At 45.0% G+C, this 103677-nt stretch overlaps 1 protein-coding gene across 1 annotated transcript; it reads right to left on the bottom strand.

Moving 5' to 3' along the window:
- Positions 1 to 4672: 4672 nt before the first annotated feature.
- Positions 4673 to 78984, bottom strand: TRPM1 (transient receptor potential cation channel subfamily M member 1; the record flags this gene model as incomplete). The annotated part of the gene is made up of 27 exons (XM_084254068.1): positions 4673 to 5834; positions 15261 to 15393; positions 16022 to 16224; positions 17373 to 17517; positions 18200 to 18220; positions 20644 to 20836; positions 22139 to 22390; positions 24904 to 25032; positions 26727 to 26858; positions 27060 to 27182; positions 30063 to 30291; positions 30910 to 31202; positions 32645 to 32674; positions 33492 to 33632; positions 36034 to 36084; positions 36903 to 37037; positions 38796 to 38969; positions 47431 to 47531; positions 48179 to 48251; positions 48977 to 49100; positions 49537 to 49711; positions 53302 to 53473; positions 54362 to 54486; positions 55389 to 55602; positions 57116 to 57311; positions 58849 to 58928; positions 78913 to 78984. 27 exons carry the CDS (start codon positions 78982 to 78984, stop codon positions 4673 to 4675), a joined length of 4878 nt encoding a protein of 1625 aa, XP_084110194.1.
- Between the last annotated feature and the right edge of the window lie 24693 nt (positions 78985 to 103677).

Below are 103677 nucleotides of genomic sequence, written 5' to 3'. Positions count from 1 at the left end.
GAAGGGGACTCTGGTGCCCGGGACTCGGCTAGGGACGCTCGCGGCGCCCGGGAGTGACCAGGGCCACTGGTTCTGCGCGGTCCGTACCGTCGATGATACTCCCTCAACGGTGTTGTTTCCACATTTGGGGAAGATTTTCTTCATCTTCCCTTCTAAGCGCAAATCTTTGAGGCGGGTGTCCTACCGGCTGAGCTGACTGCTGGTTTCCATGGGATGCTAAGACTTGGGACCTGTGGGCAGGTGACATTGGCAGGCAACCGGACTCGATTTAGTTTGTTAAGTTCTGCCCTTCTTGCTAGACTTTAATGTGGACATAGGTAACTAAGCAAGTTACCGTCCTTCTTTTCTTGCCCGTCTTCTACAGGGGGGATAAATGATGAAAAGCCCAGGGAGCACAATTCTGCTTCAGAACATCCAATCCATGGGGGTATAGATGTTAAAAACACTGCTTGGCACATACATTTTATTTTATTTTACTCTTTTAAAGATTTATTTATTTATGCATACAAGAACTGGGGTACAGGGAGAGGATTCACCAGAAACAGAGTGGGGAACAGAACAGGTGGATTGACTGAAATACATTGCTGAGGGGAGCAGCAGGTGAGACAGGAGAGGTCTGCTGCGCCATGTGGGTAGCTCCCTGGCCAGCAGGGGATAGAACTCAGTGCTACAGAGGCTGCGGATACCTTTCCAGTGCTGTGCTTAACCCCTGTGCCACCAGGGAGGCCAGGCATATACATTTTAGTGACTAACTTGTGATTTCTGTACACGAAATGGATTTTCACCCCACAAATATTTTTAAATAGTATGTGGGTTGTTCTTTATACTTAATGACTTACTCTGATTTAGGTTTGCTGTACAGGTTTTCTTAGTGTCTACAACTGTAACAAGTAACCATACAATTGAAGAGGAAAAACTCTGATTTCCAGGTGTGTCACTGACCTAACCAAATGTTACGATACTTCCAGATATCTTATTGTATTAATCTGTTTGGGCTTGTCATAACAAAATATCATAGATTGGGTGACTTAAACAATGGGTATTTATTCCGCATAGTTCTGGAGGCTGGGCAGTTCAAGATCAAGGTACAGACAAGGTACATTTTTGGTAAGAGTGCTCTGCCTAGCTTGCAGGCAGTGACTAATAGTCACACAGCCAAGGGGAAGTTGAAGGACTTGGGGGGAACTTGGAGCTTGGTGTCTCTTCTTATGGGAGTGCTAATTTGACTCCTAAAAAGACTTATCTCCCAATACAGTCACATTGGGATGAGGGCTTCCACATGTAAGTATTGAGAGGACGCAGAGCGGTCTATAACATTCGTCTTATAGCCTCTTAGCAGTCCTCATCACCTTGATACTCTAAGCTTGGAGTAGTTGACCATGCCCTTCTTTTTGGCTCTACCATCACTATTCTGCTTCTGCTATTTTTCTGTTTCCATTATTGTTTCTTCTATCATTGGGAATGGTGGCATTCCAGAAAGAGCATTTCCTATGAAGAAAAAAAGAGCTAACATTTCTTGAATACCAATTTGGTTCTAACTACTTTTGTATTCACTCTTCCAGTTACCAGATTTGTATTGCATACTAACTTGTGTCAAGGACTTATTCAGGTCACTGAATAAGACGACAAAGTTCCTGCTTTTATGGCATTTTCATCATAGGTAGAAAGCTAGTTTAAAAACGATAACATCTCAGATAACAGGTGCCAGAAAAAAAAAAAAAAGTGCGGAATGAGCATTCCACTCTTCAGTGGGAGGTAGGGTGAGATCTTAAAGACCCTTTTGAAAAGATGACATTCGTGCCCAGACCAAAAGTCGTGAGGGAAGAGGCCTGGTGGGAAACATGAAATGCAGTGCAAATGCCCTGAGGTGAGAGTTGCCTCAGTGCAGTTGAAACAGTAGAAGAGGAGGTCGGAGAGAAAGATCAAGCTGAACATTGAAAGCTTTTGTAATGTTTTGAGCAGAGAGTGATGTGATCTGACATTTTAAATAATCATTCCCACTACTGTCGTGCTACAGCATTGTAGAAGCTGGGAGACAAGGTGGGGGTTATTAGAACAAACCAGATGAAAGGAGGTGAGGGTGGTAGCAGTGGAAAAGGTTAAAAGTGGTATGGATAATGTCTACACAGCTGTGCCGCTCTCTGAATATGTGGTCCTGTAAGATGGTTATTAAAACATTTAAAAAAAAATCTATTTCTCCAAGGTGGGGGATTATGGGAGATGACAGCAGTGGCATAATTGCTTAACTGCTACACAAAATCAGAAAAGGTAACTATAAAGCAAAACCAAAATCCTATGGACAACATCTGCAACAAATCTAAGTGAAATGTTATCCCCATAATCTGCAGAATAGAAGTGGAATCAAACCCAAAGCAATCACAAGACCTTTGCACTATCAGCAAAAGGAATCACTGAGGCCTCTGGAAAAGTCCAAAATAACCAGAAGGTGTTCACCAGAAAGCCCAGCCTATGGAGTGGAGAACAGCAGCTGAGTTTTTCCCTTCTCAGAGAAGACACTGCCTTCTCAATAGCATCAGGTCTGGAGGCACTAGAATAATAAGAGTCGTAGAAATTCTTGAAGCTGATCTATTAGGACTTCCTGCTAGGAAAGGACCAAATGCTGGGGGGCCTGGAAACAAAGCTGGGCCAATGAACACAAAGAAAAGAGAAGGTCTAGATAAAAATGGAGGACAAAGATCTCCAAATTTAATCAGATTTAATTTTCTTTTTAATACTACACTGTAAAAACAAAAGGGTTCTCTGTGAAATTAGAAAAGCTTTTCTGAAAACTATCAAAAATAAAACCAATTTCACAATAAAAAAAGGCAACAGGAAAGTATGGAAGTCAAATCCTCTAGAAAATGACCATAACAAAAAGATAATAACAGAATAACACCCCTACAGACCAAAGCATGGCAGAAAGCTGTCCAAAAGCAGATTGGAGCTAACACCCACAATTCTAAAGTGAGCTAAGATGCTAAGAAAATAATGGGATACAAACAAACTAAATAATCAGAATTAGAAACATCAAAAATGAAATGAACAAGCTCAGACCAGAATTCGGAGAGAAAAAATTATTTCAGAAATGAAAAATAAACCTAATGATGAATAAACACAATTGATTATGACTTAAGCGAAGTGAAAGATGAAAAGGAGCGGGAAAATCTTAAAATCAATGAAGAGAGATTAAAAAAAGATTAGAAAGGAAATGGCAAATACTGAAGATCTATTTAAATCTACCCATTGCCTTTGGAGGATGAGAACAAATTCACTCCCTTGAAAACTGGTGTAGCTGCAGGGATAGCACAGTGCAGGGTTTCTCTGATCCCAGCAGATGGGTAAAGGAGAGTCCTGGAGCCCTTGGTGGCTTTTTCAGGCTTTATTGGGATTTTACCAGGTACATGGCAGGCGGGGGGGGGGGGGGGGGGGGCCAGGGTGCCGGGAGGCTGGCAGACCTCCCAGCCCCCGCGAATCTTCACTCTTGGCTCTCCGGCGTTCACTCGTGGTCTGGTTCTCTCTCTTCTGCTTCTCTTTTTCATTCGCCTGGTCTGTGCTTCTCTGCTGGTGGTTCCGTTCCCACTGCTCACTTTTCTCCTGCTCGTTCTCTTGCCCTCTTCTGCTGGTTCCTCCGTGATGACGCCCTTATAAGCCCAGTCTCAGCCCAGGTGTACCCACCTATGTGTGCCCACACCCCACTCCAGGTGCCTGCATTCAGGATCACAGGGATCCATCATTAATCCTAATGGCGGGAGGACAGAAAAGCCTGATACTTACCCTACAACTGGCAAATAGGAAAAATCAATTGACCATTATTCCTGTTGTACTACTATATAATCAAATAGTGTGTGAAAGGAATCACTTTTTTTCCCTAAAGTATTCTAAGCAGAGAAAAGAAACAATTGCATTTGATTATTACCGGTTCCACCTCGTGAATGAAGGGATCCAGACATTGAATAGCAGCAGCTGCTGGTAACAAGAAGGGAGAGGCAAGCAGGTGTCTGTGCCTCATCGGGAAGAGCAGCAGCCTTGTCAAAGGGATTGAACTTACACCTGAACAAGTCTCTGAATTTCCCTGCCAACTTGCGGGAACAGCAAACCAGGTCAAACTGCACTTGAGTTTTCAACCAATAATTTGTATTTATTTTCCCTCAAATTTTATTATTTGCCAGTCATTGACAAAGTTACATCTTTTGGGGTTACATTTTCACACATAGTGCACATGTTTCATTCACCCTCCTCCAGACTTCCTGTGCAGATGTCCTATCTCTTTCCTTTCCCTAGCACCCCCTGAGGTTAATGTTGGTGGCACCCAAAAGTATTTCTTCGGCTCTTTGGTTGCCCTCAGAAATAAAGCGATCATAGAATCATCTGTACTAATTAAGCAATTTATCTATTAGAGAATTTTCACTTTCCTCTGACCCTATTCCAACTAAAAAACCCCCTAAGTTTACTAACATACACTAACAAAATATTACTTTAAGTTGAATGCTTAAAATTTAAATTTTTGAGCATTTTAAATGAAAGTGTTGTTTTAGAAATGGATGATGTTGAGATGACCAAGATGGTTTTGATTTAGAAATGAAAGAAAACACAATCAGCGTTCAGTCTCTGTTGAATTTTTCTCTTGCTTAACCTTCTGTTCTTCCCTTTAATTCTAGACACAGTTACTAAGTTACTTGCCCTGTAAGGCTTTAATATGCCTAGGGTGGCCATGTAAACTTTTCGACCTTAATGTTGGAAATCTCAGAGCTTGGTCTGGTTTCACAGACAGTAAGTTCTCTTTCCCAATTGTTTCATTTGCAGCTAAACTTAGGTGAGTGGTTTGAGGGACTGTTTCAGAAACACAGTCGTCATCTTCCATATCTGCAAATCGCTCTTTATACTCAGCTTGTATTGCAGCTTCTGACACAAAAGAAGGGATATCGGTACTGCGAGAGCGTGTGATCTTTTGAACTTGGTATTTCCATTCTGTTGTCCACTGCTCAACTGCAGAGGGACATGCTTGGTCCATGATTGAACTGGACTCTGCGCTCCACTTGTTAACCCCACTGACCAGCTTTCTTCCATGGGAATATATGAAACTTCTGGACTTCATAGTTTTACAAGCGTTGACTGCTTCATCGGGGTAATAGTACATCATTTTTGTTTCTTGCAGGGGACAGGATATAGTACCTTCTATCTTTGCTCTTTCCACTGTTAGGTATGTGTTTTGAAAATCTGATTTGTTTTGTCCATGCATAACATCTGTTGGATTTAAACTTGGGGACGGAGTTTCTTCTCTTTTAGGGTCTGCCTGCTTTTCGCTATCTTCATCTGAAATCCCAATATCTGGGCCTGTTTTCTGCTCTGATGTGTTCTTGGCATTGCCTAATGCAAGCTGGCAGCAGTCTGCTGTTGCTGGCATGCTTGAGCTGGGTAAAAGGTGAAGGTTGCCCTGACAGTCTGCTTCCAGAGGTATTTTCACGTCCTTCTCTTCCTTCATACAGAAGGAACAGGTTTTTCTCCTGAGACCTGTCCCTGATGACATGGAGAGAGAACTATCCTCATATGACAACTCCTCGCCATTAAAATGATACCTGTACAGGCTGTAGCCATCGGCGCTGTTGAGGCTGCTTTGCCTCAGAAGAAACGTTGCATCACATTCAGAAGAAGCCCGGGACCGAGTCTGTATCAGATCAGCTTTGTCAATCCCAGCGAGGTTTTCCAGCGCATTCGCCATTCTGTTAGATAATTCTTCTAGTTGAGCAAGTCGAAGGTCCATACTCTGCAGGGACGTTTTCGTAAAATTTTCTCTCTCATTGATTTCTTCCAACCTCATTGACATATTCTCAACCCTGATGAATACAAAAGGACAGAATTATTAAACTGAGATGAATGAAATATTAAAAGCACAAAGTCTTGGGTCTCCCTGGTGGCGCAGCGGGTTGAGCACAGCGCTGTGAAGCTGTCCGCAGCCTCTGCAGCACCGGTTCGATTCCCAGTCGGCCAGGGAGATTCCCACATGACTCAGCAGACTTCTCCTGTCTCGCCCGCTGCTCCCCTCAGCAGTGTATTTTGGTCCTTCTGCCTGTTCTGCTCCCTGCTCTGGCTCTGGTGAATTCTCTCACCCTCCTGCGCCTCTGGCCTGTACCCCAGTGCTTGTATAAATAAATAAATCTGATTTAAAAAATAAAAAAAATAAAAGCATAAAGTCTAATTGCTGTATGATTTTCCGGGTTTTTTTGAGGCCCTTGGAGCTCATTGGGGATATTTTCAAGCTTCTTACGTTCCTGTTATAACTACTAAAAATGATTGTGACGAGCATCCAGAAATATTAGAAACCCAGTTAACCTCTGTGGTGCTCACTATTCACCACCCGTTGCCTTATATACTTGTTAATAAACACGCAGTGAGGTATTGCTCTAGGCTTGTTTATTCCGTGCAACAGCCCTACGAGGTAGGTACTGTTATTATCCGCCCCCATTTACAGATAAGGAAATTAAGTCAGAAAGAGTGTAAATAATTTGCACAAAGTCACAGAGCTGGCAAGTCATGGAGCTGGGATTGGAATGTACAGTGGAGTTTGGCATTTGCTCCAACTTTTTCCTTTTAGCTGACCCATCGCATTGCTGATGGGCTGATAATTACCAGTAACAAAGGAAGATACTAGCACTCAGTTTTTTTGAGTTTTTGACTGTAGCCTGCAGAATGAATGGTTAAGATGAAAAAGTAAATAAATTTCTTATTTGAAGCACAAGGGATTCAGAAAATAAATTGTTAATAATTAAATTCAGGCGCTCAGACATTTCCCTTAAGGGACAAGAGGTCATTTCATTCTCTGAAGAGGATCGGTGACTTTAAATTGTTTATTGTATTTCATAATTAGTATTTCCTTAATGGGGTTATTTAAAAAAATTGTGCAGATTATAAATATCTTGTTAGATTTTTCTTTAACTTCCAGAAGATAAGGCAACACCTTTGAAATCATAATGTTGCCTGAACTAAAACCTGCTGGTAACAGACTATGTTTTCTATTTCAAGAATATGTAGAGTATAAATTCTTTCAATGACTTTGTGAAATTCAACTCTAAGAGGCTGTGAGGTATGCCCAGGATTCAGGACTACCTCCCATATGTTACATTTATCTTTGGGGTAGTGGGGATAGAGGGGGTCTTAGCTCCTGGTTGAGAGCTTTGGTCCTCTGGCCCAGGCAAGGTGGGTGATCTGTTTTGGCAAGTACATGCCTGCGTGAAGGCAAACATTTGGGTGGGATTCTGTTAAGCTTTGGTTTTCTCCCATATTTCTGTCTTTATTAGAAATGTACAGGGAGTCTCTAGTGACACACAGTTGGCATTGAGTCTGTGCTTAGTAGGCCTTTGCTACCCTCACTACATAGTCTTATAAATTCTCTCCCCTGTTCTCCCTGCTCTGCTCTTATCCACTGCCTGGTCACTGGTGGCGTTTCTCTGCACAGATTTCTGCTTGCTACCTGACGGCATCTCCTGTGCGCTCTTCCGTTCCTGCTGCTTGCAGCTACCTTGCCCCATTTCTCCCAGAACTGCTTCTACTAATGCCATGTTCCTGTTGGCCACGCTGACAGCTGTGCTCTGCAGTGTGCGAGAGTCTATTCTTAACTCTTTTTGTGGGGAGAGGACTATTTATATGTCCCTTGGGAAACCACATCATTTGAGCAGGAAGGGTCTGGCTTTCTGGAAGTTTGCCACCAGGAGGACCAAATGTTTAAGTCCTGACTTTGAAAACTTCTCACCACAGCTATTACAGGTCCTAAGGTTTCTCCCTCTAGCATTTCAGGGACCAACAGCAGAACTTTTCACTGTTAATTTTCCATTTCCTGGAATAAGACTTGATTTCTCCATTAAATGTAATGTCTCCTTGTTCACTTTAAATCTCTTACCCCTATGATTCTTTTATTATTAAAGCCACATTGCTTCTGTAATAGTCGAACTTTGAGATCCTTTCACAAACACTCCAGGAAGCGATAATGCAGCTGTGCAAACTTTTTAAAGTAAATAAGCTGATAAAATATAGATAAGTAATTTTTCTCTGAAGTCTTTTATAATTCTCTATTTTTGTCCTTTGTTTGGTGATTTTTTTTTTTAGAAGTAATTCTGTAAAATCTGTATACTTTATTGTATGTGGCTACCGAAATCTCTGTTCTGCTAGTTTAGTGACCAGCTAATGAATAGAGAAGTTTCCTTTAGTCTCTGGAATAGAAAAACCTCCCAGTCTTTGCTGAGGGGCTCTGTATGCTCATGTCTTTACGAGTAAGTCAGGAAGTTCACCTCTTTGCCTTAGCTTTTCTTTCCTGCTCTCACAGAGTCTCAAGACTGGTCAGATTGAGTGTTCAGCCTTCTCAGATGTTTCTGGAACACGTCACAGTCCTCTGCTTGGGTATGGCCTTTCAGAGTCCCAGGAATGTCAGGACTTTACAAAGCCCTCATGGACAGTTCATGTCCCACTTGTCTCTCATGCTTTTTAGTTTGTCTATCAATTGCCCCAGTTCTGTTATGTGTCACCCTTGGGAGCAAGGACTAAAACATTTGCCTGGAATTTTTTTGTGCAAACCCCTCCCTCCCACCTGGTCCAGCAACTTGAGCACTGGGTCAGTTCCAAGTCTTGGGAAATTAAGACAAACCTTTGGAGCCAGTCTTTCATGGAGCCACCAGACAAGACAAAACAAATAATTAACAATTCTTAGTGGATGAGTTCCTTTCTGCTTCCACTGGCTCCAAGAATTTAGGTGATTATTTTCAAGGCTAACCCTGAACTGCAGAAGGGGGAATGGGACTCTGTAAGTTGAAATGTCACCATGATCACTTTAAAAAACAAGATTCAGCCAGGTTTCTTGAATAAGTACTCTGCTGGTTGCTGTAAGCCATTGGTTAATTTCCAGAGTTCTGAATAAGTTGATTCTAGAAGTTTTTGCCACCTTTATTGCTGCTTTTATTGGGGGGAGGACCAAATTCCAGAGTTCCTTACTTTACCCTTTTTTGTTCATCTCATCTCCCCAAATGCTTTCAATCTTTCCCAAGTTTCTTCTTCTCTGCACACTCCCTAGTACTTCCAGCTCCCTAGAGCTTCCCTTTTCTATCCTCCAATCAGAAAAATCTGGGGCTTTATAATCCCCTCTGCCATGTACCATGCCTACTTCCTGGATCAAGTGGCAGGAGGACAGAGGGAGAGAGGGGGAAAAAGCACTGGTTGACTCTACCCTCTTAGCCTGATGTAATAGGTAGGGAGTCCGGAGGGCCACTGGATCTCCCGCAACTGACTCAAGGTAGAAGAGCAGTAAGAGCAAAGAAGCCACCCTTAGAATAAGCAGAATGGGGATCCACAACTATTTGATTTAATCTAAAAGATTTATGGCCTCATTTTGTTTCCTAAATTGATAAAGTTTTAGTTGTTAGCAATTGCTTCCTCAGCTTCAATGTCTTTGCACCTTAATCCAAAGTTATAATACAGACACACAATCATGTCACTTCTTGCTTAGAGATAGAGTAGCGGGCTCCCTGGTGGCACAGGCGGTTGCACTGCACTGTGAAGCTGTCCGCAGCCCCTGCAGTGCGGGTTTGATCCTGGCCGGCCAGCTGGCGAGAATCCCACATGGCGTAGCAGACCTTTCCTGTCTCACCCGCTGCTCCCCTCAGCAGTGTATTTCAGTCAATCTGCCTGTTCTGTTCCCCACTCTGTCTCTGGTGGATCCTCTCACTCCCCGCATCTCTGGCCTGTAGCTCAGCTCTTGTATGCATAAAAATAAATAAATCTTAAAAAAAAAAAAGATCTACTTTTATCCACGTCCCCCCAATTGGAGTCCCTGACTTCTGCAGCTATTTCTGAATTTGAATGTACCTGCTGATCATCCACGTCTTCACTAGGGTTTTATTTCACACATTATGGCAGTGTTTACTTCCTAGCAAAAATATTTGGAAAGGATGGTAAGGTCATTTTCTAAGCACCAAACATGTGATTTTTCAGTTGGCAGGCCTGAAAAACAATTCCTGCGGCCTAGCCCTCTCCATTCTTCTATATCAAAGGAAACTAGATACAAATGAAATTTATAAGCTGCTGGGCCCAAAAAGGTTATTTTGATTTTTTGTTAACTTTAGGATTCTTTTTGAGATGAGCCCAGTTCCACCTGCTTCTCTTTACTGTCCAACTGTTGCCAGTGGGTGACTCATGAAAACAGGCAGCCGATGATGCTGTGAGAATTAGATGAAATTGTCTAAATGGAAGTGCCCCATGAGCTAGAAGTGCTAAGCAAGTGTAAAAATGACAGGACCATAGGAAGTCATGCCTGCCAACCTCCAGGTGCTTTTATCTATATCTTAGTATATCTATTATTTAGGGTCTTTGATTTTTTTAATCATTTATTTATTTTTATATAAGAACTGGGGTACAGGTCAGAGGCACGGGAGGGTGAGAGGATTCACCAGAGACAGAGCAGGGAGCAGAATAGGCAGATGGACCGAAAGCACTGCTGAGGGGAGCAGCAGGCGAGACAAGAGAGGTCTGCCGCGCCATGTGGGAATCTCCCTGGCCGCCTGGGAATTGAACCCGCGCTACAGAGGCTGCGGACAGCTTCACAGCACAGCGCTCAACCAGCTGTGCCATTGGGGAGGCCCTAGGGTCTTTGATTTTTGAACATTATACCATTAAACAGTAAAAGTAGTTTAGAACACATTTCTGTTAAGGAGTTATAAAGAATGTTTTCTATCTTGTTCAAATGATAGCTACAACAATATATAAATGACTGGGGATCTTATAGTTATTTCCAAGAAAATACCTACAGATGGCATCATTTTATTGCACAGAATCTTAGCTATAAAACATAAGGTCCAAATTTATGTTGTCATGGTAAAAGTCCCTGTGTGTTGTTCCTAAGAACAGAACTTAGTCATTGGGGGTTCAATAGTAAGCCAGTTATTAAACCTACTTTATGTACAGTCATCTATCTTCTCATGTGCAACCATCACTCTTTACCTGCAAGGCTTCTCATGAATTATATGGGACCAGTTCCTTAATGACAGAGTTAAAGGTTAACATAATGCTAGTGGAACAACTCAGTCTAGTTCATACTTGAAGTAAACTCATGTTTCCAGATCTCTCTCTGTCTATAGAGACTTAGAACTCTGTATTTCAGCAACTCTGTATTTGAGTTCTAAGACTAGTCTTACCCTGTAATTTTATCCCAGCTCTATAGGTCATGCTGCTGTCTAATCCACTCCAAATTTTATATCCAGCTATTTTAATTCTCATCTATTTCTTCATATGGGGCTGCCTTTTAACTTTAGTAATTTTAGGGGGAAACACCCAGAGCAGAATCTGGTTATGCTGACTTCTAGAGTTTTTATATGTGAAAGACTACACAATGAACACCACTTACATCTAAAATCTGGTTTCCTCCTTTTTAATAAGTACACTATGGAATATTAAGTTCTAGACTCGTAACTCTGCTGCATCATCTTATAGAACACATGGCCTCACCTCAGACCTCCTACTTTGTGGAGATGATACTTTTGGGAACAAAATCTGGAGGTGGTCTCTACTTATGTGGAGCTTAGCACCTGAGGGCCCTGCCCTAGTCTCAGGTGTAAAGGGGTCAGGGAAGTTTTCCAGAAGGAACTGGCATTTGAGTACAGATTCAAAGGATGAGTGGGTAGAGGGAACTGCAAGTTCAAGGGCCCTGTGGCAGAAAGGAAATGGTGCCTCTGAGGAAATGAAAAAACAACAACAACGACAGTGAGGCTGGAGTACTGAGCATTAGGGGGAGGCTGGACTGACTGCCTTCTAGGCCTGGGAGTGGTGGGGACCACTGAGGACTTTTAAGGAGAATGAGTAGGCGAGGTTATAGGATCCAGTTATAGCCTTTTGAGAGCAAAATGTACTAAAAGCACAGAAATGAATATGGAGGCTCAGTTAGGGGATACTGAGAATCAAAATGAAGGTATGATGGTAGCTTGTCCATGTGCTGGCAATAGACAAGGAAAGAAGCAAGTGGACCATGTTTTATCTACTATGGGAAATAAACAGAGTGTGATGACTATTAGTGATTGGGAGGCATGGAGATATCTGTTTTGCTAAACAAGGTGGAGATGCCACTCTCAGAGCCCAGAGTATAGCAGAGGTCCAAGCTTGCAGGGTCAAACCACAAAGGCAGTACCCAGCAGCTATGTGGGCCTGTTGGATAGGACTTTGGATGAAATACCCAACAGTTTTGTGTTAACTAAAGCTGAGTCATACTGTACATCTCTTATTGATGGACTAAATGATGGGCCTTGCCAAATGTTGAAATGCTGATGGAAGCTTAGAGCAGAAAATATATAAATAACTGACCCTCATTAGGATTACCCTTTAACACTCACTAAATTGCTCGCCTCATACCCCTTCCTCATGATCAACTCTTACCTGGTTCTGACAGCATTCCTGGACACCCTGCTGGGGAAGACACCATGACTCCAGCTCTAGACTCCCTGTCTCCTGGATTTGCCTGAGGCAGAGATAGGGTGACTAACAAAGTCTTTGGAAGATTGGCAGGCAAAGCCAGGAACTGAAGATGGAGGTAGAAAACCAACTGGGAAGCCAACTTAACTCCAAAGGGAGAAATTCCACCCAGCACAATTAAAAATTCCACTTAAGAACACTAAAATACCCCTTACTTAGGGAAAATACAGGCCTTACCCCAAAACTGCCCACTGGTGTCCATGCAGGTGTCTCTTTGTTAGTAATCCTGCCCCTTTCAAAAGGCAGTTCCTTGCCCCTTAAAAATTGCCCATTTGTGCCTGCGCAAATGTCCCTTTTTCCTTAACAAACCTGCCCCTTTGACTTGCAATAAAACTTCATTTAAAAGTCATCCATGCTGACTCCCTCACAAATTCTTTCTTGAGAAAGCCATGCATTGGGTTCCTGCTTATCAGCCTTCAAAGCCCCCCTCTCTGTGTGGGGGAACAGGACAAATGCTTAAATTTCCTGTGTGGATGCATTTGTAAGACTGAGGCATGCAAACCATTGGCCCCAGTTTGGAAAAGAAGGTGCCCAGATAACTGGGAGGGAAGGAAGGAACTGAAGCCCACGTTTCCCCGCTGCCTTCCGAATGGTGCTGGCACTCAGCTAGCAGAACAGGAAAATCATCAAACGGTTGCAGAAAATAAAAACAACCATATACTAAAGATTAAAGAACTGACAAGGATCTTTGAGCTCTCACATACTTGATTTTAAAATAAACCACTGGTGCCAAAAGTTAGGTAGAAATAAGTACTTTTATTTCCATTCTTCCACCTTCTTCCTTGCTCCCCGCTGTCCTAGTTAAGAAAACCCCAAACCCTGCCTCTTTTAGTCACTGTCATCCATCTATGATTCAGCCTAGAAAGAGTCAATCAAGGACCTGGCGGGGTAGGAATGTGTTCCCATCTCTCCTGGAGATCTCGGTCAAGGGAAACAGGAAGCAGCCTGTTTTTACTGCCTGGCACACTTTCATTCCTATTACATGTACACAGATCCCCCAGAGGAAAATGCAATTTGGTAGTGACCTGATAATCACATTCTTGGAGCCTTGGTTGAAGAATGGTAAAAATCCAAACAATGCTCAAGGAAGGGAGGAGGGGAAGAGGCAGAGTGAAACCAAATATAATTTCCATTGTAGATTACTGACTGTGATTAAATTCAAGTTAATGTCTAACTAAAAAATGGGCATTTTTAAATGGTCAAAAATGAGGGTATCTCATGAAATCAATACTTTTTATAGCCTGAAATTCTTAGTATTATTAAAGTAGCAAAGAAGCATTTCAAAGTTTTCCTGAAAATGTACCTTATTAAGGCCCAGAGTTGGTACAGATCACCCTTGAGTTTGACTGGTTGGATTATAAGGTAACTAAATCTAGGAGAAGAGAGGGGCCCAAAAACTGCCAGATGCGTTGTCTCACCTATGGGTTGAGGCAGTCACTGGCTTCAAATGCACTAGGGAGACTTCAGGTGCATCATGAATTCTGTTGTAATTGTGTAATTGTTGAGGTCCTTGATTGGCAATTGTGTATAGAAATCTCCTTTTAAGGTTTTTTTTCATGTATTTATTTTTATCAATCAACACATATATCAGGAAACTTTATTCTGAGTACTCAAAAAATAAAATGTTGACCTATAATCCAGTTAGGAATATGTCTTCATCAATCTCACCTGCATCTGACTACCTGAAGTTTGGTTAAACTTTTTTGGAACAATGTTTTATTATCATGATCTTGAACAAAATTAAATTGCTTTTATTAAATGATAAATGTTCTCAAAAATTTTGTGGTTAAAAACATGATGAAGGTGCAGGTTTACTGTATCCATCTGCCCTTTGCTGGTTATTCATTCCCAACTGCAGGAAGAGGAACAGGATCAAGTTTGGAAAGTGTACCCTTTTTGCCTCTCCCTGGTCTGCCTTCATTTGCTTATTTATTGAGTCCCACGTGAAAGAATTCATTCATTCTGCACTCATGAAGTACTGTACGTGGATGATGCGGATGTTGCTGGGTACCCAGGACGTAAAAGTGTCTGATAAACAGACCCTGCTCCCTTTGAAAGGCTTCTACCCTTATGGGGGAGAGAGGCCTCTGCCCCTCTAGAAGTTCTTGGTCTCATAGGGGCACAGAGTCTTTACCTGTGCCCTGTGAGATTGGGAGAGATTTTGGGAGGAGAGCAAGATCATAAGGTGGGATGCCAAGGTCAGTTCCTGGAGGAAGACCATTGGCGCAAACACCAATTTGTTCAAGAGCAGGAAGAAAAATAGGTCGCCAGGGGCTTACACAGCCCTGCAGCTGGTTTTTCTATCCATTCAATGCAGGGTGTCTGGCAAACACCCCCACTTGAGGGTGTGGGCAAGAATTGTCAGAAGATTGTTTGGTTTGGGCCTGGACTTTTTCCAACACAAATAGGTCATCATTCACTTTGGAAGCAATATGCAGTCACCATCCACTTAGGGGAAGGGGGCATGTTGATTAAACAAGAGAATGCAGAAATACTTAAAAGAACTTCAGCACTGGAAGGGAGAAGGATCAACAAGGGTGGGAAGAGGACAAGGGACTATGGTGGTGCACAGGTGAATTGGTAGTGGAAATTCTGTGGGGACTACCCTGAGAAAAGAAAGTAAACATTGTACAAAAATGAACAATGATGTGGAATATAAACAAACAACAAACAAACAAACAAACAAATAAAGAACTTCGGCATCTTCCTAAGGGTGGGGTAAAGAAGTCTACGACCCCACAGCCCGAGGACCAGCACACCTCTCACAAGTGACTCGGATTCGCTCCTCGCTGGATGACTGCTGCTCATCCTCCTTTTCTTGGAATTGCTCCTGCACACACTGCTCCTCAAACTCATGCAGCCTCTTCAGCTCCTCATCGCTGAGAAACAGCTCTGTGCAGAGGGACAAGCCACGTGAGAAACAAACAATAGCGGTGAAGAATCAGTTAATTGTGCCATTGTGAATTTCACCACCACCCGAAATAAGTTCCCTTCCCTGTCTCTGTTAGGCAATTCTCCAACTTCTCCAAATGCCTAGTGTACAAAGACTTGTAGTCATTGTAGCAATTGCCTCTTCCACTGGAGCAAAACAGCTCACTTTTTAACACTATAAAAAAAAAAAATGACAGGTATTTGGAAAATGAAACTAAGTACTATTTTCTGGGAAGCTTTTTGCAAATATTTTATACAGTTCATTGCACAATATTTTTGCATCCTCCTTGGAGGCACCACTTTAAAACATTTTGAAATGAAGATTGAATTTATAGCCAAGAGTTATTTGCAAGATCTCTCTCAACTTTCCATCCCTGTATGAGTGGGTTTTTAGTGATTTTAATTACTAATACATTTACAAAACTAGAATAAAAGCAACACAAAATGAGAAGCAATCTGCAAAGAACAGCAGTGGGCTTAGAGAGCTGTGTTTTTAACACATTCAAGTGTGAGATTTCCACTTGAGGGTGTCCAGAGGCAACGCTTTTGAAATTAGCTCAAGACAGACATGAAAGAGCCCTCCACTTACTCAAACCACGGTCCCGCTCATCTTGGTCCCCTTCTCTTTTCTTCCTATAGCGACCTCTGAGACGCATAATGATTATATAGATGTGGCTTAAAATGATCATTGGTGGAGGTAGGACTGGCCGGTCATGGAATGTCATAATCAGCTGATATCGCTGAAATTTCCACACTTGGTTGGAGATGGATTTGACTTCAAAGAAGGTATTGCTTCAAACAGAACACAAATTTAAAGTTGGTTTTATTAGTTGTTATGATTTCTCAGGGCAATCAGGATTACTTACATTGAAATGGAAATACACAGTGAAGTGACTTCTTATTGCCAGTTAGTCCTGCCATCCTGATTACCAGTCCTTTGGTCTGCCTATGCTCAAGGACAATTTACTCATATAAATAAAGACATGTACTGAAATCACTATCACCTGCTTTCTTTAGAAACTGTAGTCCAATTACTGACACATACTTAGGAAATTTTTTACCATATATTTAGACATATGGGCCGTTTTACTAAGTGTTCAGACATATTTCAACTTTCAATTTGGTCAATCAGTTGACTACTTTTTTTGGTAAACAAGTGGGTTAATTATTGAACTTATTTGATCTAAGTTGCATTATTTTGGTGTTGGGTAAGTACAATTCTTTGCATTCTTTTAGATTTCAATTGGAGGCAGTGTGTTATTGCCAGAAGTTGAACTTTTGATCACGTAAGTTTTCTATGGGGACCTTAGAAACCTCCAGTTTTTCATCTCTTAAACCAGCAGTGTGAACCAGATTCTTTCCCATGCGTTGATCAGTTATAAGATTCTATATTTCTGTGATGGATTTTACGCTTATATTTTTCATCTGAGACAACCTAAATTTTTTCTTCAGCATTTATTAAGCATGGCCACATACTCAACACATCATGCCAGAATGGCCAAATTTTGTAAGAAACTTGACATCTCTTTCCTAGACCATTTTATCTTCTATTTTGTGAGAAGGAATACACTTCACAGACTATTTCAATAGTTGTAATGAGTTGCAAAATTAGCATTGTTTTCTTTGACTTTGATAAAGAATCAGTGACTAATTTGATCAAATCTCTCTGAGGAGACTCCTTAAAGAAAATAGTTTCATTAGCTTAAGATACATACTCACTGTTAAAATACTAACCAAGATGAAATGTAAATGTATTTAGGTGTCAACTCTTGATTTATGAATACATTCAGGCTGATTATGATGGAATTAAAAATACTGCCTTTTAATTGTTTTAGTGTAATTTTGTGTAAATACATGGCAGCATGGGTGATGTCTGGGGTTAAACTGAAAATGTGTAGATAATAAAGAAGAGTGGCATGGTCCTCAGCCGTGACATGTACTTGAAAACAGCGATGAGCAGGTTCACCAGCAGGATGTTGGCCACGAGAAGGTAGCACGCCATGATGGCAGGAGTGAGCCAGGCCCCTGGGATGCAGGGGGGCAGCCGCTTGCCTTCCTCATCAAACAGATTGTCACCACAAGGAGCTGAAATGAAAGTTTGTCAGGAATAGATGACAGATACCCATGTTGTTAAATGACCTACTTCTTTTTGAATATGAATTTTTTCTTATTTCATAAGCAATAATTTTCCATGTGAAAATTATTCATACAACGAAGTTCATTTCTGGATTCAGAGATAGTGATGCTTCCCTTGGCATATTTGTAAACTTTTGCCCATTTCTTTATTGGGTTTCTCACATATAGAAGTTCTTAATTTCTAAGCAGACCAATCTTTTGATTTTCTTTACCGTTAATGAGAAAGTTACTGTGTCTCCTAGTTACTTAACATTAGCCTATTTTGTCTTCTGGTTGTTTTCTTGGTTTCACTTGTATGCTAGCTTTGAAAATAATTATGTTATGGGGTAGGTGCCCAGTTAGAAAATTAATCTTTTCTTTCTCTGCTCATTTGAAATATCACTTCAATCATATGGGAACTACTTTTTGAAATTTTTTTTTTAAAAAAAGGATAATCCCAATTATCCTTTTACTAAAGTAAAAGCCAACAATTTGTAGTCTACTTACTTTTTACTTACTTTAAAAAGTATTGACACCAGAAAATAGGGGAAGAATTTGAAACTAGTATAAGACTATCAGTGGTTAGCTAAGAAAGAGATGGATTAATGTACACATTACATGGACTGGAGTCATACATTCCATATAAACTTACGATTAATTTCCATGGCGTAGACTACTCGGTGATTGAAAGTCGAATTTAAGGTATTTTCAGTTGGGATAGGGAGGAAGGAAAGAACATAAGATGACAGTTGAGAGAAAAGTAAGGCAAATGATTAACAACGTAAGAACTGTTTTGCTGCCTCTATTGCAAGCTATTAAATACAAACTGTTTAAGCTTGAGAATTACTTATTCATGCTTGAAAAATTATCTGGAGGAATTGTAAACATTATTAATCATAGGAAATATATATTTCATGAATATTTATCTTACCATATGTCATAAGCAATTGCAAGAGCTCACTAGTTAAAAACTATGCAAAAAAGACATGAGGCTACTGGCAGGTGATCTTTTAACATATAAATTAACTGAACAAACGTTCCCTACATTCCAACACAAACACTTCAAAAGCACAAATATATATAACATTGCTATGTAATAATTGGATCAATAATCAAAAACCTACATTAATGGTATGACTGAAAATAGTACATAAGGCTTCAAGTTCAACTCTTCATCTTTTCTCATTCAACTTAATTAAAAAACAGTAAAATAATATTACAAAGTGTGTTTACATCCAGGAATATTTAGCATATATGTACTAATTTATTTAAACCAATATAATTTGGAAATCAAATAAGAGTTTCCTTCGTCTAAGAAAATTTTATTGAGATCACTAAGTCAATTCAATTACAGAACATAGAAATACATAGGATTTTCATGTTCTGGTTTATCAAGTTATAAAAACATCTAATAAATAACTTTAAGATATTTGTGATAATAACATATTCAGAACTATATTATATAAACTAGGAATTGTAATACTGATCAGTCTGACCTAGTGACAGTAGGTGTTTCCACAATGCTGTATTTAATACAAGGGCAGTTGTTTAAAATCTTCTGTTCCCAAGAAGCAGAACACTGAGAGCAGCAGACATATCATTGGGCCTGATGCTTTATTGGTGCTGATGTGAAAATAACACCAAAGAATCTTGTTCATTTATGGTGCATTAACTGTCCAGACAAAAATAAACAAGGCCATTTGATCTTCACTTCCCTAAACACAAAATTCTCTGGAACCAGCCAGCTCAGCCTGGAGAAGAACTACATTTCCCCAGATTCATGCAGGGTTGCAGCTCATTTCTTCTCTAACATTCAGATTATTGTTTGTTAAAAACAAAACCAAAAAACTCCAGTAGTGAAGAGGAAATTTTGGTTATGGGCTACATTTGTTTTCTTTTTGCTAATTCATAATTCTTCTATTCTATTTTATTTGTAATGAAAACATTTGAGGTAAGGTTTCCTCTGAGGGCACTCTGGCTACCTTCTAGAAGCTTCCCTGGGCAGTGCTCTGCATTCATCTTTTTTTGATAATTTTTTACCATACCTGCCCACTTTCTCTATGGTCTCATTCATCACCATTCCACTGGGATGGGGAGTTTGGTGCCTCTGTGTGTCTACCATTCACTGTGATAATCTGTGCATGCCATGTATTGTGAACGTGTTGTGTGCTAGGTTATATGCACTTGCTATGCATATGATGTGGACACAATGTGGACATAATATGATCTGGGCTGCATCCTGATGGTCCTGGAAGGATGAAACCCCTCTCAGCTTTCTGTCCTCCACTCACCACTCCTGACTGTAGAGATATTTACTTTCAAAGAGGCAGGAAAGTGCAAAACAGGGCTTGTGTTCCTTCTCACCAACCCCAAGCACTAGGAGTCACTTCCGGTGTGTTCTACAGATGCCCCAGAGCACTGGGCTGGAAGGAGGCTAATGCATTATGACGTGCATGCTTGCTGCTGGAGGTGGCACTGTATTCCCACTTGGCACCAGGCAGGAATGTGTAGTGAAGCAGGTGTTGTTAGTGGAGACCAGGCGACACAGCCAGCTCCAAGGCTGGGAGGCGAGGAGGAGCCTTGCAGTGACCCTTCTCCCACCATGGAATGTTGGGACCAGGACATCAACCTGACAAGTCATCTGAGGGGAAGGCCAGAGCTGGGGAGCAGTGGGCTACACATTTGTATGCACTAGAAAGTGGTGACCTGGAGGAGAGCAGGACAGAAAGTGTCAGAGGGCTTCCTGTGCTCACCGTCTACTCCTGGAATGATACCACCAGCTCTGTTTTGGGGGTGGAAAGAGATTTAGGTCAAAGAAAAATTAGGAAATTGGCATTGGAATGACATTATTCTAAGAGAATGTTCATCAGATGCAGCTGAAGAGACATGAGACTCTTCAGAATTCCAGGGAGTGGATTTTAGAGTACAAAAAATGACTGATGTCTGAAAACCTCCATTTCATCATCTGCTTATTTCTTCACAAAATAATTTGAAGCCTATGGCAGAATGAAAACTACTCTATTTCCAAATTAACACATACTTTTCCATTAATTTAGAATTGATCATCTTCCTCAGAAGCAGGGAAGAGAATCTTACTATCAATTCTATTCTTACGGTCTATCTGGTCTGCAAACACCTCTCCGTAGATCATCCAGTAGGGCATGTAGAAGATGTTTCGGGCCAGTTTCCAAGAAGGCTCCTCATCTGGGTGGAGAATGGCTTGACGGGCTACCCCAAAGCTCATCAGCACCACCAGCATGATGACCACGAAATACAGCATATCAATCATCTGTGTGGGGCGAAGCATCTTTTACTGTCTTGACTCAGGGGCCATGCTTGCCCTGTTTGCAGTGTTGTCTCCCCAAAGACATCATGAGTGCTGATTTGGGATAAAGAAAGCCTCTTTCCCTCCTCCCATCCCTCCATGACTACTAGTTTTCCTACTGCACAATATGTGTATGGCTTACTCTACAACATTTCAATCCTCATCTGCTCTTAATCCTGCCTGCTTCTCCTCTACTGTTGTCCATAAATGAATATAGTAACTCAAACGGATAATGGACAAAGGGAAGAATTATGGGGAAAAATGGGGATTTGGAAGAGAAACTCAAGAGTAAGAGGAGATATACCAGGAAATGACAAAATAAAGACTTGGGAGTACAACCCCAAATGCAGTGCTCTGGTTACTATGCATAATGAAGTGGTATAAATCTTAATTTTGCACATCCCTGAAGATGCAGGCCCTGGCCAGGATAAGCTAAACCATACATCCCTTTGCTCACAAATAAATAATTATTCCTAATAAATAATTATTCCTAAATGTACAAGGTTTCCTTTTTTCTGGGACTAGTCCTATCACTGGCTAATACCAAACATTTAGGTGATATTAGGATGATTTGCAAGTTGTTTTTTCAGTTTCATATTCTGTTCTGGAGTAATGTTGTCATGGATTTGTCTTGACCCAATCATACAAGTCACCTGTGTCCACTCCGGCCAGAGCACATGTGCTGAAGTTTGAGGACAGGTAGAGGAAGGACCCTGGGCCCTCTGTGTGTCTATTTGTTAGGTTGTCAGCCAGGTGATTGCCATATCTATGTATATCCCTAAATATACAGTAGCCCCTCAAACATTTTTGTCAATTGGACTTCATTAAGTTATCAGCATGTAGTAGACTTATGTCTTTTTTTAAAAAAGATTTATTTCACTTATGCATACCGGAACTGGGTTGTAGGCCAGAGGTGCAAGGGGTGAGAGGATTCACTAGAGACAGAATGGGGAGCAGAACAAGTGGAGCTACTAAAATGCACTGCCCAGGGGAGCAGCAGGCGAGACAGGAGAGGTCTACTGGGCAATGTGTGTCAGCAACCTGGCCGGGGATCAAACTTGTGCTGCAGTGGCTGCCTATAGCTTGACAGTGCTGAGACTTAACCCCTTGCGCCACCAGGAAGGCCTCCTAGACCTTTTAAAGCTAAAACCTGTTAGAAACCAGACAGTTATCTAAGGACAGAGTAGGTGCAATCTACTGAAGCCACCCCAAGCCTGGTCTCAGGCTCTACCCACATCCACAGTGGCACAGGGCATCAGTACTAACCATCTTTCCGATCATCATCACATAGGGCCCCAGATACTTGTTGACACCAAAGATGTCCAGGACGCGGATGTACCAGAAGATGATATCCACACAGTAGATCACCCGGCCGTAGCCCATGTACGGCTGCTTCTGCAGGCGGAGGATGGCTCCAATCACGAAGGTGGAAATGGCCACCAGATCTGTGATATTCCAGTATTCCTGAAGCCAGACTTTTATTTTCTGGCTGAGTTTGCCTGGTTCTGACATGAGGACCTGAAAACAAATGCCAAAGAATAATAAACAGGGAGTGTCATGTTGGAAGCCTCATCTTCTTATGATCTTGGAAAGATGGGGTTGATGGAACATTCCAGGGTATCTGGTCCCATTTCCTGCTCTCAGAACTAATCTTCTCGGGCACAGAATGATATCTGGAAAGGGAAATTCCATGGAATCTGTATTCCTAGATTCACTGTTTTACAAACTTCTCAGGAAATGCCTTTGAAATTATGTCCTTCTGGTTGTAATTAAAACAGCTACTTTTTGATTTTTTCTTTCTGATTCTCTGGAATCAGGCCTGTTAGCCCATGCTCCATAGTGAGCCCAGGTGGAAAACTCAGCAGCTGAGATCAACCCATGTGGTTCCACAGAAGGGCAGTTTTTCCCAGCAGAGATGACAGAATGGATTTAGGAGATAGCTATTCTGTCAATATTCCTTGGCAACTTAGAAGTCAGGAGAAAACTGAACTTTATTTTCTCCTATTTGAGATATTACTCTTTCAAAATCCTCACTGGCTAAAAAGACATTTTCTCAGAGTAAAACTGAAAATAAATAACAAACATGTGCAGGCAAACAGTGAACCCCAGGAAACCTTTGGTGAACGGTAGGGTGGGAACCTTTTATACCAGTTGGTACCCCTTTAGTTATGGAGACTATGGGTAGGTCTTGCAGATACCAGGGGTTGGATGGGATCGTGGCTATTTATCAGCCAACATGGAGGGAGTCACTGGTTTAAGAACGCTCATGCAATTTGCAGCAACATGGATGGCGCTGGAAGGGATCATGCTCAGTGAAATAAGCCAGAAAGAAAAAGAAAAATACCGGATGGTCTTGCTCATAGGAGGAATTTAGAAAACCTAAATAATGGACCAGGAAAAAGACTAATTATAATAAAGAAAAATCAAAATCAACAAGCAACTATAAACCAGAGAGACACACTACCTGGCGGGGGGGGGGCGCAGAGGAGAGGAAGGATTAGGGTCAAAATAAGGGGGGTGGGAATTGTATGGGGAATATAACCAAAATGAAAATATATACATTGTGCAAAAATGAAAAATGATGTAAGAATTATATAAAATAAAATATAAAAATATATAAAAATAATCTATTAATGCCAATAGTAAAAAAAAAGAATGCTTTCTACTGTTCGCCAATACATGGACGATGGCTGATGGCCGCCCTTTTATCTGCACCCAGAGGGTGAGCACCGGGAGTAAAGAACAATACAATGTGCATGGCTGGCACTCAACAATATAGTGGCCTAGGGATGGCATGGCAGGCCACTTGGGAATTCCCAATTGTAACATCCGCAGAGTTTGAATGAAGCCCACTGGACACAAGAGAAGTCGTAGGGGAACAGTTGTAAGTGATGAATTTAATACTGTGGTTTCTCAGGCTCTGCCTGGACTGACAGCATCAGACTCACTCTACCTGGTTGAAGCTGCCAATAACATTTCTTCGGCTAAGAGGCAGAGTCAGAGTCAATAGTTGCCAAACAGCAGTATGAGTTCCAGAGCAGAAAGAATATGAAATATTGTTGTGTGCTTTTTCAATTCAAGCTCATTTATTTTTGGATATAAGCTTTCTCTCTATAAGCTAATATAGTAAGTTAAATGATAGTAGGAGGAGAAGCACCTGATCCATATTTCCTCTGCCCCCTGGAGACAATGCCCTCAGAGTTATATGTTCATTTTAATCCTGTAAGTCATGCATCAGACGGGCTCTGTTCTTTTCCATCACTCAGTTGAAAATCGTGTCCCCCGTTTGCAGCTGAGGTTCTAATGGCCTGACCAGGTTGCTCTGCCAGCCCTCACCTGCTGTAGGTACTGCCTTATGCTCTCCTTGGTCAACGGGAGCCCATTCTCTCATAGATGCCAATTACTGACATGGGTAACAAAACTGCTCCCTTTGCTCAGGGGGCCACAAACTCTGCCGTGTCCAGTACACTCAGCGTTGCCTTGGGATTAGGCCAGGGACTGGCTCCACTGGACCACACCTCACTCAGGGTCTTCCTCTTCCTGATCTGCTTCCCTGCTCCTTCTCAGGATCTCCTGAGAGCCCTCCTTTAAGAAATCATGTAGGAAAGATCCCCTACCCTGGGTGTGGGGAGCCCCAGCTGGAACAGTGGGGTTCAGAGGCCTAAATTACAGCAAAGAGATTATCTCCTGTATCTCTCTGTTTCTGGTTTCAGCTCCCAGAAAATGGAGCAAAATTTGTGCTTAGCTGTAGCAATTGGTTTACCTCAGGCACCTGCCAGCATTTACTGTTGCTTTTTTTTTTGTCATGAACACATCATTTTTGCCTCGTTTTGACTTCAAGTCCAAGTTCAGTTGGAAGCAGAAGGTGTATGCATCTTAAACAAAAGAATGGAACAGACTTGGGATGGTGACACCCGAAAATGAAAGCTCCGAGCATTCAGGATTTGTGTGAGATGTTTTTGCAACAAGAAGCTGTAGCTGAATTGAAGTCAGTGATTGGTGTGGCTGAGAGGAGCTTTTAGAGTGAATACCTCTCGAATTTTCTCTAAGGCCAGGCTCAGGATGTAGGAGATGACGATCCACTCCTGGAGACACGGCCAGCGGTCCATCCGCACCAGGATGACATAGTTGAAGAGCAGCAGGTACCCCAAATAGGATATCTGTGAGAGAGAACAGCGGTTACAGTGCTTGGGGAGGTAATGTGCTGGAAAAAACATTGAAACCCAATTTTGGGCTTGATGTGTCTTCTAAATCAAATTTGCATTTCCAACTGGACTGTTTCATTTCAAGGAAGCTTTCCACTTGCCTCACCTGGGCAGTGAGAGAGCTTGATGTGAGCACTGGCATTTCATTTTTCTACATAAAGATATTGTCACCCTCATGGGGAAAGTATGAAGTGGCACAAAATTATGATACATGGGGGAGTTTTAATAGTTTACTGATATATCTTCTATATTCCTGGAAATTGGAAAATGTTACTTATGTCTCTCTAACTCACAGATTTCTTTTTTTGAATCTTTCTGCTTTTCTGAATTGTGTGGGAGGCTAGAGGGAGGACAATGAGCAGTGTGCCAGGCATACAGAGCCATCCCGAATCTCCCCAATTTGTGCCGACATGTCTCTGACATGCCCTGTGTTTGTGGCAAGGAGAGACAGAGTTTGGAGGTGGAGGGTGGGGTGAGGTATCTGGGAGTGAGGTATAAGTTGGAGGGAGGTTGTCTGAAGTAGATTCACTGTAAAGTTGCTGACTCTTTAGCTGAAGGAACTCTCACTGGCATGGGCTCCTCCTATGGACTGTGGGAATGGTGTGCTAGCAACTATATTTATGATTTGCTAGTTTTTTTTTTTTTTTTTAAGATATCCCCTCTTGGTTGTATAAGCTTTATCAGGATTTAGGTAAAATTCCTTGTATTCACTGCCTGTTTCCTGTAAGGAGGATAGAGTAGAGTTCTCACCATGGACTGCATCAGAATCCCCTGGGACGTTGTCACATGAACAACACCCTTCCCCAAGTCCTGAGGGGACACTCAGAGCATCCAGGGTGAAGCCCAGGTAAAAGTCCTGGCCCCAATGCTGGTTCTCATTAGAACAGACAGGCGGAAGCAGCTTTGGCAACAGCCCCAGGTATGCCTACTTAAAGACCTGGTGTGCAGGCTTACCGTTGGCCTGGATCCTTATGCCCTCCAGGCACCAATCCACAGAGCTTCACCCTTGCCTCCTGCCTACCCTCACCCATTGCTCTGTCCATGACCTTGGACTTAGCTTTTCATGTCTCATCACCAACTTGTATCCAATCAGGAATGGAATGACAGTGCCAGGACCAAACTGGTGTGGGCTGCAGCTCACTGCTTGGGTAGTCTAGTCCCTCCCCCATACTACATGGTTTGGGGAGCCACAAGGTACCTGACACCCCTGCTGGGACTGTCTGCAGATAGTCTTTAAGGTCTGGGGTCAACCACATTCTTGCATGAAAAATGGTACCTGTGAGTTTGCTCTTTAAATCACTGGTTCTCTTTATTCATTTTTTAGTAAAACTGTATTTCCCTACGTTTGTATTACTGAAGACATCTAAAAAATCCTTCATCTTAAACAAATAGAATTTGCTTATTTTGCTATATAAAATGGTGTATTTGGGTCTAGGATAACACCATTTATATATATATAGGAATACAGGACAAGATAGCTAGATCCAATTTTAGTTAAAAACCTGTACTGGTTTTAGTTTCATTTTCAAAATTAATTTTAATTCAGTGACTTTTAAAATACTTTTTAAAGCCCTTGACATTTTTTCTTGGTTCTAAACTCTGAATGTTCAAAACATGCTAAATGGCAAATGCTAAAAAGGAGGCCTTACTGTGTAAAACCAGAACTTGACAATGGGAGCGTTATAAAATTCACAGATCTTTGTCCCAATGGGAATGCTTTTTTGCTTCTTGTGTTCATTTTCTTCGTCTGCCTTTCTTGAGCCGGCATCTGCATTTGCATCCTGTAAAATGCAGCACACGACAAGCAGGCTCTAAATGGGGCATGTAACACGCACCAGCACAATATTTAAGACAGGCACCTTTAAAAATAAAAAATTTAAAAATTTCCCCAGTCACTGAGGTTTCAACATTCAGAGACATCTCAACAATTTTGAAAATGAGAGGGCACTTTTGTGACTCTTGCGGTCAAAGGTAGCGCTGACCATATTCTCATCTTCTTTATCTTTGCCGTCCTCATTTTCTTTGGATGTTTGGTATGAGAAGTCATCGTAGGTTCGAAATTCCAAGAACAAGATGGCGGGGGGCAGAAGAATTCCCATTATAACCTAGATTGGATGGGAAAAATGGATTGTTAAGTTATGGCAATTCTCTGGAAAAACATCCCCAGTTGTAGGTAAAACTTCAAAATTACAGCCAATAATCGTGCAGCTCTGGAACATGTTTTTTTCTGCTCTCATGTTCTGCACTTATCTAGTTTGGTATCTTGGTAGAACTGCAGACAGTGGAGAATTTAAGAAAAAACACTAATTTTTTAACATGAATTGCCAAAGTATTGTATAGAATCCTGACTTTAAAAGCAAAGATCTTACCTTAAGTTGCAAAGCAGGTTAAAATTTTTTTTAAAGATTTATTTATCTTTTTTATACAAGCACTGGGGTACAGGCCAGAGACACAGGAGGGTGAGAGAATTCACCAGTGACAGAGCAGGGAGCAGAACAGGCAGAAGGACCAAAGTACACTGCTGAGGAGAGCAGTGGGCAAGACAGGAGAGGTCTGCCTCACTATGTGGGAATCTCCCTGGCTGGCCAGGAATCAAACTCACACTGCAGAGGCTGTGGACAGCTTCACAGAACTGTGCTCAACCCGCTGTGCCACCGGGGAGACCCACAGGTAAAATTTTAAATTAAAAAATAATAATATAAAAAATATAATATACAATAATACTTCTAATGAGGAGGCCAAACACAGTTTCTATAGACACAACTTAAGGGCAAATGTGAATATGTTGACCAAGAGTTGGAAGACAAATCTGTCTCACAACCAAAGGACTTAACTGGACTCAGTCTGGACAGCAAAAGGTTGTCCTGGCCCATAGATGGACAATCTTGACGACTTTTTTTTTTTTAATCACTGTGAGATTGTGTGTCTTCAATCTGAAACCTACTTCCAATGTCCAGTGCTGACTTAGAAAATTTCTCTTAGTAAGCCATTATTAAGGACAACAGAAAAGGCCCATTTCTACCATTACTAAAAATTATACCATAAAACATCAATAGTTAAAACATATGTTACAGGGCTCCCCAGAGGTGCAGCGGGTTGAGCGCTGTGCTATGCAGTGTGGATTTGATTCCCAGCTGGCCAGGGAGAAACCCACATGGCACGGCAGACCTCTCCTGCCTCGCCCACTACTCCCCTCAGCAGTATCTTTGGTCCGTCTGCCTGTTCTGCTCCCTTCTCTCTCTGGTGAAATTCTCTCACCCTCCCGCACTTCTGACCTGTACCCCAGTTCTTGTATAAATAAATAAAATCTTTAAAAATAAATAAATAAAACATATGTTACAGATATGTGAATAGACCAAACAGGGAAACAGAATAGAGGACCCAGAAATAGATTCAAATTCAAAAAGTAAATTAGAACAGGCCTATACCACTTTATTGAACTTTGCTTTATTGTACATCAGACATATCACAGGCTATTACAAGTTGAAGGTCGTGAACACCATAGGTGGAGGAAGCCAACCAGTAACATTTTTCCAAGAGCATGAGCTCATTTCAAGATGAGGCCTGAAGCTGTGGCTGAATTGTCTACTAGAATGCAGGAATGTTCTTGGTATCAAAGGTCAAGTGGTCTTTTTTTACATTCTACAGATTGCCTCAGCTGTTCCAAATTTTAATATGAATCATAACTGAACCTAACTTGTGTGTGCAGTTTTTTGTTTTTGCTAAAATTAGTGATTCCTCTACTGTTTTCTAGTGAAGGATTATATACTGGTTTTATTTCCCTATCCCATGCCCCCATACTTAGTAGCTTCGTAGTCATTCCACCTGTTTATTGGAATCATTTCTGTTCTCAGTACTTTGACTCTAGATCTCACTGACTTCTTGTACTACTGTCATCTGTCCCCCCTTTGCATCCAGCTTTCCTAGGGGAATTTTTAAAACTTTGTATTTGTTTCTTGCATTCCACATCACACCTTTTTCCTTCTTGTAATTTTTGCCCTTCAGTTGCCGGTATACCCACTCAGGCAGTTTTTCTGAATGGATATGTAGAAAGTGTATACTTTGAACTTTGCCTCTATTAAATATTCTCTCCTCGCATTTTAAAAAGGACTGGATTGGGTGAAAAAGAAATTTCCCCTCAGAATGGCAAAGGCCTTGATCCAGTGCCTCTGAGGTTTCAGTACTAGTGATGAAAAGTCTCATGCTAATCCTTTTGTAAGTAACCTGTTTCATTTTCTTTAGAACTTCTTTTCTTTAGGATCTTGTCATTATTCTTGGTATCCTAAACACTTTTTGATTATTAATATCCAAAGTTATGTATAATATTAGCTTACTGCCTATGTAGAATCGGGCAGCTGGGCATAACATTCATATTTTTAAGGGAAAAAGTGCCTTCTATTTGCCAGAACCATCCTATGTGATATAACATATATTATCTTTTCCTATCCCTCGAGGTAGGTATAATATAATTTACCTATTGGTATAGGTACCATATTGTCTGGATTGTTTGAGGATTAGAATCTCTTCCTAAGATAACCCAGTAGTTAACAGAATTAAAAAGCAGCTCAAGGATATGACTGCAAAACAATTTTCTCCCTACTTCATCCATTTAAAACTCTTTCATAGCTTCACACTGTCTCATAAACCCCATGTGATAAAACCATCAACAGTTAAAATAATATCACATGATTTCATAGTGAAAGAATCTATAGAAATTGGGTCCAGTTTCCTGCTTTAATGGTGGGTGGATGAATCAACCCGATGGGTACATGGTGAGTGAGGATGGATTCTGAGCTCATAATCCAGGCAATAGTCAGGTCAGACTCTGGCTTAGACCACCAGGGTTCAGGTTCTGGACCTTCAGATCCGAGGCAAGTTACGTAATCTGAAAGCTCCATGTTCACCATTTTTTAAAACAGGCTTGTCACAGTAACAGGTGTCCTTGCTACTATGTTGTCCCTGTCTGACAGTCATGTTACACATACCTTCAGTCCAGGATTCTTCCTCATTCGAAGTCTTCCCATCCACATGTCAGTCAACAGCATCTGGCTGCAGGTGTGAGCAATGAAGTCCCGGTGTTTGGCAGCAACAGCCAGCTTGAGGCAGGTGGAGTTGCTCCAGTTTTTCAGCTCATAGGTCAGCAGTTTCATGGCGATCTGCTCATCGTGCTTATAGGACTGGTCTAACAATTCCAGGGCCAGCTGACCAAAGTCTCTGGAGGGAAAGGAATAGATGCTGGGGTGAGGCTGTGGTAGCAACTACTCTGTTAGACAGACATGTCTATGGGGACATAGTGGAGATGCAGGACACAGACTCTTTGATTTCCAACCATCTGCAAACAGGAAACTCGGGGTAAGAGAAACTAGTTAACCAAAGCCTAACCTGCTAGGGTTATTATCAGAATCTAACTGGCCTAGAAAAGGTAAATACCCAACTCCAGTCCCCTGCAATCACCCTGCCTCACCCAAGGGGGAGAAAAATTGAGAGGTTTGTGAAGATCAAGTCCAAGGGCACATGTTTACTGAAGCTGCAATCCTCTTTAGTCCCTGTTTCCCTGTGGAAATTCATTTTATTGTCTTTGCATAAAAATTGTGTTTGAATCATTCACATGAGAAGGCAATAGACAAAACAACAATCTAGAAACTTCTCAGAGAGACTTAAGGATCCATGTTGACATAATGGACAAAGAGATTAATGAATGAGCTTTAAACATAATTATACTTCAGTGAGAAGCCCATTTGCCAGCCTCCTCCCAAAAGGACAAGGACTCATGACAATAGTTTTTCCTGGTCCCTAACACACCCCCCTATTCCTGCACTCCCACACACTAACTTTGAATTGTTGTCCAGATCCTGGGAGATGTCATCCACCATATCACTCTCGGAGGACTCTTGGGCCATGGACTTGTAGAGCTTACAGGCCACCAGGGCCTTGGCCATGCTCTCCTCACCTCGCTGCCAGAGGAAGACCGCCATTTTGTGGCGTTTCATCAGCACAGCCCACACCAGCAGCTCATGGAAAGGGTACTGGAAACGGCTCACAGCAGGATCATCCACGTCGATGTCCATCTCTTCCTCCTTTTTCTTCTTTTTCTTCTTCTTCCCTTTAGTTGGAGGCTCATCATCCTGAGAGAAAACAAGCACATTTCCTGGAGTTTTGCTGTAAATGTGTAACAAAGGGTTTTAAGAACTGGAACTAGAAGAAGGAAAACCTATCTCTCAGCAGTGACAAAAAACGAGAAACAATAATTGGAGGCTGAGCAACTGAAACAGTTGGGAGGCTATTGAGATCAGGCTCCAGGCGCGTCTAGGCACAATCACCTCTGGGAAGGGACTAGGACACAATTGACCTGCCACAATGAAACAATGGCAGACCAGCCCCCACACCACTGGGGAATAGGCCAGAGATATGGGGGGTGAGAGGATTCACCAGAGACAGAGTGGGGAACAGAACAGGCAGACTGACTGAAATACACTGTGAGGGGAGCAGCGAGCGAGACAGGAGAGGTCTGCTACGCAATGTGGGTCAGCTCCCTGGCTGGCTGGGGATCTAGCTTATGCTGCAGTGTCTGGGAATAGCTTGATAGCACTGTGTCTTTAACCCCTGCACCACCAGGGAGTTCCTGACTCATGAATTTAATACTGTGTGTTGTGGTATATCTTCCATTTGTTTCTATGCTTTAAAGTCTAGTATTTTGTTCTTAAGGTTTGTTATGAAGGTTATTTCTAGATACTTCAATCCTCTTAGGAGGAACTTTAGTTGATTTCTTGGGTTTTCTAGATACAAAGCAATACACATATATATCTGGCAATAATTATTTACTCCCCCTTTTGCGTATTCTTTCTTTAACATTTATTTCTGTTTCATGCAGTAGTTTCCAGAACACTTAAAAAACAAACAAGGAGAAATATGCCAATGATAATGCGTTTGTCTTGTCCTTGATGTTAGTAGAAATACTCCATCACTTAGTTATTGGTTTTCTCCTGCTATAAAATATACATGTATTTTAATCATATTGGAATATTTCATTCTATTATTCACTTTATCATTCTATTTTTAAAAGGCTAACGTCTTAAAAAAGTTAAGGTGTCTGTTTTATAATTATTCTTTAGCATTTATTAAAAAATGGTCATGTCCTACAATTTTCCTTCTTTGATTTATTGATATGATGTAATATATTAAATCCTTACTATTATATTTGCATTATCAGAAGACTTTGAGTACTTGTTAAGAACTTTAAAACAGTCCATTGAATTTCTTCTGGGATTGTGTGATTTTTGTGTACAGGTGGCATTTTTTTCCTTTGTTTTGTTATTTAATCTTTGCTTTGAAACCATGGTTTTGCAAACTCAATAAAAGGCTTTGGGTAACACTTTTTAAAAAGTATATATGATCCTTTTGCATAATTTGACTAAATCACCTGAATACCTTTTGGCAGAGTATTTGAAGCAGGGAAAACAAACTCATTCAATGACATTCCATTTTATGTTAAACAAATACAAACAGAAGAGGACTACATAGATTTCACCCAGAAATCATAAAACTATTGACAACAAATCCTACTTACTTCCATTCCCAGAAGTTTAAGAGCTTTAGGCTGAATAATAAAAGAAGAGAAAAAAAATCAATTTCCTCAGATAACTGATTTAGTACTAGTATTTTTAGTAGCACATTAGCAGTATTGTTAGTAGGAGACATAACATTCAAAGTATTTCATAATTAAAGATAATATCCAAGGAAAGCAAATAATTTAATTTGGAAACTTGGCTTTTGTCAGTGAAAGTCAATTGAGGCGAAAGAAATGCAGACACTCCACACTTATTCCAGGTAAAACCAGAGAAATTTGACAGAACACTATGGGGCTCTAATTGGGGGACTTCCTGACAGATCTGACATTTGAGTCTGCCTGTAACAAGCACACAATTTTGATCAGGGGGAGCACAGGGTGGCCATATAGTAGTAATACGATTTGATTTAGGCTGAGGTTCGTGGCCTTCCACATTAGGGTAGGCGCTGCTGTTGACAACCTGGGATCCTGTGCTAATGAGCTTGGCGGTGGTTCTTCAGGTGGTAGGCAGCCCTGGAGTTTCTTGCAGTGATGTTCCTAATCTGAGAGGATCAGGTCATTGCAGCAGTGAGACGGTTAGGAAGAGACATAGAAACCCAGGACAAGGCTACTGTGGACAAAGATTGAGGGCAGATACAGTTGATGGACTGTGGGGCCCCCCTCGTTAAGGGGTACAAGAAAGGGGCTGTAGGTGAGGCTTGGGCATTGCTAGGGACCTGAGGCCTCACACCCGAGAGTTGCTGCAGGAGAAAGGGCCTGTGTGCTTGGGGAGGGGGTTCTGAACAGGCTGAACTATCGGAAAAGACAGCGAGGAAGCACAGAACACCACACGTTCATTGTGTTCTACCCTCTTGGGTCCAAACAAGTTGTTGTAAAGGGTCCGGAAGCTCTTCCGAGTGTAGTGGCAGCGGTAGGCCCCTCCCATGAGGTATTCCAGCACAAGCCCTATGTCTATGAGGCTGATGTGGTAATCGGGCGGAAGGTTGCTCTGTAAGAAAAGAAGCCGGTCTCAGGGGCTGTAAGAACGTGTTCACTGCGTGGACCTCATACACACACCTCAGGCATAAGGGACCACTTCCAGCCACCACCTGGACGTTACTGCAAAGGACGGAATAGGAAACAGTATTCAGCCTGTTACTACCACATGATTGCTGGGAAGGGTGGGTTAAATCATGTTTTATTTTATTTTTTAAAGATTTATTTATTTATGCATACAAGAACTGGGGTACAGGCCAGAGTGTGGGAGGTGAGAGAATTCACTAGAGACAGAGTGGGAAACAGAACAGGCAGATTGACTGAAATACACTGCTGAGGGGAGCAGCAGGCGAGACAGGAGAGGTCTGCTGTGCCATGTGGGTAGCTCCCTGGCTGGGGATCGAACTCATGCTGCAGTGGCTGCAGATAGCTTCATAGTGCTGTGGCTTACCTTGCGCTACCAAATCATATTTTAGAGAATGGAATAAACTTTCTCAATGAGAAGTGTTAAGAACCCATAGGGCTATAGGTAGAGAGCTAGGCTGGTTCATGGACTCAATGGATAAAGGTAAAAGCAGCAGCACCCAGCAGGTATGAGACTTCCTGAAGGAGCTTAGATGCTTTGATAGCAGCTTGCGGGGGAGGAGCCAGCTTCTGGGGGCTGGAGTCTAGATTTCCTGCAGAAGGAGGAAGTGACTATGGAAATAGGAAGAGAGACTCCAAGGGGAGCTGTGTGTGAGCACTCAGCCCAGCCCACCCCTTTGCCCCCTGGGACTTTCCTAATGAAAGCTCTGCATGGCGTGCTCTGTGCCCTTCTGGGGGACACCCCTCCATTTTAGTTAGAACACAAACATCACAGACTATGTGTTGTGACTGGGAGACGGTGAGGTGACAGTTTTGTACCAAAATGGAGAAGGGTATGTTGAGACCAAGTATGTGTGGGGGAGGGGGGAAGAGCATGAAGAGAGGATATCCAGGCACTTATTGGTTAATCACTTATGGCCCAGGGTAGTGACTTATCTGAGTTGGCCAATGATTTTAAGGTTTTTTTTTTTTTTGCTGTAAGCCATGTATTGCTTTGTTAATTTCATATGGCTTAAAGGATGGTGGTAACCTGGGGTCCATCTGGTAAGACGATACATGTGCAAAGCCCTCTCTTTGCAAAGGGAGTGGCCACATTTACCAACCCCTGTGCTCATGCATTAGGAGTTTCCTTGGCTCCTGCTGTGATCCATGACCATGTTGGGAATTCCATCCACAGAGATAAAGAAGATACAGGCCTGCTCTAGGGAGACTGCTGCTTCTGGGGAGAGAGGCAAACCCCCACTAACCCCCATGCAGCAGCATGTTAGGGTCCCCGACTACCCCTGGATGGGTGGAGTGGAGAAAGGCTTGCCTGAGAAAGCTACAGGCCTGCAGCTAGGGGTGGAGATGGAGTGCAGGGTGGTCCCAGTAGGTGCAAGCTTCTGAGAAGGAGCTTGAACTTCATGAGACCTGGAGGATTATAGGAGGATTATAACTAGGCATGGTGGGAAGGTATAAGAATGGAGGCAGGAGGAGGTTTATTGAAGACATTTGGGTGAGAAGTGGTTGGGCCTGAGTTTGGGTAGCTGTAGCTTTTGAATGTTTGTACTTACTAATCTAAGGAATCTGGGAAATCAGATTCCTGATTCTGTCCTGAGCCAGTGAGTGTCTGTAGAAGCCAAATACCCAATGATTAGAATTATCTATTCGTATGAAACATGACCTGAACGCTTAGGACTCTGAAAACTCTCTTCTCTCATATGAGTTATTTTCTCTTGCTCAGACTTTGAAGACACGTCCCACACTTTGCATGCCAGGGATGCATGCTAACAAGATGAATCACTCTTACATTAACCCAATCTAACCCTCTCGCCTGTGGAAACACGACCGAAACAAGCTAGACCCACGAGAACACCGTCTCCAAGAAGTGGCAGAAGAAAGTAAGGGAAACTTCTGGTACTAACTAGTAAAGGAACAGAAAATGCCAGGAATAATAGCTTTAATCTCCAAAATGCAGAGTGACAGGAGCCACATCCTGCTGGTACTTCTGTGAAAAGGTACCATGGAGGTGTGGGTGTCAGAGCTCAGAATGGACTTGAACATGAGGATGCATGGACAGATGGTGGCTCAGGAAGCCTGAGGCAGGGCCTCCCTGGCTGCTGTCCCTGACCTTTGCAATGGTGCCAACCCCATAACCAGTCATCAGCACAGCCTATTGTATGTGGGGATTAACAATCAACTTTCAAAAACTACTATTTTTAGTTTTCAGTAGCTTTTCTGGAGAGAGGAATTCACACAATAAGATAACATGTCTTGGAAATTTAAAATTTGCTTTAAAAAGTCTAATTGAATGATACCTGTAGGTAAGGATTATAAAATAGTAGACTGACCTTTTTTACATCCCTCACCAGCAAATGAAGTGTGTTTGGTGGACCAAGTCTCTGAAAGAGAAACGTTCAACCCATGTTAAATGCTTTTCTTTTCAACTGCTGGAGCCAAATCCTGTCCTACTCATTAGAATTCATGAGTGTGAGCACTGGAACGTAACCTGTTATTGACCTGTTTCTTTTATGAGATAACTAGTTATGGTTAAGAAGTATCTGACACATTATAAAACTTAAATACTTCTTACTGCATCATTGTTGAGAGTTTCCTATGATGCACAATATTGTGTTAAAAATTCACCACAAAGTTTTAGCAAGCAACTGGAGAGGACCAGCTCTGCTCCTTAAATATTTCGAATGAGGAAGGAAGTGTAAATTCTCAAGATTCCCATTGTAGTAATAGTAGCCAAGAGGGTTTTATTCAAACAATGCCATGCTAATGTAGTGGAGCTCCTGGTTGTAAAAACTTTGTTTTACGTTTCTCACTGAAGAGGCATTAAAAAATAAGGGTCCCCGTGAAAAAATGATGGTTTACCTTGGTAACTTCTCACTTTGCTAATGACTTAGGAAGCTAGATTATATATATATATATATATATATATATATATATATAAACTAGTCCTCACGCACCACACTAGAGTCAGTGCCACCTCAGAAAGAAAGTCTGCTAGGCTCGGTGGTGGTGCTGGGAATGTGGGCCATGCTGTGACCAGCAGCCAGTAAGAAGTACCTGCCGGAGGTGAATGAGAGCTCGCCCAGCCGAACCCAAGTTCCAGGGAGCCCAAGCTCATTGGTGGCATGTTTGTGTCATATGCCCCAGTGACAAATATATTCAGATAGCTGGCTTTCTTTTGCCTTCCTCCTAGAACACTCACCGTGTTATAAAGCTCTTCCAGCCGTGGGATGGTAAGAAAGTGTTGCATGTTCACCCCATTTTCAATCAGGAGCTTCACAAAGTCAACGCGATCTAAGACCAAGGCATCCAGCATGGCTTGTTCCAGGGCATTCTCCTGCACGGCCAGGAGAGGGAGCTCGTGAGTAGCCTCTCTCCACTGCACCGGCAGTTGGGGGCCCCAACACCTGGGAAGGTGTCTTCTGACCTTGAACCTAGGGGCTTCTCAGCAGAGTTTTCTTTGCTCTTTGTCTTGAGTAAACATGCCTCATCTCCCCTCCCCTTTCTTCACAGTGTGGCCCCTACATGTCCTGGCAAAGTGTGAAAGTTCGCCAATGATTTCTCCTTTTTAAATCAAATTGAAGGGCCTCCCTGGTGGGGCAGCGGTTGAGCGCTGGGTTGCGGAGCTGCCCGCAGCCTCTGCAGCGCCGGTTCGATCCCCGGCTGCTCCCTGGCCACCAGAGGAGGGTCCCATATGGCTCACAGACCTCTCCTGCCGCCCGCTGCTCCCCTCAGCAGTGTACTTCGGTCCTTCTGCCTGTTCTGCTCCCCGCTCTGGCTCTGGTGAATTCTTTCACCCTCCTGCGCTTCTGACTGTACCCAGTGCTTATATAAATAAATAAATAAATCTTTAAAAAAAAATAAAACTAATTGAAGGGGATTACAAAATTACAGCCAAAGTGGTGTTTTGTTCTGCCACGAGTTTCCGTAGTTTGTTTCCTTGAGCAAGAATTGACCGTGGCAGCGGGTGGGACCAGGGAGCACGCAGCCTGCCACCAGAGAGAATGGCCAGGACGATGGCAGTGACCCGTCCCCACAGCACCTCGGCCTCCAGTCCTGCAGGTGTCCTGCCAGCAGTGAGGCCAGGGACCACTGGGCGCTGCTTTGCCTTCACATATCATCATGCTCTCTGTCTCTAAAAAGGTTTGTTCCCTGAGCTACATCTCTTGGGCGATAATTGCTTTGTTTCTCATCTTTTTCTTTTCTTTTTTACAGATTTATTTATTTTTATTTTTTAAAAAGATTTATTTATTTTTATACAAGAACCAGGGTACAGGCCAGAGACGCAGGCGGGTGAGAGGATTCACCAGAGACAGAGCGGGGAGCAGAACAGGCAGATGGACGGAGATACACTGCTGAGGGGAGTAGCAGGTATAACAGGAGATGTCTGCTGCACCATGTGGGTTTCTCCGCGGCAGGCTGGTATCGCACACGCCCTGCAGAGGCTGCAGACAGCTTCACAGTGCGGCGCTCAACCTGCTGTGCCACCAGGAAGGCCCGAGAATATTCTTTTTTAAAAAGATTTATTTACTTGTGCATACAAGAACTGGGGTAGAGGCCAGCGGTGCAGGGGGTGAGAGGATTCACCAGAGACAGAGTGGGGAACAGAACAGGCAGACTGACTGAAGTATATTGCTGAGGGGAGCAGCGGGCGAGGCAGGAGATGTCTGCTGCGCCATGTGGGTAGCTCCCTGGCCAGGGATCGAATCCGCACTGCAGAGACTGTGGACAGCTTCACAGTGCTGCTCTCAACCCACTGCACCACCGGGGAGGCCCTGTGTCTCATATTTTCATGCATCAAGGCAGAGAGGGCCAATATAAGCAAGATGCCGAGGCCCCTTCTGCAGGGCTTCAGTGCCCCCTGAGGCAAGAACGGTTGGCATTTATGACAACCTGGCAACTGCCTCATGCATGCATGCCACTGCCATTTGAATGCTGACACCCTCGTCAGCACTTTGCCACAGCCTCCTGGAATTCAGAGCCCTGGCAGGGACCGAAGCAAAAGCGACCAGAGCCTCCCCTTCCCCTGCAGAGAGGGGGTCACCAGCTGCATGATCTCCATGATGCCAAGAAATGGAGCCCACTTTCCACTTACCCAGTTCAGCAACTCGATCTTCCGGGGGTCAGTTTCTTCTTCCACCTCCTCTTTCACTTTCCCCTTCTTCTTGCCTTTTCCTTTGCCTCGTCCTCCCTTAGGGGTTGCTGTGGGGGATTTCTTCTCCTTCTCTGTGACCTTGCTGTCTGTGGGGGGTGCCAGGCTTCCCAGGGGCTGCAGTCCACAGCAAACAGAGTTGGGAAAAGATGTTAAAGCTGCCTCTTGTCCCCAAAGCAGGCACACTGCCCCCCTCACCTCTGCAGGCACACACATGCACACACACACACACGTGGACGCAGTGCATGTAAGCACACAGGCATACAAGTATCCGTGCACGCACACATGTGCACACACGTGCACACACGTGCACACACTCATTACATGCACACACTCAGTCATTGCAGGCTCGGCCTGGCTGTCTGCTGGAGAAGCTGGTGCTGCACCACCATTAGTTATGTGCCCGAGGAAGGGCCTGTAGTACTTAGAGTGGCTGACATCTTGATGGATGTGTGTTTTAGCCAAAAGGAAAGTATGCTGAGAGGTGATATTAAAGGCCGCAAGGAGATGTGCCTCCAGTTGCTAACGCAGAGCAGAGAACGCGATGGTGAAGGGGCCCGAGACAGTGGGCTCAAGCCCATGTCTGTTTGGAGAGGAACGTGGGCTGGGCTTATGGCTGGGGAAGATCTCCTGGTGCCGCTGAGATGTGTGCACTGTGGTCAGACTGGGGCATCAAGGGAAGGGTGCTCTCTACTCAGAGAAGGGACAGGGGCAAATAAGTGGGACTGGGCACTGGGCCCTGGGCTCTGGGCCTTGTTTCTGGGCAGTGAGAAGGTGGGGTGTGTTGGTGCTGGTACAACACAGAGACAGCAGTGTTGAAACCACTTGACCCCTCCAGCTGCTGTCCTCTCTTGCTGGTTGTGCCCTGGGCCAAACTCTTCTGGCAAGTTGTCTGTATGTGGGATCTGCATTCCCCTTTGCCCCTCTCTCCTGCTTCTTCCTGCTGTAGTCATCGATGGCAGAGCTGAGCTGGTGCCTCCTCCAGGCCGGTGTCCGTCCTGCTCATGCTGGGTCCTAGCCCCTCTTACTCTGCTGCCTGCTTCCTCTTTGTGCCTCTTCATGCAGCTTCTTGTGCTCCACACACCCTGGCTTTCCCACTGGACACACTTCTCAGAGCAGGTTTTAATGTCAAGGTTCTTTAGGGTGCCATGCTTGACCCCTTTGATTTTGAAAAGGGGCTTCAAGGGCTTGCCAGAGAGGGTGGTCAGTGGGGATGGCTTGACCCTCACCTGCTTTATATTTTGGGATTCTGCTCAAGATGATGTTTGAAGACAGGGATCTTCTAACCAAAACAACTCTCCTGGGAGGCACAGAGAATAGGAGAGAAGCAATACAGAGAGAGGACAGGGTTCTGGTGCCATGTGACTAGGCCAACAGGGAGGAGGGATGGTAACTGTATTGGGTGACATATTAGAATTAAAAAAAATTATAATCTGTTGACATGATGGGATGAATATAGCAAGATGGAATGTGACAAGGAACAGCGTCTTCGACTAGATCGACTTGGGTCAAGAACAGCTAACCCCAGAATTGCAACATGAGAAAGATGTGGCTTGGCAGGTGTGAGCATGACAAAACCTTGGAATTTCTGCAGATGGAAACAATAAGAGTGAAAGGTGCAATATTCTTCTAGTCATAGAAGTGTAACCCCAGCGGTGCCTGTGTGGACACCACACTTTAAGAAGGATGTGAGCCGCATGGACCAGGTCTGGAAAGAGGCTATTTCCCTTTACAACCTCAAATTTAAGTTGAACAGTTACTTACTGGGGATGTGTTCACAATATATCTGTATTATCCATTTCAGGGAGAAGAGGCAGTCCACAGATGTTAACAAATTTCTGGAAATAATGATGAGCAGTTAAAACAGTGGACAGAAAGCTGAAGTGCTGACCGAGTGCTGAGGAGGTACGGGTAGAAGTGGGACCAGATTTTCAAAGAGTGAGTCAGTGGTAGGCAGAAAGCATGGTGGGAAGGGCATCTAACGAAATGATGGCGGGTGGGTACCTAGCAACCGTGCTCCTGGCTTCACACCCAGGCAGAAGTTGGGAGAATGTGGAATTGGTAGGTCCTTTCCAGAGACCTGTCAGCCAGCTCCACTCTGCACATGGCAAAGTGAGGCTGTCAGTGGACACGCACCTCTTCATTGTGGAGTTCCTGGTCATTCCTTCCCTGTGGGAGAAAAAACTGATTGCAAAATAGCTTCCTGGATAAGCAAGGGCCTGCAACTGAAAGGGACAAAATGAACAAGAGAGCAGGTGGCCAGGGAGAAAATACAGCTAATTCAGGGAACAGAAGAGAATTAAAAAAAATCTAAGTCCTACCCTCAGCTATGGCATTGATGAGATGAAAATGTGTAAAGATGGAACCATTGGGGAACAAGGAAACTTTCTTCAATATTAAAAAAATGATTGCTTAAAATTAAGGAAGGGCCTCCCAGGTGGCACAAGAGGTTAAGATGCAGCCTATGAAGCTGTCTGCAGCCTCTGCAGCATGAGTTCGATCCCCAGCCAGGGAGATACCCACATGACACAGCAGACCTCTCCTGACTCGCCCGCTGCTCCCCTCAGCAGTGTACTTTGGTCGATATGCCCGTTAAGTTCCCCAATCTGTCTCTGATAAATCCTCTCACCCTCTGCATCTCTGGCCTGCACCTCAGCTCTTGTATGCATAAAAATAAATAAATCTTTTAAAAATTTAAGGAAAATGGGAAAATGCTAAAGAAAAAGCTGAGATTTCCAAAATGGATGCAAAACTACAGAGAGATGGAAATGAGAATATGGAGGATCCATTTTTTGCTTGACTAATAGAATTCCAGATGAAAGGGGAGAAAATCAGGGATGAAATACTCCAAGAAATGATAGCAGAATACTTGACATTGCTGAGGAAAGACTGGGGTCGTCAGCACAAAGGAGCTTTTGACATCCCCCCAGAATGAATGGATATATATACAAGTGGAGATTTGCGAGCTGGAATTTGTACTCTCTAGCTGCTTCTACTTTCCTTTGTGTGAAATAGAAGACATGTTATTGTGAAATTTCTAAACACCCAAGATAAAGAGCAGACCTCAAAATACATGTGAGATAAAACAGTGGCTGATTCATAATTGAATCTGACTCATATGACAATCGGGTGCTTTGTGTGTGGCTGACATTCTTCAGACATGTGAAGACACAGGATGGTTATCTTCCTATACCCTTTCATGCAAAAGTTATTTGAAGCTATACTCTAGCTAAATGAAAAAGGAATCTGAAAGCAAGTCAAGGGGGCTGGGAAGCCGTGGCCCCGCCTCAGAGCACATGGAAAGGGTGTCTGGGTGGCCAGCTGTGCAAGGAGCTTTGAGAGAGTCCAGGAAGTGGCAAAGCTTTGAAAGATTCTTCAGGAGAAGGAATTCCACTTAATTCACAGAATAATTAGGGGAACAGGTAGTCTTAAAGAGGTGAAAGCATAGGTTAAGAAGTAGAGAATCCATTAAAAATGAAAAGTAAACATCTTTCTATTCAAAGAAGTCATGTTCCACATAGCCAGGAATCTTAAAAGGTCGTAATTTTAAATGATCGATGAACAATACAAGCTTGATGCCTGTCATATTTTCCTTTGTGTGGTCCAGGTGAGTGACCCAAGGCTAGATTCATTTTTTTTTTTAAGATTTATTTATTTATTTATATTTTATTTATACAAGCACTGGGTACAGTCAGAAGCGCGGGAGGGTGAGAGAATTCACCAGAGCCAGAGCGGGGAGCAGAGCAGGCAGAAGGACCGAAGTACACTGCTGAGGGGAGCAGCGGGCGGCAGGAGAGGTCTGCGCGCCATGTGGGACCCTCCTCTGGTGGCCGGGGAGCAGCCGGGGATTGAACCGGCGCCGCAGAAGCTGCAGGCAGCCTTGCAACCCAGCACTCAACCACTGCGCCACCGGGGAGTCCCTAGATTCGGTTTTGAGTACATAAACTGTACATGATCTGCACATCATCACAGCAAAGTAAAATTTACTGGCTTTTTCATTTTTAGAATCAACCTTGTATGGTGCGGGTGTGTTTTTGGGGAGGAGGTGCAAAGTGGGTGAAGGGGATCGAAAGGTACAAACTTCCAGTTGTGAAATAAATCATTCCCGGAGGTGTGATATACAGCATGGTAACTATAGTGAACAATATTGTAGTGTGTACCTGAAAACTGCTAAGGGAGTATGTATGTCTTAAGATCTCTTGTCCCAAGAAAGGAAATTTGTGAACTGTGTGATGATGGATGTTAACTATACTTACTGGATGATTATTTCACAATCAATGGAAGCATCAAATCATGTTGTGTCTTAGAAGTTAATGTATCATATCAATTATATCTCAATTAAAAACAACTATATGAGATACTGCTTCTCGGTCACCAGGATAGTTAAAATTTATAATCTTGTCAATACCAAACAATAGCAAGGACACGGGGAGACTATCCTGCATTGCTAGTGGGAATGTAAGATGCTCTAGTCATCCTGGAAAACAGACATCCAATTTATTTTTAATTTTGTTTTAAAGATTTATTTATGCATACAAGAACTGGAGTGTAGGCCAGAGGTTCAGGGTGTGAGAGGATTCACCAGAGACAGAGTGGGGAGCAGAATAGGTGGATCTACTGAAATACACTGCTGAGGGGAGCAGCAGGTGAGACAGGAGAGTTCTGCTGCGCCATGTGGGTAGCTCCCTGACCGAGAATTGGACCTCAGACTGCAGTGACTGGTGATAGCTTATAACTGAGACTTTAACCCCTGCTCCACCAGGGAGGCCTCCAGATGCTCAGTTTCTTAAAAAGCAAAACATACATTGCACATTTTCCCCAGAAATTCCACTCCAAGTTATCTATCCAAGACCAGACTATCTAGACTTGCACATAATGTTTGGAGTGAAACTATTGTTCTCAGTCTAAATCTAGCTAAACCAGATCTCTGTCAACAGCTTAAAAAAAGAAAAAGACCAAGTGTGAACCTTAACGACGATTAAAGAGCAAAATGTAAACAGAATATTGATTATATTTAAAGAAGTAATAAAAGTTTCCATCACCCTGTCAAAGTGTGGCTGACTGAACTAGGGAGCTGATGTGAGGGACAGTTGTCCTATGTTGATGAAACAAGTGGATGGTTCAGTGTATCTTTACAGCTGTACAGGTAACCGATAAATTATTGCTAAGTAGACCTGCAGCTCTCAGGTCCGGGAGGCACAGTGGTGGTGGCCCCTGCTCCACTTCCCGGGGCACAAGGAATGTGCATCTGCAGGTGCTGCATGGAGAGAGTGGTAAACGTGCTGACGGCCCAGGGGGCCACTACCAGGAAGCCCCAGCACAGGAACAGCTCAACGCCTCTGGGTTATGGGGCCCGCGGGCTCTATTTTTCATGGTCTGTTCTTAATGATCTGCTCTTACGATGATCTTGAAGTGTTAACAAGATAATGCGAAGGAAAAGACATGGAGCAGCATTAATAAGGTGGTTGGAGGCTATTTAAGCCAACACAAGAGTAGAAAAATGAGATAAGACCCAGATAACATGGTTGGCTTTCCAGGTGGGGTTATGAGTGACTGTTTCCTTCATCCTGCTGTTGGCGCGGTCTACATTTTCTGCAAGCTCCTACTGCTTCTGAAATGAGGAGATGGGACGCAGGCTGTCATTTTAGGCCAGGCAGGGCCTGCATGTCAGGGCAGTTTCCCCAGGTAGGCTTTCTGTGTGGCTGACTCAGAAATGTGTCCTCAGAAAGCAACCCAGTGGATCAGGAGAAACAAACCAGAGCAGGACCCTTCCTCCTGAGTCAGTCCCAGGAGCTCATGGGGATCCGTTCTGAACTTTCAGATTCTCAGCCACAGCATACTTTCATAGGGCCATGCATGGAGCAATTAATTTTGCTCTGAATTCTTTTACTAAGATTGGAAAAAACATGAAAAGGGAAGCAGTAATACTTAAGGCATTCAATTGTTCTTAGCTTGGATGATTCAATAAGCAATATCTCCTCCCCCATATCTTGCTCCTTGAATATATCCATTTTATTCCATAAACTCTTCACACCAATTTGATGAAAGGTAATTATAAAAATCCAACATGAACCCTCTACATAGTTGACTGACTGCTTATGTCTCAACATGCGACATAAGCAGCATAGGCCTTTCCTAAACAAAATTTTAACCTGAATCTCACTCCATCTAACAGATGAAGCTGCTTTGATTGAAGGATGAGTACGGGCCCCAGGCCTGCCCATCACACACTCACACACTGTAATGGGGCAGCCGGGCTCAGGGCAGGCAGGGGTGTGAGGGGCAGGAGGCTGGCAGCAACTGAGCTCCCCGGCCCCCAGGGAACCTTTACGCCCTCTCTGGGCTCATCTTGTAGTCACACAGCTCATCCTCCAGTAATGGTTCTCCTGTCTCTGAGTGATGCCACCCTTATAGCCCAGGCCTCTAGGCACAGGTGTGCCCTCTTACGCATGCCTGCACCATACTCCAGGTGTCCACAATCAGCCCCTCATGCCCTGTGAGCCTGCTCCCAAGTGCCTCCCGTATTAGCACAATCAAGGCTGCAAGTGCTAGACACAGAGGCCAGTGGCACAAAAACCCTGATTCACTAGTTCTACACACACACAGCCACACCACACACACACCACACACCCACACCACGCACACACCACACAACCATCCCCCCACAACTACACATACCAGGCACAACCATACCACACGCACCTCCCCACAGATACATACAATCACACAACACAACCATACACACCACACGTGATCATACACACATGCCAGACATAACCAAACCAACACACATATCCACCACACACACCACACAACCAGCCATACTGCACATACACCACAGATACACACAATCATACCACACACAACCACAAAGACACAAGCATACCACACACAGCCTCAGCAGATACATATACACCGTACACAGAACCACACACACGTATACCATACAGACACATCAGATACACATACAGCACCCACACACATATGCATACACACCCCATCCACACAATACCGCACCCACAATCACATCTCACTGTAGGGTAAATGAAGTGAATCAGGCTCTTTTATGCCCACTCACTCCTAGTGTGGGTGCCCGAGGCCGAGAGGCGTGGGCACGAGGCAAGCACGCCTATGATGATGGACACCTGGGCCCGGAGAACACGCATGTGAGCCTGTAAGTGTGGACACCTGTACTGAGAGGCAAGGGATAAAGGCAAGACCTTGCAATGACAGGAGACTGAGAACTCCAGAGAGAGGCCAGAGAAAGAGCACAAAGATTCACTGGGGTCTGGGAAGCTCCGTGCCTGCCCATCACCTGACCCCCCAACCTGGCCGTGCTGCCTCCCCACCTGGTTCCTTGCTCCAACATTAAAGGCCTGTTAAATCCCACCAAGGGTTCCAAGATTCCTCAGCCCGTCTGCCCAAATCCACAGTGGAGCTGCCCATCCTGCGCATGCTTGCACTACACACACACACACACACGTGTATACACACATATAATACCCATCTGTAATGGTGGGAAGGGCACGGAGCAAGATCTCTATGATCTGAGCAGACGGGGTAAGGAGAAGTCCTAGAGCCCTCGGTAGCTTTTGCAGGTTTTTATTGGGATTTACCAGGTAGATGGCAGGCAGGGATGCTAGGGGGCCTCCCAGCCTCCCAGCCCCCAGAAATTCTTCACTCTTTGTAGGCTCTCCAGTGTTCTCTGGTGGTCTCTGCCTCTCTTTCGCTCTCATTCTCTGCTTCTCTGCTCTCATGGTTCTGCTGGCATCCCCACGACGCTGCCCTTATAAGCCCAGCCTTAGCCCAGCTGTATCCACTTACGCATGCCCACCCTAGTCCAGGTGCCCTCCATCAGGCATGCCTTGAGGACCACAAGGATCCATCACCAATCCTAATGGTGGGAGGGCAGAAAAGCCTGATATCATTTTCACTTACCCTACACCATCCCTCCTGCATGCATACACCACACACACAACCATACCATACCGGACATCCTTTCTCATATTTTGCATGTACCACACACTAAACCTTATGTATCCATCACACAGCACACACATCTACCGGACTCTACACACGACCTGCATGCATGCCACACACCACACATACACGAACACATTGAACCACACACATACACACCGCACTCCAAAGACTGCTCCAATGCATGCACACCACACATACGTGCAGTTTTCTAGGCCTCCAGGGTTTCACAGGACATCATTTGACAAATCAGTGCTCTCTATGGAATCCTTGTCTTCAATCTTAATAAGCTGTTTTCTTTAAAAGGGTGAAGACCCACTTTCACCAGCAATGATAAAATCCCTAGAAATAATGATAAAATCATTATTTCTTCATGAGTACTGGATTGAATCTGAAATTCACGTTAATAGCTCTTGTTTCTTGCTGCCCCTTTGAAGTTAAATAGCAGCATCTACTAATAATCCTTATGGATTACACATCAGATCATCAGAAACCCCAGATAATGTCCTGAGATCTGTGTCACAAGGGAGAATGCACTGATCTGTCATCTGTACAAAGTCGTGGTGAGTGGCTTGAACTGAAAAACGCTTAGATTCACCGGCCAGTGGGGCCCAAAGACAAAGATGTGGTTTCGTGCTATGTCCACGCGGTTCCACGCCAGTGCCAAGCTCAGCTGGTCCGGGGCTGAGGCGTTTGTTCCTGGAAAGACAACAGAAGGCTTTTATCTTTAGCACCTGGACAGCCCTGTGTGGCAGGGCTGGTCAGTGAGCATTGGCTTCCCTGGCCTGCTCGATCGGCCTGGGACTGGGTGAGCAACACTGCCCTTCCTTGGGCTCTGCATTGACCTCTCCTGCCCCAAAGCTAAAAACTCTGTATTCTCCAAGGGCTGCCTGGAGGCAGAAGGGAGGCAACCTCTTTCCATGCCAGCTTGGGAGGGGCCCAGGAGGAGCCCTAAGACAGGGGACCTACTTATGCAAGAGGGCAGGTGCCGAGATGGCCCAGATACTCCCAGGCCAAGTTGGAGGGAGCTGCCTCCCACAGGTGAGCCCAGCTCCTTGCCTGCAGGAGGCCTGCATGGCGCTGCCTGGCCAGCCAGTGAGAACTCCAAGACTTTCCCTGTCTGCCCCTTCACAGCCCTGCTCCCCATTGTCCCAATGTAGCTGAGAGGCACGGAGGAAAGGGGCATTCTCGAGTGACTCATGAGTGACGGGGCAGGAGAGCAGCCAGGCCGGCCCCGGGCTCTCTCATCAACAGACCCAACCTGGTCAGAGAAGAGGGAGAAGGACATCCCTCCACGACCCAAGACCTGGGCTAGGCCAGGCTTGAAAGGACACCCAAGCGCTCACCTTTCAACAGGGCAGTTAAGATGGCCATCTCCATGTCCTGCTGACCCTCGGCGCCCATTCTAAACACGGTTACCTGGAAACAGGTTCATCGGGAAAAGACTGATCAAGTTGGAGCCAAGAGGGACCATGGGGGGGGGGGCTTTTTAAAAAGACCCCAGAGATGGGCTCAGTGCAGTGATTCCAGAATTCAGCTAAAGCCTGTAAACCAGGTGCTTTTGATTTCGAGAAGTGACGGCATGACTCATCTTGCCCTTGAATCTGCGCCCAGAGCCTCAGAGACCAGGGAGCGCCTTGACACTCCAATGTCTAAATTGCTACCAGAGATGACACAATCACTTCTGCTCAGATCTGATATGCTGGCAGGGACGCTGGAGATGTAGGATTTCGCAGGGGCTGTGCAGCAAGAGTGCCTTTTCCTCCAGCAGGATCAAGAAGGCAAGGAGGGAGGTGATTACAGCATTTGGGAAGCGATGCAATAGAATTTTGTAAGACACCTAAAGGCTGGTCTGCACCACTTTCCCCAAGCACTTACATCTGGCTAACATTACGAACCCATAATTGGCATGGTGTGTCATGCCATCAACCCATGTTTACTAAGGCCTCAAAGGACCTGGGTCTCTCCTCTGCTTATTCTGCTCCCATCCTGTGGACCTGCCAGTTTGGTATGGACTTGTCAATGCCTCTCCAAAAGGCTGAGCTGAAATAGGAACAACTCCATCCTGCACACGTGGGCAGAATTAGAAAGGAAACATAATTCTCTCTGTGGAGCTCGTTTGGATATAAACTCAAAACACTTACAAGTTCTTTCTTTTTCATGCACTCCATTATAATTGCAAACAGCTGATGTGATTGTGTCTTGTTGTAATTAAATGTTTTCTGAATGGTAACTAGAAGCTGATCCTTGAGGGACTCATTTATGACCCTGTTCAAAGGAAATGCAAAAGAAATGGAAAACAACATGAATTAAATCTGTACAGGAAGAAAGCAGACGCCTTTATGTCCGTCTGGTGTCTTTGATTTCAAACTTTACCACGGGAGGCTAGCCTGGGAGGTAAAAATGAACCATGATCAAAAACTAGCTTCACACTTGTCCTAAATTCCAGCTCACTGAGGAACTTACATGGGAAAATGAAATTGGGAAAGAGTGTATCTTCCCCACAGAAAAAAAATATCATAAGAAACATCATTCTTATGCTCTGGACAGCACCATGCTGACCTTGGGGATGGGAGAGAGGTCTAGTAAATCTTCATTATTTAATATTTTATTTTGGAATGGTGAACAACATCATTTAAGATGTTCTCCTTGGCCTAGTAAGGCGACCGTGAAACCCCACCCTTGGTAACAGGAGAAATCCTACCCTCCTCCTTTGCAGCACTTGTGTGCAAAAGACAGGATGTCCGACGCTCGTCCACTGCCATCACAAACCACCACGGGCACGGGGGGCTCTTCTCGGAGGTATTCCAGGATGATGGACACCACGTTGGGGCCCCCTTCCACCACCAGGCCCACCACAGGCACTCCCTGCCCCAGCCCTGCAACACCAACCACATGCGCCCTTCAGACCAGAGTCCTGCTACCCTCTGCATGCTTGAGAAAAGCCTTCAAACCTTGAAGGCCGCTCCCTATGGTGTCTGTTTTGGATTGAAGGAATTCAGGCCTGCGAAGAGTGTTTTCCTTCTTATTCAAGTACCCCATCACAGTCTCATTAAAAAAGCTAGCACCTTAAAATCACCAACTTCCTGCATCCCACGTGACTGACCTTCATGTACCACTCACCTGGCAAAAGGGGAGAAATGTTGGCAGAGGCTCCCTATCAAAAAATACCTACTTGGCTCCTGCCCCAGAATTTGAAATTCCTACCCTGATGGTTGTCTCTTCAAGAAAGGCACCGACAATAGGACTCATCCCCATTCCCGCCCTCTCCTGTGTTACCCTACTACATCGGGTCAATCACTCAGTCACTGTGAGCCAAGGGTGACCCATCTTACAAAACGAATCATCACAAAACCTCTTTAGCTCCTAAAGGTGCAATGGATATAAAATACAAAAAATAATGTTCGACTATCAAAGTATTCGGTAAACCTCAAGGGCATATAAATGTTGCATGTTGTAGTAGTTATTGTTTCTGCCTTCAGTGTCAGGAATAGGCGTGAGGTATCTGGTTGGGCAAACACACCGTCCACCATGAGCGTATTAGTTCATAGCTTGTTATTCCCAGAGGCCTCCCTCTACCTCCATCAGATAACAGGACTCCTAGGAACGTGGTGGGAAAAACTAACTCAGTGGCAGAACCAGCAGTGTGGGCTCTGAGGAGCAGGGGAAAACAGAGGATTCCAGGAGCCTGGGGTTCTGGAGAGAGAAGACAGTGAAACCCCACCCTTGGTGACAGGAGAAATCCTACCCTCCTCCTTCGCAGCACTTGTGTGCAAAAGAGAGATGTCCCTTAATAGACAGATTTGCCTATTGCATAGTTTACTGAAAACTGATCATAACAGGTTACATTCTGAGTATGTTTTACCAGGTGTCTGTTAGCTGTGATGGGAGTTAGCTGATCAGCATGAACAAATGACACATTAGAACTATCCATGGTGGGCCTCCCCTGGTGGCTCAGTGGTTGAGCACTGGGTTGCGAAGCTGCCCACAGCCTCTGCAGTGCCAGTTCGATCCCCGGCCACCAGCGAGGGTCCCACATGGCGCGACAGACCTCTCCTGCTGTGCCCGCTGCTCCCCTCAGCAGTGTATTTCGTCAGTCTGCCTGTTCTGTTCCCCGCTCTGGCTATGGTGAATTCTCTCACCCTCTCGTGCTTCTGACTGTACCCTGTGCTTGTATGAATAAATAAATAAATCTTTAAAAAAAAAAAGAGTACTATGGTTTAAAAAAAAAAAAGAAGAAATATCCGTGGTCTCAGTTCTGAAGACCTCCAGATAAGATCTGCTAGCGTTCATTAGGAGGAGATCTGAACATTTCAAGTTGGGGGCATTCAGAGTTTCTGGTTTGCTTCCATGATGCACGTCTATAATCAGGAACTCTTTAAATATTTAAGCAACTTTTCTGTCTCCGACCAAAATAATCTCAGCTCAAGTTCATTTCAGCAAGCGTGCATTGAGAGTCAGTTCTGATCAGGAGATACTGGAAAAATGGACCATGACGATGAGGGCCCTGCCTTTGAAATTCCTGACCCCACCCAGGCAAGCCTTAGCATTCTGCAGGTAGTCAAATCATCTTCTTTGCTAGAAACAGTAGATTGGGTTCACCTTGGTTTTGGTTCAAGCCCCCCGCCCCCACCAAAGCTCTGTGCTGGGAGAGATGACAGTTGGGCACCCCTTTGCTATCCCTGCCCCACTCAGAGCCCCAGGCAAAGGATGACAAAGGGAAACCCACAAGTCACATGGCCAGGTGAGGTTGGACAGTGTGAAAACTTACAAGTTCAGGAAAAAAAAAAAATGTGAGAACTTAAAACTCAGTCATCGGCGGAGGTCTGATTCTTGGAAACCCACAACTTTTCATGGAGGGTTTTGCCCAGTCTAATACCCATGCAGCCTCAAGGTCCTTTTAATTATGCTTCCCAGTTCCTTTAATTATGCTTCATAATAACCATTTTCTAGGCCTAGATCGACTTTCCTAAAAATCTTACTGGTAATGATAAAAACAAAATACTCTTTAAGATCATTTAACTGTTGTTTAACACTAAGAATTGTTGGAGTGTGAGAATGTCCCAAGAGTCTACCCCAGTTATTTTAGTTCTAAGTGGTTGTTATTGTGATTTTGTCTGGTTGGGGTTTATTCCTGTCTCTCTAGTTTGACCTCAGCATTTTCCCAAAGGCGGCAGTTCCCCAGGAAGGGTGGTACCCCTTGGGACACATGGGTCCCCAGTCCTCTTCAGATAAGCCTCACCTGGCTTACTTTAGTCTGGTTGAGAGACTCAGAGCTACAGTCATAGTAAATGCAATGATCACGTAACATTTATCAGTTGATAAAAGGAATCATATTAAGTCTTTGAGTGAGAATTATTTTTCCTATTCAAACATTAAAAAAAGACAGTAAATATAGGGAACTAGAAACTTTGGGCAATATGGTCAGCAATGCTTGTCACCATGACGACTGTGGCAGGGCTATTTCTTGTGTTAACCTTCCTTAAGAACTTGAGGCAACACATCACAAGTTCAATGAGTGTGATGGAAGGTCCAGACTCTAGGTAAATCTTTTATATATATTATATGTATATATATAAACATATGTGTGCATATATTTTTGGCTAGCACCTAGATAAGCCAAATAATATAGGGTCATATAGTGATTTTTACATATTTGTTTTTTTTTAATTTATTTATTTATACAAGCACTGGGGTATAGGCCAGAGGTGCAGGAGGGTGAGAGAATTCACCAGAGACAGAGGGGGGAGCAGAACAGTCAGACGGACCGAAAACACTGCTGAGGGGAGTGGTGGGTGAGACAGGAGAGGTCTGCTGCGCCATGTGGATCCCTCCCTGGCCGGCTGGGAATAGAACCCTCGCTGCAGAGACTGCAGACAGCTTCACAGCACTGAGCTCAACCTGCTGCACCACCTAAGAAGCCCCATATTTGTTATTTCTTGGCATATTCAACATATGACTTAAAAACATAGTATCTATTTGTCTTCCACTAAAGCTGATCTCAATTTTACTACCTATCTTTGGAGGGAAGCCTATCACCCACATTCTCTCAGGTTCTCTAAGACAATTAGTTGGAGGACTCTATCTCATGTTGCATTTTTTTTTTGCTCATCTTTTGATATCTTGTTCAAAAGGATATGAAGTAACTGCTTTCTACTAGGGATGGCTTCCAGCATAAGTAATTTGTAAAAATTGAAAAGACAACTTAAAATGGTATAATACAACTTTAACAAAAATTTAAAAGATAAAATTTTAAGAGTTAAAAGAAAGCATTAAGCTCATCCACAATTCTCCCATCCATCATTAGCACTTAGTTTGAGTTGGTATTAGGTAAGTCATCTTTTGCTGATCTAAGCTTAACGCTTCAAGAGCAAGGCTTTGCACACACCTGGGCAATTTCCTTTTCCTTTGGTTATCACGGAGGTGCAGTACCCCTGTGCTATTACCCCAGACCCTCACCAGGACTTACTTGTGTTGATCTTCTGCAGAGACACGTGCTTTTCCAGCTGCCTTCGCAACTTCACCTCGGCACCATATTTGCCCAGAGTGCCATCGTCGGCCAGAATGAAGTGAGTGTGGGAGTTGTTGAGCAAAGAGAGCTTACTTAGAGGGTTGGACATGGTCTGGTACACTCTAGTTACCTGAGAAGATGTACAAGTCAGAGTAGCAGAACTGAGACTTAAGATTACTAGGGAAGTAAGAAGGATACACATGCATGCTGTGAATAACGTCATCTAATTGTGTCCTGTAACCTGCTCTCACTTCCTACCCACCTTCTCCATCGAAGGATCTTTTTTTGAAGATTTTATATTAAAATAGAAAAAACATTAGTTTAGATAAGGACAATACGGAATTTTAGATAATGTGACCTAGTGATTCCACTCCTGGGCATTTGTCAAAGAGAAATGAAAACTTACATTAACATAAAATCCTATGCATGAATGCTTCAGGCAGTCTTATCTGTAATAGCCAAACTAGAAGGAATCCAGGTATCTTTCAACACATAAATAGCTAAATGAACTGTGGCAAATGCCATTGCAATACCATTAAATGACAAAAAGAAACACACTACTATGTCCACAGCAATCTGGACAGATCTCCGGAGAATTATTTGGAATGAAGAAAGTCAGTCCCCAAAGGTTTCATAAGCATAAGGTATAGTCTCATTTATATAATATTTCTGAAATGATAAATTACAGAGATGAGGGATAGATTAGTGGTTGCTAAGAGTTAAGGAGGGAGTGGCGGTTGAAGGATATTAGGTATGGATATTCAATAGCACCAAGAGCAATCCCTGTCGGGTTGGGTGTCCTGCATCTTGATCTCATTGATGTCAATATTCTGGTTGTGATATTTTACCATAGTTTTGCAAGATGTTAGTATTGGAAGGAAGGGTAGAAGGTCTGTGGGGCCTCTTTATAACTGCAGGCAAATCTACAATTATCTCAAAATAAAGATGATAACTTTAATACATTGCCAGGGAGAAAACACAATGTCTTTAATACAATGTCTTGGGAAAAAACACTTACGTCCTTTCCAATCAGGTCTTCCTTATTCTCCACAATGCCCCAGGGAGCAATTCCTATAGCACAAACCCGGCCTCTGGACTTGGAGGAGTGATCTTTCAAGGCATCCCCTACATGCCTGATGACACCTGCGAGCAGCCATAAGTCATATTTTTAGGCCCTTACACCTCCCATCACACCACCACTTAGGAACTTTAGGAACCCCTTCTCTGTGACACTACATTCCCTACAGAACAGTTTTGAGACATAATGATCTTTGTCATTAAGAGAAAAAACACTGAAAATCTGAGCTCATAATTACTAGTCATCTTGCACTGGTCCTAAAAACAATTAGGAAAACAAAAATCAAAGCAACTGTGCAGGGATTTCCTTTACAAGTTTCCCAAATGTAAGGGTGGAAGAAACTGGGTCCTTTGGGAGTCCTTGTATGAATTCAGCTCAAGTTGGCAACCAGACATGTTCCTCGACCTCTCTGGACCTCCCTTTATTCTCATCTGTGCAGAGGCTCAATGAAGTTGAAGCTTGTACAGGGCTCAGTTCAGAGAATGACCAGCAATGGGTTCTAGAAGTATTGGTCTATCACACCTCCCAAAAAAACCAGCTACTGAATAAGGATCTCACTTCTTCTGTCATAAACATTACCAAGCAACATCATGTTTTGTATTTTCATCTAAACTATTCAAAAACCCTTTGGGAACCACAGAGTTCTGGGTTTATATACTTTTTTTTTTTAAGATTTATTTACTTTTATACAAGAACCAGGGTATAGGCCAGACGCACGGGAGGGTGAGAGGATTCACCAGAGACAGAACAGGGAACAACAGGCAGACTGAAGAAACAGACTGCTGAGGGGAGCAGCAGGCAAGACAGGAGAGGTCTGCCACGCCATGTGGGATTCTTGCCAGCTGGCCAGGATTGAACCCCCACTGCAGAGGCTGGGGACAGCTTCACAGAGCTGCGCTCAACCGCCTGCGCCACCAGGGAGGCCCAGGGTTTATATACTTATAATGAAGGAAAGGGCTTGCCTTACCAGTACTGACACCCCCCGTGAAGATCCAGGCTCCGGTGGTCATGGCAGCTTTGATCAGGCCTTTCCCAAAGACCTGTTTCAGTTTGGGTTGCATCTCAAAGTTCTGGAGGCCTCCATGCACAGATATTAAGAGTTTGGGGAGTTCCAGGTGCCATTCTTTCACCATGAGATGAAGCAGTACATCTGGCTTGGTGTCATAGGCCACACGGATGTACTATAAGAGAGGGCATAATGATGAACAACCGTTCTTGGCTTTGCATCTAGTGTCCAAGGGGAACAAGGTTTACATGCCTGTCTGAGAGCGAGCTGTCTGATTTTCTTTTACTGAGCTTTCTGGGGTCCTCTGGGTGAATCTGTGGCCAAATGATGGTAGGAAATCTTGGAAGAGTTAACAGATTTGGCAAATAATAATAAAGGAGGTCCCATTAAATTTGAATTTTATATGAACAACAGAAAAGTTTTTGTATGAGTATGTCTCTTGCATATTTGGGGCATACTATATCACAAAATTATCTGTTGTTTGGCTGAAATTCAAAGATAATTGTTTGCCTGTATTTTTTTTAAAGATTTATTTATTTTTATATAAGAACTGGGGTGCAGGCCAGATGCATGGGAGGGTGAGAGGATTCACCAGAGACAGAGTGGGGAACAGAACAGGCAGACTGAAAAAAAAAACACTGCTGAGGGGAGCAGTGGGCGAGATAGGAGAGGTCTGCCTCACCATGTGGGATTCTTGCCAGCTGGCCGGGATTGAACCCGCACTGCAGAGGCTGGGGACAGCTTCACAGAGCTGCGCTCAACTGCCTGCACCACCAGGGAGGCCCTGTCCTGTATTTTATCTGGGTAATCACAAAAGGAATGAATTCCATAACTGGCTCAGCTAGAACTATGGCCCAAGAGGCTGGGCAGGATGTTGTTGAGGGAGTGGTGGAAGGGAAGGGGGTTGGGGGCCTACTTCTGAACTTGACCTTCCCTTCAAGGTGAAGAAGAGGCCAAATGCCTTGGCCCCTATGAACAACTTTTTTTGTGTCTATGCCAATACATTGCGTGCCATTCCAGAAGACCATATGCTCTAGTATTTGGAACTGTACTGAATTTTATTTGAACAATGATGTTGGGCAAGTAAAATAAAATGAAATTATAGAAAATGTCCCGACTAGCCAAGTGGGAGTGTCATTCAGAAATAGCTGAAAGGACTCACAGTGCTGAAACCTCTCCTCTCTAACAGGCAGGGTTCAACAGAAAGGCAGAGGACACACCCTATTTATATGCAAACGTGAAAGACCTTGATCTTTTCTGGCCATTTGAACTGTGGATGGACTTCACAGGGAAATATTTCCACACACTCTTAAACTTCCATCTGAAGGAGTTTGAAGGTCCACAGTTACAAAAAACAAATCCCCAAAGAACTCCAAAAAGCAAGTAACATAATTTCTCCCTTGTCACTGGAAATGCAATATGGATGCAGAATGGTTTGGGGTATGATTTGTGGACTCAGAACTTGGGGATGTATTTAAGAGACACTACATGTTGCTCCTTGTGATATTACCTGATTTCTAACAACTTGGAAAGCCATGGTGCAGATACATTTCTTGTCATGCAATGAAATATCTAGGGTTATTGAGGAACACCCCTAAGAATAAGTAGCTGCAGTCTGGAGTCTGGGAGGTTAGGCCTCTGATGGAGGGTGTGGGCTCAGTCACATGCCATCCTGAAGCCTCTCTTACCATGGCTTTATTGGAGTATCCACCACCCTGGAATTCCAGAATCCCATATGAATCTGTTGGGTAGCTCTGGGTGTGTTTGCCAACAGACCATTTTTCTGGCTGAGTCTCCACCTGCTTGTTTTCCTCTTCATTTTTGCTGGGCGTTACACTTGGCAGAGGGGGAATGTGCTGGTTGGTGAACTGGCCACAACAACATCTGAAAACAAAGGCAAAGCACAATCTTTCTATAATATATTCCTTCTTTCCCCTCAATTAGCTAAGACAAGTTAACCTGAACAGGTGAGTAGCACCTGAACAGAGGCACACTGACACCTTACTTACCCAGCTTTATTGGTTACAAAAATGGCCCTTGGGATGGGCTTTTCCAGATAATCAATGCATATCTATTTACATACCAGTCTATTTTAAACACATTGACCTTCCTTACTGAACAAATTTTAACTCTTCTGTTATCTTGACAACACTGCTATAAGCATCAGTTACTGAACATTCTATGACAATGATGTCCATCATTGAGTTGAGCATGCAAGAATTTTTAATATTGTTGAATTCTTCCATTGCTTAGTAAGACAGTAAGGTTGAAAGTACCAGATGGGCTTTGAGCAGTTGGCCATTCAGTCACCAACTCCTCAGCATTAGGGATCTGAATTTTTGTAGGTTTTCTACAGTGTGTATTTCTTCATTTGTATTGATTCTTGGGATGATTTCAGATTTTTAAAGCCCATGTTAGAGAATGAAAGGATCTCACAGAGGGATCTGATATGAGCATCTCTGAAGTCCTTTCTGCTCCTTCTGCCTGTCCTCCATGGGGGTTGTGATGTTGACAGTGCTCAGGAGGGCAGCATAGATAGTCTCCATCAAGAGGCCTAGGTGTCACTGAAGTAAGGAGGGACATTTAGGAACAACAGAAAGATTTAGTGATCATTGGCATTGCCCCACAGGAAATTTCTTGCCTTGGGGGTAATCACTAGGGTTTAAGCAGAGAGAAGCGTGGAGTGGTGGGTGAAGGGGGGACATTGGATTGCTTGTGGGGACTGAGATTGCTTGTGTCAAGTAAATTTGAACCAAGTGATTTCTAAAGTCTGTGCCCTTGTGTTAGTGATCCTACCTGCATGAATTTGCTATTGGGTGAACATAGGGATATACCAGCCTCATGCCCCTCAAATCAGCCTCAAAGTGTTTGCCATCAGAGATGAGGAATTTTTGCTAAATTCATCTCTGATCATTTTTATGATTTTAGAAAGTCTTCTCTAGTTTATGACAGATGCATTTTTTGTGGGTGGATGAAATTGCTGGACATTTCATGTACAAAGTAAGCTCTTTCATAAAGTCATGTCTAATTCACTTAACCACTCAGATATTTCCTGAGATGGAAGTTCTTCTTCACCCAAATTATGAAACTCTATCAAAGATGCCCAGAAACTTCCCTGTCTAAAGAATTTGGCTCCTTGATCTCATTAAGGCTAAAGGGAGCACTGTGAGCTCATCTGGTTATGAGCACTTACATCAATGTGAGTGGTGGACAGCAACTCTCGTCTGATGCTATCTCTCTCTTCAGATAGGAGTGTATTAATCCAAGAGACTCCCTGGCTAAAAACTCATGTGGGAAATAGATTATGGCTATCCTTCTTGACTCTTCCTCCTCCTCCCACCAATGTTAGAAGAATATTTGTTGGGCAACTGGTGGACAAGTACTGATTTGGATGATAATTTAATTATGGCTTCCAAGTTACCTGTTAGGGTCTTTAGTGCTGGGGATTACAAAGATACATTCTTGCTTGCAAAAGGTTTTCTCAATCCAAGCTTTCTGACTCTGGAAGAGAAAAAAAATGAAATTATGCAGATGTTGCCCCAAGCCATCTTCAGAATTCATTCTTTTATTTTTATGAAATTAATGTCATTAACAGGAAGTCTGCCTGTATAGCTGAAGAAACACCACCAGTCATGGTATTCAATAAATATGTCTTTAAGGGTCTTAGCTCTGTTTCCTTTTGAGAGAAATTTCTTGCAAATATGTATCCATGGTACTTGTTGGGCTACAAAACATAAGTACTGCAAAGAGGGAAGGGTGCCCCCCACCCAGGAGTAAGTGCTCCCCCATGATGGAGTATATGTCGTGTAATGTGCAAGTGTGGTGTGTGCTATGCATGTGGCACGTGTGCTAGGTGTTATGTGGTGTGTGCATGACGTATGTATGTGTGAGTGTGTGTGTGTGTGTGTGTCTCTGGGGTGGAGTGGGGTGTGTTGGCAGGTGCAGGGAGGGGGAGGCCTTGCACTGGAAACCTGGAGAAGCAGATCTTGGAGAAACCATGGAGGACAGAGCCTCATGTCCCCAACCATTTTCCCACCATGTCCAGGGGGACCTCGCCGTGGAACCATGACCTGTGACCCGAGGTGTGGAGTGGTGTGATCTGGGGACTCCCTTGTCTCCGCAGAAGTCACTTCCTTGGCAAGAGGCAGCAGCAATCCAATGTCCCAGAGGTCCCCTCGGGAGGTCATGCAAGGACCCAATGGTGAGTTTCTTGCTCTACAGAGCTCCCTGGCCCTAGGCTCAGCCATGCAGACAGTGGAGGTTTCCACATTTGCAGAAGGACTTGCCAGCCCCACCCAAACTGAGCCTTTTTGGATAGTCTCTGAGTCGGCTGGCCACTTGGCTTCTTTTTTGAATAGTGGAACGATTATAATTGAAAACCTTCCCTAGGGTCATTCAGAAAGCAACACCATACATTTTTCTCTCCAAACAATTTAATAACTGCTTGAAAACGACATGGCTATTGAGAGAGAAGCAAGGGGCAGCCGCCCAGCGGAGGCTCTGAAATCCCTGCCCCACCCCTTCTTCCATGGAATGTCATGATGATCTGGAGCAAAATTGCTAAGCAGAGCATTTGCTGTCTGGGGGGAAAATGTGCTTTCTCTTTTGTGTTTCACTCCTTACTTTCCAGAGAAGCTGGCAGAGCATATTAAAAAACAACAACAATGGATTCTGGATTTTAGACTACGTGTCTTCAAGTAAAGACAATAAGAATTTCAAATAAATATTGAACAGCTATGGGCAGGCTACTTTTTCCACAGAGATATAGGTTAGCAGTTTTGAAACTACTGCACTGAACAAATAAATCAGTATATTGTGGATGATTGGGAGCCGAATTTCTCATTTTGGGGGGAGTTACAGATGTGGAATATGGAGAGGGTCAGTGAATCCTGTAGCTTGGGACTGAAATTGAAGTTATCAGAATGAATTCATGGCTTGCATATGTACAGACAGATATAAAAAAACTGAGTGAGTCGTGTGTGTGATCCCTCTCTGTATATACACACTAGTGTATGTATATGTAACACATCTTACTAGTTATCTGTTGCATAACAGAACAAATCACCCCAAACCATAGTGACTCAAAACAATGAGTATTTATTATCTCACAGTTTCTGTGGATGAGGACTTGGATGTGAGCTGGGTACTCCTGACCCTGGGTCTCTCATGGGGATTTGATTCAGCTGAAGGAGAGGCCTCTCCCACAAAGTCACCTTGGCTTGTGGAACTAAGATTAATTGAAGCCCCAGGGCTTCAAGAGAAGCGGTTACCATTACCACAAAGGTCACCTAGATTTAGGGTCATCTCCAGAAATAACTTTTTATCAGAGAAACCTATCTTAAGGCAGGGCAAAATTGTGGAGCATTTGTTTTTGTCATATGAGTAACCCTCTACTCATCATGTGAGACCAAATCATGTCCAGGCTCCTGGCCCATTCCTTAACTCAAGAATGTAAGCCCGGTCTGTTCCATTTATTCTAGAATTTACAGCCATGTAAATTCTCCATACATACGTAATTAATTTTTCCTCCTCTGCTAGTCCATTTGATGTTAATTTGTTCACTTGACCAGCCCAAGAAGAACCCAGAGGGGTAGGCAATTTCCACCCCCAACCCTCCTTCCTCCTCCTACAGAGCTGTAGGTGGGCATGGTCTCAGTTGAAACACTTGAACGTGACTGGAGAACATTCATTTCTGAGTGAATTTGCATGGCCTTTGTCTAGATTCAGTTCCTTGGGGTTGCTGGGGTGAAGCCTCCCTCAGCTTTTGGCCACAGGATGTCTCTGTAGGGTGGCTGGCAATGTGCCAACTGACCTCCATCTGTGTGAGGGAGGGAGGGTGCCCCAGACTACTGTCTCTTTATGACCTAATATCTGAGGTGATAGCTCATCTCTTTTACAGACTTCTATTCTCAGAAGTGAGTTACTCAGTGCAGCCCACACTCAAGGGGAGAGAATGATGGTAGTGGAAGTGCCTGTCATGAAGCTTTGCTTGCCATGGTATCCATCTTGAATAAATCTAGTGTAACTGTGTGACAGCTACTGGCTACACCACCAGATAAGGAGTTAGGGCACTCCCACCCAGGAGGTTCCCCCTTTCAGAAAACCCCAGGAGACCTAGATGAATGGCCACTTAAGTGACCCCACTTCTGCCTTCCTCCACCCTAATTTCTTCCCTTATGCTTTAGCCAATAAAGAGTAAACCACAAAACCCTGGACATCCCCAAGCCTTGGGCTCCAATAAAAGCAGAGCCCTAGGCTCTCCCCATCCCGCCTTCTCTACCTGAGACCACGCTGTTGCCCCTGTTTATGCTATATCCCCTCCAGGAGCTGTGAATAACAAATCTGTGCCTCAAAATTCCCTATGGTTTCTGCTGAGGTGTGTCCGACAATCATAAGAACCACAAGGGCCAGTACAGTCATGCCATTGACCCTGGGGGTGGGAGATGTTCGTGGGGGTTTCATACAAGTAATTAGACCGGGGCCAGGTCCTCTGGCATTCCTAGCTGACAGCAGCCATCAATTGGCTGGGACCAAACAACAGTCACACAAGCCATGAACATCTGGAGGCTGGTGTGAGCATCCTTGGTGCTCAAATACTGGTTTCTTAGCATCATTCTCCACTGAAAGGAAGCAGGCTCCTTGGAGAAGTGACTGAATCCAGGCCTGGGGCAGGGAAAGTAAAAGAAAAACCTGGAACATCTTATTATGCCAGAAAATAAGGAAGTGTTTGCTTATGAAAAGGGAACTTGGCAAGAGACTGCAGAGTCGCTTTAAAGGGCGCCAGGGTGTGGCTTTGGCCTGGGCAGGTGAACAGGGGCATGGCTTGGGAACTTAGGGGCTGGCTTAGGTCCGGTCAGACTCCGTTTTTCTCAATGACCCTATTTCTTGCTCCAAAATTAACAGCAACCCCCCACAGTGAAGTGACTGATTTGTGGACTGATTTAGTTAAAAGAAACTGCTGTTCTCCTGGGTCTACGTAGAGCAGACACCTCAACTGTTTGCCCCACACTGCGTGCTGCATGTGACCTTGGTTTGACCCTCTATAGAGAGGAATTGCTGCCATTATTAACTGAGAGAAAGATTACAAGCGAAAATCTTGGTTTCTGGCTCAAAGCCCTCAGGAGGTGGGAACTCTAGCTGACTTCCCCACACGGCTGCAGGTGGTTGTGGGTTCCCACACACCCCGGGACCTGCCTGGTCTCCAGGGACAACTGGGGCAGCACCTGCATACCTGGAAACCCTCCATTCCAGAGAATAAACAACCTCTCCGATAAAGCAGAGCAAACCACTCATTTTTGTGTGCATGGAGGATTAAACCTCATCAGGTTCCTTTTGGCTCCACCCTCCACCCACTCACTCTCACCCCTGCGGGAGGCCTGGTCTGAGCCCAACAGGCCATTGCTGGGTGCGTCCCTGGCCAGCTCTGTCCCTGGCCTCCCATCACTGCCCCGCACTGCAAAAAGGCAGGCTGGAGCCCCAGGCTGAGGGCCCCTCTGCCAGACCCTGCTAGTCACTGGCCTACTTTTCACATTTGCAAGAAGAGCAGGATAACAAGGTGAGCCTGGAAGGCACAGTGCCTGGACCTGATTCCTGTGCTCCATGGCTCAGTCCTCAGGAAGGGACAGGGACGGCCTGCAGAGCTAAAAAAATGAAAGTTTTTTGGTCAGATTTCTAGGACTTAGTACAACAAAAAGGACAAAATACTTCACTGAGACGTTTTTAGTGTTGCCTGCATCTTGAAATGATATTTTGAATATATTGAGTTAAATGAGTTTTAAAAATTGACTTCACTTATCTACTTTTATTTTTGAAAACATGATTCTTCTACAATTCAAAATTTAGTCTGTGGGGCCGAGGATCAGGCTCAACTTGTCTAGAAAGACAGATTTGGAATCACCAAGGAGGGCCAGCAGTGCTGGTGGGATTAGGGGAGGTGAAACACAGGAGCTTCATTTGACTCTTGGGCAGGATTTTATTACTTTTCAGATTAACATATTACATCTACAATGATTCACAAACAAAAAAGTACCCATTCGGTGACCCCTGACCAGCTTCCCACCTCACTCTGACTAATTTTCCTGCTTTAATACCCTCCAGGGAGAGCCCAGGACCACTGGAGAGAGGCCATCAGCCAATTCACATTACTTTCACCTTGGGACATATCAGCCATGACAAACCCTTGGGGAGTGGAGGGGACACACAGCAACCAGAGGCCCCAGCAGCTGGAAGAGGAGGGATCTGCATTGACATTAGCTTGTTTTCCTAAAGCCATCTCTGCCCTGTCAGTGCATGCTCCCCCTCACTCAGATAGCAACTGAAGACACAGTTTCCAGAGAAGAGCAAGATGAATGCTAGTTGGTACTTTCTGCAAGAGCCTGGGAAAATGGCTTCCATGTGTGATGTGTATCTGGGGCAATGGACCTTCTGCTTCCTGGACCCTGGTTGCCCCCAATGGATGCAGTGATTCGTCATTCATTGCCGAGTCTCACACGAGAGGAAGTGAAAGGAGGGTGACAGGAGCTGACATCTCTGATAGCTACTGTCTTTGTAATGGAGGTTTTAAGACACTGAACCCTGTAAATGCACAGGTCATAAAAGTCTTCAGGTACTGTGTCCTATTACTCTCCTAGGTGAGGGCTTCCACTTTCCCAGGTGCAAAATGATTCACTCTCTCCCTCCTCTCCCCACCCCCACATGCACACACAGAGACACAGACACATAAATTAGAGGTTATCTTGAAAATATTTTCAATCAAAAGAGAATTTCCTACTAATTCCCAATAATCTAATAGCACTTACTATCCCAAGTAAGAGAATATCAAGTCAGTAGAAACTTGTTTTCGGGCCCCCCTGATGGCACAAGTGTTTAAGCACTACACTGTGAAGCAATCCACAGCCTCTGCAGCACAAGTTCAATCCCCAGCTGGCCAGGGAGCAACCCACATGGCGCAACAGACCTCTCCTGTCTCGCCCGCTGGTCCCCTCAGCATACTCAGTCAATCTGCCTGTTCTACTCCCCACTCTGTCTCTGGTGAATCCTCTCACCTTCCCGCATCTCTGGCCTGTACCCAGCTCTTGTATGCATAAATAAATTAAAAAAAAAAAAAGAAACTTGTTTTCACTTTTTTTTTTTCTATGTAGAGGAACTAGGGGGGCTGGGTAGGAGGATTCACCAGAGACACAGGGGGGAGCAGGACAGGCAGATTTATTGAAATACACTGCTGAGGGGAGCAACAGGCATAACTGGAGGAGTCTGCTGTGCCATATGTGGGTTATCTCCCTGGCCAGGGATTGAACTCAGGCCACAGAGATAATAGCGCTGAGACTTAACCCCTACGTCACCAGGGAGGCACATGGGTTCTTTAGTTTAGAATGAAGATGACTAGTCACTTAAAATGCCCGAGGGTCATATTCTTTTTCTTATATTTATCAACTTTGCAAAGCAGATCAATGAAGTTTCCATGCCAAACCAAACCAAATCCCAAACTCACAGAAAATAACCAGTAAAACATAAACAATTACAGCAAACACATTCAACATTAGTTGACCTTTCCAGTTACATCTTCCGGGGCCTGAAATATACTGCAAGGGGAGGCCAATCCCTGCCACCAAAAATCATTGCAAATGCCATGAGCTAGAACTGCTGCTAGATTGTTTGCAACATATTTGCTGGATATTCCTGAAGATAATTCTTTCCTAAAATCAAACCCATATTATTCAAGTCCATGCACAGAGGCCAGCATCCCTTCTTATTTTCTTTTTAGATATTTAATTCAGACAGAGCAAACTTGCTCCACCGTTTCTCTCCCCACCTATCCCCACACCTTCCTCCTCAGGACCTATCCCTGAACCCCGGCTCAATTCCTATAAATGTTTTCATTCTTCCTTACCTCTCCACTCTTTCTGCTAATTTTTGCCAAGTTTAAAAAAAAAAAGATATAATTTTTGGCAACAGAAGGAAATGTATTGGACATAGGAAATTGTTCAAGTAGAGGAAGAAGAGGAAATGTGCAAGGGAATAAATAAACATCACCCACGAGGCCTTTATCCTGAGATAACAATGGATCACATTTCAGTGTGTGCTCGCATTTTTTCCGTGAACAGGTTAGGAATGTGTGTCATGAAAAATACGATCATTCTATATTTTGTTTGTCATTTTAAAAGTGACGGCATTGTATTTCATGGTATGGCTACGCCATGATGTGTGATGCTGTGTTTTGGGCACTCAGATTGTGTCTCACTGCAGCAAACAATGCCGTGTGGCTTTTGGCCTGCCTTCAGGATCGCCTCCTTAGGATGGTGCCCCAGACGTGCATCTGGCACATGCTGCTGAGCTGCCTTCCAGGAACAACCCCCACCTCCCTCTATGACCCTATATAATCAATCGTTTCCCTTAGGTTTTAATTAATAGTTAAAATATCAGCCAATAAAGACTTATAGCTAATAAAGACCTCTCTCTACTCCCACACCCCCAAGAATTCCAGTGTTTTCTAGCGCTCTTGGGAAGAGGCACACTCCACAAGCAAAGGAACAGAGGTAAGATGCCAAGAAAAGACAGACAAGGGGGCCGCCCTGAGCCCAGGCTTCTCAGCAGACCCCTACGACCTGGCTCTGTGTGCTGGAGCTGGGTGGGGCCAGTTGGCACAGACTCAAGCCCTCAAGGAATCATCCTGATGGCCTGGTGCCTGAGCACAGATGCACCACCACCCCACAGGACCCTGTCCAGCCAGCCTCAGCAGGAGGGGAGCTAGAGACCCCAGGAAACAAGTCCCCACCCCTCATCTGGGCTCACCCCACCTGAGCTCACCTCCTGAGTTTACCTCCATCGGAACTCACCTCCACCTGCGCTTACCTGCAGAGCTGCAGACCTGGGAGGGCACAGCCCAACCTCCTCCAACCTCCTCCGACAGGGCAGGAATCTGCTGAGGAGGGGCCACCCTTTAAGAAGCCCATATGAGGAGCATGTGAGCGCCTATGCCTGGGCCCTCGTGATCCCTGTGAGGTAATGGCCCTGTGACCTCTCTCCCAGACCTGAAAAGGAACCAGGGCTCCATGCCGCCAGGCAGCTCAATGTGGGATACCACAAAAGCAGCCTTGGGTTCTGAGAGAAATGAGGGAGATAGAACTTTCCCTTTGAAGTGACCTGCCTCCCTCCAGCTAGCCCTTCCCCTGCGGGAAATGTCAGCAAGCTTTGCATAATTGAGACAATTGGACATAATCGGTCTTTCAGAAGCCCTTCATCAGGCGGGCAGCGCCTGGGCCCCGCAGAGCCAGGAGAGGTAGCACATGGCACCCTCTGATCTAATCATCCCTAATCCTTCTTCAGATCATCCGAGATTGGGTCAAAAGTTGAGGTGAACACAGCATGAGCCCACATGACTTTTGTCCCTGTCTAGGTGCTCTAACCTCCCCCACCCCTACTCCAGCAGCAAACTGCATGACCCATATACACAGTCACCCCAAATCACCTGATGGCATTTTGGGTTTTGCCATAATAATATGCATGGTGGCGAGTGCCGCATTTGATGAGCTTTCTGAGCCTAGCAGGAAAGAAAATCCCAAACCCTGAAATTCTCCACTACACAACCCTCTATATGGGGGAGATCCTCTCCCCATACACCCAAGGGTCTCCGTAGCACGGGAAGCCTCTCTATTCTCAGGGAGGACAGAGAGACAGACAGGCCAGGGCATGGCTGTTAGGACCATTTCATCTTACAGATGAGGACCAAGAAGCTTCTGAGTAGTTGACTTGTCCCAAGAGCATGTGAGGTGGCAGCACATGCTCTGGGGGGCCCAGCCTGAGCCTAAGACTCCATCCCTACCCCAGCTACTAGGATGCCAGGGGGCTCAGGAGCCTCTGGATTCTGCAAGTGGTCAAGGTTTGTGCAGGGGCCAGACCATCAGGTTCTCTCAGGTGCGTGTCCTCCAAACATTAACACTTTGTCCTAGCAGTGTGGGCACACGGTGGGTGAGCATGACATCTCCCTGCATTGCAGATGCACACGGCCTGGGAAGGTGGCAAATTCCTCATAAATTCATAGTTAGCTGTAGAAGCCTCAAACATGGATTTCTGCAGGGGCAGAGGGGATGCCACACATAGCCAGAGAGCTGATGGCATGGATTGAGGCAGGATTTTGGAGCTAGAGTATTCCTGGGGAGACTTAGGCTATCAGGAGATTTAAGGGTATCAGGAAGAGGCGTGACTGCAGACAGGGAGGCCCAGGTGTCAGAAACTCCCCAGCCTGCTACCTTGTTTTTAGCCTTAACTTCTTTACCTTTCCTGGGGTTTACTTAGTCACACTGCGTTCCTTTTTGTTTATTTTTTTTATTTTTTTTTTGGAGTGGTGCCATCAGCTTAATCTTTGGCTAAATGCATGAAAGTTGATTCAATCAGATGAAACTTCGGTGGTTTGCAGACATTACAGATTGTATAGCAACAAAACCCCTTGCCACAGTCCTTTTGCATTTTGCTAATAGCCTTTAGGCTAGATCCCCAGAAGTGAGATTGCTGGGGTTAATGTCAAATGCATAGGAAATTTGCTAATATTGCAAAATCCCTCTCTTAGAGCTTTGTAACAATTTATTTTTCACCAGCATTTTATAACTGTTTTTGTTTCTCTGCAGCAACACCAACAGAAAATATTGTTAAACTGGATTTTTGCCAATTTAATAAGAAATGGTATCTCAACATATTCTTGGTCTATCATTTTATTTTTTTATGATGCCTTTGTCTACTTTTTGTCTGGTTTTATAGAGTGAGTTGGGAAATGTTCCCCTTCTCTAAGAGTTTGTGAAGGATTGGTGCTAATTCTTCTTTACAAGTTTGGCAGATATTACAATGAAACTATGTGGAGCTGGGTTTTCTTTGTGGGAAGTTTTAAAATTAATAACTCATTTTCTTTACTTTTTATAGATCAATTAAGATTTTGTATTTCTTCTTGAGCTAGTTGTAATAGCCTGTGTTTTTCCAGAATTTATAACATACAGACCTTCAAAATATTAACACACAGTTGTTCATGGCATTCCTTTGTAATTTTTTTTTTATTTCTAGAAGATCAGCAGAGATGTTTCCTCTTTCATTTTTGATTTTGGTGATTTAAGTCTTCTGTCTTTTTTTTCATGGTCAATCTAATTAAAGTTTTATCAATTTTGTCAATCTCTTCAGAGAACTGACTTTCAGTTTTTTTTATTCCAGTCTCTGTTTTATTGTTCCCACTCTAGACTTGTTTCTTTTCTTATGCTAGGTTTGGGTTTAGCTTGATTTATTTTTTCTAATTTTCTAAAGTTAAAAGTTAGATAATTGATTTGAGGTCTTTTTTTAAAGAATGATTTCTTTTTTTTTAAGATTAATTTATTTCTGCATACAAGAACTGGGGTACAGGCCAGATGTATGGGAGGGTGAGAGGATCCACCAGAGACAGAGCGGGGAACAGAACAGGCAGACTGATGAAATACACTGCTGAGGGGAGCAGTGGGCGAGGCAGGAGAGGTCTGCTCGCCATGTGGGCTGCTCTGAGGCCAGTGGGGATTGAACCCATGCTGCAGAGGCTGCGGACAGCTTCACAGCGCGGCGCTTAACCGCCTGCGCCACCAGGGGAGGCCCTGATTTGAGGTCTTTCATTACTAATATAGGTGTCCACAGCTATCAATTCCCTCGGAGCATGGCTTTATCTGCATCTCATAAGTTTGGGTATGTTGTGCTTTTGATTTTGTTCCTCTCATTTTTTTTGTGACTTCTCTAACCCATTGGTTACTTAGGAGTATGTAGTTTAATATCCACATATTTATGAATTTTTCAAATTTCTTTCCCCTATTGATTTCTAACTTCATTTCAATATAGTTGGGAAACATACTTTGTGTGATTTAAGTCTTTTTAAACTTACTCAGACTTGTTGCATGGCCTTGCTTACTGTCTACACTAGAGAATGTTCCACGTGAGCTTGAGAAGAATGTGTAGCCTGTTGTTGGGTATAGAGTTCTGTTAGGCGTCTGTAAATCAAGGTAGTTGTAATTTGCATCTGTCTTACTACGAATGAGGATAAACATCTTTTCATGATTAAGAACCATCTGCATTTCTGTTGCTATGAATTTTCTGCATCTCCTACTCATTTTTTAAATAGGTTCTCTTCCCTTCAGCTTGTTCATAAATATTATGAACCAGCAGAAACTGGAGTTCTTAACATGGCTCCATTGATGGACATTCTGCGCATCCTTTTATTTTCCAATGAAGGACACAGGCCCCCAAGAGCCTACTGCGGGGGCATCGGTGGACAATAGCTCCCCGTCTGATCACAAGAGTTCCCCCCCTTTTTTTCTCTCTTTTCATCTTTTTTATTTATTTATTTTTGACTTCTCAGTGGGTTGTGTTGCAATGTTGGTAGATGACGTGTGCTTGGAAAACAAGCACATGGCGAAGAACCTGCCAAGCATTTTACATGTGTTAGTTTCCAGAATAATAATCTCTACAATGAAAAAAAAATCCAGTGACTTTACTGTGGAAGCAATCAATTATGTCAAAGCTTTGGGTTTGACGGTCAGGAACTGGTGTAGCCATGTGGGTCAATGTGGGCAAAGGAGAGTGGTATGCCTGATGCTGCTGTGGGTCTGGTCTGGTGATAGCAGGAGCTTCCAGAAGTTTCAAGAGGGAATGTCATCTGAAATGGTTGTCCTTATCACCACATTCCTGACATCTCATTAATGTGCAAGGTCATCACCACGTGGAAGAGACTCCAAAGCATCATTGTGCTGGAATCTATAAAAGTCTGACTGTAACATTCTGCCCTCTGATGGAACCTATGAGGGGGCTTCCAAATTCCAAATTCCAAAATTCTAATGCTTCTTTAAATCTACACCCCGGAGCAATGGCAAATCTCCCAAAATGTGGGTCCAATTATGTGAAAGCCAATTTGATCTTTTCTTCCTTCAAGAAGTCTGTGTTCCTGAGAAGAAATTTGGGCAGGGACCTTCACAAGAGCTGATTTCACCCAGTCTGACTTTGCTTACAGCAGCTAACTGCGTAAGAGGAACAGAATTACTGGAAAATAAAAGGATGAGCTTGAATGCCATGAAGCCACTGAGTCTTCTCACAGATCTGGCACTGAAAGATGCAACACAGGGCCTCCCCGGTGGCACAGCGGTTGAGCGCTGGGTTGTGAAGCTGCCCGCAGCCTCTGCAGTGCCAGTTTGATCCCTGGCCGCCGGGCGAGGGGCCAACGTGGTGCGCAGACCTCTCCTGCTGCCCACTGCTCCCCTCAGCAGTGTACTTCGTCAATCTGCCTGCTCTCCCCTCTGGTTCTGGTGGATTCTCTCACCCTTCCGCGCTTCTGACTGTACCCAGTGCTTGTATAAATAAATACGTAAATAAAAATGAATAAATCTTTAAAAAAAAAAAGGTGCAACAGAGTAGGTAAAGAGTCCACGATAATGTGCACTTGACACCTGGCACATAAGTTATGATTTATTGCTCACACCATGCCCCACTAGAACAGGAGAGCTCATAATGGTCTTCCAGACAATCCCGTACCAGTCTCATCTCTTTTACACAGAACCTTATAGAGATTTTACCTGAATTGGTTGCAATATCTCATAAGCAAGAGATGCGCCCAAAACAAGAATTTAGACATATCCGATAAATCTCATTAAAACTTCAAGCAAAAAGTTCTGGGAAGAGAATATTGTTGAATCTTGATCTTTTGTGTCAATGAATAGAGAGGCTTTGAATTTTAATCTTCAACAGAAAATTTTTGAAAACTCCCTAAAAAACAGGCCCAGGCAGTACTGCTAGCAAACAAAGTGGCCAGTGTGAGGACTTACAGAGGACAAGAGCCCACTGCTGAGGGTGGAAAAAGCAGAAGGAACTCTGGCTTTCTACTTAAATTTTTTTGTTAATAAACTTTATTCTTTAAAACAGTCTTAGGCTTACAGAAACATTCAGAAGATACAAAGTTCCCATATACACTGCAATATTCTATTAACATCTTATGGTACATACTTACTATGGTACATTTATACTAGGATATATATGTATATTGTGGTATGATGAGCCAACAGTGATACAATATTATTAAAAGACTATATTTCAGTTAGTTTTCCTTAGCTTATACCTCAGGTCCTTTTTCTGTTCCAAGATCCTATACTACATTTACTTTGTCCAGCTTTATTGAGATATAATTGATCCAGAACATTATTAAAGGCATATATAGTATTGATTTGATACATTTATAAATTGCAGAATGATTACTATCATAGTATTAGTTACCACCTCCATCCCCTCACATAATTGCCATTTCTTTCTTTCTTTTTTTTTTTTTTTTGGTGGTGAGAACACTTAAGATCTACTCTCTTAGCAATATTCAACTACATAATATTATTAGCTATAGTCACTATGCTGTACATTAAATCCCCAAACTTGTTGATATTTGTGCCTTTTCACCACTATCTCCCCACAACCCCACCCCCAGCCCTTAGTAACCACCACAATATTTTCTGAGAGTCTAACAAAGTTTAACTTTTTAAGAATAAACACAAAGAACTACACAGCAGTGAAACTGCTGAAAACCATGATACAGAGAAAATCTAAAAGCTTGAAGAAGAAAAAAGACACATTACCTTTTACAGAGCAGACAGATTACTAAAAAGGCAGAGGATTTCTCGATGGAAATAACAGAAACTCAGAAGATAAATAAATGATGTGTTTATTTATTGTATATTATTGTGTCAAAAGGAAACACTGTCAACCTACTTTTTAAAATTCTTTTAATTATTGCTTTCTTTTTAAAACAATATTTTCTTCCCCCTACCCCCTCACAACCTACAACTTTCTATCCATCAAAAAATCCTTTGACTCCAAAGGAAAAAAGAGATATTTTCAGGCAAACAATAACAGATAATTCATGAATATAAATACATTAAAAGAATCACAAAGGGCTTTGTTCAGATAGAAGCAAAATATCACAGATGGAAATATGGAGCAGAAAGGAATAAAGAACAAGGAAAATGGTAAACATGCGTGTGCACACACACAGAAACCACCTAAAAAGTAACAGCCATAATATCTTGCGGAATTTAATCAGATGTAGAATTTAAATACTGGATAATAACTTCTGTCTTCTGATTTGACATGCAAAAACCTTGAAAGTCATCACTCCCATTGTCACAAGACAAATCTCAAATCTATCAGAGAATTGAGGTCACAAGAGTTGACTCCCTGATAACTGGAGAGAGAAGCAGAGAAGGAGAATCACAGCTCACTGGGGACAGAAGACACTAGAGCTGGGAATGGGAGGAAAACTTAAACTGTAATTAATTGAGGAATTGCTGGAAGCTGACTGGGGACTAGCTTGAGAAATAAATTCCAGGGCAACTCAGTCTTGGTGGGGATGGAGGAATGTGGGGGGTGGGGTTTTGTAAGTTTTACCTAGAAGAGTCCCACCATGTTCTCACAGTGAAGATTCGAGAAAAATCCTCTCGTGCTCTGGTAGGAAGAAGGGAAAAGAACTATTTTGAAGTGATCCCCGAGCCTCCTGTTCTCCACCTGACTCAAAGGAAACTGCTTTATCAGAGACTAACTGATGTGGAAAAGGCAATTACCCAGCCCTAGTCTCTGTCTCTCATAAGTGGGAGGCGAAAGCTGAGAGCACTTGTGAAGGTCATAGCGCAGGGGCACAAGTCACTAAAAATCTGACACCTAATCATGGGATGGTGGAAGCCTTCTCTGCTCCCCAGACCTCACCTCCATCACGACACAGCTCCTACACAGCGACATGGGCTTACAGCCGAAAGGACTGCAAGGCAATTAAAGAAGTTTCTAGGGAAATCAGAGACAACAGGGATGCCCCCCTGGAGGAAAGGCAAATAAAACCTCACACAGCTGTAGGTACAGTAAAAAGTAATTGTAATGTAACTCTAGCAGATAAATATAAATCCTCCACCTAAAAGCATATTTACTTCAGTTCTTATTATCCAATACATTGTGCCTGGCTTTCCACAAAAAATTAAAATCATGTTAGAAAGAGAGAAAGAAACAACAGAACCACACCCAGAAGATGACAGAGACTTTGGAATCAATATGCCAAGCATTCAAGATAACAACGATTGTTATACTGAGGAGTCTAATGGAAAAGTGGACAAAGTGCAAAAATAGATGGTAAACAGAGACATGGAAACTATAAAAATGAGTCAAAAAAGAAATGCTAGAGATAAAAAAAAAACAAACAAACATAGTAGCGGCAACGAATGATGCTTTTTATTGGGTTAACCAGTGGACTGGAAATAGCTGAGAACACAATCTGCGAGTCTGCATAAGTCAATGACCAGGAATGTGGGACAACTAGGAGAGTTATAACATAACACGCAGCAATACCAGGGGGAGGCGAGAGGAAGAACCAGAAGAAATAACGGCTGAAGGTTTTCCAAAATTTATTACCCTTCAGCTCTGTCCAGCTAAGAGGTCCTGGCCAAGGCGGCCTTCTCCACTTTGGGTCATGTGGCAGGACTCTTGAGGGGCCATTCTCTGGAGCAGTCTGTGTCATCGGGGAGCCCCCAATGACTGCCAGCTCAGCTCTCTGCTGCCCCCACCTGGCTACTCCCCAAACCGACCTGGCCTCCCGAGGTGGTTTGCTAGTTTGCCAGCTTCCTAAATGGGAAATTGCTATGTGACTCTTGTTTGACCCGCACAAACGGCAAGTTTTAAGTGGCTCAACCAGTACAATTGACTAGTAGCTTCTCATACATGAGATGGGAGGGATAAAAAGGAGTAAAAGACATGTATATAAAGGACAATTTCACATGCAGCTTCAGTACATGCTAGGACAATGCGCTTGTTCTTGTCAGCTGTCCATGGGGGCAGCCCTCGATGTTGGCACAGCAACTGGCTGTCTGTGGGGAGTGAATAAAGCTCATGGAAAGCCCTTGACCTCTTCTCTCCTCCACTGAGGATCAGGAAAGGACTGGAAAGGGGTGGGTGGTGGTGCAGGGAGGGCTTGGGGGGCAGGCAGTGGCAGCAAGGCCAGGCCCTGGGCAGAGACAGGCGGCCCCAGGCAGCCTCCCATAGGAATAGCTGAATGTGGACATCTGACACCTGTGTGTGTCCTCCTGGTCTAGAGGCCACAGAACATTTGCGAACGACACAGAGTCTGTTCACGGAGCAATCGCTCTAGGTTCTGGCAGGTCATCTGGGCAGAGGAGAGAACGTGTGAAACTCAGCCAGGTGGATCTGGCAGGACACCTGCAGTTTCTGTAAACACTCTGGGCCTTCATTTCCTCACCTGTGGCTTGGGAACCAAAGCACCCGTTTCCTCTACATCATAGGCAGGGCTGGTCATCAGCAGGGTACGTGTGTAGGTGGCAAAATATCAGGGTGCTTTCCCAGGGGTCAGGGCCCTCCCTTGGACCCTGGGACTGTCTCCATGACCCAGCAATCAAAGGGTTAATAATGCCAGCACACCTGTGGCCTCCTGTACCTTTCCCAGCCCCCTGCTCGCTTTTATGCAAAGATCCTGCAGTTTTCAGGTCCTGATAAGAAGCCTAGAAGGGGAGAGGGGAGACCTGAGCCCAGAGGAGGTGAGACAGGGGGCCCCACTTGGATCCCCCAGCTGCTTTCACCCACAGCACAGGCTCCGCCCATCCTTGCTGTCCTCTCTCAGCTCCCCACGAGTTTTATTCCCTGTCTCTTTTATCATTTCCTTTACCTTCGGAAAAGGTGGTCTGGTTTGGGATGTCCTCAGGGTTTTGTTAAAATGTAAGTCACTGAAATGCTCCCCTGTCCCAACATAACCCCAAAGTGATGTTCTTGGCCGGCTTAGCAGTGGGGCCTGCGTCTCCAGGTTCAGGGTTTTATCTACAGGCATTAATCACACAAAAGCAGATCTGAAGAGAGCATTAGCCTGGCCAGCTGCCGCCCCACGTCCTGGACCATTACTGGGATTACTCTTGGACAGCACCCCATCTCCAGGGATTGTGGGCCATCAGGGATCGTGCAGCCCTGACCCGCTTGTGCAGAGGCACAAGCTCTTCCTCCCCTGCCCTCTCCTTGGGCCCAAGCAGCTGCACTCCCTCTGACCTCCTCTTGGGGACCCTCCATCTCCTGGGGGTGGTCCAGCGCTCCTTGCCACCCAGCACATGTGAAGGACTCCAGAAACCGCTGGGGAATCTGAAGGGCGCCCCCCACTGCCAGGGCTCCAAGCACCCAGGGCAAACAGGCATGCAGTGGTGGGTGCCTGGAGCCAAAGGCACCTTTAGTGACCTGGGGGGAGGAGGGAGGCCTGAGGAAGCTCTGCAGGACTGGGTGGGGGCAGGAGTGCAGGCACCCAGCCAGCCCCAGGCCATTCCAAGCAGCTCTCAGGCGGCTCAGGGCAGTCTCCACCCCTCTCCTACTGCGTGATCACAATAAAGTGCCTCCCTTGAAACCTATTACTGGCTTTTCAAAATGTGTGGGAGATTAATTGGTCAAAGGCAGACAAAGACCTTTCAGAATCCATAGCAGGGACCCCACCGTCTGCCTGGGCACGAGTGGGCTCACAGCTGCTGCCAGGGTGGAGGGGCTGCAGAAGGCCCACTGAAGGGGGTGACCCCTCTGGCTGGAGGGCCTGCAGATCCATCTTGTCAGAGAAGAGACCAGGCCAGGGGAGTGCACAGTCCTTTCTCAGCAGGATTTCAGCTTGTGCTTCCCCTTAGGAGAACTCCCCCATTTTAGGAACCAGGACAACCTCCAGCTCAGGACACCCTCCCGCTGGCTTAGCTCTAAAATTATTAAAGCATTTTTTAAACTATGAAAACCTTCTCTTGATTTTAAAACTTTAGATAAGACTACAACACATAAGTGAAAACCCTCAATCCTGTTATACTGTACAACCTCCTGTGTGTGTATGTGTGTGTGAGTGGGTGTGTATTTTTTTTTTTAATTCTCTCTTCTAAGGAAGAGGGGAGGTGCAGATGGACGCAGGGAGAAAGGGGAGGGGGGAGAAAGCATTACAGGTCTAGCTAGCAACCTCCACCCTGAGGAAGTACATGTAGAATTTTTTTGTTTTCACATTTTTAATATGCTTCCAGGGGGTGTGTTTTCATCCAGGTGTATCTATGCTGATACATGTGGCTTGGTTCATTCATTTTAAGTGCTGTATAATATTCCATTGTTTGAATAAACAAATGTTATCTCTGTCCTTAAAGATGGATTATTAGATCCTTCCTGGCTTTCTGCAGTGCACCAGGCTGACATGAGCTGTTTGTATATGGCCTTGTGCTAGAATTTTTCCAAGTAGACTCTAGGGCTGACTTGCTGTGCTGTGCTGTTCTTTAATTTTATTTAAGACCTCAATCATGATTGGGACTCTCTCTGCGCCTTTTTGTGAAATAAAATGTAGCATGAAAGTGCTAGATAAGGAATCACAACCACATCTTCCACCCCACATGAATGAGGCTTTTCCTGGAAGAAGGACTGGTTTAGCCAGCTGTCTGGGGATGGAGCGCCAAGGACCCCAAAGTCTGGGTTTTGTTTAAGACCTCGTGATGGCATCCTGGGCATCCCTGTGTGTCTGAGACCAAAGAAAGAGCTTTAGAGGCTGGAAGAGCTGATCAGCCGAGGACTCAGGGTCAAGTCTGCCTTTTACAACTAGAAGTCTGGATGAACAGACCCTTGGAAGAACTGGACAAAGGGTCACTTGTGTGGGCTTTTTTCCCACAGGGGCAGCTGGTGCATTTCAGCAAACACTGGGCAGAGGCATGCTGCTTTGAGTTAGGAAATGGAGCTGGCACTGCGTTAGTGATATCAGAGGAGGGCCAAGTGTGCAAGCAAATAGAATGAAAATAGTCCACTTTCTGCCAGGGTGATTTGGGGGGTGTCTCCTAGCACCCCGTTAAAGCATGACTTCCTTAAGAGCACAGGTGTTGTCTTTTCCCCTTCCATCAGCAGTTTTACTGTTTGAGGGCTGTTAAACAGCCTGGGCACCAGCTAGCCCTTCTGACTTTTCACTGTGAGTAGCTTTTGTAGGAGTTTCACCTGGGAAGTGGGGCGGGAGGTACCCCTGATCTCGGACTTGAAGTAATTTACAGTGCCGGGCCTTGGGGGAACTGTTTGAGTGTGTGTATATAAACAAGGTGCTGCTTTCCAATCCTAAGCAGAGTTCAAGTGCCTCTGTCCTCCATCCTCTACATGAATTCTCTGCTCCCAGACTTCACTGTCTGCAACCCCTCACAGCGCCCCCCAGCATAAGGCAGGACACAACAGGCACAGGGCATTAGGAGACAGCATGCAAGAACAATACACACCTGTTCCTTTCAGAGCTTATCTGCAAAAACAATGTGGGCAGGATTTGTCTGGGTGGAGGGGGCATGGCAGACAAGTGGCAGGGGCTGCCCCTGAGAATCTAGTTCCTGCCAAATGCTGTATTTTGGTTTTACAAATGCTCATTTTCACAAGATGAGGGTGTGCACTGTCACTGAACAGAAAGTTGATTCCCACACTCACACACTGAAGTGAGTAGCTGTCTCCACTGATTGCCCCTTTGGAGGGGTCTTTCCTGGTCTTGAAATAGAGGGAAGTTTCAATTATTTAAAGGAAGCCTTGCATTTCTCCCCCGTTTGCTCATGGGATGGCTTTGGAACTTGAGTCCTGACCTCTGTGCATCCCAGTGGATGGGGGAGACTGCAGCCTGGTGCTGTTTGCCAGTGGGGCACAGTTCCAGGCATGGTGATCCCCTGTTTCTAGCTCAGGCCAATGATCTTTCCCAGGGAGTCACCTGCCTCATGCTGCTTCCTGGTTGTGGCCTCACCTCCTGGGACACTGCCTGCAGGTGATCTGAGGATATCAAGTGCCTGTTGGAAAAAGCACCCTATTTGGCCCCCACAGGGCTCCCCCTGCCTGTGCTCTGCTGCCCTTCCCTACCTTACTGCTTCTCCCCAAGGAGAAGCAGGGGTCCCCACTGGACCCTGAGGGCTTGGTGAGGGACTGTGCAGAGGCTCTGATGTGGCTGGCTGGCCCTCACCAGCCCACCTGGGTAGTGGCGGGGCAGAGGGAAGGCGATGTCATTTAGGACCCTGGCTCAGCAGATCATTTAAGACAACCCTGCATGCTCAGGGCTACCAGGCCAGGACTGGCAGAGTCACACCGAGGGTTCCAGTTGACACACATTTTGCAAGTCCTTGTTAGTGGAAGTGAGTTTGAGACTCCACATAACTGAGGCAGGAGGAACTCCTGCAGCAGCCAGAGGACATGCAGATTTACTGACCCCTGCCCCCCCAAAAAAACCCTTTGCATGTGCCATCAGCTCTGCATGTGAAGGTGGGAGCAATGGCAGGTGCCAGGGCACACTGGTGCGAAATGTGAGGCCAAGTCCTGAGACTGGGTCTTGATGCAAAGCTCTCACCACCAACACTCCGTGCCCACCCTCCGGAGACCTGTGCACGACTGGAGCCCACAGCCCAGCCCTCCAGTGAGATCAGCGCCTCCGTTTGTCCTTCTGTCCACCTGCCCACAGGCAAAGCTCACTCACCTTCTGGGACCCCGATGTGGCGCTCTTGAGGGAGCCCCGCTTGAAGGAGCTGCTCATCTTCAGGGATCCCATGAGCCTGACTCAATTGTCCTTGGCAGGGGGGTGGGCAGTGGAAGTGTAGCCCCCACAGCTGCAGCCCCTGGGCTGGGCAAGAGGTCGCAGAGCCTGGGCAAGGCTGGCAGCTGAGGTTGGGGTGGCCGAGGAAGAGCCTGTGCTGGTTTTAGTCACCCCTCCTGCCTGCCCGGCCCCACCCTCATCCCTCCAGTGCTCTGGGCCCTTCTTTAACATCTGTACTCATCCCTAATCCCTCCATCCCTGGAAGGTTTATAGGGGGCAGATTTAGCAAATGGCGATTGAGAGTAAATCTACTTTGAGAACACAGTGGCTGCAAAGGGTGGTCAAAAGGGTGTGGAGAGGGGATTTGGTGCCTAGCAAGCATTTCTCAAGAGCAGAGAGTCTCCCCGCAGCCCTGAGAGAGCAGCGTGCACACTCCCAGAAACAGGGCACCCACCTGAGTGATGCCCCCCCCCATGTCTGGTCTCAGAACAGGGTCAGTGCTGTTAAAAACCCCGAATTTCTTCCAAATAAATGGAGAGATGTCATTGTCTTTACTAAAGGACCCATGAATTGGGCAGCACCCCATCTAGCAAACAGACGGGCCCTGCAGGGAGTTGCACAAAATGGAAGGTCTTTATAGTCAGAAAAGAGTGGGACAAGGTTATTAGCAAAAGAAAAGTTATTTCAGGCACAGTCACAGTCACAGTCACCTCCTGGGGGGCGGGGTGGGGAGGGCTGTCACCTCATGCAGGTGACCTCGCACCAGGAAACCCAGACTGGTTTAAATTTCCCCTTTAGGGAGGAGCCAACACTACAATGAGGTTGAGTCACGTCTTGGAGGGGCTTGGCATGAACCACTCTCTTCTGGGGTGGTTGCTTATTCTTTTACTAGCAGCAAGGCCTGCACCCCTTGGCTCCTGGTGCCTCCTCTGAGCCATCCGGGTGCACTTTCGTCCTATGAACTTTACGTGTCCTTGTTGGATTGCCCGTCCCTTCTATGCTGGCTCTCACTGAGCTGCCCACGCGTGTCACTCTGCCTGTCGTTTCTATTTCAGGGGCGTCTGCCTTGCTTCCCTACAAAAATTCCAAAGCCTTAGATGGGAGGGCCCCAGGTCTTGGCCTGTGGCGAGGGCTCCATAGGAGCTGCGCTGTGCAGCTGTGCTCCTGAGTCTACCTCCAGCCTGGCCTCAAGCACGTCATGGTTCCTGCCCACCCTCCCCTCTCCTCTGGGGGGGCGTGTGTCACCTCACAGAGAGAAACAGTGTGTTTCCACAGTCAGAGAGGGATTGTAAAAGCATAGATGAGCTATAAATCTGGAAACATATTATGAACTTTCTGGAGCTCCATCTCTGGTCAAGCAGGCAAGAGCGCAAAGCTATCTGCATATATGTAAAGTCAGAGCAGGCTCTGTCCTGTTCTGTGAAGCAGCCATGCAGGAATCTGGTGCCTGCAGGTAAATCCCCCAAATGAGGACCAAGGAGCCAGATAAAGAAGATTTAAACAGTGACTGCGTATTTCCACGGTGCATTCTTTCGAAACGAGTGAAGTCATTAACCCCTCGAATTTGCCCTCCTTTGTGCATGGAGAGCACCCACATTTATTTAGTTGAAGATTACATAGGAAATCAAAGGGCCTTAATCTACAGACAAAAGCCAGATACGGCCTGTTAAGAATAACCATATTTTTATTTATTAATATTTTTTACATCATTTTTCATTTTTGTACAATGTGTGCATTTTCATCTTGGTTATCGTCCCTATAAAATACCCCCCCCTTGTTTTGCTCCTACTCCCTTCTCCTCCCACCCCACCCCGTAGTGTGTCTCTGGCTTATAGTTGCTTGTTGATTTTAATTTTTACTTTATTATAATTAGTCTTTTTCCTGATGCCTTATTTAGGTTTTCTAAATTCCTGCTATGAGTGAGGCCATCCGGTATTTTTCTTTTTTCTTTCTGGCTTATTCCACTGAGCATGATCCCTTCCAGCTCCATCCATGTTGCTGCAAATGGCATGAGTTTATCTTTTTTGATTGCTGAGTAATATTCCATTGTGTGTATGTACCATATCTTCTTGATCCAGTGCAAAATGGCCCAACCACTATGGAAAACTGTGTGGAGATTCCTCAATCTGCTAAAAAATGGAGCTTCCATATGATCCAGCAATCCCACTCCTAGGTATTTACCCAAAGGACACAAAAACATTAATTCAAAATAACCACATTTTTTGATGTCGATAACTCACTGTTTCTACCTATATAAACTGAACTCAAGCTTGTTGAGTTCGAGGATTATTGTTGGAACAGTTCTCATGGGGTTAAATCTGTAGGACTGATCCCCAGGTTTGAATCCTCACTTTGATTAGCTAATAAACTCTGTCTAACTATCATCCAGGTGTTTATTTCAGTTAACAAATCCATAAAACAAAATACATTCTGCAAGAGTCCACGGCCTTCAAAGCAGGATGCCCCACCTCTGGCGTGTTGTTTTTTCGCCCCAGGAGACCAGCACCAGCCTGGAGACACAATCTCTGACCTCCAACCCCTGTTTCTGGGGTCTGGCTTGATTATTTATTTTTTTAACAGCACCCTTGGCTTCACTTTGTCTTCTGAGTCTCTCTTCTAAAGACTTACTATTCCTTAACCTTTAAATTGAACTTGGCCATTGATTTATTAATTTCTGAGATGTACTGTTCTCCAAATTTTATTTTTATAACATCTGATACTGTAGATGCAATATCCCACTTCTCATTCTGAAGATTATCTAGCTAGCTAGCCAGATAGCTATCCATGTACATTTCTTCTGCTTGATGCCTGTTTATGTTTCTTCTGAGTTATTTTTCATTTGATTTGATTTGGTTTCTATTTTTTCTGTTAAAGCCTCTAAGTAAGTGTTCTTGTTGAGTCTAGGAGCTCTGAGAGTGTGCCTGACTGAGTCCAATGAAGAGGGGTCCACGTGGACCTGGTATTTGGAGGGCTGGTTACCACCCACGTAAAATAATTCATGCAGAGAGGAAACTCCAGTCTCTTTCTTGGGATGATGAGCTCCTCTGCTAAGGTTTCCTCTCCTGTGTTCCAAATGGCACCTGCTCACTTAACTGTACCTGCTGTTCCCACAACCAGACACCTTATGTTTCAATATCTCCAGACAGCAAACTACATCTTCCCCCCAAGACTGGGGCGGGAAGTCACTTGAGGGGTGAAGGAGATGATCAAGAGGCTTAATTGATTCTTAGGCTGACTTGCAACCATTTCTGCTGTCACATTTTCCCAAGGGGTTTCAGATGCTTCTCCCAAATATTGCACTTTCCTGGAGTCATCTAGAACAAGTCAACTTGTGTATTATTAGTTTTCTGCTGAAGGGCAGTGAGGTTTCAGTTCTCCCTACTCAGCTAAATCAGACAAAGGTAAATTAATCTGCTTTCTAGTTTCCCAAATATGGGCATTTCTTGAATACTGTCCAGTATCCTGATGAGCTCTTTGTCCTTTAAGAGTAATGCCTTGTTGTCCATTTACAGTCATTTTAGCGTGGTTTGGTGGGAGCAGGGGTTTAGAGGGAGCAGAGGTTAATGCATATTTTCAATCTACATGTTTAACCAGAAGTTCATATTAGATTAAAAAGATTAGTGCATGAGGGAGGTAGGGAATTGGAGAGAAGTTCAAAAGAAAAATGACTGCATTATAAAGGTGCTTAAATTTTTAATAATGCATGCAGATGTAGCGCCATTACTGTAAATAAGTGTGTGAGTGTGTAAGTGAGTGTGTGTGTGTATGTGTGTGTGTTATGAGATATCACAAAGATGGTCACAAAAATAATGTTATCTCAGGGTTGATATCTCAGTTGCTATTTATTTCCTTTTTTCCAAAATTTTTTTTAAAATTAGGTTTTTTTCTTTTTCTCTCTCTCTCTTTTTTTTTTAAATATTTATTTATTTATACAAGCACTGGGTACAGTCAGAAATGCAGGAGGGTGAGAGAATTCACCAGAGCCAGAGTGGGGAGCAGAACAGACAGGACTGAAGTACACTGCTGAGGGGAGCAGCAGGTGCGGCAGAGGTCTGTGCGCCATGTGGGACCCTCCCAGGTGGCCGGGGATTGAACCAGCATTGCAGAGGCTGCGGCAGCTTCGCAGCCCAGTGCTCAACTGCTGCGCCACCAGGGGAGGCCCTCCTTTTTTCCAAAATTTCTGGAGAAAAGAAAAACAATGTGGAAAGAACAATGACCACTGAGATAGAGGGCAAATGGCTACATCTATGAAAACTCAAAATGCTCTTCTGGGCCATCTACCTCCTGGAGACATCTGTGCATATGGACTAAGAGAGGTGGGTAAGATTCTCATAGAAGCATTATTTACGGCACCCCCAAATTGCAGACAGTGTGTCTATCAGTAGGGGTATGGGTGGTATCCAATGTCGGATCCATGTTCTAAGGGAGGAAGCTCCTACTGCAGAGTGAGGTGGCTGGAAAGACCTCCCAGGTACACTGTTAAGTGAAAACACAAGTTGCATATGGTACGTTTGTTATGATGCCATTTGTACAAGACCAAAAGAAAAGTTCACACACCTCCAAGGAACAGCCGTGTCTCCCTGTGAAATTACACACCTATCTGCAGGCCTACTCCTCTAAATTCATGGCAAATGGTCAAAGAGGGACAAGAGGAGGAGCAGGCCTGAGATTGGAGTGAGGGTAGGGAGGGTGGTTAAGTTGGATTTTTTGCTTTTATTGCATTGCTGATTTTGTGCAAATAGACAATATTAGGGCATTATTTGTGTCATGAAAACTAATGACACACATGTTACTTACATAATATATTACTTTTACTATATTTCTTTTTATAATATAATATTACTTACACAATATTTTCTTTTATGCATTTCTCTTTCTCTTTTGAGCAAAGGGATCAGGGTTTTAATTCTAAGTTTTTTTTCAGTGTCCTTCTTGGCTTGCATCTGATTTGCCTATTCACCTTTCCAGATGAATCTGAGTTCTGCACATTTGGTGGAGGTGATTTGGGCAGACGTGGTCTTGGCCCAACATTCTGGGGCTGCTACAGAGGAAAATATCTAAAGTACAAGGAAAATCTGCTCCAAGATTCCTGATATGCTCAGCAGAGAAGAAATATGGCTTCTTTGCTTAAATGGAAGTTTCTCTTGCTTTGAAAGGAAAAGGAACACAGCTTTATTTCCAATAGCTGAGGTACAGAAGCAACCTAAGTGCCCCATGACGGATAATTGGAGAAAGAAGATGTGGTCTATATACACGATGGGATGCTATTCAGCTACAAGGGAACTTGAAATTTTGCCATTTGCAGCAAAATGGAAGGAGCTCGAGGTAATTAAACTAAATGAAGGGAGCCAGAAAGTTAAAGACAAATATTGGATGGTTTCACATATAGGAGTAATATAAGGAAACAAATTGGATGACTTACGGATCCAAGTAAAAATGATTTAGTGGGCACCGAGAGCTAATGAGGCTGCCAGAGGAGAAGATGGAATATGGGAGGAAGAGTATAGGTGGTATAAGGGGCAATTGTGGATTTTTTTTTCTTTTTGCTTGTTTTGGGGTTTTTTTGTTTCTTCAAAAAAAATAATGAGTAAAACCACAATTGTCACCAAAGGTAGTGAAGGTTAGCAAAGGCAAAAAATCCCCAACCAATCAAAACAGAACAAACAACACACACACACACACACACATACACACACCTTCAGCAGCAGGATTTCAGGATCATGAAAAAAATAAATGAATAGGGGAAGGTTCTGCTGAGGCAGGCGGTGGTGCACACTGCATATTTGTCACATTTCTTCCGGTTGAAGGAACCAGGCAGAGGGATAGAACAGGCCTGTCGGTTCAATCTCCTCGCCCCATCTTTTTTCCTGGTCTCATCCTTGGTGCTGGAGCCCAGGCTGTGGCCTCTGAGACTGGTCTTCTTGCCCAGATAAGGGGCTGTTGCCTGGGAAACACTGTGTCGGGCCTGGCTCTCTCTGTCTATAAAAACCTTCCATTGCTGCAAGCCCTGGCAGCACCTTTCTACTTGCTAGATGAGATGCTCTCCAAATCATGAAATGTTTAATAAAGTCAATTTGATTTCTACTTGTGAATTTTATTTTTAAACAATAGCCTGGAACCGACTGTAAAAACAGAGACCACTAGAGTTCATGGCATTAAATATGCTATCAGAAACCTGCTCTTTCTGAGTCTCTCCAGAACCCAAAGAGCAGAAAGAATTAACTTCGCACTAAGTCCAAGTGTTATCAGATCCCCTCCATTCCCCTGGCTTAAGCATCCTGCATTTTGGAGCATCCTAAATCAGGATTAAAAACAAGCAAGCATGTAGGGCCAGGCCAGAGCTGAGCCCCTAAATGGAAGCTGGGGATCATCAGCTATATTGGGAGCAAGACCGGAGGGGGCAGGTTTCTGTCATCCCTGTGGCCCATCTGGTCACCCACCCACCTCTGTACTACAGAACAAGGGACAGGTGGCCCTGCTCTGAGAGCTTTCCTGCCCCTGCTCAGAGCTGGGCTCCTGCTGGTACTGCCATGTGGTAGCTGTGGGACTTTGGGCACATTTATTTCTCATGGCTGGAAAAGCCCTTGGGTAATAGATCCTAATAAGTGTCAATTGAAAATGTGATGAGGGTAAAACAGTTCAGCACTAGCACCCTAGTCATGTTCTCAGCTCACCTTCTGAGCCACCAGGGGAGGCCCGTGTCTTTTTTCTTTTAAATACAGGGAACAGTTTGTCTTGACCACCACAGGGAACAGTTTGTCTTAACTCATGTTATCAGTTTGATGCCTCATCAAGCTTTAGAATTGCTATACAATTTGCATCGGCTGTACATGCAAAAGATAGAATGAGGTAGATTCCTTTATTCCGACAAAGTTCTATCTTGCAAAATGCTATAAAAATAGCTTGCATTTTAAAATGGCCAACAGGCATATGAAAAAATGTTCAACATCCCTTATAATCAGGGAAATGCAAATCAAAACCACACTGAGATACCGCCTTACACCAGTGAGAATGGCACATATCAAAAAAACAAGCCAACAACAAATGTTGGCGAGGATGTGGCGAAAAAGGAACTCTCCTACATTGCTGGTGGGAGTGCAAACTGGCCCAACCATTGTGGAGAGCTGTCTGGAGGTTCCTCAGTCTACTAAAAATGGAGCTACCATATGACCCGGCAATTTCACTCCTAGGGATCTACCCAAAGGACACAAAAACATGATTCAAAAGAGCACCTGTATCCCTATGTTTATTGCTGCACTATTTACAATAGGTAAAACCTGTATGCCCAAAAACAGATGACTGGATCAAGAAGATGTGGCATATATACACAATGGAATATTATTCAGCAATCAAAAAAGATAAACTCATGCCATTCACAGCAACGTGGATGGAGCTAGAAGGAATTATGCTCAGTGAAATAAGCCAGAAGGAAAAAGAAAAATATCAAATGGTTTCACTTATAGCAGGAATATAGGGAAACCCAGTAAGACATCAGTGTAAAAAAAAAATAATGACAGTACAAAACACAACAAAGCAAAAACAGACAATTATAAACCAGAGACATCCTGCAGGGGAGGAGGAGGGAGGAGCACAGGGGACTGTGGTGATGGTGCACGGGTGCCTTGGGGAAGGAAATTCTATGGGGACTCAATCTGAGGGGGTGGGGGGAAGCAAATATTGTCTAAAAAATGTAAAAAGTGATAAATGTTAAAAAAATGAAAAAGAAAAAAATAACTTGCATTTTAAAGTGTATATTCACATTTTACATATTATGCTACATGGTTGCCTTTGGACTTTCTGTGCAGATTGTTTTGTTATTAAATGGAAATCATAGGCCTGAAATACACTGTTCTTCTGTGAAGTAAATTGATACAACCTAAAAAAAAAAAAAAAAAGAAGAGCGAAGTTGCTCTTCACTCCATGGGCAAAATGTCTAATTATGAATGAAACTGAGAGATCTAAAAACTGCACAGAGCAAAAAAAAGGGTAATAACTTGCCGATCATTCCCCTGTGTCAGATGTTTCCCGTACACTACCTGTAAATCCTCACCAAGGCTCAGGGAAGACCACTGCCCTTTAAAGATGAGAATAGTCCCCAGAAAGCTGATGGACCATGTACCTCAGGGCTCTGTGCTTACCCATGACTCTCTCAAGGCCACATGTTCACACGGTCTTGTTCCTTAAATTTTCAAAAGTGAAATATTTTGAAAAACTTTTGTCTTCAGAGTGTTCCAGTTATAACAGCTATGCAGCAAATAGCCCCAAAACTTAGTGACACAAAATAATAATCAGATCCAGACTTTCTGACTAGACAGGGCAGTTTATGCTCATCACTTTCTATTCCTCCCACTAAATGGAATTATAAATTTTGGAAAGAACATGAAAGACAGTGAAAGAAGAACTCTAAACAGCCCAAAGATGATGGCAAACTGGTCAGGGGCCCCAGGACTGGACAAAAAACATAAGGGGGGGGGCATCTTTTGTTGTTCCACCCACTGATCAAAACATATGACACAGACGTTGTGTTTTTTGATTGCCCATCTAGCAACAGAAAGTGACCTAGGTTGGGTCCTTCCTCTGTGGGCTCAAACAGGAGCCCCAGCAGCAATACCTGGCAAGTCCAGTAGAACTGGTGAGGTGGGTTGACCAGAACTCCTGCTGACAGTAATGGCCAGGGGTAGTGTTCTTCCCTGCCAGGTTCAAGATGCCCCTTCCTTACCTGGAGACCATGGTGGGGGTAGGGGTATCAGCAAAGAGGATGACACCATAACAAGCCACAAATGGGAAAACCTCTGTGTCCCCTGAGACTGAGCATGGACAATGAGAAGCAGTGTTGAAGGTGATTCCAGCAACAAAGAAAGTGCCCTCTACTACCACAAACGCCGAGGCTAGGAAGCTCTCCGTGGGCTGGAGACGCCCCATTGTTAACCTAGAGGCACCAGATGATCTGGTCTAAGGAAGTTCCTTCTGTCTCCTCAAATAGCATCAGTAGAGTCAAGGAGGAGCCCAGATTGCAGGAGAGAAACAAAGAAAACTAAAAAAAGCACAAGGGCCCTAGAAATTAGACTGTCGTTGGAACCACAACCCACAAAATTGGTCACACCTGCCTTGTTAAATCTAAACAGGATGACAACCTATTAAAACAAAAATTTTCAATTGTAATAGCCAAGATACCTGTCAACTAGCAACTCAGAAAATGGCAACTTAAATGGGAAAAATAATCAACTGTCCACACTGAGATGAAGCCAATGTTGGATTTATTTGGCAAAGATTATAAAGCAACATTCATGAAAAGAATTCAAAATTTTAAAATTCTTGAAAAAACTGAATCTCACAAAAGATAGATGTTATAAAAAGTAATCAATGGATTAAGGGAAGATGGTAGAGTAGGAAGAATCAAGAATGCATCTTTCCACCCAGACAACAATTGTAGTTATGAGGCTCTGAAGTCTGTTTTAACATGGGCCGCTTCCAGGGCAATGCCTGACTGATAAGCTGTGTTTAATTTTGGTCAATTTTAGCCTTTGGTATCGGTGTCAGCCACTCACCTTCTGCCTCCCGGTCCTGTGGTGGGCTGCTGTTCCCACATTCCCAGTGTGGGCTGTGCGATAACTCTCTCCTCCTCCGAACATGGGCCCTGAGTTCTGATGCCTGCATTTGATCGATGAGATGTGAGCACAGAGGCTGGTTGTCATTGTTTCACTCCCCATCACCTGAAGAGATTTCCAGGGGATTTAAAGGAACAGAATCTGATGTTTTTTTTTTCTCTTATCCTTCCTTCTTTTGGAATCAAGACATTTAAACCTCACGACATTCAAAAGCAACTGAATATTGGAAAGGGGTGGGAGTAAATATTCACCATGCATGCTCAGGGAGAGACATGTGCTCAGAAAAGGACTGAGAAAAACTTACTTTTTAATTTCAACACATTCCCAGCAAAAAGACACCTGACAACAATAACTCACACACAATATTTAGGGTTACCATACTGTGGGACCCAAAGGTCTACTTTTGAACCCCCCCCCAAAAAAAATCATAAAGACTATAAAGAAGCAGGAGAGTATAGTCCATCCAAAGGAGCAAAGTAATAGAAACCATCCTCGAGACAAAATTATTCCTCTTAAATGTGTATGTGTAATAGCAGTTCCTTACAATGTTCTTGAAGTTGGGGCTAGATATTCCTTTAAAAGAACTATGTAAGTGTTGAAATTTTTTATTAGAAAATTAAAGTACTAAGGGTCTCCCTGGTGGTGCAGCGGGTTGAGTACAGCGCTCTGAAGGTGTCTGCAGCCTCTGCAGCGTGGGTTCGATTCCTGGCCGACCAGGAAGATACCCACATGGTGCAGCAGACCTCTCCTGTCTTGTCTGCGGCTCCCCTCAGCAGTGTATTTCAGTCAATCTGCCTGTTCTGCTCCCCACTCTGTCTCTGGTGAATCCTCTCACTCTCCTGTGCCTCTGGCCTATACTCCAGTTCTTGTATAAATAAATAAATCTTTTTTTTTAAAGAATAATAAAAAAGAAAATGAAAGTACTAAAATATTTCGTAATGTCTTCCACATTGATAAACATTTCTCATATGTGAACTAGTACAAAATCTGATACTGACATGCAACTCATGGTTGATTTCTAAATCTAAGTGTTGTTTTAAAAATTTGAGTGACAAGAATTCCACTTGTGACTGCTCCAGTAGAAAGCTTCTCCAATTTGAATTAAAAGGGTTATTTAAGAGAATTCAAGAAAGGTTGTCTTAACCATCTATCCTACCATTTGAAAAGAAAATCTATGAAAATCTTACATCAACATAAATAGTGATTTGCTGAAATGGAGGCATGGAAATTAATTTATGGCATAAATAACAGTTATGAATTCTGACTTTGTTATTCATGCAAACAATGCTAATCCATCAACAGCACACCCAGACATGCACGATAATTAAATTAGGTCATCTTTGATATTTAGTTACATAAAATCTACAGCTTTTAGCTTGATTTATGACTTTTACATATTAGGACGTGGTCAAGGGTCCCTGGGAGCTGTGGCTCTAACCTGGAGCGACAGGCGATCCGGAAAAGGATGATCCCAATCTTTCCCAACAGCAGAGGGCGCGCCTGACTGAAGTAATGGGGCTCCCTCTCCGAGAGGAGGGGGCACAGATGACCAGTCCTGCCACTTTGTTGTATTGGGCCTCAGTGGCGCCGCCACGTGGTAGTGTGCCCCAATGGCAGGAACCTGCCTTCCCCTCAACAAGGGAACATTGCAACCAGATCCGGAGGGATTCTCTGAGAATTAAGCAGAGAGGGAACCTGGAAGGGAATATACAGAACTTTCTAAAGGGGATACCAGAGTAATTGATTGACAAAATAGTTTGCATTCTAAGTTAGTGGGGGCAGTTCGGGTTGGCTAAAAATATGTGTCAAAAATAGTTGCTATGCAGCAGTAGGAATTACGGAGGCTAAGCCATAGACCATGAACCAGACCTAGGCTCAAAACCTGGTGTCCCTACTGGTGGGCTGTGTGACTTTGGGCAGGTTTCTCAGTCTTGCTAAGCCTATCTCTCATGGGTCAACAGGTGCGCCAGGCAACTTGGACATCACAGGGATTCTGCGGTGAAAGCTTTGCTTGGCTCCTGGCACATAACAAGGACTTGATCTGTGTAGGTCTTTCCCCTCCTCTCTTTCCTTCCTTCTCCTTCCCCTTCCTTCCTCCTCTTTCCCCTCTTCTCCTCTCCTTCCTCCCCTCCTCCCTCTCTTTTTTAAAAAGATTTATTTATTTTTACACAAGAGCTGGGGTACAGGCCAGAGGTGTGGAAGGGTGAGAGGATTCACTAGAGTGGGGAGCAGAACAAGCAGACAACCGAAATACACTGCTGAGGGGAGCAGCGGGCGAGACAGGAGGGGTCTGCTGTGCCATGTGGGTAGCTCCCTGGCCGGCCAGGATTGAACCCGCGCTGCAGAGGCTGCAGACAGCTTCCAAGTGCTGCGCTCAACCTGCTGCACCAACGGGGAGGCCCACCGTCTCCTCTCCTTTATCCTCGGCTCCCTCTCAAGGCCAATTTTTGAGTGTGGTGTGATGTAATGAATGAACAGGCATGTTATCAAGGGCAGGGGTCTCCATCCACCTTTATAATGGATTAATAGGTGTTCATACTTCAAACAATGTGTAAGGTGACGCTGCACAAGTAAAATTGAAATGTCCAGAAATCTCACAGCTCATATAGGGAAGAGAATCTTAGGGGAGACTTAAATTTGAGTCCTAAATGTACATGATATGATTAATAATGGATTGTGAAGCTAAATGTTTTCTAAGCTATCAATGAAACGTTTTTCTTTGATGCTAGACTATCTAGCATCTTAATCATTTCTAAGAGCTGTTTATCATGGTCAAATTTTTGTGTAACAGATCTCTACAACTTTTTTATTTTACATCTTGCAAAGCTGAAAACTATTCCCATGATCCCATAACTCCTGGTTTCCACCTCCTCCCAGCCCCTGGTAACTACATTCCACTTTCTGTTTCTCTGATTTTGACTTTAGATTCCTCATATTAGTGAAATCATGAGCTATTTGTCTTTTAGTGGCTGACTTATTTCACTTAGCATAGTGCTCTCAAGGGTCATCCATCTTGTTGCCTATGACAGGGTTTTCCTCCTTTTTAAAGCTGAGTAATACTCACTCATCTGAAGAGAACACATTTTCTTTTTTTTTTTTAAGATTTGTTTATTTATGCATACAAGAACTGGGGTATAGGCCAGAGGTGTGGGGCGTGAGAAGATTCACTAGACACAGAGTGGGGAACAGAACAGGTGGATTGAATACACTGCTGAGGGGAGCAGCAGGCAAGTCAGGAGAGGTCTGGTGCCCCACGTGGGTTACCTCCATCGCCAGGGATCGAACTCGTGCTACAGAGGCTGTGGATAGCTTCACGGTGCTGCGTCTTAACCCCTTGCACCACCAGGAACACATTTAACCCCTTGCTGCATTTAACACTTAACCCCTTGCCCCAAGAACACATTTTCTTTATGCACTTATCTGACAATGGATATTTAGCTTGCTTCCATCTCTGTATAACCATACTAACATTGTCATCTATGCTGCAGTGAACATGACTGTGCAACGATCTCTTCAAGATCCCATTTTCTATCTGTTGGTCATATATGTAATCTCACAAAAAGTGCTGTCTTCAAATTTGCTGATTCTTTCTTTGGTATGACAAGTCTTCGTTGCTTCCCTCTAGTGAACTTTTCAGTTAGTTATATTCTTGAGCACCAAAATTTGGTTCTATTTTATCACTCCTCTTGGATGATATTTTCATTTTGTTCATAAATCATTTCCCTTTGTTCAGCTGTCTATCTGTGCTGTCTCATATCACATTTTCTTTAAAGTGATCATTTAAAATCTCTGTCAGGTAATTCATAGATCAATATTTCTCTAGAGCTGGCTTCTGGAGACTTATTTTGTTTCTTTGATTGTGTCATGTTTCCTTGTGTCTAGTGTGCCTGCAATGTTTTGTTGTTTTGTGTATTTGAAACAACAGTCCCCTCTCCTGGTCTTCATGGAATGACTGTACAGAGGAAGACCTTCACCAATAAGTCTCCGCAGAGAATATAGGAGCATCTCAAACATTTTGTGGGCATGTGTGTGCTCTTTGGAATTGTGTTTTCTGATTTCCTGATTAGGTGGGTTTGCTGGTTTCTTTTCTACACACTTGTAATCTTTTGCTCCCTCTGCTGTCTGGCTTCAGAACTGCAGGTTCTCTAGCATTGCAACAAGACCCTGAGTTTTTTGTTGCTCTCTGTGGCCCTCAGGCATCTGGTTCTCTAAGTGCTCTGAGTCAGGTGAGACAGAAACTAGTTCCTCGGGCATGGCCCCTTCTCTCCTCCTAGGGGCAAAGCCCTGTACTAGGTACTTTTTCTTGATTACAAGCTGTGTCAGTGTCTATCTTGTCATATTAGGGGAGGCACCACAAGCTACTGAGCTCTCTGTTGTTCTCAGAAGCCCTCAGGCATTCAAGACCTTCCACTTACCTGTCAGCACTCTCTGTCAAGTGAGACAGAAACCAGTCTCTTGAGCAGTCCCCTGAAAAGCCAGGATGTTGGAAGTATGCCCCACTATTCTCTTTCCCTCCTAGGGGAGAAGTTGTGAGTTGGGTACTTCCCCCCAATACTAAGCTGTGGGGAGGGGTTGATGTGGTTTAAATAAAATGGAGTTTCTTAGCTGTTTCAGTGTAGTTGTTCTTTGATGTAAGTTTTCTAGGGTGCAGTGACTTCTTAACTGGCTTCTGGAGTTCTTAAAAGAACTTTTGGGGCCATATATTATTGTCAAGTCATTGTTTCTCTAGGGAATACGGTCTCTAGGTCTTCCTATCCCACCATCTTGCTAATGTCCCTTTCCAAATTGGCATCTGTTTTTGCAAAATAAAATTTTATTGAAACACAACCTGTTTATTTGTCATCCAGGCCTTTCATGCTACAGTGACAGAGCTGAGTAGTTGCAACAGACAGATCCATGAACCACAAAACCTGATAGATTTACTGCTTGATCTGTCATGGAAAAAGTTTGCTGAGCTCTGTGCCAGATAAAAGATTGAATTGTCTTTTATGCACTTCAGAACTGTCATTTACATACGACAGAAAATATGGGGCCCCGGGGTGCTGGTTTCTGTCTCCTACGGTCAGCCCAGCTCCTGGTGGCTCCCGTGGCTTCTTCTTGCTTCCCTTGGCCAGGTGCACCTGTGGGTCCCAGGAGTTCTCTGCTGGCACATGTGGGCCAGATGTCAGTGCTCTTAGCCATGTACCTGTCTCTGACCCAGAAGCCGTGGAAGAGCTAAGGCAGCCCTTTTCCCTGGATGGCATTGGGAAGCCCAATTCAATGGATACAAAGTATAAGGACTAATTCTTTCAAAGTTCAGTGCAGTTTCTTGAGGGCAAAGTGGACACCACCCAAACAAGCCTCAGCTTGGCGATGCACGTGCCTGCTAGTGGCAACCTCCACCCACTCAGGCTGCCCAGGACGGGTCTTTTTTATGGATTCTAGCTGATCCAGTTATGTGAGGTGGTGGAGCTCCCGGCGCTCACTAAGCTTGCTCCAGCCTGCGGGTTTTGTCCTGCTATTTTGGTGTGCCTGAAATGGTGGGCATCAACCTCTTCCTCCACCTGGAGTATGATGCTGGAAATCCATCACCAGTCAAGGACAAGGGCTGCTTTGAGTGGGACATGGTGCACCCATGCACAGGCAGAGCAGAGGACTTGCCTGGCTGCTCAATGCTGTGTGACAGCAAACCCTGGGAGCACCTGCCAACCTGGATGGCCCATCTCGTGCTCCAGGAGACGGCCAGGAGCAGACAGTCAGGGACTACTACGAGCCCTTGTGAACAAGCCATCCAGGCCGGCGATGCTGACAACAGATGCTGAAGAGCCAGAAGCTTCTGCTGATAGCTTCGTTGAGCTTGCAGGAAGAGCCACAGCAGCAGACTTGGGGGGGCACCTCAAGAACGAGATCATCCACCAGTCCAGTCCCACTCCCCCAGCCTGGCCACCACTTCTTGCTGTCCTTGGCCTGCTGAATAGCACGAACTTCTTCTCTCAGGATAATGCGGAGCTGTACAAAGACTGGGAATCTGGGCCGGGGATCTGGGCAGGACATCCTGCAGCTACCATGTGGTTGGTCAACAAAAACACGATGCCCGTCCCCTGTACCACAAGCGCTTGCCCCTGACAAAGAGGCTGCCCCCTGCAAGGGCCCAATGGTTGGACTGTCCTGCAGTAACTCCTCTGCCCATGCCACAAGCTGCTTGCCTGTCCCCAGCCTGCAAGCCCAGCACCTTCCCCCAGCAAGACCTGTGTCGTGGAGTGAGGGACAGTATTGGGACCAGACTCAGGGCCTTGTCCAGCTGCCACTGACATCCAAGTCCTCCACCACAGCCACCTCCCACTGTGCCTTCTGTAACTTCCTGGCTGCCAACACCTGCACCGAGTGTTTAAAAGTTTCCAGTGACACCTGCCTCAGCACCCACATCACTCCCCCTGCTGTGAAAAGTGAGCTGCACAATTTGCAACAACCCACCCAACCACAAGTCACCTAGTTCTTCCAGGTCCCGATGGACAGATTTGCCCTTGCACCAACCTGCTACAATGGCCACCTTTCTGGCTTCCTGGGGGAGGGGTGTAATGCAGATCTCAGAAGCAGAGACCTGACCTTGCCCTTGTTTGGAGGAGGGGTGAGCGGGGGGGGGGGGGGGGAACTGGGGGGTGGGGGGGTTGGTAGGGTGCTCACAGCTTTCAGCATTCATGTTTCAAATGATGGCTGCTCTGTCACCTGGTGGGTCGCAGTGGCAATTAGATTCAGATTCATTTTTGCGAATGTCTCCACTGTTTTTTTTCTTTTCAAGGGGATTTCTGTCTCTGGGACTCTTGCCATGCCCCCCACCCCCCAAACACACACATCCCCTCACCCAACACCCAATACCACCGTCAACCAACTAAGACTGAGAAGGGACCTTCAGGTCAGCTCTAAATGCTGCTCGTCCACCCCAGAGCAGCGAGCGAGCAGCCTGTTGGCTTGGGAAATACGCCCGCCTGCCACTCCTGGGCTCACATCTCCACCTGGCCGCCCTGTGCCCCTCTCTGGTTTCCAAAGGCCACAGAGACCGGTGCAGCTGAGCGCTACCCTGCCCGCAGCAGTGCGCGCAGTTCAGCTCGTGGCCTTTGTGATCTGGGCCCCTGCTGATTGGAGGGTGGGCTTTCCTAGGCTGGACCGACACCCCCTGTTGTTTGCACTCCACTGTATTGTAAACACATACTTTTTGAGATTTATTTTAAAGTAAATATTCCACTTGCCATGTGTTTGAGAGTGGTTAAAACGTTAATTCTGGTGTTATTTATAAAAATGTCCTGGGTTCTTCAGTCTTCCATGGAAGGGTCTGTGCCTCCACTTACCACGGGTAAAGCTGAGACTATAGGGGCGGAGGAGGCTCAGAGATGATGTCCCTGACTGCGTGGAGAGCCCTGGTCTCCCTAGAGGAAATCTCGACACCCGCCTCCAGTGTGCACTTAGGGGGTTGGTGTGGGACTGAGGTCGGTGCCCCTGCAGGCAGAAAGAGCCCAGGGAACAGTTAGAAACCTCACTGTGGGGGACTAGTTGAGTGTGAATCTTGCGCCCCAAATGATTTGAGTCTCATTTCAGAAAGAAAAGCATTTGGCACCCCTTCCCTACCTCTTCCCTTCACCTGTTTCCAGAGAGCCTCTGCAACATTAGAACTCTTTTTTGTACTAAACATGGGTAGGTTGCAGTGTTATTTACAATAGCCAGGGCAGGCAGCAACTGAAGTGCCCACTGACAGAGCACTGGACAAAGAAGATGTGGGATATACATGCACTGGACTACTGTTCAGCTATACTGGAGGATGAAATGCCACCATTTGCAGCAAAATGGAAGGGATCAAGGGGCTTAGCCAAAGCAAAATAAGCCAGGAAGATAAAGAAAATATTGGATGATTTCACATACAAGAATAATACAAGGCGATAAAGTGGATGAACTGATAAAGCAAGATACTTATAAACATAATTATAAACTAACAGATAATGATAACTGAGGTTTCTGAGGTTAAGGCGGTGGGGGGGGGAAGTATGGACAAGGGGATGAATAGAAAAAATAGCTAGCTAGGTAGATAGATTTAGAAGAATGCATAGAGGGACATTTTATTTTATATTTTAAAAGAACAAGTTTATTAGGAAAATAAGAAGGAAACAGAGGTATCTGCACTGCCATAGGCAGCCTTGTTGAGAATTACTTTGAACAAAGGTTTAATGGGATGGGCCTTGCTGGTGGTCCAGGGGTTAAAGACAGAGCTATCAAGTTATCCACAAGCTATCCAGCATGAGTTCAATCCCCAGTCAGCCAGGGAGCAACCCACATGGCACAGCAGACCTCTCCTGTCTCACCTGCTGCTTCCCTCAGCAGTGTATTTCAGTAGATCTGCCTGTTATGCTCCCTGCTCTCTCTGGTGGATCCTCTCACCCTCCCCATCTTGCACCTCTGGCCTGTATCCCAGTCCTTGCATGCATAAATAAATAAATCTTAAAAAAAATGTTAATGGGGAAATACAAAAAAGAAAGACTTGGTGCAACAAAGAGACTTATTAATATGACAGAACCCACACTCTGTAAGAAGAAATAGTATAGTTTTATGATTAGTCTCTAGTTAAATTGTGCACAGAGATAAATAAACAAAAGCAGGCAGGAGTCATGTATACCCATCTGACAGGTGCCTCCTGGGACACTCAGCTGAGCCTAAGCTCTTTCAAACTTCACTTCTGGAATATTCTGAAAAGAACAAATATTTTCTGGAAATGGGTAAATAAAGCGTAGGAATCAAGCCTTTTCTTGTCTTTTGTGAATGCTGTACCTCAGGATAACCAAATTGTTCATGAGCTACTACACGCAGAGGAATGCTAGGATTAGAAAATTTCACGTTGTAATCCCTAATGAAATAATGAGTGAAGGCTCCGAGCATTTGGTGACTAAAACCATTGAATGAAAAGTTGACGGGTCAGCCTGAAAACACTTGAATCCCCTGGTTTATTTAACATCATGAAAGAACAAAGCAGACTATGAGCAACTGGTGGAGATGCCTCACATCCCGAAGAAACATTGCCAAAAATTGACACTGGGGCCTGATGCATCCTCTGGATCCAGCTTAGATCTATCAAGAAGGCAGTGGACAGAGGACATGTTAAATAGCAACAACGGATGCAAACAACACAATCCAGAATGTGGGAATATCTGTAGGAGAAAGAGCCCAGTTTCTTCAATTGAGTCAGAGAGAGAGAGAAAGAGAGAGAGAGAGAGAGAGAGAGAGAGAGAGAGAGAGAGAGAGAGAGAGAAACACGTGCCCCTGTAGATATAAGGTTCAAACTAACCAACAGAAACATAAATATTTATGTGATATTGGGAAACCCTAGATACTGAGTGAATATTGTCAACATTAAACATTGGTAATAAATTTTGCAGACTGTGATAATGAAATCATATTTAAAGGGGGGGGGCAGGGGCTTATCTTTCAGGAATGTACTCTTGTGCTAGATTGCTATGGTAATGGCTCCGGTAAATCCTCCTCCTGTTTCTATGCCCTTGCTGGTTTCTACCCACCCTCTCCCATTGATTCTGGGCTTGGTTACATGACTTGTTTTGGCTAATGGGACATTAGCCAACATGAAACAGGCAGAGGCTTGAAAAGAGCTTGCACATTGGGGCTTGCCCTCTTTTGCCACTGGTAACTCGTGGCCCGCTGCCGCCAAGAAAACGTGCCTGAGCTCGCCTGCTAGAGAGGCCATGAGGAGACTGAGGCTCTGGCCAGCACCTGAGGTGTGAGTGAGGCTGTCAGAGACCATCCAGCCCTAGTCCAGTCACCAGTGCACTGTGTCCACAAGATGGAACCAGATAAAACCAACAGAAGAACCGCCCAGCAGGTCCCAGTCCAAACTGTCAATCCCCAGAATCATGATCTGACAGATAGTTGCTGTTGCAAGTCACCAGCCAACAGCCATAATGAGTAATATAATTCTGAATATTTATAAATGAAATGATTGATGTTCAAGATTTGCTTCAAAAGAATTTGTGGGTAGAGGGGGTGGAGGTATACAGATGAAACAAGATGGGTGGTGGGGTGAGGAGTCTGCAAGGGCTCACTCTACTACGCTCTACACTTAGTTGAGGATAAAGGAACCAAAGAAGGGGAGAGAAGGAGGAAGGGCAGGAGGAAGGAAATGACTTTTCTATTCATATATAAAGCATTTGAGACCCAGAGGGCTATGAATTCTGCAAGGTAAGAGTCGATTCATATCCAAGTTCATTACTGAAGTGTCTCCATGACTCCTGGCTTAGCCTCTTTCTATCCCCCACCCCCACACACCCTCAGGCCCCTCCATGGTCAGAGGCAGGAAAATTCCATAACAGAAGAAGTAGAGGTAGGAATCTTTCTTTCTATTTTTATTATTTATTTATTTATTTGAGAAGCGTTTCATGGCTGGTCTAAGATATTAGAAAATGGTGACATTCTTGATGAGAAAGAATTATCTTTTGTGGGATGTATTGTTTATCCAGTGTTTGGGGAGAAAAGATTTGTCCAGCCATGTATGTATGTCATGTTATATAATTGGCAGGTGGGGAATACCTTCTTCCATGCCCCTGGGTACTGATTGGCACCAAAAGCTTGCTCTGTTTCAAAGATAATGTAGTAACCGTGGCAGGGATCAGCTACACCGTGTCACGCTGGTCCGGGCAACAATACCAAAAGCTTTCAGGTCCAAATATATCAACATTGCCTCTTTCCCACACATACAAAATGAGCAAAGCTTTCATTAATCATCAAATGGGAAAATTAAACACTGCAATTATTTGTCTATTGCCCCAGGACGTGTTGAGCATCGTTTCATCAGACGTTGCTACATGAAGCCACAGACTGTGGCTGGCCATAAGCAGACATTAAAGGAGGGTGACTTCATGAAATAATCTTCCAGGTCTATTAGCCTCTGTCGGTTTCACTGAGAACTTCTGAACCTTAGAACTCAGCCAGAGTTTACAGGGAGGAAGGAAGATTCTAAAAGGTGATAACTGGGCCTGTGACCAATAAAAAAAAAAAACAACTGAACTCAATTGGAATCTTTCTCATAACCAAAGGGGCAGGAGCCTGGCCTTGTTTTCCTTGAGTGATGTTTACTAAAGGTCCACAGGACTCTGTGTTTATGTTTGACAGTTTGTATGAAGTCCTGGATCCTCAGAGCCAACTGGCAGAACTTTCTGGGGCCTGTGTTATCACCCAGGGTAGGAACTGGCAGGAATTGACAGGTCTTGCTTTAGCGGCAAACAGCGAGTTCCAGGCTAGCCCTACAGGTAAGTGTCATCTATGCAAGTATCCTGGGAAGCAGTGGGGGGGGGAACCCCAGTTTTCCCTTCCCTTGTGGGGGGGGGGCTCCAGGACCCCTGCCCAACTTCCTCCCTGAGGGTCTCACTCAGAAGTCACATGGATTTTTCCTATTTGTCATTTGTTTAAGATGCAAACATTTTCAAGACAAAGGGCCTGCAGGTGGGATGGTGAGGACTTTGGGAGTCCTGTGTCCTTTTGATTTAAGGTTCTTTTCACTGGGGGATACCCACATGTGGTTGACCTGGGTGCCAGCTGACTGAGGGCCTGTCTGGAGTGGTCTGGAGAAACCCTCCTGTCCCCTACCCTAGGGAGAGTGTGAGGGGAGAAGGTTGGGCCCCTGGTCTGCGGCCCTGGCTGACCCAAAGCCCAGGACAGCAGTACCAGGCTTGCTTCGCCTGTGCTCCTTCTTCCCCAGGCGACAAAAAAAAGGTCACTTTTCACCAGTTTCCTCTCCCAGCTCCCTCCTCATCCCATGAATTCCATCCCATCACTCTCTACCTTTGTCATCCCACTGGGAGAGGCTTCTAAGCACCCAGATGTCCTCTTGAGGGACATTCAGGACAGCATTGGGGGGCCAAATGTTGGCAAACAGCGCTATATCCACTTGGATTCAGACTTACTGGACAACTCAGACGTGGCTTTGCTGCTGCTATAATACACATGGTAACCGGCATGAACACTATGCAGTTATGGCAGGCTCCCCCTGGGGAAATCTCAGACCTGGAGTCTGTGGGCTAACTGTGCCTGCTGAGCCTTTCCGAGCCTCCTATCCCTCCCTCGGATGAAAAGCTCAGCTCGGCCTGTGTCCACAGCCACAGGCCAGTGCAGCGAGCGGCCCCAGGGGATGGATGAGAAACTCAGCTTCTGGAGCAAGTTGCAACTTTGGTGACCAAGGACTTTCAGCAAGAAGGCCAGTGCCCCCATGAGCTCCAAAGCAGAAGAGCCAGGAACGTTTTAGGGGACAGCAGAGCCTGAAGGGCCACCTGTGTAGTTCACCGAGTGTACAGGACAGGGGGCGGTGCAAGACACAGACCTGCCCCTGACACCACCAGTATTCCCAAGTGTGGGAGTCGCTGGGGGAGACCCAGGGGCTGATGCCTGCAAGGCCCTCATCTCCATGCTCCTGGGACAGGTCCCTGCACCACCACATGAATGTCCTGTCTGTGGGCACAGCCATGCCAGGACTGCTAGGGTACCGATGGGTGGCCAGCAAGCCCTCCTCAGGGACACTGGGGGGTGGGGTCAGCCCTAAGAGCAGAGAGGTGACAGGCCATCCAGGCTTCGGTCCCTCAGCAGCTCACCTGGATCCAGCCTCCAATGCAGCAGAAGGGCAGTGACCTGGGGGTCTGGGAACCCCGGGATCAGGGGCCACCTCAGAATCAGGGGCCACCTCAGAGAGCTGTTCCTAGAAGGCTAGAAGGAAGACACAAGGGTGGGGACTGCCGGCTGCGCAGGCAGGTGGCTGACACTAGGGGGCAGGGAGGGGTGGCAGGGTCGACATCCGGAGGACGGAGCCGCCCGGGCGGAGCGGGGTCCTGAAGTCCAGGCGTGGTCGGTCGGGCGGGGCGGGCTCCAGCCGGGCGGGAGGCGCGGGGCCTCGGAGACCACTTTTGGGCGAGGGTGGGCTTAGGATCCCCCAGAGCGTCTCAGCTCCCCTGGCTCCAGCGCGCTGCACCCCAGCACTGCCGGCCCCGGGGCCCCCACCCGGCGGGCTCAGGCGGGTAGGGGGCACAGCACATCTTGGCGTCCGAGGGTCCCCAAACCCTTGCACCCGCATCCTTGCAAGGCGCGGATCCTTGCACCCCGCGTGGCCCGCCCGCCGCCTCCTGCCCCAGCGCCGGGTGAGGGGCCCCGGGGATCCCCAGCCCCTTTCCACGCTCCGCCGCGGCCCGCCGCTGACCCACTTTCCCCCCGCCCCCCTCACCCCCGCACCCCCACACTGCTCAGCCCCAGGCCGAGAATAAACGCGGCCGCCGAGCAGGTGCGAGTCGCCGGGCGGGGCTCCGGGCGCGGGGAGCCCACGGCTGCGGCAGCCCCACCTCCTCGGCCCGGGGGGCAGATGGCGGCTTCCGGGGAGGGGAGAGGGGAGAGGGGCGCGTGGAGGGAAGAGGGGGAGGGGAGAGGAAAGAAGTTGAGGGGGAGGGAGCGGGAGCAGGGGGGCGGGGGCGGGGAGGAGGAGCCAAGGGGAGGGGAATGGCAAGAAGCCAAGTTGGAGGGAGGAGAAGGAGGCGCATGGGAAAGAGAAAGCGGGGAGAGGGGAGGGGGAGGGGGAGGGAGGGAAGAAGGGGGGGGGAGGGGAGGGGGGAGGGGAGGAAAGGGGGAAGGAGGGAAGGGGGAAGGAGGAGGGGAGGGGGAGGGGAGGGGGAGGGGAGGGGAGGGGGAGGGGAGGGGAGGGGAGGAGGAGGGGAGAGGGGAGGGGAGGGGAGGAGGAGGGGAGAGGGGAGGGGAGGGGAGAGGGGAAGGAAGCAGAGAGCAGGGAAAGGAAAAGGGGGAAGAGAGAAGAGGGCGATGGAGACCCCACCCCAGCCTCCTTCCTGCCAGGGGCCTGCCCCCAGGGTATGTTGAAATGGATGAAGCATTCATCTGCCTCCCTGGCCTAGGGGTGGAGGGCTGCACACCTGCCCCCTCCCCTGGTGCCTGACTCTCACCCCTACCTTTTTTCCAGCAAGCCAGGCTGCCCCCCCTGACCGCCACTCACAGTAAACTAGGGACTCCTGCGCCTCTCAGAAGGCCGTGCATGTCAGATGAGTCTGCTTGGTGTTCTGGCTTCAGGACCTCAGGCAGGGCAGCGGAGGGAAGGAAGGAAAGGGTGAAGGTGAGCGTCTGGCCAGAGCTGGAGGCACCTTGTCTCCACCTCTCCCTACTCGTGGGTGCCCTCCTGGCCTCTCTGATGGCTTCAGACCTGGGAGGGTCCTGTGTCCCCTGCCTGGGCTCCACCTGCTTAGTTCTTGCTCACCTGACTTCTTGTGCACCTGACTAGGTAGCTGCTACCTGTTGCCCACGGGAGCTAATACTTGTAGAGGAGATGCAAAGAACTCACAAAAGACCCATCATAAGAGGACATCCATACGGTGCCCCTTCTCCCTGTCTAGCACCTCCACTTCTGGGTAACCACTGTTAGTAATGTGTACTGTTCTGGGCACAGAATGACATGAATGGAAGCATGTGAACAGGTTTTGTACAGAAATGGGTCAGGATATTCTAAGAAGAATGGGTACTGAGCATTCACCAGAGGTCCAGCACTGTTCTCGGCGCTGTGCATATTTTAGCTCATTTAATCCTCAGGAACTTCTGTGAGGGTTGTTACTTTCATCCCCATTTTCAGATGAGGTGCCTGAGTCACAGAGAAGTTAAATAGACTGCCCAGGATCACACATCTACTCAGTGGTGGAGGAAGGATTTGTGCCTGGCTTTAGAGCCTGCATTTAGCAACTAGGTTTCCTCACTTTTCCACGAATTGCTTTTCCACTAAGAACATGTTCTTTTCCGTGACAAATGAAGAATTCTTAGAAGAGGAATCTCTTTGCTGGCAATGCGAGATTTTCATAGATATTGACAAAATTCTCCAACACGGTGGGGGCCTTCCACTCAGACTGCTGACTCAAGCTCCAGACTTGACCTTTACCCCGCCCCCAACACACACATGCACATACACATAGTTAACCTTCATTACCTCAGGCCAGAGGATGGGCAAGATGGAAGTCCCACCAGAGTAAGAGGCCCACACAGGCCCTGGAAGGGGGCTTGGTGACATTCAGGCAAGGAATCCCAGGGCCCTGGGCTTTAG

The sequence above is a fragment of the Talpa europaea genome (assembly GCF_964194135.1).
Source record: "Talpa europaea genome assembly, chromosome: 14".
In the NCBI taxonomy this organism is placed as follows: domain Eukaryota; kingdom Metazoa; phylum Chordata; class Mammalia; order Eulipotyphla; family Talpidae; genus Talpa; species Talpa europaea.
This window is presented reverse-complemented; position numbering and strand designations above follow the sequence as displayed.